The following is a 118,440-nucleotide window of genomic DNA, read 5'->3' as shown; positions in this document are numbered from 1 at the left end:
GTATGAGGTGACAGTAATTTCAAAAACCTAATCTGGGATTCTATGTGAAAAGTTGTTGGTGAGAAAAAATGCATTATCTTATCTCTTCACAAAACAATCAAAGGGATGTTTTGATAAGGCCGTGATTGTGACTGTAACTGTTACCAAGAAGTGGTATTGCGCTCACCTGACGTGCGTTCAGTCTAGGATTGATCCCCGCCTCAGGGCCTATTAGGCTATTTCTCGTTACACCACTGGTGTAACAAAGCCTGTGTTATTTACTATTGTGTCTGTGGGATGACGCATATAAAAGATCCCTAGCTGTTAATGAATAAAAAAGAGAGTAGCATATAGAAATGCACCATCGGGTTTCCTCTCTAATTATTTCTGTGGTCCTTACCTATATGCCAGACGCCATATTATCGTAAGTAAAATATGTTGAGTGAGTCGGTAAATAAAACACTTCTTTCTTTCGCTTTGTTCAAACATACACGTGGATTTCCACTCCCCAGAACCATATGTCCCAAATGCCCAAGATGTCCCAAATGGGACATTTTTGCCCAAGAGATGCCATATACTTTGTTACATTTGCTTAAAGCGTTCACATTGGGTTGTTTTTGTTTGTTTAACGACACCTCTAGACCACATTAATTAATTAATCATCTGCTATTGGATGTCAAACAACTGGTCATTCTGACATGAAGTTTTGAGAGGAAACTTGTCAAACATTTCCATTAGCAGCTACATCCTGCTTCGGATGGATGAATGGATAGATGGATAGATGCTGGATGCATGCATGCTTGTTTGTGTTTGTTCATGGGTGCCTGTATGTGTATCTAGTTATGTAAATGTGTTTGTGTGTGCTTATTTGGACATTTCCCAGTTTTGGTGCTAAATTAATGTTGACTTTCACTTATATTTAATCGTCGTACTTACCTTAGTCAGCGTATGTCCCACTACTCAGCCCACATGATGATGTCCCGGTTCTTTGAAAACCATATTTTTTGTCAATGCATAATTGTGTGATTTCTCCCTTCCTCATTTTGCTCTCTCTCTCTCTCTCTCTCTCTCTCTCTCTCTCTCTCTCTCTCTCTCTCTCTCTCTCTCTCTCTCTCTCTCTCTCTTTCTCTCTCTCTCTCTCTCTCTCTCTCTTTCTTTGTAAACTGCATACGCAACTTTAATTCCAGTCGGACATTACTCGATATTCAAATGGTGTATCAATATGGTGTCTTGTGTTGTCAAAACGAATAACCTTACATTGAAACAAACTAGTACCCGATATTTTTTTCAGAACGCTGGACAGCTTTTAATATAAAGTTGCTCTGTTAAGCGTTTTTTTATGATTATGAATGCATACGTCAATTCTGTAGTGTCGCCGTAGCGCGTTTATTTGCATTTGTGGTGTTGTGATCTGATTAATTTACATCTAATTTGCAATATATATATATATATATATATATATATATATATATACATGTATTGTATTGTATTGAATTGTATTGTGTTGTGTTGTATTGTGTGTTGTACTGTGTGGTGTGGTGGTTGTACGTGCATTATAATTAACAGGAATTTTGTAGTCATAGAAGAAATATTTCGAAGAAATAAAATGTTGTGTATTCCTAAAAACACTGTTTCTAATATCTGAAGTTAGTTTTGTAAAAAAACCAAATGAACTGAAAACTATCGGATTACCCTTCCAAAACTCCAATAATAAAACTAAAAAGCAAACCATAACAAATTAGAAAAAAAGAACAAGAAATGCATATTGAAAAACCATGCGGATTCTATTTTTAAAAGGTGATGGGGTCAGACAGAATAAATTGCATTTACGTTTCGTTTATAGGGTGATCGCCCTCTAACTTCTGAATTCAAGTTAACCAATTCAGTACACACATACGCACGCGCATACGCGCGCGCACACACATCACGACTGGTATGTGCTATCCTGTCTGTGGGATGGTGCATATAAAAGATCCCTTTCTAGTAAAAATAGCTCTAGTGGTGTCGTTAAACAAAATAAACTTCAACACACTAGTTATCAGTTGGGACATTTTGGGCCGCTTTGTTACATAATTTTTAGAATTGGGACATCTTGAGCCGGCGCTCGGTCCAAGATGTCACATTTGGGACGTCTTGGGTAATTGGGACATTTTGGGCTTCAAAATCCTCCCCGATCCGCTAGCAGGAAGACTGCCATTACCAAACATGACTGGTTCAGTACATATAAACCTGCTCAAGACAGGATATCGTGGTTAAATAAATAAATATATATATATATATATATTGACAATTGTGACGAAATGCATTAACGAATCACTTCAAAGCTGTGATAATATAAGGTTTGCATTCAGCCAGACCGAGCAGAAAAACGTCCGCTAGACTGGTTTATGCACTTCACGTTAAACCAAATGGCCACGTCGGGAACTAATCAAATAGTTCGCGAACGTTAGCGAAACTTTCGCTGGCTGAACTTAGGGATGGTCTTCATGAAATATATAGACAGTTGTGACGGCATGCGTTAACGAATCACTGTCAACGCAGTGATGATATCAGGTGTTTTTAAAAGTTGAGCGTATCCTGTCCCACTTGCGTCACCCGCCATGAGCCCAGCTTATTGTTATCAAGTTCAAATTGATTTCAACTTAACGATGTTCAGCTGTTGACTATACTTTGGCTTACAGCATGCTTAAAGGCTGATATATACGTACTCCTATAAGTCACAGTATAAATCAATGTGCTCTAGTGGTGTCGTTAAACAAACAAAAAAACCGTTAACCAATAGTTCATTAATAAAGGTACGTGCGTGTTTGGAATTACGAAACATTAATTTCGTGGTATTACAAAAAATAGCATGTCCAGAAACGGATGTTCGGAAATGAATAATCTAATTTCTAATTTGAACGATCAAAAACAGCTCAAATAGTGAAATATACTCGGTAATCTTCAAAAACTAGGGTCTTTGACTTTAAAGTTAAATTAAAGTTACTGTTGTCTGGTTAAAAGGTAACAGTTATTGGGCTTAGAATAGTCAGTTTTATATTGGGAGGAGCACCTAAACAAACTCCCATCCCCAGTACGTCCTGTAAGAATTGTAAGACATGTCAATGTATAACGTGAGTATGTGTGTGTGGGGGGGGGGGGGGGGGGGGGGGGGAGAGGATGTGACTATGCCGATACTGTACGTCCTGTTTGTTCCCGGTTGTTCTGGGCTGCGTTCAGCCCTACTAAACTTAATACAGTTTTTTACTATCGCAACTAGATGCAAAAATATCAAAAATAAGGCTGTCATATTGATGACGTCATTTGTCCATATTCCTCCGCAGGTATTCTAGGTAATTGTTACCCAGGAGATAGTCAGGATCAATGATTCAAAAACAATAGCTGGTAGTACGATAGTTGCCACTTCAGTCATCCTATAGCACTTTTGCACCATTTCAATTGGGGAATCATGGACGTCGATCGGTGGGGTACAGGGGGGACACGTCCCCCTCACTTTTCAACGCCGTGAGACAATCTATATAAATGTCCCCCACCCCCACTTTTTCGTTTAGCAAAACCAACAACAACACCACCACCACCAACAATAACAGCAAAGTTTATGTACACACACACACACACACACACACACAAAACACACACACACACACACACACACACACACACACTAACACCCCCCCCCCCCCCCCACCGGAATGACGCCCATGTGGGGAATATTGGTCGAAATCAGTAATATTTCAACAAATGTGAACATTTCAAAAGAACTGTCATGAGTGTGCAGTCATTGTAAGATGTTCCCCAATAACATAACTTTTTTAACGGCTAAACGTACATATTAAATACATTTTCTTGTTTACCGTGTTTGTAGGCTGTATACTATCAAATCAAATCCTATAGACGACAATACTAACATATATGGCTAAAACCCCTACCTGCAGCGTATCAATTGACGTAAACACCACGGATATAAATACTGCCACCTCATGGTGATGAAGAAAGAGAAGAAGAAGATGATGATGATGTTGATGGATGTGACGATGATGATCATGGTGATAGTGGTGATGGTGGTGATGATGATAATCATGATGAATGTGATGATGATGATGATGATGAATGTGATGATGATGATGATGATGATGATGATGATGATGGTGGTGGTGGTGGTGGTGGTGGTGGTTTTGTGGTGGTAGTGATGGCGGAGGCGGCGGCGACGAAGATGACGACGATGGTAATTAAAAAACATGTTGTGCTCCAAATACGTTACTGACCAGAATATCCAGTACGTATATATAAATTCTACGACACCTTTCCTAAGAAAGAAAAGGTCACATCATTAGTTACTGGACGTTAGACAGTATTACGGAAGTCACTTGCGCAGCTGCTCTCTCCCTGTACAAGATAATTGAGACGACATCCTCGTGTGTCTCACCTTTACAAAGGGCATCCAGTCTTTCTCTTGACAGCTGGCATTACAAAATGTCGCCATTTAGCTTCGACTCTCCAATGTTTCATACCATTGGTGATGCTGAATTCTGCACTTGTACGGGTTACGGCCTGTGGACACTGATTGCTGTAGACAGAGCCAGTGTTCTAACAGGCGTTAAGACCAAACATTGCGGCATGTGCCATATAGCTTATGGTAACCGTGTACATTATTGCAAAGTGTGTCCGTGACGATTAACTCGAAACGTCGGACCTTTACACTACAATAGTTATTAAGCTGTCTATGATCGATCCCCGTCGGTGGTCCCATTGAGCTATTTCTCGTTTCAGCCAGTGCACCACAACTGGTATATCAAAGGCGGTGGTATGTGCTATCATGCCTGCGAGATGGTGCATATAAAAGATCCCTTGCTACTAATGGGAAAATGTAGCGGGTTTCCTCTCTATGACTGTGTCAAAATGACCATATGTTTGACATCCAATAGCCGATGAATAATAAATCAATGTGTTCTAGTGGTGTCGTTAAACAAAACAAACTATTACATTATTACTACCTCCACCAATTACTTACTATTGCATTATGCAACCTCTAAATTGAATTAGATTCGTGATGGCACCAAGGATCATTAATGGCCATAGAAACAGTTTCTTTATTTAACCTTTTCACTTTTACAGTGACGGAAACTGAACACATTTTAAAATGTGTGACGTTTTCGGCTGAATTTCTTTCGTGATTTAATTTCCGTCGAGACACCTTGGTTATTACAAAATCGATAGTACTGACGACAAGCCAGCTGGTGTAATTGGAGCACTTCTTGGAAATAATGCCAAAATGACACACCATTGGGAAAGGCATGCATACAAGATATGCTCGTTAGGAAAACTGGCCACCCGTGGGTGCGTGGCGTAGAATTGTCCATCGCAGATTCACATGCGATTTATTGACGTATCGACTGGGCAATTCCATGGTGACCGACGTTAAATGTCAAAGTAATGTCTGACTTTCAAAATAATTCTACTGTGCTCACTTTTGTGTCCAAGCATTTCTTTGTTTTAGAGGGCGGGGCGTAGCCCACTAGTAAAGCGCTCGCTTGATGCGCGGTGGGTTTCATCATAGTTACTAGGGGCCGGACGTAGCTCAGTGGTAAAGTACACGCCTGGTCTGCGGTCGGTCTGGGATCGATCGCTTTCGGTGGGTCCATTGGGGTATTTCTTGTTCCATCCAGTGCACCACGACTGGTATATCAAAGGCCGTGGTATGTGTTATCCTGTCTGTGAGATGGTGCATATAAAAGATCCCTTGCTACTAATGAAAAAATGTAGAGGGTTTCCTGTCTAAGACTATATGTCAAAATTACCAAATATTTGACATCCAGAAGCCGATGATTAATAAATCAATGTGTTCTGGTGGTGTCGTTAAGCAAAACAAACTTTTTCTTTATGTTAGGTAAATATTAGAAGATCAAATGCTGCTTAATGCTGTAACAAAAATGCAACGTCAGTTAAATGGCTTCCAAATCTTACTTTGTCTGTCTGTGTGTCTGTCTATCTGTCTGTGTGTATGTTTGTCTGTCTATCTATCTATCCAATATCAAACCGATAATTATAATTATTTATTTATCAATATATCAAACCGAGGATTATTTCGATTGCATAACAGATAATCGATTTTGCTTTCCTGTAATTCAGTTTTTTGCCAATAATGTGGGGTGTTGGGTTTCAGTACTCGATCAAGACCGTACCTCAGCACAGTGCAGAGTGGAATGGGCATTTGGCAAACTAGTGATTTATTCCATGATTCACTATCAGGTGCTCGTCCATAGGAAGACTGCCACTCTATGAGATCCGCAACAGGGTGTTTCATCCATCCTGCTCCGCCAGTAGGAGGAATGCCACTCCCAACACTACATTAGAAAACCCAAACTTGCACAGGATAGAGTTCAATGGAATATATACAGCTGTGATGACATGCACTCATCAGGGGATTCAAATCACCGACTCTCTGACAACTGAGCTAATATGGAAATTCCCTCTAGCTACTGATACATCTGTAAATATATCTATCTATCTATCTCTCTATGTGTCTATCTATCTATCTATCTATCTATCTATCTATCTATAGATATATATGTCTGTCTATATGTTTGTCTGTCTCTAATCTGCCTGTGTGTCTGTCTATATATATATTTATTTATTTATTTATTTATTTATTTATTTATTTATTTATTTAATGTTATATATAGTGAAAGTTTTCTTGTTTGTGTTATTATTGTGTTTTTGTTTCGAAGGCAGAATTCTGAGGTTTGTTTATATTCACCGATTCATAAATTCCCGTAGGAAAACGCATTAGTTCTGGAGACTGGTACAAATGGAATTAGTATGACAGAAACGAGCATCTGAATGGTAGCAGACAAGACTCGGCTGATTGAAGGTCAAATCTTCCACCTGTTATTGATACACTTTTCTAAATGGAAGCAAGTGGAAGAATCGACGCCCGAATACTTCCTTTCTGCTACGTGTTCTGAATGCTGAGTGTTTGGTATGCATCTTACAAAAAGCTGCGTGATGCTTCCGATAAGCCAACTGGTGTTAATGTTAAAGATGGGGAATGCTTGAGACTCGCTAGGCTATTATATAAAATGGAATAATAATTGTAAGGTCGTTTAACGGTCACCTTACATTTGGTTTCTAGAGCTAAAATCCATGTGGTCTGTTCTGGAGGGCAAGCAATCACTGACGCTCGCTGTACCGGTGTTTGTGTCCAACATTAGATGAACATGGTATGATATAATACGAGGGTACCAATCAACTAATTCACGAGCGATCAGTCTCCTGAAATCGCAACTAGTGACATCGCGCATGCTTTGGATTAAAAGTATGATACATTATATTATATATGCGCCTCGTGTGTACCCTGGTCTTTACAAAATAAAAGTTTCCAGTTCCAATCAATGCCAGACTACCGGTATATCAAAGGCCGTGAAATGTGTACCCTTTCCATGGGAAAGTGTATATAAAATATCCATTGCTGCCAGCGACAAATCCAGTTGGTTTCCTCTGAAGAGTTGGTTATCAAATGTTTCACATGTAATATACGACCATTAATCAGTGTGTTCTAGTGATGCCGTTAACAATACATTTTTGTTTAATACATGAAGCACCATCTAGAATGGAAAATAATCCATTGACTTCAGTGGTAGTACAGCGCGACATCTGACATGTTTGTAAGGCGATGTATGGTGGGTCAAAAATGTATTTCAAAGAAACATGTTTATTATTTGTTTAATACAACCATGTCATAAGCTTTATGACTTTGAATGTGCACAGTTCTGTTGTTTTAATTTGGCGTTTAGTACCAACATCTAAAATCATCAAATATAGTTACGTTAGATATGTCAACAGCTTCCCACGAAAACAAATAAATCACTATGTGTATGGCGAGTTTTATTGTATGACTCAGGCTTCAGTAAACACATCTGAAATCATCCAAGGTGTTTATGTTACCGTAAAGCGTTTGCTTGATGCGCGGTTGGTCTAGGATCCCGTCGGTGGACCCATTGGGCTATTTCTCGTTCCAGTCAGTGCTCCACAACTGGCGTAACAAAGGCCGTGGTAGGTACTCTCCTGTCTGTGGGATGGTACATACAAAATGATCCCTTGCTGCTAATCGAAATAGTAGCTCATGAAGTAGCGACAGCGGGTTTCCTCTCTCAATATCTGTGTGATACTTAACCATATGTCCGACGCCATATTATAGCTGTAAATAAAATGTGTTGAATGCGTCGTTAAATAAAACATTTCCTTCATTACTTTCCCTTTGAAAGATTATTATATGTGATATTATCTTTTATAACCATTGTTTCGCCATTTCCTTCATATCTGACTTGTCTCTATTTTAAATCCAAAATGGTTTCTATAAGACCCGATGTTCTCGAATGAGCAGAACAAACTCAACGTGAATATCAATAACAGGGCAATTAGCCCGACAGGAATCAATAGACTGGCCACACGAGCGTTGAAGACTCTCGGTGATGGATTGTCCCTCACGCAAAGTAAACTCTGTAACCCTGCCTTAGGTTCTCAGACAGTTGCACACCTTCTGGTCTTGTCTTGTCTCCGCAAGCTGTTAAGTAGATCTGGATTATTTAAGTGGACCCGATATGTGTGTGATGGTGCCTATTCGAATGTCCATGTACAGATGGATGGATGGGTGAGTGGATGGATAGATAGATGTATGGGTGGACGCATGGATGGATGGTTTAAACATTGTGTTTTGTTTAACGACACCACTAGGGCACATTGATTTATTAATCATTCGCTATTGGATGTCATACACTTGTCTTAGAGAGGAAAGCCGCTACATGTTTTCCATTAGTGGCATGGAATATTTTTATGCACCATCCCACAGACAGGGTAGCACATACCACGGCTTTTGAAATACCAGTTGTGGTGTACTGGCTGGAACGAGAAATAGCTGAATGGGCCCACTGACGGAGATCGATCCTAGACTGACAGCGCATCAGGCGAAATACACCTGGGCTTCGTCCCTCACCTGTATGGATGGATAGGGCAGTGGATGGATGATTTGTGTGTGGTTGGGTAGATGGATGGATGGATGGATGGATAGATGGATGGATAGATGGATGGATAGGTGACTGGATGGATCGATCGTGGAGTTGGTGGATGGATGGAAATGGAAAGGAAATGTTTTATTTAACCACGCACTCAACACATTCTGTTTACGACTATATGGCATCGGACATATGGTCAAGGACCACACAGACATTGAGGGAGGAAACCCGCTGTCGCCACTTCATGGGCTACTCTTTTCGATTAGCAGCTAATGATCTTTTATATGCACCATCCCATAGACAGGATAGCACATACAACGGCCTTTGATGCACCAGTCGACGGGGATCGATCCCAATCCGACCGCGCATCAAGCGAGCACTTTACCACGGGGCTACGTCTCGCCCCTTGAATGGATGGAACAATAGATGGAATTTTGAGTGCGTAGGTAGATGGGTGAACGGATAGAGCTTGTTAGGTGATGGATGAATATATGTGTTGATAGATGGGCTTATAGATGGATGAGTGGGTGATGTATTTGATTGGTTGAGTGTAACAAAATATATGCAAAATAAAGGCAACATATTGAGTTTTGCATTCATTTTATAATCATGTCACGTTTGTAACATCGTCTGGATTCTGTCTTGTGCGTAAATTAATATGATTTAGGATACGATAATGGTTGCATTAAAAACTGGAACACCTACAAAACAAGTGATCGCAGTAGAGGCGGATCGTGGGGGGGGGGGTGGTGAGGGCAGGAGCCCACCCCGCCTCTAAATTTTGCGACAGTTATAATTTTATTATATTATAATTTTCATTTTTTTTACGATCCCTCCAAACCTCCCCCAAAGTTCCACTGGCATTCCGCCTCATGTCGTTGGGGCCCCCATAAATGGATTTTCTGGATCCGCCACCGTGCAATATAGGGCTATGTATAGGGCTATAATTGGTTTTTATGATTATTACAAAAGCGCAGTCATAAATTATATATAATTATAATTATTTATCAAACAGCGGACAAATAACGTAATAGAAGATACCTCATGGTAGACATTAAAATCAGTTAAAGCCATGTTCGCCTCCAGCTTATTTTGTTCCCAGCATGGAATATCACTCTCTGAGATGGCAAAACACGAAGGATACCTCCGATAGAGTGATTTTTATTGTATTAACGGTTCCAGCGTCACAGAAACGTGCCTGGACTCTTCATCCTACACTTAATTCTGGCCATTGAATAAAGTGAAAGAAAAAATGGGTCTACACTGTCAAATCGATTTGTTTCAAACAACCCAAGACGGAGAATTATTGGCAGTCTGCCATTTGAAAAAAAAAGGTTTCTGACATAGTTTGCAACGAAAGGCAGATAATTTAGATTCAAAAGCTTCAAAATGCATTATGAAGCTGTGAAACATGTGGTTTACAGAAAATGTTTCCGCATGAGACAATATCTTCTCATTAAAGAAACTTCCGAGTTTTTTGCCATTGGACCATGTTGCCGACTGAAGGAGCTTTTTTTTTAAAGTACATGAATCACACCGCTATTGAAGCCAGTCAGCGGTATGTAGGTCACGAGTTTAGTTCCATTAAAAAGAGTGCCTATTTTTTAAATTTTATTTTTTTGAAACAGAACGGATGTGACTGTTAGGTTGTGTAATGTTGAAAGGGAGATGGGGACAACACCTGTAATTATAATGTAAAAAAAAACGGAGTTGATTTTTTCAACTGAATGCAATATCATCTAGTGTGCTACCGAGATTTAATGAGAGTTGCTTCCCTTTTCGGACCTCTCGAAGTAAAGAGTGGAAATATTTCAAACTATAGGTCGGCAACGTCACGGAGACCATTCTCTTTTTCTAAGGCAGAACAATTAAACATTAAGGAATGTATTATTATTTTCCTTGTCATTGTTTTGTTTCTAGTTTAAATGCTATATAGGCTATAAATATTTATTCCATTCCCCTATTTACATAACACACAGTGTTACATAGGCTCATCAGTGTGTGTGTGGGGGGGGGGGGGGTTTCGGGGTTTTTTTTGTTTGTTTTTTTGTTTTTGTTTTTTTGGGGTTTTTTTGGTTGGGTTTTTTGTTGAGTTTTTTTGTGGGTTTTTTAATATTTATTCCAGTCCCACATTTACATAACACACAATGCTACATAGGCTCATGTGGGGGTTTTTGTGGGTTTTTTGTTTTGTTGTTGTTTGTTTTGTTGTTGGGGTTTTGGGGGGAAGGGGTTTGTTGTTGTTGTTTTGTTGGGTTTTTTTGTGTGTGGGTTTTTTGTGTTTTTTTGTGTGCTTTTTTTTGTGTGTTTTTTTTTTTTTTTTTTTTGGGGGGGGGGGGGGTAAATATTTATTCCAGTCCCTCATTTACATAACACACAACTAATGCTGAGGACAAAACATGAGTCGTGGACAAAACCAGTACATGTTTATAGGTTCGTGTTTGTATGCTCGGCTATGTAAAAAGAATAGTGGTGAGATGTAAATACATGCCCTTGTTTAGAATATCATCGTCTTTATATCAACTGTGTTTCTGGCCGCCCTAATGTATGCATTAGCCGTAGCCCGTGTACTCTGTCATTCAAAGGCCAGAAGGGAAAACACGGGACTTCTGCATGCCATCAGGTAGACTTACTAGACACTGATTTTCGCTATAATACAGAAATTATCCTATGTTTGAAGTTAAACACTATTATATTGATCATTTTCACGTTCGCCGATAACACATATTTCACATGTTAACCACTAATACGCACATTACAGGAAAACAACCGACAGCGCCCCATTTCAACAATGTTTTGGTTAAATATGCAGGTGCTGACGGGTTTCTTCCTATAGTGTGTATATTAGTGATTAATATGTGAAATATATGTTATCGGCGAACTGGAAAATGACCGTTATAAAGGTATTTAACGTCAAACATAGGATTATTGTTTTATTTGAGCGGATGGTAGGCAGATATTCCGTGTTTTCGTAATAGACTAAGAACAGAATAGAATATACATTGTGTTTAACAAGACACCAGTACGAGAAATATATCGGCTATTGGGTGTCAAACTATGGTAAATGCAAACAATAGAAGTTAAGGATTGAGAGCGCGTTTATAACCGTCCAAACACCCGTCTAGCTCTCGAATGGCAGAGTATTCGGGCTGACACCAAGTGAATTTTACTTCCCAACAGTATCGTACGTACGAAACATGTTAAAAGGACTGTCCCGAGTTTCCTGCATTGTAAGATGTTTCCGACTGATAAAATCGTTTAACGTCTAAAAATACGCATTAAATCTATGTTCTTGTTTAGAATATCAATGTCGTATATTCAATGTGTTTCTGGTCGCCTTAATATTTGTAAGAATACCAAACTGGATGTTGTTTTCAAATAATTTCGTACGTACGAACAAAAATAAAAATGAAGGAATTAAAATGAAATTTAATCTAGTACAAATACTAGAACGATCAGAAACACGTTTAATATACAGCTACTAATATTTTATGCAGAAAAAATATATTTGATATGTAATTACAGTCGTTAAAAAGTCTCTGTCAGCCGATAACATCTTAAAATTGCAGCAAACTTAGGACTGTCCTTTTAGTACATAATCGTATATTAGAACGCAGTGACTACAAATATTACGACAACCATCAATACAGCTGATATACATACACAAGTAGGCTAAACAAGAACATGCATTTTATATATAAAACATTTTCATTTTCTTTTTTATTTTAGTGTTTGTTTGTTTTTGTGGGGGTTTTGGGTGTGTCTGTGGGGTATTTTTGTTTTTGTTTTTTTAATCGTAATAATTATCAACACTATAATCATCAATAGTTTCACCATTGACATCGAATTCAGGAGTGTGTGCAGGAACTTGTGCAGTGGGATCTAGACTGTGGTAACGAAGTTTTTAGGGAATTTGTGTCATGCTCCCCCGGAAAAATACATTAAAACAGAACAGTCCCCCCCCCCCCCCCCCTCCGCTCTCCCTCCCCCCTCCCCCGCACACGCTCCTTAAATTTTAGAAATATCTAACACATAACAGAATAACAATAACAACGCAGATTTTCTTGCATAATAAATCGAATGATTTAAGGGTAGTATCCATGGACCAGTTATTCACAACGCGATTGCGCACGTGTGATATACGTTGTTTTCCCCCAAAGGATTTGTATGATTGCCCTTACATCAAAGTAAATGTAACAACGGAATGAATCGATGGATAAATCGCTCGATAATGAAGCAGCAAGACCGACTTCATTGACGTTGACGTAGGTTCGCATAACAGACTTGACAAAACATGTTGCAGAGCAGTTGGATAGTGTTTGGCTTCATTTAAAGACGCAGACCCCAGACTCGTAAAAATCGACACTAAGTTTAGTTAATCTACAAACCTGTAACACAGTTGGGTAGAAAGAAAGAAAGAAAGAAAGAAAGAAAGAAACGTTTTATTTAACGACGCACTCAACACATTTTATTTTCGGTTATATGGCGTCAGACATATGGTTAAGGACCACACAGATATTGAGAGAGGAAACCCGCTGTCGCCACTTCATGGACTACTCTTTTCGATTAGCAGCAAGGGATCTTTTATATCCACCATCCCACAGACAGAGTAGTACATACCACGGCCTTTGATATACCAGTCGTGGTGCACTGGCTGGAACGAAAAATAGCACAATGGGCCACCGACGGGGATCGATCCCAGTCCGACAGCGCATCGAGCGAACTAGCTTTACCACTGGGCTACGCAGTTGGATAGAGTTACAACCGAGGGTAAGAATCAGTGACATTAAAACCGGAAAATATCCTTACAAATAGACTAAAACTCGAATCAATAACCGCAACTTCTCAGACGCACCTGCGTTTTTAAAAATATAATAAATGGATTTTGTGATATTAGAAACAACAGGATGACCAGAAACACTTCGATTTTACAAAAATGGGTAATCTAAACAATAAGTAATGTTTGATTTCAGTGATCATAAACGGCTCTAATAGTGAAAAATATGCCTTAGTGTTTAAAAACTAGGGTATGTCCCTTTAAACGACATTACCGATTTTCCTTATTCAATATGTGATGACTGAGTACAATAGAAACATTTCGCTGTGTGAACACGCACAGAGGTTTACGACCGTCAGTCACAGTAATTATGAAAATCGTCTGCTTCGGCATGCGTCACAATGCATACATACATACATGCCTGACTTGGCGAACGTGGGTGTGCTGAAATCACCTGTATGCTTAATAAACGTCATTACCAGTTGTTATTACGCTCATATGTCATCTGTGTAACGGTACACCCTGATAATTATTAAATGCTGATGTGAATACGTGTTGAAAAAATTGAGTGTAAATCTTGACGACAAAACCATTACCGTGTAATCATAATTCGTATCTCTGCACAATCCAGAGTTAAAGGTATGTTTTGAGTGTAAATATTGATGAGAAAACCATTACCTTGTAATCACAATTCGTAGCTCTGCACAATCCAGAGTTAAAGGTATGTTTTGAGTGTAAATATTGATGAGAAAACCATTACCTTGTAATCACAATTCGTAGCTCTGCACAATCCAGAGTTAAAGGTATGTTTTGAGTGTAAATATTGATGAGAAAACCATTACCTTGTAATCACAATTCGTATCTCTGCACAATCCAGAGTTAAAGGTACGTTTTGATTGTAAATATTGATGAGAAAACCATTACCTTGTAATCACAATTCGTATCTCTGCACAATCCAGAGTTAAAGGTACGTTTTGAGAACGTCAACTGATTCGTCAATAGGAAGACTTTCGTTGATGATACATTTTTCCTGACCTATTCTACAGGAAGACAAGACTGGCTCTACAAATGTAAATTTGAAGAATAAAACTGTAATATACATGATCAGGGCCGTATCTCTACACAATGCAGAGTCGAATGGTCATTTGGCAAAGTAGCCATCGATTCTATCAGTCTCTATCTAGTGCCTCGTCTGTAGGAGAACAGCCACTCCCGAGAAAATCTACTGGAGATTTGTCCCCACTTACACCGCCCAACAGATGACTGCCACTTCCAGACTAGTTTTACTAAATCAAAACCAGCACTGGAAAGAGATCATTGGAATAAATATAGCTGTGATGACAGGACAGAAGTCAGTGGATATATTGGTATACAGCTGCGATGGCATGATATCATGAAATAGTGTTAAAATTGTGATGATATCAGGTGCTCAGCATTCTGTTTAAGACATACAATGATGGTCATAAGAACATGCTGTGGGGTTCACTAAGGATCTAGCTCTCTCTCTCTCTCTCTCTCTCTCTCTCTCTCTCTCTCTCTCTCTCTCTCTCTCTCTCTCTCTCTCTCTCTCTCTCTCTCTCTCTCTCTCTCTCTCTGTGTATATATATATATATATATATATATATATATATATATATATATATATATATGCCAATACAAATGGTTAAAAAGGTAAATACACTTACAGATTAGTTACTGCAGGGAAATGGTTAGTGGTAAAATTATAACAAATATGGATTTTTTTTATCTGTACAAGATTATGTTTGTTAAACAACACTCACCATTTTGATTTGAATATAACAATAGTGATATTTGTAAAAAATAATAATAATAATACAAAATATATATATATTACACAATGTTTTGCCTGAACCATTCACGGGTATCATGGAATACAGTACTTTATGAAACCTCAAATGTAAAATAACTGCCTCCGCAAAACCCCTGATGATATTTTTTTTTTCAGAATAAAATAGCATTCCAAAAAGTACAAATGTATAATTAGTTGTTTTCTGCTGAAACACTTGCAGCTTATATTACATATTTTTGTATACATTTCAACTTTAATTCATTCCATGGGTTCCTTGAAAAAAGCGTCTGCTTCAAGTGTCACACTTGATTCTCCATTCGTGATATTTTTCATCATCCTCTTTTATATATATATATATATATATAAAAAACAAGCCATATATATATATATATATATATATATATATATATATATATATATATATATGTATGTATGTATGTATGTATGTATGTTATAATCTGTAAATACAACCTTATCGATTTATCAAGTTCACAGACAAACACAGACGCCACATAGATTCCATGTTAAATTGAAAGTAAGAGCTATACAAGATATAATGTCGTGACGAACTGATGAATCGATGGGGCAATGTGAAGCGGAATTGGTATTTAATGCTCAATAGATTCTGTTAGCTCAATGTAAATAAAGACAAAGTATTTAGTCTTATTCCTTGGATAACTTCTGACCAGCCCTAGACAGACTTGCTATAGGGTGATTACAATGATACAGTGATTACATAGTGCAAATTAAAATATATCTTGTGTTAAATGAGAAGAAACAATCTATTAGCGTCTCTGAGACAGAATGGATGGATAGATGGATGGATGGATGGATGGATGGATGGATGGATAGATGGATGGATGGACGGACGGATGGATCGATCGATCGATCGATCGATGAGTCGATGATGTGTCGAGGATGATGGATCGACAGATGATCGATGGATGGATGAGGGATCGATGCATTGATGATGGATCATTGGATGTATAATGGATCGATGGATTGATCGATGGATGGATGATGGATCGATGGATGGAAGATGGATAGATGATGGATCGATGGATGAATAATGAAAGGATGGATCGTTGATGGATGACGGATCGACGGATTTAAGGATGATGGATGGATGATTTCTTGTTTCGTTTCTTGCTCGTCTGTCTTCTTGCCTGCCTGCCTGCCTGCCTGCCTGCCTGCCTGGCTGCCTGGCTGCCTTGTAGCATATATTCCTGTATTCCTGTTTGCCTTACTGATTGTCTGTCGGTCTGACCTATGGACCGATCGACTGATTGCCTGACTGACTGACCAGACTCTTGAAGGTATTCTCTGTTGAGTCACTGCATATGGTTCGGCAAGTTTTTTGAAGATTTCTGTCATCATCAAAACCATAAATTCCTCTTTCATACTTCTTCTTGCAATTGGTGTGAAACACTTGCTGTGCTATTGCATCGCCGCAACGAGTGGTCATTAATAGGAAACGAACGTCATCCACGATTCACTGTGCTTCAACGTTGCCGACTACACGCTAAACAAGCCATACATGAACCGGGATGGTGAATTTGATCACATCTTCGATTTTTCCAACCAGTTCTAGCACTAAAACACTGTCTGCATGACATCTATTTAATACACTCATTAATAAGTAAAGCAAACGGCTCTTTCTTCTTATATTAATAACGATCTATATTAAGACCATCAAATTATCCAAGCTTAATGGACAGATGCACAGAAAACATGAAAAGCAATTGGTGCGTGGGAAGCATTGTGTCTGTGGAGATACATTAGCAAATTCATGTAAAACAAATAACATACATTGTGTATGCGTAGCATATGGAAGGAAATGTAAATGTTTAACGACACACCAGCACGTCTTACACTCATTTTGTTGTTTTACTTTTCTGCGTATAAGATATTTAAAAATGCAAAGTGCCATTTGGCCTGGATTTAAATCGACTGCACCAATTCACATGGTCTTAAAGGGACACACCCTAGTTACGCTTATTTGTTAATCATTACGGCGTTGTTTTTCGCTATTAAACCCCATTTTTCACAAATAAAATTGCACTTCTTACATTTTATTATTTAGAATACACATTTCCATTCACCTGAAGTGCTTTTTGGTAATCCTGATGTTTGTAAAACCACGAAATGCATTTTTTGCATGTTTTCACAAGACGTGTTGTCGAGAAAAAACCGTTAAGCAAGCGAGGTCCAATCTATTTTTAGAGGGGATATTTCCATTTCAATGTCACAGACGTTGGTATATCACGTGACCGTTATCATTTTGGTTCGGTTTGTTTTCTCGTGCACGGTTCGCGAAATCAACATCCGATTTGGTGTTGTTCATTTGTGAGATTTTTCTTCACAGTTCGTGAACATTTTCAGTAACAATAAAGTTCAGACAAGTAAGTATCTCAATACAAAACGTTACAAACCCTTAAAACCAATCATTTTGTTAATTCTTACGATATCTGGAGAGGGGATACAACCAGGACAGAACAGTTGGAACATGTCCAGGAGAGGTGAAACGAACGCACCCCAAGTCTGTGAAATATGTCGTGACGTAGGCATTGTTGTGCTTCGAGCGACATCTACCGGTGACATCAGAATACTAACATTCAAAATTATTTCAAGCAATTGGGACATGGGGATTTCCATGGTATTTATCGACATAAAACCTGCTTTTTCACTCCATTTGATAAAAACGTGATCTAAGTGTGTTACAGGTTTGTAGATTAACCAAATTATAATTTATTTTAGCTGGATGGAACTAGGGTGTGCGGCTTTAACCGCTAGGTAAAAGTGTCTACAACAAAAATTGAGTCCAGTTAACGGTAGTTAAGAAAGTGTTGTGTCAAATACTAGGCTCGAAACTAACAGTTTGGTATTAATATACAGCGGTTTTTAAATTGCAACGGGGCTAATGTTAACACGTTTAATACGAGGAACATACTGAAAGTAAGCTAAACTTGTTTGTTTTATAAAAAATGTTAGACATTTCATGTAATCAACTAACAGTACGAAAGACATATTTTATTTAACAACGCACTCAACACATTTTATTTACGGTTATATGGCGCAAGACATATGATTAAGGACCACACAGATTTTGCGAGAGGAAACCGGCTGTTGCCATTTCATGGGCTACTCTTTCCGATTAGCAGCAAGGGATCTTTTATATGCACCATCTCACAGACAAGGTAGTACATACCACGGCCTTTGATATACCAGTCGTGGTGCACTGGCTGGAACGAGAAATAGCCCAATGGGCCCACCGACGGGGATCGATCCCATACCGACCGCGCATCGAGCGAACGCCATACCACTGGGCTACGTCCCGCCCTTCTAGCAGTACGATTATACAATGTACTTTTGACAGCTTGTTTGCATTTCCATTTTTATAAATTATTTAAAAAGAATGGGTACTATTTTTGTTTTTGGTTATTTGGTTGAGAGCAGTGATCAAATAAATGCATAAAGATATGGTCAATACTCTTAAAAGTGTAAGACCTGGGTTTTCTATAGTGGAAAGACTGTGCTGCGTAGCCAAAAATGGTTAAGGGCCACACATATTTTGAGAGGAAACCCGCTGTCGCCACTTCATGGGCTACTCTTTCCGATTAGCAGCAAGGGATCTATTATTTGCGCTTCCCACAGGCAGGGATAGCACAAACCATGTCCTTTTTTGAACCAGTTATGGATCACTGGTCGGTGCAAGTGGTTTACACCTACCCACTGAGCCTTGCGGAGCACTCACTCAGGGTTTGGAGTCGGTATCTGGATTAAAAATCCCATGCCTCGACTGGGATCCGAACCCAGTACCTACCAGCCTGTTAACCGATGACATAACCACTACGCCACCGAAGCCGGTCTAAAGTATATATGAAATGTATGGTAATTAAAGAAACATTTCTTTGCTTTCTTATCACCGTCTTATATCCCGTATCTCCGACGTCGAAGTACATGTACTTGTAAGTCAGACTGACAACCATGTTATATATGATATACATTTTACAGCGCGTCGTTTAGTCTTTCGGAAATCTTGACACTAAGTGCTTATTAGCACCACTGACATCAAAACACAAAATCCTCTATAATTGTTCAAAGTGTCATGTGTGGGGAAACTTCAAAATCTGAAGTGTCAGAACTGTGTAAGCCTGTTTTAACATTTGTGTTTGAGCTTGTCAGATCCGGTTTGATTTGGATCAGCTGGTTAGTTTCATTTCTAATAATAAGTAATAATTGTTTCCGCATTTGATTCAGCATTATACTAGCATCCAGATCTGATTGGGTCGTATATTTAGACGAGTTCTCTGTGAACCTGTCCTTAACTGTTAGACTGTCAATCCAGTTAGCGAATTTTATTATTTACTCTTCAAAAGATATTTGGGAGCGGGACGTAGCCGAGTGGTAAAGCGCTCATTTGATGCACGGTCGGGTTTGGGATCGATCCCCGTCGGTAGGCCCATTGGGCTAATTCTCGTTCCAGCCAGTGCACCACGACTGGTATATCAAAGGCCGTGGAATGTGCTATCCTGTCTGTGGGAAAGTTCATATAAAATATCCCTTGCTTCATTAGGAAAAATGTAGCAGGTTTCCTCTAATGACTAGGAGTCAGAATCATCAAATGTTTGACATCCAATAGCCGATGATCAATGTGCTCTAGTGGTGTCGTTAAAAAAAGCAAATGTCTTCTTTTTTCATGAAGCAGCAGGGACGCGATCGAGCTCAGTCGGTATAGCGTTCGCCAGTGGTGCTTGGGTCACAGTGTTGAACCCACTCGGTGGTCCCATTTCCAATTGGTCTATTAAAGGCCGAGGTATGTGCTGTCGTGGGAAAGTGCACATAAAAACCTCTTGCCATTAAAGGGACATACCCTAGTTTCAACCCGTAAAACTTAACACTTAAGTTTAGTTAATCTACAAACCTGAAACACATTTGGATAAAGTTACAATTGAGTGAAACATGAGTTTGTGACTTTGAAATGGTGAAATACCCTCTAAAAATAGACTAAAACTCGACTCCTTAACTGTTACTTCTCAGACACACGTGCGTTTTAAAAAATATGAGAAATGCATTTTGTGATATTAAAAACACAAGGATGACCAAAAACACTTCGAATATACTGAAATGGATAATCTAATCAATAAGATCTAAATAATGTCTGAGTTACAACAGAGGGAAAGAAGAGTCTGTGACGTTAAAACCAGAAAATATCCCTAACAATAGACTAAAACTCGAATCAATAACCGCTAATTCTTAGACGCACGTGCGTTTTTAAAAATATGATAAATGGATTTTGTGATATCAGAACCAACAGGATGACCAGAAACACTTCGATTCTACGGAAATGGATACTCTAAATAATAAAATATAAGTAATGTTTGATTTCAGTGATCAAAAACGGCTCTAATAGTAAAAAGGACGCTTTGCTTTTTTCCTTAAGACTATATATTAGAATTGAATATTTGACAAATATTCAAAGTTTGTTTAGTAGTGTCTTTAAACAAAACGAACTACTTCTTCTTCTTCTTCTTCCTGTTCTTCTTCTTCTTCTTCATTAAGCACTAACCTTTTTTTTTCTTTTTTTTTAACAGAATTATGTCTTTTTCTTTTTACGATGCTTAACACAGATTTGACTTAGCAGCTTTTAGGTTTATTAAAATGTATTTTTAAACAATCAGTAATAATTAATTTTAGATATTATAGTACTGAAAACATAACACTCGGAATATATGACATGTAAATGGTGTTTTAGGGTTTTTGTTTTGTGTTTTGTCCTTTAAGACTCATAACATTGTTTACTGAAATTATTACTTAGTTCTGTGTTGCAGCAAATCGTGTCACTCCTGTTAATGAAAAGCAATCCATTCTGATATATCCCCTCTGAGTGCATTTGAGCTCAAAAGACTAAATGATATCAGTGTGTATTAAAAGTGATGCCAGCTTGTTCAGAATGGACCATTGTGACTGGATGGATTTGGAATTTGGGTCGATAAGGCACTCTACGCCTCACAGCAGAAATGGTGGGTCAAGTAAGAAATTAAGTGAGCCGATAACGCAGGGCGACAAGAGCAGCTTAACTGCATGCGAAATCCTTGTTATTTGATCATTATGGATCTTGACAGCAATGTGCGCCTTCCGCGATAAAGAGATTGTCAACCAAGTGGTCACCTTACCTTGTCTGATGCCAAGACGACTTGTTTTAGGTCATTCCCGTCACGCGTTAGTTCAGAAGCACCTTATTTTAGGTCATTCCCGTTACGTGTTAGTTCACAAGCACCTTGTTTTAAGTCATTCCCGTTACGCGTTGGTTAACAAGCACCTTGCTTTAGGTCATTCCCATCTCCCTTTGGTTCACAAGTACCATATGTTACGTCATTACCGTCTCGCTATGGTTCACAATCACCTTGTTTTAGGTCATTCCTGTTTCGCTTTGGTTCACACGTACTTTGTTTGAGGTCATTCCCGTCGTTTTGGTTCACGCGTTGTTTTAAGTCCACACGCTTTGGTTCACACGTACCTTTTGTTTGAGGTCATTCCCGTTAGGTCCACACGCACCTTGTTTTAGGTCCCCCGTCTCGTTTTGGTTCACGCATTCCCGCACCTTGTTTTAAGTCAAGTCCCGTCTCGCTTTGGTTCATACCTTGCACCCGTTGTTTTAAGGTCATTCACGTCTCGCTTTGGTTCACAGGCCTACCCCGTTCGTTTTGGTTACGTTATTCCCGTCTCGCTTTGATTCACACCTTGTTTTAAGCACCCTGTTTGGTTCATAAGCACCTTGTCATTCCCGTCTCGCTTTGGTTCACATAAGCGCCTTGTTTTAGGTCATTCACGTCTTGTTTTAGGTCATTCACGTCTTCCTTTGGTTCACAAACACCTTGTTTTAGGTCACCATAGCTTACTGCCGACGTAATATTAGCCAAAGGTCACATAACCATCTTGACTTAGACCTATACCATTTTAAATTGATTCAACAGCACTACCACATTTTTAGAATTATTTGTTGGTTGTTGATTTTTGTTTTTTCGGGGGGTGGGGTGGGGTGGGTGTGGGTGGGGGTTTCGGTTTTGTATTTGTTTATTTTTTAATTTTGTTTTGTTTTGCTTTTGTTTGGTTGGTTTCATTTCGTTTCATTTTGCTTGTTTCTTTCTTTCTTTGGTGCGTGTGTGTATGTTAGTGTGTGTGTGTGTGTGTGTGTGTGTGTGTGTGTGTGTGTGTGTGTGTGTGTGTGCGCGCGCGCGCCTGTGTGTGCGTGTTATTTTTGTTTTGTTTTGTCTCTATTTTGGGGTTGATCTTTTGTTGTTGTTGTTGATTTTGTTTGTGTTTTTTGTTGTTGTTGTTTTTTGTTGTTTTTGTGGGGGAGGCTTACTCTAAAATGAATCACAGGTCGTTACCAACTTGTCTTAAAAGTCATTGCTAGCTTTTATTTTGCAACTGCTACATTCGAAAAGTTTATTGTCACCCTGCCCAGGTAACGGCCATCAGGTCTTACGTCACTACCACTGTATCTTGGGTAAAAGTAACTTTGCCTTTTGTCATAACCAAGGGTACCACGTGTTCTGCGCACAGTGTATGTTGGTACACCACAATCACTAAAATTACAATATGGATGGGGTTTTTTTTAACGCTGCCTAGAAAATGATGCAAAATGAGTCACTTGATCAAAATGTCTTATCTGCCACATATGTACATTTCATTTCAATTTCAACTTATTTTCGTGCTTATATCCAATTAAGGTTCACACACGATCCCCTGGACAAACACCTAAGCTATCTGGGCTGTCTGTCCAGGACAGCGGGTTAGTTGTTAATAGTCGTTAGTGGTTCGTGAGAGAGAAGAGGGTGTAGTGGCCTTACACCTACCCATTGTGTCGTTAAAACTCGCTCTGTGTGGGAGTCGGTACGGTGCTGCCAATCCTGTACCTACCAGCCTTATGTCTGATGGCGCAATCACGACGCCACCGAGGCCGGTTCATATATATGTACATAATTGTCTTATCGAGAATCTGATGAAATACACACGACCTTATTCTTCGCAAGAAACAGTTTTATTGAAGACTGTGACACGATAAAAGTGAGTTAAAATGATAATAGATTCGAATAGCACATGATGGTGATGCTCCAGGTCTCCTGGGATTGCAGGAATAGTCTGGCACACACCTCGTGATTCATTGCGACTGCCAGACACTTTCCTGCGTGGCCATTCACCTGTGTCACGTCGGGTTTTGTGTTCGTCTTATTCACAAATTAATTTATACTTATTTAAAGTACCAAATGCCCTTAGCCTTATCTATTGTGAAAAAAGCAACAAAAATAAAACCCACCCCTACTATATCGTTATTGTTGGTGATTCTTCTTCTTCTTCTTCTTCTTCTCTTCTTCTTCTTCTTCTACTTCTTCTTCGTCTTTGTTTTGGTGTCACTTTTCTCATGAGTGAGACCTAGCTCAATTGTGAGAGTGCTCGCCAGAGGTTCTCGTGTCATTGGACCGGAACCACGTCAATGGACCCGTTCTTTGAAGGGTGTTTTTCCCCCTTTACAACCAGTACCTTACAAGTATTATACTGAATGTATGTGCTGTCCTTTCTGTAGGAAAGTACATATAAAATATCAATTACTACTAATGGGAAAATGTGGCTGGTTTCCTCCGAATATATACATAGTTATACGTTTATTTAGTTATTAACATAAATACTCACTGGTGGTCAGGATAGTAACCTCAAGCATGTACTACATGTATGTATACTTAGACGGTTATTAATGGTTCATCTAACTCAGTGTAATGTAGAAAAAATGTATTGTGCTGTCGGCTATATTATTAATACTAATTAGTTTCCTTTTACACGAGTATTATATTCCTTTTACACGAGTATTATATTCCTTTTACACGAGTATTATGTTGTTTGAAATGTGTTCATGTAAACTGTGATAAGCCGCAGCATTCGAGTGATAGTGCCCCTGCGCGTGCTGTAACCTCACCGTGGTGCAGGGGTGTAACATTCTATTTGAGAATGGCCAATACAGCACAAATTGAAATTTTGAGTAAAAGTCAGTATCTATCTGTGATATTTGTATTTTTGCACAGTTATTTACACTGTTTTTGTTTAAACCTTGAATTTTTATATTGATGTTGATCATCACTTTATTTGTTTGCATTACCATAGTTTGACACCCAATAGCCGATGTATTTTTCGTGCTGGGGTGTCGTTAAACATTCATTCATTCATTCATCGAGTGATAGTGCATAGTTGTACCTACCTGCATGTATTCGTGTAGTTATTACAATATTGTTTTTCAACATCAATACTTTAATCAATTGGTAGTTTTATAACTTTAACATACCCATGTATACATACATGTACACATACATGAACTCATACACACACTTATGTGTTGTTGTTTTTAGTGTGGACTCCATATCTAATCAGAATATTAAACCTCGTGCATTATATTTTAAGCATTTTGTTGTGTATTATAACAAAATTATTGTCATATACTGTATGTGGTACAAACCTAGCTCTTTCAAGTATACATAAGATATATTACACCTTGTCAAGTATACATAACATATATTACACCTTGTCAAGTATACATAACATATATTTCACCTTGTCAAGTATACATAACATATATCACACCGTGTCAAGTATACATAACATATATTACACCTTGTCAAGTATACATAACATATAGTACACCTTGTCAAGTATACATAATATATAGTACACTTTGTCAAGTATACATAATGTGTAACAATGTAATACAGCTACGTGTATATTCCAATAAATGACTGTTCAGAAAGACAGGATTTCTTTTCTATTTTCAAAAGATTTTCTTATGTAATAGGCCAAATATGTTATTACTTCCTTATCTGTACTACATAAAAGATGGCTGATATTGGTAACATTTGGTCTAGTATGGCAATATTTGGGAAGGAAATTCCGTCTAAGATCTGCTACTACTGGACACTCAAAACGGAAATGTATTTCGTCTTCTATATTACCTAGATTACATATATTGCAGACTCTCTGGGATATGTACACCTCGGTGTTTACCTTGTTCTATACTCAACTGGTGTACTGAACAACGGAATGAGGCAAGTGTTTTAGATAATTCTCACATTTCAGGATTGATTTTATTGCGTTTGATGCTTATTTCAATATGAGCATGCTAATGGTTGCGGTTTATATGAATTCAGGTAGGAAAGACGTTTTTCAACGCGCTTTAGATTGCATTAACGTTTTAACGGGGTTTTCTTAATACATATGTATATGATTAACACAAGAAAAAACAACATGACTGCATTTGCGTTTTGACTTTTAATTTAAATTGTCTCTTATATCCAGATAATTGCAACTTAATGCATGGGGAAATTGTGTTCATGTTTAATACATTACCTTTAGGTGATTTAGTCCAAGCATGCATCAATAATACGGTCCGGATTTGCATCCTGGTCAGTACATGGAAATAATATATCTATCTCTTTCCGCTTTTTTTTCCTTGTGGGTTTTAGTTTTGAACCTGGGAGACTGATAGAGACGCAGGGTCCTCCAAGCCCACGTAGCATTAGGTCCTACCTATTTTCCAATAGGAAGGCAGGGCCAATTATTTGCATTGGGAATCACTTCTGCTGTACCGGAAGGATTCACTCTACATTGGTTCCCAATTGGGAGTTGGTTCCTCACCTCGTGGTTACCCGAGTGGCGGCACCTTATAGAGGGCATATGGAGGACCTTGCTTCTAGTTCATCTAAGGGCATCGGCCATCCCTGTTGTCAGGGAGGTACTAACAAGCCAGAAATGGTTTACACAGGCAGTCGGTTCGGTCTCTCGGGTTTCCTGCTAAAGAGGCACAGGATTGGCCTGTATATACATAGATATGTAATGTAGAATCATTTCTAATACATTGTCCGTATTTTATAGTCCGTCCCAGCATTTTTTTGGTAAATAATTACAGTTTAGATTGACGTAAGAAGAAAATTAAAAGTATTTTGGAAATAACACAAAGCTACTATTTTTGTTTGCAATTTACAAATCAATCGGCTCAGAAATAAATAACTTGTATGAAAAGGGCGTTCCGTACGGGACGGACTATAAATATTCGTGTTTTTGTTCACATCCTGCATTAATAATAAATCTTTAAAACGAGGAATTTCTGAGTGATTGATTGCGAGCATTAGTTGTCTATCTATTCAAAATATAGCAAGTCGTTTACATTGTTGCAACATTCAACATTGTTAGTTGAGGGTCATTTAAGGGCAAACTGGATTATCGTTTTATCTCTGATAATCATTTTTAAATGTTATTTTTGTGCATGATATGTTTTATTCTCTTTTAATTTTTATTATTATATACATCTCAAAATTAATTAAGCACCAACTAGTTTCGACCGTGTGGCTTACACTTCGCATGTAAGTGTGTACACTTCGTGGATACAAAAACACTGGAAACAATCTTCCGTATATACAGATGATACTGAAAAAGACTGACAGCAGGTGACACTGTCATTACCTCAACATTTAATGTATTTTACATAAATATATATAAGGAAGGAAATAAATGGTTTATTTAACGACGCACTCAACATATTTTATTTTAGGGTTCGCAGCCAGGTACCGGCTCCCACCCAGAGCAAGTTTTTAACGACTCATTCTATGGGTAGGTGTAAGACCACTACACCCTCTTCTCTCTCACTAACCACTAACAACTAACAACTAGCTCTCTGTCCTGGACAGACAGCCCACATAGCTGAGGTATGTGCCAAGGACAGCGTGTTTGAACCGTAATTAGATACAAGCACACAAAAAACGTTTAAATGCAATGAAATAATAAAAAAAGAGTTTCTTTTGTTTAACGACACCACTAGAGCACATTGATTTATTAATCATCGGCTATTGTATGTCAAACATATGGTAATTTTCTACATATAGTCTTAGAGAGGAAACCCGCTACATTTTTTCATCGGTAGCAAGGGATCTTTTATATGCACCATCCCATAAACAGGATAACACATACCACGGCCTTTGATATACCAGTCGTGGTGCAATGGCTGGAGCGAGAAATAGCCCAATGGGCCAACCGACGTGGATCGATCCCAGTCCAATCGCGCATCAAGTGAGCGCTATGATATAATACATTACCTTCAATCAAGTATACCTTCAATCAAACCAATGTTATGGGTTTTTTACAGTTCTTACGAGACGCTATAATAATACACTAAAGCGGACAAACTATTATTAATTCAAGGTAAGTGAACCGGAACTAAATATTAATGAATTCCACTCGGGATCCCAGTGGCACTAGTTTTGCATGCTGCAAGTTCACTTATCTCGCATCCTCACGGGTTAATGTCTCCGGAGCCTGGGCATCGCCTGCTTTTGTTGTACTCGGTTCTGTGGTCTCTGGAATTACGCTGGTAATCAATATCGATCCGCGCGGCCATCTAAGGATGTGACGTCAACGAATCACGTGACGCAAAATTGATATCGATTCAGCGCCATAGCAGCATCCCCCTTAACGGAAGACAGTAACAATTCCATAAGCAAGTGTTGTCAGTCCGGGTTGTTGTTGTCTCTCTCTCTCTCTCTTCTTGGAAACGGGGATATCGGGAAGACTTTTTTTTTTAATTCTAAAAACACGTAGGGACAATACGAAAGCTGGACACAAAGATAACAATCTCCACTTTCATCTCTTGACGGCTTGAAATGTTTAGTATTGTAAAATGGGAACGTAGATATTTCCTAGGAATCGTCGTTCTGCTGGGGCTGGTGTGCCCGCCACTCGTTATATGCCGAGATGTGGAGGTTATGACCAACCACTGGCTGGTGGAACTGGACCATCCGGGTGGAGAGCGGGTGGCTAGAGATGTGGCTCACAGGACAGGATTTACGTTTGTTCGATCGGTAAGTCCCGTTTCTCTTCGCGTATGTGTTCCTCGGATGTTTGTTTTCATTAGCTTCCGCCCAGTATGTTGAATCTCGGTCAATTCAGCTAAATACGGAATAAGGTTGTTTTTTTGTTGTTGTTTTTTTTGGAGTTTGTATGTCAGAGTTAAGGACTCCTTTTATTTAACATTATTTTTGGAGTCTTATTTTGCCAAATATTAGGAACATTTTGTTGTATCTTATCTTGGAATATGTATTTCTTTTTTTGTTTAACGTTGTTTTTGTACCTTATGTTGATGTTTCTACACCACAATTAAGGAGTTTATTCAAAATATTTATGTGTTTATTCAAAATATTTATGTTTTTATTTAAAATATGTATGTCTATATTCGAAATATTTATGTCAAAGTGTTAATGTTTTAGTTTTAAATAAATTTGGAGTATTTAGACCATTATGCCAAAACTAAGCAATGTTTGTATATAATGTTTTCGGTTTTTATGCCAGGCGTGAGGTGTATGATCAGTGCACCGTAGTTTTGTGTTGGTGTTAGTTTAACTCACGTAAACATTATTGTAGTTGTACATTAATTTGGCCATTTGAATTCTAAATCTACACATCAGAGGACCTTATTTGACCATGAAAACGTTTAACCTCGCGTACGAAAAAGAGAAAAGATTATCGAATATTTCATTTACAAGCAAGGTACGTATATCATATGGAACTGTGCTAATTCTGCTAACATTCAATACATTGTGCTAATATTTAATAAACAAGTATTACATAAATGCATCTTGTTTATTTCGATATATTAACATTGCGCTGTCACAACATGTCAGAATTGTTTCAGTTTATCACAATCGGAATATTTATCCAGAAAGCACAACTTTATTTTCGAGAAGTATACGTTAATATATATATAAATTAGATAACTTCGATTACTGAAAACCCAGAAGGACCATCAATGCTCGCGAATGAGAACTAGAACAATATGTTTGATACACATTCGTACACAAAATGTTTGTGTTAAATAGATACAATTAACATTTTGATCTACATGTTAAATGGTAATCTGATTTAATTTGATAATACATTTTAAACAATTATAATAATAATAATCATCATCAGCATTATTATTATTATTATTATTATTATTATTATCATCATCATCATTATAATCATTACCATCAGACAGGTACTTTTTGGATTAATACAGCCTTAATAATTTTAAATATTACATTTTGTATCTATTTTACGAGCCGTATACCAGATGTAGTAGTTTGTTTTTTTTTCTCAGAAATAGGTTTGACTTAAAAGATGCACATTAGTTGATATTGAAGCTAAAATGTAAATAGACTATGGACACTATAAATTTCTCGGAACGTTATTATATTCTTAGTGTTCATTATGTTCTATTGGTTTCGTATTCCTTTGCTTGGAATGAACAAAAATGAAGCACAGTGTAAGGTTATTTCTAAAAGAAAAACAATACTTCATTTCTCATATTATTTTCTTAATTTTAGCATTAATTTCTAAGCATCTGTTTCAGTTTATGCTTACATGTTATATGCAACTACAATGATGTTGGTTTATACATTTCAAATATAATATTGGCCTCTTAAAATGAATATATATTTGTATGCTAATTAGTTGAGTGGATAATGAACACTTGCAGGGAGGTGTATGTAGTAAGTGAAATAATAATGACGAAACCTTAATGAACTGTTATCTACTTTCAAAGTGTTCTGAACAGCTTTTTAATATGGAATGTAAATAATACTTTAAGGAATTAGAAATAGCCTCATAACTCTTTGATTTCACAAACTATTGTCTCATATTTGGCAGCTCACAATTAATCACTTCCCGTGTTATTTCATTGGTGTGCAAATGTGCCATATTGCATATTTGTACATCTAGACATCTGCTAATAAAACGCTTAAAGTCTAGACTTTTATTTTTTTAAATTAATCATAATAATAATAATGATAATAATAATAATAATAATAATGATAATAATAATAATAATAATAATAATAATAATAATAATAATAATAATAACCTGCATGCAGGTTGTATGACTTTACCAAACAAATGTCATTACCACGAGCCTTGGCCACAATTTAAGACCACCCCTAACTACAAATATCCTCAAAAGTAATATCAAAACGCAAGAATTATCCACCAGTGCCTCATTCCACGAAGCAATCTTGGCGCTAAGATCACCATAAGATGGCATCGTGGAACGGGGCCCCGATCATTAACCAGTCCTGCGTTTTCGTCATAATAACTGCTCTGAAATTGTCGGCAGTACAATACAGAATATGGTCAAACCAGGAGAGTGTGTTGGACAAATGCATTCGCTGTTTGCATTCTCGACACGATGCTCACCGTCCTTATACCGTTTCTGTATAAGACTGGTACAGGAACAGTACTCCAGCACTCATTGTGTCATGAATTGTACTGATTGTCTATAAAATCACTTTAGACCCATTTCTACCAGCCAGTATGCCCCGAGACGTGAAACACATTTTTACAAGTAGAATGAAATTGGTTTGGTTTGCTTTAAAGAAGGTTGGTTGACTGTTAAAACTAATGGTATTTATCAAAATATGAATAATGGTATCTTTACGCAAAAAATATATAATAATTTTTGTTTTAAAGCGTAAAAACTATGGGCCGAATGTATGAAGACGCATGTGTTTAAGCATTGTAAATGTATGTAGTTACTCGCATGTATGACATAAACAGGCTTTGTAAATTTAGCCCCATACTTGCAACCATATGCTCATAAAAATCAGAACCACACAATTTCATTTACTAAAATAAAAGTATTATAGAGTGGTAAGTCTAAACATCATGAACGTGAAAACAAAAGTTGTATCGGCTAGCTAGCTAGTACAAAGTCTTAAAAAATGTATCGGCAAAGTACCCATCATTGTTTTGGCTAGCAGCATTACCAATATTTATTTACATGCTCATATACCACTAGAGTTTCGAGCATTTGGCTAACAGCAATTAAGTCTTTGTAAAGTCATGCATGGACTTTGTTGCTGCTGCTGCTACTGCTGCTGCGGCTACCGTTGTCAACAACAATGCATTCTCAAATGATTGGATACAATACAGAGTCTGGAATCACAAATCGTTGGCTAAATCTTGAATTGTAGGATATGATAATGATATGATATGGTGAAGAGACGTGTCCAAAACATGTACGCCTAAAACTGTGATATCGCACATTTATGACACCGTTCATGATTTATAGACTTTCCACCCTACTATAATTTGTTTTTCGTATTTTAAATTATGTGGTTCTGATGTTTATGACTATATAGTTGAAAGTGTAGTGTATAAATATTAAAATAAAAAAGTATTAAATAGTTTTGGCGGAAAGCCATCATTCAAGTTTGATAAAGACCATTAATTTTAACACGCAATCTATTTTACACCAAAAAATAAATAAAAACAATTCCATTCTACTTGTGTACATCTGAAAGTATGCGTGTGTGTTCGTACGTACGTACGTATGTGCGAATATTGAGCAATGAAATACAATTTTGTTAGCTGTATATTTCCTATATTACAAAATTATGAAAAACAAATGAATAGAAATATATTATAAGTCATGAACTTTTGACTGCGATAACCAGAATGATTTTATATGTATTAATTCTAAACGTGTTTCTTTTCCTCGCATTAGTAATAATCAAACAGCGCGTGTCTTCTTTTTTATGTCCCCCCCCCCCCCCCCCCCCTTTTGTTTGCATTTTAATAATTTTTAAAGACTGCCCCACCTTTCACAAAATAGCAAACGTAAATTAAATGTGACGGTAAACATGTACATTAGTGTCCCAAGGACCACATGATTAGAAGTAACTCCGTATTTTACTCCATCAACAAACTTGTATTCCATTTATTCGGAAAGGTCTAGAGAGCAATGCTCAATCAGATCGGTTATCTGAAAACAGGCTACACTTATTAACCAGATTTTCTGTGCATTGTCTACACTTGTATACAGGCTACACTTGGGGAAACAGTTCTAATCATACAGTCAACTATGTGTTAAACAGCCACCAAAGGGAGTATCAAAAGGTGGCTTTTTAGGACACGTGTTTGCTTAACACAAGTCAGTTCATACCATACTAGATGATTTGGGAGGATAAAAATATGACCTGTTAACACAGGTGGCAGATTAATACAGGTGGCTGATTAATACAGGTGGCTGATTTATACAGGTGGCTGCTAGAGCAGGATTTACTGTATACATCGAGTTCGCCTTCAGGTATATAATCATCCGGCTTTTCCTGTTTGGTACAATGGTCTGCGCCATCAACAATCAATAAGTGTTTATCTGTGAGCGGGTTCGATTCTGTCAGTGGCAAGTATATTAAATCCTGAATAACACGACCGTGCAGGAGAGCTATTAGCAGGTTGTTTTTATATTCAAATCCCACGCCTTTGTATACGGATGTGTTCGTTATAGACATACGTGGCTGTAGAAAATCACCTTGTGAGACCACAAGCTTCTGTTCATCCTAGTGTTTGTAATAGCTACTACTGGATTTTTAATAAAAACCAAGGAAACGACCTTGTTGTAAGGTAAAATCTATTCTTGGCTGGTATAAAATAATGAAACGATGAGAAACACATTCGATGTGAAGTCACTGAACATTTAATATATAAATTTAACCGTTAGAATCTCCCGTTATCTGGAATCTGTGCTACAACAGTTGTACAGACAGGATTGTCCTTTTAATATGTTGTCCTTTTCGGTTGTTAAGACATTTTAACATATTGTCCTTTTCGGTTGTTAGACATTTTAATATACTGTCCTTTTTGGTTGTTAGACATTTTGATATAGTGTCCTTTTCGGTTATAAGACATTTTAATATAGTGTCCTGTTCGGTTATTAGACATTTTAATATAGTGTCCTTTTCGGTTGTTACACATTTTTATATATTGTCCTTTTCGGTTGTTAGACATTTTAATATATTGTCCTTTTCGGTTGTTAAGACATTTTAATATATTGTCCTTTTCGGTTGTTAAGACATCTTAACATATTGTCCTTTTCGGTTGTTAGACATTTTAATATACTGTCTTTTTCGGTTGTTAGACATGTTAATATATTGTCCTTCTCGGTTATAAATCATTTTAATATAGTGTCCTGTTCGGTTATTAGACATTTTAATATAGTGTCCTTTTCGGTTGTTAGACATTTTAATATATTGTCCTTTTCGGTTGTTAGACATGTTAATATAGTGTCCTTTTCGGTTGTTAAGACATTTTAATATACTGTCCTTTTCGGTTGTTAGACATGTTAATATAGTGTCCTGTTCGGTTATTAGACAAAAGGTTTCTGTTACTGTACACCACATTTTTATATCTTACATTTATTTAGTTAGTTAGTTTGGCTCTGTAACCTTTTTGTTTTACTTTTAATGTGCATTAATGTTTACTTATGACATTTTTTTTTAAATATATTTGTTTTTAATCAAAATAAATCCAATCCTAATATGAAATGTGACGTACAGCAATATAAATATTTGCTAATTTGCATTCATGTGCACAGCCAAACTGTCATGACGTACAACAATAGAAATAATTGGTTTATTTATAAGCACAGCCAAAATATTTTTGTGTTATGATGTACAATAGAAATATTTGGTCTATTCATTTGCACAGCCAAAACTATCTTTCCATTATCGAATCGCTCTGGCAAATTTTACTACCACATCAACTCGCTCAAAATCCAGAAATATAAATTCTGCTGTCCAGAGTGTCGACAGTGACAACAAAACCGCTCAGCAAATTAAACCATCGAGTTGTGTCGATTGGGTCGATATCTTTAGAAATTGCTAAGGTCATGGAGAGATATAGCGAACTAGTCGATAACGATTAAGCGTGTCATCTAATTTGGACGATAACTGATTGAAAGGATTTTCTTGACATAACGGATTTTCGGCCTGTCTGTTACACAAGTAGTGTTGTAATGAACAAGGTGCAAAAAGGCAACTTTGACATTAATTACATCTGAAGGCTTCAAAAGGAGGGAAATGTCAGCTTATGTTCGTATCAGTGGTTGGATGCAGTACTGATGGTCCAATCATCCAGAGAACGTTGAGTGTGGTGAAACCTTTCTAATGCTATAGTCAGTTTTTTAACTGCGATATGCAATGCCTTTTTTCTATCAGGATGGGGTGATGGTTGCAACCCTGGTAATTAAAGGGACATTCCAGAGTTTACTGCATTGTAAGTCGAAAACGACTAATAAAATACTTCTACGATTAAACTTACATATTAAATATATTTTCTTGTTTAGAATATCAGTGTCTGTATATTCATTGTGTTTCTGGTCGTCTTAATATTTGTAAGAAGCCCAAATTAGATTTGGTCTTCGAATAATTTCCTAATCCTAATTGAAACATTTTGAGCAATACTAGTACTCGGCACAAGATGTCCTTGTGACATTTTGGGCCAACACATATGCTTATTGAAATAACAGTTTTGAATGAATGAATGAATGAATGAATGAATGTTTAACGACACCCCAGCACGAAAAATACATCGGCTATTGGGTGTCAAACTATGGTAATGCAAATAAATAAAGTGATGATCAACATCAATATAAAAATTCAAGACTTAAACAAAAACAGTGTAAAGAACTGTACAAAAACACAAATATCACAGAATTTTACGGATACTGAATTTTACTCAAAACTTCAATTTTGTGCTGTATGTTACACCCCTGCACCACGGTGAGGTTACAGCACACGCAGGGGTAAAAGTTTTGAATTACATATACAATATGTCGGGCTGCTATAATGTACTTGTCTTAGTCTTTTACCTATGATAGTAATTTCCATCATCTCAACTCTTAGACACACTGTCCATAATCAGTACATATTACACAACGTACCAATTTATGGGGATGGGGCTGCATTCGAATGTTTTAAAATACGTGTATGCGAGTGTTCTAGATTCTTTTTTTCCTGTCTACAGCACACCAATCCGTCGTTTAATGACCTATACTGCACCAATTTACAACAATAGTTGCATAATTTTTTTTTAAACTGTCCCAACTGTCCCAACACCATAAAATGAGAACTCTTGTGCCTTCTATCATAATGTTCATTTCTGGGGTCACTCTTCCCATCTTCCCTTGAGTTACCCGCGTGTTTGCCGCGTTTCTGATTTCTGATTGAAAGCAATGCATGACTAAACCCTAATTGGTGAGAAAACCTGTGTCAACGGTCTGTTTCTGACAGGTCTTAACAATTGGCGCATACTGTTACATTTACTAGTGATTCCAATATGATGACTCATCTTGAGGGTCAATGATGCAAGATGAAACATAAATGTTCTGGAAAATTTTACAGACAAGAACCTAATGCATTAAGTTTTGAAAGATAAATCGGTGTTAAGACTACCCAGTCGTATATTAATGCCGAGTTCTACAGTTTATATGTAGAATTTAAATACAAGTTATATGTGTTCGCAAAACAAGGTGATCAGCTATATCAAGCAGAGATTTGTAGACATAGACAAGACAGGGAGGGACACATTCTTTATTTACGTCTCACCTTTTTGTACAGATTTTAAAAAAGCAAAACAAAAAAGGAAATAAGAATTCAACAATAATAATACAATGATAATACAGCAATAAAAGTACACAAGCCACTGCTGTAGTGTTATGAGAGACTTGAAAACTACTAAAAGACTATCAGGAATATTAAAATGGTATTGTAGTTACGAGAAATAAAATTAAAGACCATAAATTATGTATGTGTCTATATGTATAAAAATTGTTGGCGATGTAATAAAATAAGATGGCAATTTTGTATTCTCAAAATTATTTTTTAATGCTACAAACTCAAACTTGCGCGACGAGTGTAATATGATTGCAAAATTCACGAGATGAGACATAAATCATATTTGACAAAACAACATGAAATGTTTTATTCATTATATAACTTTTGGCAATTTACCTTTATTTTTAAAATGCCAGCAGCAAAATAGTTCCGGCTTTCTTACAGTGACGATAACACATTTTAGAGTGAAATAGTGATATTTTTACTCTAAAATGTGTCATCGTCACTGAGTGACTGATAACACTTTTATTTCACTGATATTTTAAGATATTGCACTAAATGTTATATAATAAAATTAATTACTAATACCTATACGCAAATGCAAGTTAAACGTGCACAAATGCGCACACATGGCTGTGGTGGTTCATTCAAAGACACCTATTACTGAATTCCTCCGTCGTTTTCCTCTAAGACTGTCTGTTGTACGGATTATTCATTACATCCTGCTTGAGAATCCTCAATCGATGGACTGCGCACACGGGAAATCTAATTTGGAGGTTCTTTTGCCACGTTTCTTACCGTGGATTATTGGTTTTTCAAAATGCGAGATAATGGGAAGAAACGGCGCATTAGACACATACGTGTCTGTCTCTCTCTCTCTCTCTCTCTCTCTCTCTCTCTCTCTCTCTCTCTCTCTCTCTCTCTCTCTCTCTCTCTCTCTCTCTCTCTCTCTCTCTCTCTCTCTCTCTCTCTCTCTCTCTCTCTCTCTCTCTCACTAGTTGGTTGAATGTCTGTGACATTCGAGAGGTAATTTTGACAGCAAATTGTTCTCGTTAGCTCCAAGTACTGGCGTCCTTGGTATCCGTGTGGTAAAGATAACAGCATTGGTAATTTGGGGGACGTTCGGAAAATCGATGTAATGTGACTGCCAATAATAAGACCCCAATAATAACCGCTATGTTCAGACGAACGAATTAATTTGGAAAGACATTTGTGATTCGTTAGGGTTTGATAATTATTAAACTTCAATATGAAAAACACTAAACTTTAATTGATAACTAACATATAAAAACGGTTTACCACTTCTTCCAAAAAAAAAAAGGGGGGGGGGGGGTATAGCTCCACCCAGTAGTCTTTTATTTGTTTACAAAGTAATGAATTAATTGTAAATGTCGTACATCAACTGATGTTAACATCTATTGGTATATATTGTGTTGATAAGTGGTGTGTGGGGGGGTGGGGGGAGGCTTTAAAAAGCCAAAAGCCGAAACCAGTGTTCAAAGACAAGGCCGTTGTGTGCATTTTTCTGAATGTTAAAATATGCAAAACGAAAATCCCTTGTTACTATTCTGTTTGCATAGCGGGTTTACTTTCTTCTTCTTTTTGTTTAGGTAATATTCATTTAATGGCACTGTGTTTAGTATTGTTTAGCAATGATTATTAATTAGAAGATGACCATATGGAGTTTTCAGATTTGCGGATGTTATTGCCTATTTGATCCCGCAAATGTCATTTTTGACACAAACATTTGCGGGCACAAGGCAGAGTCGAAAACGCTGTATATCATCAGTTTAGCAAAGTCAGTTCTGAGAAGTAATCTTTCATGTAACCATCATGTTCATGAAGAAGGCGTGAAGTCTGTTAGTCCAGATCTGTATCACAGCCTCTTCCAATTGAGGCAAACGTCAACGGATGATTTTGAACACGAAGTTGTCGTCGTTTCAGTATAGTATAGAAAGCTCACAGCTGCTGTTGTAACGTGTTGGTGTGTAGTTAGTCGCTAGGTAGTGGCTGACTATATGTGCGACTCGAGAGTCTATGAGCCTGTAAAACAGAGATAACATGAAGGCAAATGTCTCTATGTAGAGAGTGCTGGTTAAACTGCTACCGATGGTGACCATATAGTTCTATGATGAGAGGTGATGCCTCCATTTACCACCATAATTGCATCACTAAAACTGCGTACCATTTCCATTGCCATCGATACACATACATCATCATCACTACTGTCAATGTGGAACCTCGATTCACAACTATAATGACGAAGTTTGTTTTGTTTAACGACACTACTAGAGCACATTGATTTATTAATCATCGGCTATTGGATGTCAAACATTTGGTCATTTTGACATATGGTCTTAGAGAGGAAACCCGCTACATGTTACATTTAGTAGCAAGGGATCTTTTACATGCATCACCCCACAATCGTGGTGCACTGGCTGGAACGAGAACCGATAAGGACAGCATTTTATGTTTGATTTTGTGAACCTAGAATGTCGTTTATACATTATGCTACACTTACATTACAGTGATTATGATTTTTTACTTGTGAACATCCAGTGTAACTGCGACGATGCTAGATGTTCATTATACCTTGTGGTAACAAAATAAGACTTGCTATAGCTGATTGTCCGTGGTTGAATACCATGTTCTTGTAATCAAGCCCTGACAGGCTATGAAATTTACTACAAGTTATTTATTTCTGAGCCGATTGATTTGTAAAATTGCACAAATTATTTTGTTGTGGGTTTTTTTTTTTTTTTGTATTTTGTGGTTATTTCCAAAACACTTTTACTCTTCTTCTTACGTCAAACCAAACTGAAATTATTTACAAAAAACATTTTAATAGAAAGATGGGACGGACTATAGATCTTGATCGAGGATGTTGCGGGCAAGAGACATTTGGCAGTTTGGAACCGATTCCCGAGGTGCAACAACTGGGTATGATTGACTAGCTGAGGTGACGTCACACTAGGCCCTGCGGAACGGGGGCAGAGTTCAGCCAGACTGAGCAGAAAAACGTCCGCAAGACTGGTTTATGCGCTTCACGGTATAAACCAAATGGCCACGTCGGAAACCAATCAAATAGTTCGCAAGCGTTAGCGAAACGTTAGCTGGCTGAACTTGAGGGTCGGTCTATGTTGTTGCCAGTTTGTTAATAATGTTTCCAGTGTGAATATGCAGACCAAAAAAAAAAGGAAATAGTGTTTTTTTTCGGATTGATGACTGCTGACGGCAGGAAAACCAATATGTGGCATCAAGATTACAATGTTCAGACGTCGATAACATGTTGTTTTTTTTCTCACCAGAAATAGGAAGACGTACAGAGTAATGACGCATTGAGAAATATCAACATTGAACGTGTGAGTCCCGGGTGATTCGTTAGACGTTTTGAATTCTGTGGAAACAGTGCATGTGAACATTGCGTGTCATAACGGGGAAGATTTTAAATACGTCGCCCAGTGGTAAAGCGCTCGCTTGAAGCGCGGTCAGTTTGGGATCGATCCCCATCAGTGGGCCCATTGGGCTATTTCTCGCTCCAGCCAATGCACCACGACTGGTACATCAAAGACTGTGGTATGTGCTATCCTGCCTATAGGGTTGGTGCATATAAAAGATCAATTGCTGCTAATCGAAAAGAGTAGCCCATGAAGTGGTGACAGCGGGTTTCCTCCCTCAATATCTGTGTGGTCCTTAACCATATGTCCGACGCCATATAACTGTAAATAAAATGTGTTGAGTGCGTCGTTAAATAAAACATTTCCTTCATTCATTACAACAGTAGGCAGACATATATATTGTTCTGGGTTGGCTTCATCCCGTGCACTGCCGCTATCTTCTGTGTGTATAGACGATTGTCGGCGGATCTGAACAGAGATCTGAAGAAACTTAACTGAAAGACAATACAGACATATACTAGTATAAACGAGGCACGATAAAAATTAATGTGATTGAACTTGGTGTAAATTGTATACATGTAACAAAGGAAACAATCTGCTTTCACAATGTTATAACTTATTTGGAGTCACTCTGCCATCTGCGGGGAATCACGAAACCTGGTTTGAACAATAGGCATTTGCCTATATTAAGGCACGAAATTTCACTGGCCGTCATCATTAGTGATGTCGCAGGGATCGATTATAATCAAAAATTGATCGGTTTGGCCCATTTGTGTGGGACAGTGATGATGGAATTGATGTAAACATAATTAAGTTAGGGCTTGTTTTCATGTGTACTAAAAGAAAAAAATATTAAAAAATTAAAAAGTTAAAATTAGACTTCTGTATTCACTAAATCCCGGTAAACATGACACGAGTTGCACGGACCTTATATTTCAAACCGGCCTCGGTGGCGTCGAGGTTAGGCCATCGGTCTACAGGCTGGTAGGTACTGGGTTCGAATCCCAGTTGAGGCATGGGATTTTTAATTCAGATACCGACTCCAAACCCTGAGTGAGTGTTCCGCAAGGCTCAATGGGTAGGTGTAAACCACTTGCACCGACCAGTGATCCATAACTGGTTCAACAAAGGCCATGGTTTGTGCTATCCTGCCTGTGGGAAGCGCAAATAAAAGATCCCTTGCTGCTAATCGAAAAGAGTAGCTCATGTAGTGGCGACAACGGGTTTCCTCTCAAAATCTGTGTGGTCCTTAACCATATGTCTGACGCCATATAACCGTAAATAAAATGTGTTGAGTGCATCGTTAAATAAAACATTTTTTTTTTTTTTTTTTTTTTTTGAATATTTCAAATCATCCTTATGTTAATATAGTTATTAGCGATTGTGTAATCGAACGTTGATCGGTTGGTGCCAATCTGTTATTACCGATAATCGATGATGAAATTCCAACCGATTTCCAATAGTAATCATCATGGTCGTAAACAGACAAGAAATATGCATTGGCATTCGTGATTATTGAATGAGATAATTAGCCTTATCGTCATTTTAGTTTTCTTTCATATGAAGCCATTGCTCTGGGATTTTTCCCTTTTTGTGAAAAAAATTACGTCACTCAGAGAATTCGCCTAAAGCTAGTTCGTAATCATTTTCGTCGTGTATAGATTTCAGTTTACGTCTTCTCCAGACCATTAAATAACTGAATAGAGCTGACACGGCCTGACATTTCTTAATGAACATCATATGGAAATCAATGAAAAAATATATAATGGAGTTAGACTAGTTTTTATTTCTGGCATTTTCTTCTTGTATTGGAACTTAAGGTTGAAGTGGTGGAACCGTGTTGTTAGTGTCGTAATTTAGCAGGAAGCAGTTTTCTTTGTGTTCCATACGCTGTTATCATGTTACAATAATCGCCCAATTATACATAAAATGTCAAAGTATTAAATTATATATCCTATGAGGTTTAGCTGAATATGTTATAACGAAAGCAGCGTGTTGTCAATATCCAATTTAAATAAACTTTTATTATCGTCATTATTATTATTTTTACAATTGCATAATAAAAGAAACGAATGTTTGTAGTAATGTTTGCACATTTGTAATGAACGGATATTAGATTTCAAACATACAACCCTGGCAATTAACCACGGCAGTTAAATTTTTCGCGGCATTTAATTGATTAATTAATTTATTTTGTACTATTGAACTTCTCTCTTACACATTAACTGCAAAACTGCCATGGGAAATGCCACGGAGACATTTTTGCCGTGGCCATTTTCTTATTTTCTTATTTATTAGTTGAGCTGTGAATGCATGGGTTGGAACGCGGGGTTCGCTAACGATTTGGTTTGTTCTTAACCTATCCTAGCAACATATATCATTTATCATTAAGCGAAAAGACCAAACAAGAATGCAGACGCAGGGGAGAGAGAGAGAGAGAGAGAGAGAGAGAGAGAGAGAGAGAGAGAGAGAGAGAGAGAGAGAGAGAGAGAGAGAGAAAGAGAGAGAGAGAGAGATGGAGGAATTAGCACCAAGGAATCTTTTATATGAACTTAATAAAGTTAAAAGATAACAATAACCGAATTTTGTGTAATATATGCCTCAATAAATTTGAATATTTCCTTTTTCAACAGTTGCCTGTTCACAACTGGTGTAACAAAGGCCGTGGTATGTACTATCCTGCCTGTCGGATGGTGCATATAAAAGATCACTTGCTGCTAATCGAGAAGGGTAGCCCATGAAGTGGCGACAGCGGGTTTTCTCTCTCAATATCTGTGTGGTCCTTAACCATATGTCTGACGCCATATAACCGTAAATAAAATGTGTTGAGTGCGTCGTTAAATAAAATATTTCCTTCCTTCCTTTGATGCAGAATATATCGCACCGCCTTTCAAAAACCATTAGCACAATTCTGTCTTTGTATTTGACAGATATATTCCATAACTAGGGTATGTTTCATGTTAGTTTTGCAAAGTAAGCTTTAGAAACGGCAGGGGGTATGTTGTTCCATATGATTTAGTACGACCGAGCAATCAATAATGTAGACAGCTAAATTACAAAAGACACTTGTCGCCCGTCATAATCTGCGAGTAGAAACTTTACCTTAAAAAAACCCCAGCCGTAACAGATCTAATCAAAGTCTTGATTCTTATTTGATTTACAGCATTCCATTGTTTCCTCTCACGGACGTTATGTTATCATCTGGACACGATTTATTAATTATACGCTGGGTTTTGCGTCATACCGTAAATCGGTGATGTTTGATAAAGGAGATGACGTTTTGTACGCTCTATAAAAGAATTATTGCCCCATTTGGCACGAGCCTTCTGCAAACATGTCCGCCTTACACTGACGTCAAATGCCATGGTCAGTGTATATGGTGCGAATCGATGATTTGTTTAACCCAGATCCTATACGCAAGGTACCGAACAATATATTTTAATTCTGTTGGCGGAATCACGATTTTGAGAAATTTATCTTGGACATGGTAACCCAATGATTCGTGTTGACTTGCATGCACTTAAGACACAATGATATATATCTCTACTTATAGCAGTTTAGAATTTCTGCTAGCAGGTGTGCATTTCTGAAATAATGGTTTGTTGTAGTGTTTCAGTTAGCATTAAACACGTTTTATGGATTGTCTGAACTGAAAAAAAAAGGTTTAGTAATTACTGTACTACATTCTTCTTTTAGAAAATGACACAAGTTAAATTGGGAACTCAATCTGATATCGTCAAGGAAAACGGGATTATTTCGGGATCACATTAATGTCATATTAAGACATGATCTGCAAAGCCTAAGTGTGGAGACATTTCTTTTAAGGAAATAAGTACCATCACCGGAAACTATCAAGCCTATCAGACGCCTCTTTCAACAGCAATTTCTAGAGGAAACTGCTATTAAGTATAGGAAATCGTTCTCCCTCTTGAGACTATCTCTATTAAACAGAAAACGATTACACACATTAGAGAGTACACTTTAATTTTCACGGGATCATGCAAAAACTAATTTTGGCTTGTTCTAAGCAGTCATACTTTCATGACTTTGGAAAATGCTCGATTTTAAATAGCCAACTACCTTAAATTAGAAGTGTTCACACTGGCGAAGCCAGGGAGGGGGATTATGGGGACAATGTCCATTCCCCATTCACACTTCCTCTCCCCCCCCCCCCCCCCCACCCACCCACCACGTTATATATGTTTCTGTCACCCCATAACATGACTCATCGACAATGTGGTTGCCACCCCCACCACATGTGCGGGGCCCCAAATATAAAATCCTGGTTACTCCAGTGGATGTTCCATCATGGGTGCTTACATCCAATGAAGATTAAAGCACATCTGTCTTGCGCACATCCTCAGAATGTTCCGGCGGATGGGTCCCAAAACAGGTGTGGATGTGTTAAATTTACGATAACTATCTATGATTTAATTAGGCCGCTTACTTGCGTCGGAATGTGAATAGCTGTTTGGAAACTAATTTGCTGTCAAAAAACTCTACGTTTGATATCGGTACGCTAAACGACATATTTGTCATTACCCTCGAATGGTTGGAAGAAGAAATGCAATTGGTTATAGACGAACATAATGAAAGTTGGTACACAGGTTGCAGTTCTAAAAAGAGAAATATACTTGAGTGGCCGTTAGGTACCGTTTATCTTACAATGAGTTGTTTTATAACGTATCTAACGATTCGAATGTAGTATTCTATTTCTTACATAACCTGAAAACACAGTTTTAAAATGAATTTAAACGCCTTTTCAAACTGAAACTTATGTACGGCCCTAGAGCTTATAGTTAACTTGTGCGTCACAGACAAGTCAATTTCAGGATAACTTTCAGTCATGTATTTAACCGTGTGTTTTTGTGTGTGTGTTTTTTATTGTTGTTGTTTTGTTTGTTTGTTTGTTTGCTTTTGTTTTGTTTTGTTTGGGGGGGGGTTTTGTTTTGTTTTGTTGGGGTTTTTTTGCTTTTGGGGGGGGGTGGGGGGGGGTTCGTTGGATGTATAGCATTGGAGGACTGGGGCCATTTGCATGAAGCGATCTTAGACCCAAGATCACCTTAAGTGCATAACTTCCGTATGCACTTCAGGTGATCTTAGCGCTAAGATCACTCCTTGGAACGGTGTCCTGATCATCACCTAGGAGTAGCCAGTCGTATGACTTTAAATTGTTATCGCACGTATATGTGTTAACAGTATGTGTTATCAACAATAATAAATGATGTGCTCACCAATGGGTGCGTAAGAAAGTACAGTAGCCTAATTAGTAGCAGTCTATCCATATTTTAACCTACAAAGTAAACGAAATGACAGAATAATTTCTACTTACTAAACTTCTGAAAATGTTGTCTTACAAAATGAACGAAATGAAGGAATATTCTCTAAGTTTTTGCTTATTTATTGCCTTTATCCACCCCAGCAAAGTAGGGGTGCCCCGTATGTTCATTTCTGTTCGTTCCGCGTATGGAAATGGTTCCAATTTTTAACACATTTTAGTCATGGTAGCTAAAGCGTTCAAGGAAGAAGGAAGGAAGGAAATGTTTTATTTAATGACGCGCTTAATACATTTTATTTATGGTTATATGGCGTCAGACATATGGTTATGGACCACACAGCTATAGAGAGAGGAAACCTGCTGTCGCCACTAAATGGGCTACTCTTTTCGGTTAGCAGCAAGGGATCTTTTACATGCACCATCCCACAGACAGGACAGCACATACCGTGGCCTTTGATGTACCAGTTGTGGTGCACTGGCTGGAGCGAGAAATAGCCCAATGAGCCCACAGACGGGGATCGATCCTAAACCGACCGCGCATCAAGCGAGTGCTTTACCACTGGGCTACATCCTGCCCCCTAAAGCGTCCAGTATCAAATGTCATTTAGCGATCTTTAATCCACGATCACCTACCACAAAAATTAAATCAATGTATGTCTCCTTCCTAATTTATTGAATTAAAAAACCACTTATTTTGGGGGGAAAAAAACAATTCTGTAGTATGGTTACTGGATACGTATACGCCGTACTGTTATCTAATTAGATGAAGAAGTCAATACTGACGATTCTCGCTGAACCATTATTGACGAAGATAGCATAGGTTAATTGTTATCAAATCTCAAACATTCCCACGAGAACAGCACTGTAATTTAATACCAATCGAAATGGCACAACAATTATAGATTTTTATTTATTAAATCTCATTAAAATTAATTCTATTAGACAAGGGTAACATCATGTTAAGCATCTGTCATCCAATGACGAGTGTTTTAAAGAGACAAACCCTAGTTTTAAAACACTAAGGCATATTTGTTTTCACTATTAGAGCTGTTTATGATCACTGAAATCAAACATTACTTATTACCCGCAGTGTTTTGGTAATTGTCACTTTACGCAAGCAACAACTATTACAATGTTAAAATATTAATAATTAATAAAGATATACCTTTTAATCCGTATGTCCGATACAAAAAAATTTAAAAGGCAAACGGTTTTGTAATTTTTAAACATTATTATTATATTTTATTCTAGCGCCAGTGTTTTGGTAATTGTTAATATACTTTTAACTCCGTGTGTCCGAATACAAAAATCTTTAAAAGGAAAATCCTTGTTTTGTAATTTTGACACATTGTTATTAGATTCTAGTCCCACAGTGATTGTCACTTTACGCCAACAGCAACTATTATAAAGTTAAAATATTAATAATTACTATACCTTTTAATCCGTGTGTCCGATACCAAATTTTTTAAAAGGCAAACGGTTTTGAAATTTTGACACATTATTATTATATTCAATTCTAGCGCCAGTGTTTTGGTAATTGTTAATATACTTCTAACTCCGATACAAAAATGTTTAAAAGGCAATTGTTTTGTTTTTTTGTGGGTTTTTTGTAATTTTGTCACATTATTATTCGATTCTAGCCCCACAGTGTTTTTGATCTGCCAAGCCCCAATGTCACGTACTATAGATTTACATTCGCGCGCTAATAGCCAGAGATTGATTTATAGAGTTCGCTTTCTGACTGACATTGTTAGCTGTTTGACAGAAAATATCAGTTACTTGTTTCACATCGATCCCCGCTTTCCCTGTGTGTTTACTACTACCGCCCACGTAAACCCTACATGGATTTCTACGGTACTGTGGACGGACGTTAAAACACGCTTTAAGACAAGAGCTCGACGTTTTGCAATTACCACATGCCGTGACATGGATACCACAGAGGATTGGTTTCATCTCCGCCAGTGACATCCTCTAGCTGGCTGGCTGGTGATCCCCCAGATGAATTTCAAATTGGATTTAAAATACCGATGGTGTATAGGAAAAAGGGAGAAAATTGTCTACACTCTTAACTAATAAAACTGCTCACGTCAGGCTTTGTATGGCGCTTTGGTTCAAGCCATCGACTTAAAAGTTAAAGTTTTGTTGTTGTTGTTTAACGACATAACTGGAGCATATCTCTCTCCCTCTCTCTCTCACACACGCACACTTACACATACACAGAAATACAGACAGAGAGACAGACACACATACATACAAACTAAGCTTGACTAGACAGACGACTAGTTCACATAGCCGAGTTGTGTGTCAAGGACAGCGTGCTTGAACCCTAATTGAATATTACAACAATAATGAACGAAAATGAAAACTGTACACAAACATCTGCTCAGCGGGATTACTTTAGCAGCACATTAACATGTTTGCTTTATTGATTTCCTTCGTAACGATACCCGTATGTGCCAAACTGTTATAATGCTGATATGGAAGAGATATTAGGGCCGTTTCCTGTTCGGACCATATGGTGGGCTATTTTAGCCTTGCAGGATGTAGCTCCGTTCTCTTAGACCTTTTCACAGAAACCATCACGTGGGCGGTACTTACTAACTGGTACCATCCTGAGAATAATATGAATAATTTACAACCACCCACAATACGATTCTGAATGTAGTCAGCAAGGGAAATTGAATAACTCAAGCATTTTCCTGTAGTATATGAATCGACATTCATTTTCCAAACATTTGTTTTGTTTTTTTCTTTTTGAATCGCTTGTAAGCACCGTATATATACAAATCCAACCACGCAAAACAAAAACATCAGCGTGCTTGTCATGCATAAATAATATCGAATTGACCTCTCAACGACATCTCAGATGATTATCTAGAAGACTCCGTGGTATTGAATAACTTTATTTTTTTAATGATGTCTTTCTATTTGCGACATTTATGAACATACGAGACAATGGAATTAGTGAGTGAAGAACTTCGTTGCTGTTACAACGGTAAAAAAAATGTTCAAGTACATAATGCATATTGATCTTAAACGTCAATTAATTTTTATACGAGTTCTTCGTGTACTTTCCTTTGTTTGACATCCAGTGACAAATCTATTTTCCGCATCGGGGTGTCGCAAAAGCATTCATTCGTTCATTCGTGTTTGGAGTTTTTATAATTCCCTTCCACGCATACACAACAGTGCAAATAACAGTCTTTTAAATACGAAAAACACAGATTTGATCCAACAGTCCGTGACAGTTTAAGCGGATACTTCAGCATCAAGCAGAGCCTCGGCGCCCTCCCTCTCACCAACCCACACCACCACCACCACCACCAGCGCCCTCTCACCAGAGCCCCCACCACGATCAGTACGTGGATATAAAGAAAGGCATTAGTTTTTATGTTTTCCCCAATCATCATGGACTATTATGTTTCAGTGTTTTTACATAAGATTGTATTTAATTTTATTTTTAGAAACTATCGTTGGTCTCTTTCCTAGATGCATTATCTTGTGTGGGGTTGTGTTTTTGTGGTCATATTGAAAAGGGAAACTACTTAAATGTATCATTTCGATGATGGCAATTTAATACTGCGTTATTGTAAATATGCATTAAAACATTGGATGTGTTTTAACATTAATGCAATTTTAAATTACCTTTGCATTTTATTGTATCATATGTCAGGTTTCTGATGTCTGCATATATGCAGTAAATTAAAAAACAAAACAAAAACATGTCTAATCCGTTTCCGATTTGCTAAAAGCACATTTTTCTAAGAAAGCTTTTAAACGCATGTAGCTGACTATTCACTCAATGTGACTAAATACCATAAATACTACCCTCAATTTGATGATTCACTGCAGAAATGGAGGTGTCACACATGCCGAACTAAGCACCATGGTCTATAGCCTATAAACCAACAAAATTGTGATAAGCACTGCAGCCAATGCTGATACCTGGAAACGGTTTCGTATTCACGCTGTAGCACGTATCCGACAAGAACGTTATAATCCATAAGCTAATCCACTGTAGAAATGGACATGGCACTAATGGAGAACTAACCACGAAGTTTTGGGAGGTTTTTTTAGTAATAGCTTAAAATAGTTCCAAATCTGAACAAAATTGGAAACCAGCTGAAAATCACAAAGTCGTAAAACGTGTGGTTTGTATTGAACATATTCACCAGTTACTATTTTAATTTTTCAGATTTTTTATTTTTTAACTCATATAATTAACAATTTTATTACATTGCTTGTGTCTGAAAACCTGTGTCTAGACACTTTCTTTGCATTTATACTATATCTGGTTCCACATATAATAGATAATAGCGGCCATTTTGGACGCCATCTTGAATTCCCGAGTTAGCCCTTCGAGAATTTGCGGTGACTGTGTTTTGTCATATTCTAGGGCAAATTTTCTGAAAATTTCAGCTTGTTATCAATTTGTTCCAGGTTTAATATAATGTTCTTGGCATATCAGTCTTGTACAGAGATACGGTACAGAATAATATAATGGTAGATTCGTAATGTTTATGAATATTACTCGCATATAAAATGTTGTATTATTTTTGGCATCTAAATGGTGAGTAGATTAACGCACATTAGTGTCAATGTTCTCGAATAAAATAAAAGTCCTTTCTTTTGAGGGCGAACTACATATAACGGACTTTGAAATGTAATTCCATTAAATCCATTAAAACAAGAATTCGTTCGTTCCAAATTAAATACTGTCACGTTAATGACCTTTGTCAACGTTATACGATTTCATCCGTTATGGTGCATGCTATGTCCTATTATTTTCTGCGTGGTAAATCCTCTGAAAATGAGCAGTCATCCTCGAGGATTGCTCTGAAACTATTAACGTCATTTTAAAGCATTCCTCCACGCGGAAAGACATGAAATGGAAAGGCGTTCGTCTTAATGAAGTTGTTTTATCAGCTCAATTTGCGTAGCTCGGCATTCAGATGTTTAATTTATAATAATTAAATTTCTGTTCAATGTCCGCTAATTCGCCAAGCCATAGCAACCAGTTTTTGTTTTCTTTTATTTCCTGATAAAAGTCATGGTAACCACTGCCACCAACGTAGAAAAGGAAATGACGGTCAGAATCTGTTGTTGAGAGGATCGTGTTAATTGAACTTAACAGCGAACAATGACAATGACAATGTCTTTGCAGTACTAAACTCAATTAAACTACAAACACAAAGATAACATCGCTAAGTAATAACATTAATAAATCGGTAAGACTTTGTAGATCGTTGTGTAGCGAAATACAACTGTTATTTCTGCCTCTTAAATGTAATCATTAATCAAATAAAAGAAATGTAGGGGTTTGAGGTGCTGGTTGGGATCGGAGGCTTGTGTGTGTGTTGGGGTGGGGGGTGGGTAGCTTTACACGGTTTTGACTCAACCCAATCCTCGGACAATCTTTTAGTTAAAACCTATCAATTATTATTGCTAAGCATTATTGTGAAAGTCATTTCATGTTCTTTTCAGATTTGGTAAATCTACAGAAAATGACAGTAATTGGTCCAAATTATAACAGAAATAGAAGCTAATATACGTCACAATCATTACTTAATGAGCGTTGATAACAAGCATAGCCCAGATATCGCAGGTGCGTGCTCGGAACAACGTGTTTGAACCGTGAACGGATATAAGCACGAAAATAAATTAAATAGATAGATAGATAGACAGACCGATAGATAGACAGACAGACAGATAGATAGATAGATAGATAGATAGATAGATAGATAGATAGATAGATAGATAGATAGATAGATAGATAGAATAGATAGAATAGATGTTTAACGACACCCCAGCACGTAAAATACATCGGCTATTGGGTGTCAAACTATAGCAATTGCAAAAATAATATGATGTTCAACATCAAGATAACAATTCAAAAGTTAATAAATAAAAAGAAGTTAAAGAACTGTGCGAAAAATACAAATATAAATTAAAAAGAAATAAAATGATCACATAATCTCTCACACTAATAATGATACTTAACACTCAAGACTAGTTTTGGATAAACATATTATTGCACTGTATCAAATACAATCCCACAGGCGGCAGTGTCAACAAAACGGCCAATATTATATCAACCAAACCATGAACAATACTACAGTACCTCACCCAAAGTATTAACTAAAGAACTAAACGTTGAACCGCTCATGGATAATTTTGGTAATATAACATTGTTGTTACAAAAGTCCTAGGCTAGCTCCACCCAGAATTGTGGTGCTTAAATTCCATTAACTAGACATTCCATACATATTTGAAGAATAATGGTCTGTGAGACAATAATATTTTATGACAACAACTTTACATGTGATCTAGTTCATCAACGGTGGAAAGACTGGTAGTGTTATCTACACTATTATACAATATACCTTTTCCTCCCATCACTAGCCATGCAAGACATGCGTATTCCGTGACGTCAGCCCATGCGGAATTAAAAGATTCCTTCATGTGTCCATGTGGGACAGGGCTATTCCACCCAAGGGTACATAATTTGTTGTCAGGGACGCTGCTTGCCGAGTCCCTGACATCATATTATGTACCCGAGGGTGGAATAGCCTTGTTCCACATGGATACATAATGGAGGATTATTTTTCTCCCACCCAGTAGATGAAAAACAAGTATTTTGGGAAAACGTGAAAAACATACATTTTTCAATTTTATACTTCGAACTTTGATCAAGCCAGATTGTTGTAAAAAATAAAGTTTGTTCTGTTTAACGACACCACTAGAACATTTGGTAATTTTGACATATACTCTTAGAGATGAAACCCGCTATATTTTTTCCATTAATAGCAAGGAATCTTTTATATGCACCATACCACAGGCAGGATAGCACATGCCACGGCCTTTGATATACCAGTCGTGGTGCACTGGCTGGAATGAGAAATAGCCTAATAGGCCCACCGATGGGGATCGATCCCAAACAAACCGCACATCAAGCGAGCACTTTACCACTGGGCTACGTCCCGCCCCCCCCCCCCCCCCCCCCCCGATTGTTGTAGCCAGGCTTTTATTTGTGGGTGTTACTTACACTGGGGGGTCCCAGACTGTCTATGAGTTATGGGGCAATCTGTAATTGTGGACCGGCCTCGGTGGTGTCGTGGCAGGCCATCGGTCTACAGGCTGGTAGGTACTGGGTTCGGATCCCAGTCGAGGCATAGGATTTTTAATCCAGATACCGACTCCAAACCGTGAGTGCTCCGCAAGGCTCAATGGGTAGGTGTAAACCACTTGCACCGACCAGTGATCCATAACTGGTTCAACAAAGGCCATGGTTTGTGCTATCCTGCCTGTGGGAAGCGCAAATAAAAGATCCCTTGCTGCCTGTCGTAAAAGAGTAGCCTATGTGGCGACAGCGGGTTTCCTCTAAAAACAGTGTCAGAATGACCATATGTTTGACGTCCAATAGCCGATGATAAGATAAAAAATCAATGTGGTCTAGCGGCGTCGTTAAATAAAACAAACTTTACTTTACTTTCTGTAATTGTGGGGTCATGGCCCCCGAGCCCCGCTCTCACGTCTATCCCAGTGTCCGGTGGAGATGCTATATAAAATATGGTTACCATGACAGAAGCACCATTGTGGTTTAAAGCGATAATGGATTAACACTACAATAATCAGGTTTATGTTTCAATATGTCCATCATGTGTGGCGAGTCGTTTGCGTGGCAATAGGTAGTAAACCAGTTTTAATGTTGGTAGTTAATTGGATACGCATACCATTGTCTGTTTGTGGCAATAATAATATCTATACTGGAAGTATTCTATTGTTCCCGTAACGGCAATTAAAGAACAAACTGCACCGGTATTAGTTAATTGAGCATGCATACCAGTATGAGTATTTGTGTGTTTATCTTAAATATATTGTTTACGCTTGGTTGGGATGGGATATTTTTGGTTTTGGAACAGTTAGTAAAACAACAGAAACAAAAACAAAGCAGTCACAACACTCTCCGAAGTGGTCAGACTAAGCCCACAGCTAAAAGCTAATGGGGAACGGCAGGTGTGTGGCACAGATAGCCACAACAGACAAGCACCTGTCGCGGTTGGAGAGACAAGGACTGGGATATGGAGATGGACAGCGAAAGAAGTTGAAAGACAGGAGGAGTTGCCAGATCAGGAAGAATTGAGGTGGAATTCAAAGGAGAGAAAGAGAAGGGGGAGTGAGATAAAAAAAATAATAATAATAAAAATTTAAAAAAAGGGCAACTTTAAATGGGTATGGATTAATTATCCCATGTGTATCGAAAAGGGATCTTTAATTTTGAACAGAACGCTTTGTTTTGATAACTTGTTTTTCCACATGCTATGCAGATTCAAATTTAGTGTTAAGCAGTGCTCGTTAGATAAGTATTTTCTGTGATTTATAGGATGTACTTTTTAAAATGGTCATGTAGACAAACGAAAATACTTCGTGTAATTTATCTTTTAAATTAATTATTGTTTCTTATATTATAAACTTTATAAGGTATACACTACCAAATCAAATCCCATAGACGACAATAGTAATATATGTGGCTAAAACTCCTACCTGCAGCGTATCAATCGACATAAACGTCACGGATATAAATACTACCACCCCAAACCCTTTAAGTGAATCAGATACAATTGGGCGTCAAGCTGCTTATTTCTGAGATAACGGGTAGCGTCTATGACTACTCTAGTTCCGCACAAAATTCGAGTATTTGTTTTTACAGGTACCCCATACATGTTTCAAGCAAAAGGCTACTTGAACCAGTGGTACTAGATGAAATAAAATTGCATACATTTTGTTGCCCAGATGAAAGTATTTTTTTACAACCGACACACTCACATTTATCACCAATCACAGGAATTTTGGTGTTCACTTCTTTATCAAAAGTTGGGTGCACCTCGAACTTTAACCCAGTCGGAAGTTATTTGATTTAGTACTACCTATACACCTTGTTTCATTTATGTTTCAAAGTATACTTTTTTATGAAAGCATTTACAATTTATTATTGCGATGGACAGTCGTCTAGATTAATAAGACACCACTGGAAAATACCGTCCAGTGCCACTTCCGTGAGAAAAACAACAACAACAAAAACCCAAAACATTCCACTGCCACTACCGTGTAAACATAAAACCTTTATGATAGTCATTGTTTTATATATCTATATAGATATAGATATATATATATATATATATATATATATATATATATATATATAGAGAGAGAGAGAGAGAGAGAGAGAGAGAGAGAGAGAGAGAGAGAGAGGGGGAGGGATGGAGAGAGAGAGAGAGAGAGAGGTGGGAAGAGAGAGAGAGAGAGAGAGAGAGAGAGAGGGAGGGAGGGAGGGGGAGAGAGAGAGAGAGAGAGAGAGAGGGAGGGAGGGAGGGAGGGAGGGAGGGAGAGAGAGAGAGACAGAGAGAGAGAGAGAGAGAGAGAGAGAGAGAGAGAGAGAGAGAGAGAGAGAGAGAGAGAGAGAGAGATTCCCTGAGCAAAACCTGTTGCACAAAGTCAGTGCCCCACGACTGGTATATCAAATGATGAAAAGGAGGAATCACCAAAATACTTGATATTCAATAGCTGATTTTTAATTAATCAATGTACTCTAATGGTGTCGTTAAACGAAGCAATCTTTCAAACAGTGATATATCTTCCCATACAATAGGTTTATTTTTTGTCTACACGCAAACCACTCCACGACCGGGAAATACTAAAAGATAAAATGTTAAGTACTATAGTACGAATCCATTATCTTGTTAACTACAATCATTGTGTTTAACCAGTCATGCCAATGCAATAAAGTCTGGTTCCTATTTATTTAAAAACCCAAATCGCAATTCGAGGCAGACTGGCACTGTCGACCGAAACAGACCAAAGATATATTTTATGGGAACACGGTCGCAAATGGACTGTTTCGGATTTGCACAGTATATATCTGAGGCAGATCTAATGTCCGAGTCTTATGTTTTGGTCTATATCGGTCGTCATCAGTCTACATCGGTCGGCGACCTGCTGCCAGTTTTAATGGAGACTAGGATTTGATATGAATGTCTGCGATAATTAAACTAGCGTGTTTAATTATATCACAAAATTGAACAGTGACTTCTAGTGAGGGGGCGTGGGTGTTCGCCAAACGTTCATCGGCTCAGTCAGTTATACTTCATAATTGTTTACAGCATTTCAGGGCCCGTTTCGAGTCCAGGCACAATCTCTAATGACGTCACACGCATACACAATTTGTATGGTGTTGTCATGACATTAGTGTCTCAGACTCTATTATCGACTCGAGTCTAGACTCTAAAAGTTTTATAAGCACCAGACCTGATACCGATTAGCCTATCTTGTTTTGAGAAGAGTCCGCAGAATAGTTTTTATTTCTGTGATGTTAATTCCAGTGGTCAGTTTGGCTTTGACGTCTGTGTCATCACCACGGAGCAACCAATTGGATGTGTTTAAATTGATGCCTAGTATGTTCGCTGTCGCCGTTTGATATTATAAATCCTGCACTGCATCTAACTATCCATAACACCTGAATTGACTTCTTTCGTGTGAATGTTATTTTATATTCAGTATAATTTGCTTTGTCATTTTATCATCATCTTGTACTGTTAATTGGGTATCTAATAAATCTAGGCGTATGCCTTTGTACTACTTTATGTATAGAACAGACGATCTGAAATGAATGATATGTCAGCTTAGTATTGCCCAAAATAATGCATAATGAATGAAGGTTTATCGATACCCCAGCACAACCATACATATCGGCTACTGGGTGTCATAAAAAGAAAGTATATAGAAAAGGTATGCCCATAATAACCAAAAATTCATTAAGAACAGTTTTGAAACACAATTACATTTAAGCATAGGTCAGGGTTTTTTTTTATATTGCAGCCTGTTGACCGTGTGTTGGTGTTTAAGCATTGTCATTGTATCTGAGCAAACTAACGGTGAAATGAACTCCATGTTAATGTTTCTGTTATCTATATTTCAGGTACTGGGGTCTCCGTCAGAATTCCATTTCACACATAAAGGTGTACCACATGCTCGAACAAAACGAAGTATTCACCATTCACGACTTTTAAAAGCACATCCTATGGTAAGTCATACATATTAATTAATATATACATGGATTTGGGTTTTTTATAATTAGGCAAGCAGTATTGTTTTACTGTGTAAATGTGTGTGTGTGTGTGTGTGTGTGTGTGTATGTGTGTGTGTGCGTGCGTATATATATATATGTGTGTATGTATGTGTGTGTGTGTGTGTATGTGTGTGTATGTATGTGTGTGTGTGTGTGTGTGTGTGTGTGTGTGTGTGTGTGTGTGTGGAATTTTGATTGTTGTGGTCGGTTGAAGTGCCATTGGTAAATTCATGCATTTTATGTTCACATTTATATGCGATTAATCGATTGACATATGATTAAGGACCACACAGATATTGAAAGAGGAAACCTGCTGTCGCCACTTCATGGGCTACTCTTTTCGATTAGCAGCAAGGGATCTTTTATATGCACCATCCCACAGACAGGATAATACATACCACGGCCTTTAATACACCAGTTGTGGAGCGCTGGCTGGAACGAGAAATCTGATTAATGTTCAAACACAATATGTTAGGCAATAAACACACACCTTTGATATTCGGAACGTCTGTCCAGGAGAGAGAGAGAGAGAGAGAGAGAGAGAGAGAGAGAGAGAGAGAGAGAGAGAGAGAGAGAGAGAGAGAGAGAGAGAGAGAGAGAGAGAGAGAGAGAGAGAGAGAGAGAGAGAGAGAGAGAGAGAGAGAGAGAGATGGTAAATTTAGCAGTATGAAATGTACTGAGGTGTCGAAAAATAAACACGTCGTTTCCTTTCCGTTTGACTCTGGGTTGGAACTGGTAATTGGAATACGAACCAGCTTTATATACTGCATAGCTGTCTAACTATTGCAGCACCATTATGACTAACGATTAGACTGCCCAATCATGTTATGTCATTTGTTAAAACCACAAGATCTGATATGCCAGTGCACTGTTTAGAACAGAAAATAACTACGGAGAGTAGGTGGGAGGCGATCCCACGACCTCTCACACATCAGGTGTCAGCTGAACCACTGAGCCACGTCCTGTTCCACTGTCAACTGACAAGATGGATGTGTTAATGGACTGTGTTGGTTTGTGGCTATCGTTTCACCTCGGTACACCACGTCGCAAATCTCATATCACATTGACATTTTCATCTCTCCCCAAAGTCTCGCGACAATTACTAAGCACTCGCAGATGCTTCGCCCCACAACAAACACAAAAAAAACTAAACTCATGAATACTTAATGTTCTGTTATAATATTCTGTTACTCCGTTATCTGTAACAGTATGCGCCTTGGGGAAATGCTGTAGTATTTTCTTGATCTCTTGACGTGGTGCACACTGAAAAGTTAAGTGATGACAGATTCTGCTTGACGTTTGGATTAGCCGTAATAAGATATAAGTCTGGCAGTCTCAAAAGCGCATTCTCAGAGTTGTATTTGTCACTTTTCTCTATTTGCACGTCCATTTATAATAAATAACTGCAAACAAATCGATCCCATGTATATCTGTACGATTAACTCACGAATATCAAAAGCGTAATGTGCTGCTCTATTATAGGGTGTATACTACCAAATCAAATCCCATAGACGACAGTAGTAACATATGTGGCTAAAACTCCTTCCCGCAGCGTATCAATCGACATAAACGCCACGAATATAAATACTACCACCCCTCACACTTAAAATGAATCAGAAAACAATTGGGGGTCAAGCTGCTCATTTCTGAGATAATGGGTAGCGTCTATGACTACTCTAGTTCCGCACAAAGTTCGAGTACTTTTTTACAGGTACCCCATACATGTTTCAAACACAAGGGTACTTGACACAGTGGTACTAAATGAAATAAAATTGCATATTTTTTACCCAGATGAAACTATTTTGTTGTACAATCAACACACTCACATTTATCACCAATCATAGGACTTGTGGTGTTCACTTCTCTATCAAAAGATGGGTGTGACGGAACATGCTCTTATCTTTTCGCCTGTGGCGATGTTAATTGTTTTAGAGGGCCGTGTGCGGCTGGGTTACGTAATACCCCCGCGTGACGGTGGTCGAGCTGTTCCCAATACACACCCAGACCAGATGTGGAGGCCATGTGGCCAGTGGTTACGTAATACCTCCGCGAGTTCTGTTTTACGACCTTGTATTCCTAGCGGAATGACGACAGTAAGTCTGGTCATCTAAGAAAATATTCCGTCTTGGTCGCTGTGGAAATATCCCATGATAGGGGGAGTACCGCGATGTGCCCCCAGGCGATATTCGGATGTGTAATAAATAGCTAGGATTTTAGATTTATCGGGGAGAATCATTGGAAAGCTCTCGGGGAACGTTAGTCCGACTGGACTTGGTAAATATATATTTCTTCTCTCATGTATAACCTTGATGTGATTGATGTGACTTTAAATATTTTAATACTGTATTATACCAATATTATTTAGACAGTGTTTCCGGTAATCTGACGAAGTAAATTGTAGGCTTCACTGTTCTAAAAATATAAAGCTTAGCCGGTCATCCTAGAGGACCTAGGTAAACTGTATGTTATTGTCTTTATTGTGATAGGTACCAGTATTAATTCTGTATTACAAGGTTACTGAATGAGTAGTTAAGGGTTAATTAAAAATTAACCAAGTAGGAATAGAGTTTCTCAATTATCACACGTGTGTGTGTTGTATCACGGTGAAGTGATTAGAATATTGTGTAAACTAGACACCTAGTGATTAACTAATTAAGTGATTAGTTCTGAGTTGTTATTATTATTGTTGTTGTTAATTAATTAACTGCGGCAAATATATTTGTCAGCTTAAGGTTAATACAGATTCCAAAGTGGATTGTGTTTTGTTGTGTTTTGTTGTGTTTTCAAGTGAACTAACGTGCTATATATATAAATATTTATGTAAGATCGTATCTCTGATATACCTAGAGACGAGCCACTCGGGTATTGGACTGCCAGATACAGAGAGATCTAATAGATAGACAGTTAGAGAGATATTTGGATAATCGTGTTTTATTCAGTTACGGGTATTATAGGATCCCCGTGACATTGGGTGTACCTCGAACTTTGACCCAACCGGAAGTTATTTGGTTCAGTACTACCTATAGATAACATTAAAGAATTTAATAACCTTCTCAATTATCACACGTGTGTGTGTTGTATCACGGTGAAGTGATTAGAATATTGTGTAAACTAGACACCTAGTGATTAACTAATTAAGTGATTAGTTCTGAGTTGTTATTATTATTGTTGTTGTTAATTAATTAACTGCGGCAAATATATTTGTCAGCTTAAGGTTAATACAGATTCCAAAGTGGATTGTGTTTTGTTGTGTTTTGTTGTGTTTTCAAGTGAACTAACGTGCTATATATATAAATATTTATGTAAGATCGTATCTCTGATATACCTAGAGACGAGCCACTCGGGTATTGGACTGCCAGATACAGAGAAATCTAATAGATAGACAGTTAGAGAGATATTTGGATAATCGTGTTTTATTCAGTTACGGGTATTATAGGATCCCCGTGACATTGGGTGTACCTCGAACTTTGACCCAACCGGAAGTTATTTGGTTCAGTACTACCTATAGATAACATTAAAGAATTTAATAACCTTTGGACACTTTTTGGTACGAGCAAATAATGTAAGAAATAAATTATTGGAATACGTTATGCTGTACTATAGGGATCCTTTACCAAAGTAGCACTATAATAAATTTTAAATTTGGTTATGCTCAGTAACAACATTTATCACCCATATGGTTAAAAATATCTTGGAACATATCAAAGTGATACGTCCCACTACAACGCCAAGTGGGACGAAACACTTCGACGTGACACGATGACGTCATCGATTGGCGCACTATAACCTTAGAGGAACATTAACCAAATGAGTTGAGTGATATAAATTAAAATCGATTATGGGTAATAAATAGGATATTAAACTCGCTACCATTTTGTATCATGTTTATGTCCCTCATTAAATCATTTTCATTTTCACTCGCTAAAGCTCGTGACAAATGAAAATTATTTCATTCGGGACATAAACATGATATGAAATGGAAGCTCGTTTAATATCCTATAAATATCTAATTAAATATCAGTCCTTAAAACTGTGATATGATGAATTAGTTTTATTATATGTATATATATATATATATATATATATATATATTATGTATTCAATAAGATAAATCACTCTACGCCATTTATATTTTTTGATGTTTGTTTAATGTCGATACGTTGTAAAAACTTAAAGCAATAACGAATCTGAATTTGAATGTGAAATTTGCTCTCCATACACTTTAGCGAAAAATATACATCACATAAATCATATACGTTCAAGGGACAGTCCTGATTTTTCGGCACTGTAAGATGTTTCCGACTAATAAAATACGCATTAAATATATTTTCTTGTTTCGAAAAACATCAATGTGTTTCTGGCCGTCTTAATATTTGTAAGAAGCCCAAACTGGATTTTGTCTTAATAACTTCGTACGTACGAAAAAATCAGTGTCTGTATATTCAATGTGTTTCTGGTTGTCTTAATATTTGTAAGAAGCCCAAACTGGATTTTGTCTTCAAATAATTTCGTACGTACGAAAAAAACAATTTTAGGAAATAAAATGAAATTTAACCTAATACAAATACTTAAACGATCAACAAGACGCTTAAAGAGACATACTCTAGATTTTAAACACTAAAGCACTAAGCCGTTTTTTTGATAACTGAAATCATACTTTACTTTTGTTCTTTTGATTATCTATTTCCGTACATTCGAAGTGAGTTTGGTCATCTTGGTGTTTTTAATATCACAAAATGCATTTCTCATATTTTTAAAAACGCACGTGCGTCTGAGAAGTAACAGACGTTTTGTTCTATTTTTAGAGGGTATTTCACCATTTCAAAGTCACAAACTAATGTTTCACTCAATTGTAACTTTGTCTAAATGTGTTACACGTTTGTAGATTAACCAAACTTAGTGTACATGTTCATGGGCTGGAACTAGGGTCTGTCCTTTCAGTATACAGTCACTACTATTTTATGCACAAAAATATATTTGATGTAATTACATCTTAAAAATTGAAGCAAACTTAGGACTGCCCCTTTAACATACAAGTCAGGAGCCAATTTCACAAAACGTCGCAAATGTACGACGTTTTGTGCAATTGGGTCTAGAAATCAAACTGTCGACTATTAACATGTTGGACACCCTTATTGGATTTTATCAGTCAAATAAATGTGCAATATATTAGTAAGTACAATTATCTGGACGTAATATTTTGTGTGCGTGTAACTCAAGGTCTATTTTTTACACTACATAAGAAAATGAATAAATATATCTGGCTAACTTTCTGTCTACACCTTTAACATGGCGCAAAAACGAAATTATAGGTGATGACGGATTAATTAATAGGATTTTAGCGTGAACAGATTAGCCGTAATAAGATATGAATTTGGCAGCGGTAATGGTGTATGATCCTCCGTTGTCGTACATGATACTGATGTTTCACAAAGAGTACACTGGTAACAGGAATGAATCTTCTCGCATGTAACGTATCATAATGAACTGAACGCAAAAGGTGTACAGCAGAAATCATAAATCAAGTTTGTTTTGTTTAACGACTCCACTGAAGCTCATTAATTAATTAATCATCGGCTATTATCCGTCAAACATTTGGTCATTCTGACACGTAGTCATCACAGGAAACCCGCTACTTTTTTTTCTTCTAATGCAGCGATGTATCTTTTATATGCACTATCCCACACAGACAGGATAACTAACACCACGGCCTTTGATATACCAGTCTTGGTGCACTGGCTGGAACGAGAAATAGCCCAATGGGCCCACCAACGGGGATCGATCCCAGACCGACCGCGCATCAAGCGAGTGCTTTACCACTCGGCTACGTCCCGCCCCAGCAGAAATCATATTCATACGCATGATTAAACGTGTATCCCCCAATAGTTTGAAACAAATGGCATGCGCTTTTTACATTATGTTGTTGTTGGGTTTTTTATTATTATTATTATTATTATTATTATTATTATTATTATTATTATTTATTAATTTATGTATTTATTTAAATATTTGTGTTTTAAAATGTATTTATTTATTTATTGACACAATGACAGCTTTTATAAATAAAAACCAAATGACCAACAAAAAAAAACCCCACTAAAATATGTACGTCAAATGTGCGAACTTATTCAAAGCAAGGAATGGTAATTTGCAGCTCTTTCGGCTCTTTCCAAGATCTACAACAAATCACTATCAAGCCGAAAATCATGATTTGTGTTTTTAACTCAAAGATTATAAAACTTTGTGTGGACGCCCGATTCATTTTGATTCTGTCTGTTCAAAGCTCGTCGTGTATATTGTAACTGATATACTTCAGTTGTTAGGTTTTACTTCTAATGTTGGAAAGAAAGTTAATGAAATATGCTGGATGTCTTATACTGCTATTATTAAACATGAATCATAAATAAGACACGGAGATATATATTATTTAGCTTCTTCTAAAATCTAGCTTGATTAATTAAAAATTTCCATCTATGTGTCGAATATATATCAGTCAGAAATATCTGTCGTGTCTTTGTATACTAGTATGTAATTATAAATCACGCCCAGTACTGTAACACAGACCTTTCAAAAGGCGCGTAGATATCACACTGACAGTGTGCTATGAATCATTTTCTTCACTAATAAGTATTTCGTTAGGACTGAACTTCTTACCTTGCTATTTTAAAACGGGATGCAATCATTTTAATCAAAGTTTCGTATCCAATTAAGTATGTGATGGGAAATAAGACTATTTTTTTTATTTTTTAAACATACAGCGCCACTTAAATCTGAAGCTTCTGTCTTTAAATGGCGCGACGTAGGACCATGATGTGTATGGTGTCATCCGTTTGTTTGTTTTGTTTAACAACACCACTAGAGCACATTGTTTTATTAATCATCCGCTATTGGATGTCAAACATATGGCAATTTTGACACAGTCATAGAGAGCAAACTCGCTACATTTTTCCATTAGTAGCAAGGGATATTTTAAATGCACCACCCCACAGACAGGATAGCACATATCACAGACTTTGATACACCAGTTGTCGTGCACTGGCTGGAACGAGAAATAGCCCAGTGAGCCCACCGACGGAGATCGTCGTGGCATCAGAGACTGAAATCTAATTCACAAAACTATTTAAAGCTGCGATTGTTTGGAGAATTAGTTCCTGGCCTTATATATATAACATGTATGTTTGTATGTATTATTACTCATGTTCTTTTTTCTCCTGCTTTAAGTATATTCTCATTATTCCTAAACCTATATGTATATGTAAGACACAAATTCGGATCCTCTACACAATCATCCAATTTATTATTCCACAACTGATGCAGGTCGTTGGAGGCATCGCAATCTCCGTCAGTCGGCTCCTTGTGCCATTTTTCGTTCCAATCAGTGCACCACAACTCGTATATTAAAGGCCCTGATATGTGCTCCACTGTCTGTGGGAAGGTGCATATAAACGATATCTTGCTACTAAAACCCCGTTCTCACTTGAACGATTTTCTACGCGAATTCCGTGCGACCACCAAATCGTACAGGGCGTGCTGGAGTCGCACGGCAGTATGTTGATGATTCGCACACGATGTAGGGGTGTCGTGTGTATTTCGGACATGTCGCATGCCGGTGCGACAATTTTCAAATGTTTAAAATTATCGTACGGCTGTCTCTAGGTTCGCACAGTTCGCATTGGTCGCATAGAGGTTGCAAAGCAGTCGCACGGCAGTATGATAGGTCGCACGGGAGTCGTAAGTGAGTCTTAAGGGAGCCGAGATGTGCGACTCCCAGTGGACCCCCTGCGACTCCCGTGCGACATCCACCAGACTTCCGTGCAACTGTCGTGCAACCTGTGCAAATCTTATGCGAGCAAATGCGAGCCCGTTGCAGAAAGGCAGTTGCATGGCAGTTGCACAAGTGAGACTGCGGGGGGGGGGCCTAGGTAATTCGTACGGGAATCGCACGGCTGTACAATCTTTTAGTCGCACCGCAGTTGTACGAAAAATCGTTCAAGTGAGAAAATGTAGCCGGTTTTCTCTCTAAGATTATATGCCAAAATTGCCAAATGTTTCATATCCAATAGCCGATGATTCATTAATCAATTTGCTTCAGTGGTGTCGTTAAACAAAATAAACCTTTAACGTTAGCATCGCAATCTTATCAAACTGGGGCCTAATTCACAAATATATCTTAGGCTCTGCTAGACAACAAAGCATTCTCTTTGCAAGTCTTTTAACATTACACTGCGAGATCGCAAAGTTGACAAAGTTTAGTGAATTAGGCTTTACAAACTAATTGTTTTGCAAGGAGTCTAACCTGTCTGACTGTTATTTGTTTTGGGGAATTTTGGGTGTTAAAGTTGTTTCCCTAAATTTAAGAAACATCTATTTACCAAATATCTTCGTTTTGTCAATTAATATTTTCAGTTACTGTTTATACTTCATAATGTTTTTCCTACGGTTTTGTAATCCGGAAATATTCTAGAAGATTACATGATAATTCTTTTTCGTAATAATACTTTTATCCATACATTTTTTTTTTTTAATTTTCAGGTAAAAAGTGCAGTACAACTTGCGGGATTTCTACGACAGAAACGAGGATATAAAAATATTGAGAATATTTTAGCGGAGGCGTCGCGGATAAACCCAAAGCCATCCAAATTAGCAGAAATCGAAAAACAGCATTCACGTATACCAACAGATCCAGAATTCCACAAAGAATGGTACATCGTAAGTATCTCATGACTGGTATTTGATTTAGTGTAATAACAGTGTGTATCCCTGCTTTTGTTAAACGGTAGAAACGTGATATCAAGCAAGGCACGCCCCCCACCCCCACATCCCCACCCGAAAAATATATTGAAAACATTTTTCTGTTGGATCAGAGGATGGGGGTTCGCACGTGCTAATCATAAAATCAATGTACATGTATATGTATATCCTTAAGGCCAAACAAAATAAATGTTTGGTGTCTTGTCAGCGCACGCGTCGATTTTGACCCTCGCACGTCAACATGTTCTGCGTTTATCCTGAGGTATGATGTCGATTTTTGCCGGTCTTTTCTTGCTATGACGTAGAACGGCATTTGGAGCCAAAATGTCATCGCGCGTGAATTAGGACGAGCATTATGATTTCAATTTAAATATGCCCCTTATTTCGGTATCAATTGTTCATGGCGTAAAAAGAAATAATAATAATAATAATAATAAAGCCGTTTCTCCGCATCAGTTCTGGGACTTTGGTCTGACCAGAGACCGACTTTTTTTCTTTTATTTTCTTTTATTTTCTTTTATTTAGTTTTTTTGTTTTTGGGGTGTTTTTTGTTTGTTTTTTTGTTGTTGTTTTTTTTTTTTTTTGGGGGGGGGGCTTAACATAACTACCGACATATGCACTAACCAATCAATCAGTTTGAAAAACAGGCCGTTTTCAGATGTCGGGTAATCCGTCAATATTTTCATGACAATGTAGTGCTAGTAGCTCATCACCAATTAAATTTTTATCACACAAAAATATTGGAACATTCATCATAACGAATATCTTTGAGCTTTCGTCAGAGCATTTTATATTAGTCATTACAAAAGAAAATTAAATGGATCTCTTTTTTTCCTGAAAACATATAATTCTGGTTATTGAATGTATATTGCATCTCTGTAAAAAAAATAATCACCTCTCAATGCGACATCAGAGATCTGTTTAATACTTTGATTAATGTTTAGTATTAAATTAAAGTGAAAACCTTTTTGATATATGTCCTCCTTCCGCCGGCTTGCTCTTAATGATGTAGGCGTCATCGATTTTCGCTTTATGTTTTTCTTTGACAGTTCAGATCTAACGAGTCTGAGATGTTTTGTATCGTGTAATACGGGTGATAATTTGAGCTCTTGAGCGATGCTTTTCTTTTCTTTTTTCTTTTTTTTCTATTGAAATTACTACCGCTGTGTAATTTTGTAGAACCACTCAAGGATGTTGACTTTACACAGTGCTAGTGCATCTATCTGAGGTTCTAGCCAGTGCACCACAACTGGATAAAGGCCGTGGTATGTGCTTTCCTGTCTGTGGGAAAGTGCATATATAAGATCCCTTTCTGCATTAGGAAAAATTGTTACGGCTTTCCTCTGATGACTACGTGTCAGAATTACCAAATGTTTGGCATTCAATAGCCGATGATTAATTAATCAATGTGCTCTAGTGGTGTCGTTAAACAAAACAAACTATCTGAGGTAAGGGAGGGATGTTGTTTAGGGTTAAGAGTGCGCTTTTAAGTTCGATGTGTTGTAGGATCGACTATGGACTAGGTTTTTCAAACATCTTAACCAGTACCACGACAAGTACGCCACAGGTCCGTAGGAACGACATCTGGAGTGTGGGGACGCAATCTCCAATGTGGGGTCACAGTCTCTAGTGAGGGGACACGTGCAGAAGCCATATGTTTTACCTTTATTTATATTACAGTAGGACAAGAAACGTACAGTTTAGTCATCGTATGGGGGCACATGCCCCCTCGACCCACCCCACTCTACCCACACCCTCAATTCCTACGGGTCTGCACCAAGGTACAGAACAGAACTTTATTCGCTCAGAGCACCTAAGTACCATCATGCCTATGGAAGCAGTGTTCGACAAATATTTGAGAAAGTCACTAGCCCTCACAGAAGCTTTGGCTAGTGCCCTGTGTATGACAGTAATATACCTGATAATGTCGACTAGTCCAGACCAAAGATTCATTAGCCGGCATCGAGGGCTAGTGGATTTGTCGAACTCCGGGGAATGTGACTATAAAATACTTGTATTTCTTCCTGCTTTATTGTTAACGTTAGCCTGCGATGGTTTCCTATCTTTCTCTCCCCATCAAGCGTTAAAATAATCATTTGTCGGACAACAAATAGCAGTATGTTGGAATGTGCTTAGCTGTTGTTAAATAGACATTCCTTTCCATCTCTCTCTCTCTCTCTCTCTCTCTCTCTCTCTCTCTCTCTCTCTCTCTCTCTCTCTCTCTCTCTCTCTCTCTCTCTCTCTCGAAGAAGAAGAAGAAGAAGAAGAAGAAGAATCAAACGTGATACGTTGTAGCTTGATCATCTTTAACATCTGTGATGGGGGCGGACTGCGGAGTGTCTCGTTCCATGGATGTAAGTGTTTTATATCCTGACAACGACATCTTGCGGCTAATTGAAATGAGAGTGGAATATATAATTTCGATCTTAATTTAAAGCAATCAATTCTGGACAGAGGACACCTGACCCATCGGCATCCAACATACAGCAGCTGCAGGCAATTTCGTCCGAAAATCATTTTCAATGAAACATTGTTTTTGACAGAATTAATTAGTCTAAAGCCCCTGCAGAAATCTTTTTTGTTCTTCATTTCGTTTATTGTTTTGTATTTGATGGGTGCAAAATGCACGCACACATGCATGCACACACACACTGGTTCCTCAATCAGTATCGTAATATCAAATATCGATTCTTTGTACCAAAATTGAATATACTAACCCGGGTTCTTAGCTATAATTGCTTTCTTTACCGACCTGGGCCTAGCGGCAAAGCATTCATTTTACGGTCTTCTTAACTGACATCAAAGCAAATCTGATACGTCTGCTTCGAGGTGCGAAGGTCAGTAAACTAAGCAACAACAAGTCAGAAAGGACCTGGAGGTGTCCCTGACGCCGCCGTGAGCTGTTGTGGCTCTTTTATTCTCCACATTAGCCATGTAGTAATAGTCAGTGGTAGAGTGGTCGCCTCAGGGGAAAGAGGTATAATGATCGATCCTCGTCAGCAGACAGTCTGTTTCATTGTTGTTTGCCGTTGTTGTTGCATCTGTGGTTGAGATGTTTAGTTGTAGACCGTTTTGCTATTGCTGATGGTGATAGTAAAAAAACCCAGATATCAACGGGTTCATCGCATAAAGATCAAATACAAACCTATTGTATATCCATCTGCATATAAAATTATATTGATGCCATTTTACGTTTCAATTCCAGCTATGACCCTAAATATCTCAAATTTGGATGGTCAATTGTTTTTAATTTAAAAAGACGCATCTTAACTGTTTGAAAAAAATCTGTCAAGTTTTAGAAAGAACAATGTTTAGTGATTTGATAAAACCCTAATTCGGATCCCTACTCTTTTTCTTCTGCGTTCAAGCTATAGCTGATCATGTTTTAGATTTGGAGTCCGGTTGTGGTGATAAAAAACGCTGTCTCTGTCAAGTTTTCTTTGGAACCCCAAAGCTTGACAGCCAGTGTTGCTCCGTTCGGTCAGTGCTTTATCCTGGCTTCATTGTAGAGGGGTCAGAATTGCAGGATGTGCTCTGGGGACTGTGGTCCTGCTTGACATGAACATTAATCAGTTTCTGCCAGTTTCAGGCGGTACATATGGGATCTGAGATGGCAGTGACCGGTTCTTAGCCTGAAAATGGTTATCTCTTGGTATCCCTCCAGATGATGGATCGGGACCCCTCCTCTATTTTGTCCTTGTTACACCACTATCATACCAAAATAACAAATTATAGCAAACAACCAGCTCAGTTATTTGTAGCCTTTCGTAATTGTTTGTTTTCTAGAGAAACACAGGACAGAGTGGAGGTGTAGCCGGGTTAGATCTCAACGTCCAGGACGCATGGGATGCTGGGTACACGGGGAAAGAGGTTACTACGGCCATTATGGATGATGGTAAGTTCTATAGTACCACATTTGGGGTGTGAGGGAGTCTATAAGGAGAAAACGTAGCTGTAGCTCTACTAGTAATATGCCACAGTGTCTATCTCAATAAATGTCATTATCTATGATAATAAAATGCATATTTTTTATTTAGTGTACAGTGACTATTTAAGGTTCACTAGAAACTGTATAAGATTCAATTAAAATGCCATCTGGGTTTTTTCTCTCTAAAAACATTTTGTTTACTGAAAAAAAAACGAAAGAAAAAAGGTGCTTTTATTAAAATGCTTTATAAATACATTATGTTAATGTAACGTGCAACAATTGATCCTAGTTTTACTGTGATGTCATTAAATATTATTTTTGTTGTTGATACAGGGTGGATGCTGACAGCATCAGTTCCTTAGAACATAAAACCAGATTTTAAAAAACAAACTCTCAGGCTTATAGACTTATAAACGTGTTTCCATAATCCATATCTAAAAATAAAAATTAATAATATAATCTATATTTAAAAATTAAAAATAATAACCATAATCTATATCTAAAAATAAAAATAATAAATAACAAGTATCTCTTTTTTTTCAGGAATTGATTACCTTCATCCGGATCTGCGAAACAACTACGTAAGTTTTATTATTGTGTCACAAACGGAGACTATATTATTAAATAGGCTTTGACGTCACACCATCGTATGCAAAATGTATGTTTGTGTGCGTGTTTCTTTTGCGTGTTATATTCAATGTCCTGTTCTCTTTCTCGCCTTTAGAATCCATTTTTGTTTCATTGTTTAGCCGTTCAGTTCCAAATGCCAATTCCGTTTTCTAAAACCGTCACTTGGTGTCAATGATAGCAGATCAGGTTGTTGTTGTTGTTTTTGTTTTTTAAGGGGTGGGTTCTGGCCATGAACCAGACCAGACTGATTAATCTTGTAACAAAATACATGTCTATGTATTGCTTTGATATTGATTGTTTTGTGTTGTATACTATGGTGGTGTTACTCGTGTTGTTTTGCACGCACTTAAAACGCAAAACAGGGAGACGCATTACAAGACATGGTATCCAGTTAGCCGCAGACTATTTTATCTGTGTATATTCAAAACCAGCAGTGTATTGATTTGTAGTGTGTGTATATAAATATTTTATATAGATTTGCAGCTAATTATTACAGGGCGCGGGATGTAGCCCAGTGGTAAAGCGCACGCCTGATGCGCGGTCGGTCTGGTATCGATCCCCGTCGGTGGGCCTATTGGGCTATTTCTCGCTCCAGCCAGTGCACCACGACTGGTATATTAAAGGCCGTGGTATGTGTTATCCTGTCTGTGGGACAGTGCATATGAAAGATCCATTGCGGCTAATCGAAAAATATTAGCCCATAAAGTGGAGGCAGCGGGTTTCCTCTCTCAATATCGGTGTGCTCCTTAACCATATGTACGACGTCATATAACCGTAAATAAAATGTGTTTATTGCGTCGTTAAATAAATAATTTCCTAATTATTACATACCTAATATTCAGATATGTGGTATCTTTTTTATGTCTGGAAGTCACGACTGAGACAAATTGTTCTGAATTACAAAGCGTTTATTTAAGCTTCTCCTATGTGACCAACGCAATGCTGCGGTTCATAATAAATGAAATGTCACACTAAATCCTACAATCAATATATGTATTGTCAAAATACGATGACTAGATAGATCTTTGGCCAAAAATACCGCTGTTTGGGACAGAACTACTTTTACATTAATTTTGATCCGCAGTGGAATGTTATAATATATTGTTCAAAGTTACTTATTATTTTACTTCCATTTCATTATTTTTATTTTTATAAACTGTTTTAAGACAATTTTTATTTTAAAAAATGAGAATTAATCTGTTGTTATTTAAGAACTGTTTTGATTTGGTGTACAGATACTGTAGACAATAAGGCATTCAGCTCGTGTTGACATACTACTCAGGAAAACGGTAAAGTGAAAAACGGTTCATTTCTGAATTCATTAATTTTTCGTTTTATGTAGGATTGCACGACAAAATTTAATAACATAACTCGTTAGTCTTAAGATATCGGCTTTATTCGGCTCAGATCGACTGGCAGCAGTCTCGAGACAATCGCCATTCTAACCTTCGCAAGATAAAGCCGATATCCTCTATGTATGTTTTATAATGTGCTATACAATATTTTCTCCTTTTTCAGAACGCCGAAGCCAGTTATGATTTCAGTAGCAACGACCCTTACCCTTATCCCCGCTATACAGACACATGGTTCAACAGGTAACTTACGAAACATTTAAAGAAAGGAGCATCTGTTTTAAAATCACATCAAATACATTAGTCTATTAGTGGATGTTAGATATCAGTTTGTAAAGAGATCATCTTTGCTCGACTCGTGTGTCCTGGGTTGTAAGATCGATAACCCTTGGTGGATTGGTGTACTATTTTGTCTGAGAGAAAATGCATATATTAAATATAAGATATTTTGGGGTTGGTTTTTTTAAGATACACAAGAGGGTCGCGCTTCTGTACGGCTCTATATTTAATCCAGGAGGTTCGAAATATCGCACGCCTCAACAGCACTTTTCTCCAACATCGATTATTTTGCCGTGTCTAGATAAATAGATAAAAATAATATGGCTTGTTCCCCGCATCCTCCCCTCTACACACATACACACACACACACACACACACACACACACATACGCGCACACGCGCACGCACACACACACACACACACACACGTTCCGATGGACATGTAATAGAAATAGTTTAAAATGTTCAAAGGTTCAAATGAGCAAACATCCATTTCCTTTTCCTGGACTAGTGAAAGTGTTCGAGAAATTCAGCAATATTTATGTGGCATTCATCTTCAAAACAGTGAGACCAATCTAACATATTTTTTAGCAACACAAAAAATAGCCGACCTACCTACCCTAATTTTGTTTACATGTAACCAGAACCACACTTTTTTTTCTGTTTTTTTGTTGTTGGCCTGAATACATGTAATCATACGACAGTTAACCGTAAACGTAAAGTCACGATATTTGGTGAATGTGGCTCCGACTATTAACAATGTGTAGACGGAATACACAGAGAATAATACATGAGTGGCCGTTAGATACCGTTTATCTCACAACGAGTTGTTTTAAACTGTATCTAACGAGCGAAAGCCAGTTTAATATGTTGTTAAACAACGAGTTGTGAGATAAATGGTATCTAACGGATACGAATGTATTATTCTAATTGTTACATATCCTCAAAAACCAGGTTTTAAGCAAATGTTAACATCTTTTTCGGCTAAAAGTTCTTTACAGCCGTTGCACTTGTAGCTAAGTTATGTGTCACAGACCCATGATTGTCAGGTTAACTATACGTCACAATGTAATCTATATTCATCGTGTAGTTTTTCATTGGATGTATGGCAGTGGTATATCTTGTAATTGTTAACACACGTACATGTGTAAACAACCATGTGTTATCAAAAACAACACATGGTGTTCTTACCAACGAGTGTGTAAGAAAAAATATTAAAGCCACACTAACCACATAAAGCCATATTAAAAAAACAAATACATTTAGCATGTTGTGCAACCCAGAACTAACAAGACAGTACTTCTTACTTTCAGTCACGGAACCCGCTGTGCCGGCGAAGTGTCGGCAGCCAGAGACAACGGCGTGTGTGGGGTCGGCGTCGCCTACGGATCCAAGGTTGCAGGTACTAACTTCCCTACTAGTTCAAGCAGAGTTAGTTTTACTCCCCTTAGCATGTAAATTGTATATTGTATCAATATGTTAATATCTTACATGGCTCCCCATAATATAAGTTAGGGGAGCAATGCAATTAATCACTCCCCTAATTTGTTTTCAAAGAAAGAAATGTTTTATTTAACGGCGCACTCAACACATTTTATTTACGGTTATATGGTGTCAGACATATGGTTAAGGACCACACAGCTATTGAAACAGGAAACCCGCTGTCGCCGCTTCATGGGCTATTCTTTTCTATTAGCAGCAAAGGATCTTTTGTATGCACCATCCCATAGACAGGATAGTACATACCACGGCCTTTGTTACACCAGTTGTGGAGCACTGGCTGGAACGAGAAATAGCCCAATGGGTCAATTTGTTTTCACGTCTAGGTCTGAGTTTAGTCGAGTTACACCCTTTTTCGTTTATTTTTCTTTAAGCCAATAACTAATACAATGTCTCTTTGGATTCAGGGTTTGTTAAACATTATGAAGTTATTTATAGGTAGTTTATTTTAATCAGGGTAAAATGTATGGTATAAAAAAAGCTAAATTGTCCACGTCCGGACAGAATTCAAGCGTGCTATCCTATGGAAACGACAAAGTAAGAATAACAGAGTGCCAAACGCACGATTTACACAATGAAATCAATCTTCATACCTTTTTTATCTATTAAAACCTGGGGGGGGGGGGGGGGGCGAAGCCCAGTGGTAAAGCGCTCGTTCGATGCGCGGTCGGTCTTGGATCGATCCCCGTCGGTGGGTCCATTGGGCTAGTTCTCGCTCTAACCAGTGCACCACGACTGGTATATCAAAGGCTGTGGTATGTGTTATCCTGTCTATGGGATGGTGCATATAAAAAATCCCTTGCTGTTAATCGAAAAGAGGAGCCCATGAAGTGGCGACAGCGGGTTTCCTCCTTCAATATCTGTGTGGTCCTTAACCATAATATCTCCGACGCCATATAACCGTAAATAACAAAATGTGTTGAGTGCGTCGTTAAATAAAACATTTCCTTCCTTCCTTCCAATTAAAATCTAACTTTAAACCAAAGGTCATTAGCCAAATTTATTAACGCAACAGCCTTTTTTATATTATGACTTCAAACCTTTGTAATATGAACGTATGGTTTTGAGCACAAATACATGTTCACTGATAACAAACGAACATGATATAATACCTGTATAAAAATTATTGTCTCGTTTTATATGATTTTTTTTTTTTTTTTTTTTTTTTTTTCCAGGTCTTCGTATGCTGGATCAGCCGTTCATGACCGACCTCATTGAAGCTAACGCGATGGGACACATGCCCAACGCCATCGACATCTACAGCGCCAGCTGGGGACCCACCGACGACGGCAAGACAGTCGACGGACCACGCAACCTTACAATGAGGGCCATCGTCAACGGCGTAAACAACGTAAGCATAGTCTCTTCACAAATAGAAGTAGCAATGCCACTCGCTGCTCGCTGCTATAGACTGATTTTTGCCCCTCATAGTAGGGTCAGACTACCAACTGTCACGACGAAGTTGGTCAAATCGCCGATCTCACGACTTCTATGACTGTCCTGTTGCTAGTCTGAGCGCTCTAACAACTCAATTCCCTTCGTGTACAACTCCTACGACCGATTAGTTGTTAATCCGAGCAAACCCGTTATAAGTCTGGAGTTTGAAAAATTACAACGTAACCATCGACTTGGCCAACTTCGTCGTGACAGGTGATAGCTAGCATAACTTTAGTTAGATACGATATGGTAGAAGACGATGGTACCAGTCAAATTGTTTGCGAGCGTTTGGCCTGCGAAACACGCAATGGATCGCAAACAGAACGCATCCGTCTGCTTCCAGCGTTAAGCCCCCGAGGCTAGATTTAAATGTTTTACAAGCACGCGAAACCTGGGTTGACTAAAGGTACAATTGAATAGATGTCAATTAGTTCCGTAGATCTTTTCACAAAAGTAATTTTAACGCTTTCTTTGTTTTGGAACCTTTTACAATGTACCGTTAAAGTCTAACACACAGGAATAAATTATTAAACGAATAGATATACTGCAAGAAATTTCCCATTAAGTTGATTGAACTTTCCATCATACGTTCGAGATCAATCTTTGTAACAAAAACTACAAATTTTATAAGCTGTGTTTAATGCCATGATTCGTTGGGTTTCCTTGGAGTGTATCGATTATGTGCTGACATAAAGCTTATAAAACATTTATTGATCTCTTCCTACTTCAATCAATTTTACTAAACGTCAGCATTCTTCTACAGCGGTAGGTTTCTGTCCACATGAAACAAGATAAGAAAGTCAACAATTTCAAAATAGAAAACAAGATAATTGTTTCAGTTAGAAATTGCTGTGGCTAAGATCAATTAATGGACCACGTGCTCAGCAGTGATTTCTTTCCCATGCTACCCCTTACTACTAAAATAAATAAATCACAATTTGCATTCATTAGACCACGGGACGTGACGTAACCCAGTGGAAAAGCGCTCGTTCGATGCGCGGTCGGTCTGGGATCGATCCCCGTCGATGGGCTCATTGGGCTATTTCTCGCTCCAGCCAGTGCACCACGACTGGTATATCAAAGTCCGTGGTATGTGTTATCCTTTATGTGGGATGGTGCATATAAAAGATCATTTGATGCTAATCAAAAAAGAGTAGCCCATGAAGTGACCACAACGGTTTTCCTCTCTCAATATCTGTGTGGTCCTTAAAGGGACATTCCCGAGTTTGGTGCAATGTTTTAAGATGTTATCGACTAATAAAATATTTCTACGATTAAACTTACATATTAAATATATTTTCTTGTTTAGAATATTAGTGGCTATATATTAAACGTGTTTCTGATCGTTCTAATATTTGTACTAATTTTCATTATATTTCCTAAAAGATATTTTTTCGTACGTACGAAATTATTTGAAGACAAAATCCAGTTTGGGCTTCTTACAAATATTAAGATGACCAGAAACACATTGAATATACAGACGCTGATATTTTAAACAAGAAAATATATTTAATATGTAAGTTTAATCGTAGAAATATTTTATTAGTCGGAAACATCTTACAATGCAGAAAACTCGGGAATGTCCCTTTAACCATATGTCCGGCGCGATATAACCGTAAATAAAATGTGTTATCAAACATTTTCTTCCTTCATTAGACCACGGGATGGGACGATTCAGGTTGGTGGCTCATTGGGTTATTTCTCGTTCCAACCAGTGAACCATAACTGATATATCAAAGACAGTGGTATGTGCTGTCCTGTTTGTGGGATGGTGTATATAAAAGATAATTGCTACTAATGGAAAAATGTAGCGGGTTTCCTGTCTAAGACTATATATGCAGAATTACCAAATGTTTGACATCCATTAGTCGATGATAAATAAATCAATGTACTCTAGTGCTGTCGTTAAATTAAAACAAAAATCAGTAGACAACTAAAAGAAATAATCAAAACACTTCAAGACCATTAAGGGCCCAATTTACGAAATGTATTTGTCTTTTAGTCACGTGTTACTTTCCTAAACTTTCCTTATACTTAGTAATTTTACCATAAACGCAGGTGGTGGTTAGCCACATGCACACAAGTCGTATTTACACACTGGGGTTTTCTCGTCCTAACAAGTGTCCCATGACTGACATATCAAAAGCCGACATATGTGCCTCCCAGTCTGTAGGAAACTGCGTTCATATAAAAATTCATTAGTTGCTAGTAGCAAAAAAACAACCACCGTGTTGTGAGTTTTTACCACAAGACTGTGTCAGAATTTAAAATGTTTGATATTCAATAGCCGATGATTAATAATGATTAATTATTAATTAATGGGCGCTAGGGTGCTAGTGGGGTTAATAAACAAAAACAAGTCTTAATACTATATAGCTTTTAACTTTAAGATTTAATCTCGTCTAAAATAAACACGCGATCATCTTCTATTATTTCTTACTTTCTACTCTAAAGCTATATAAAATATATGCCATTAATGCAACTATTACATGTGTTTATTTGTTTTCATTTACCATAGTTTGACACCCAATAGCCGATGTATCTTTCGTGCTGAGGTGTCGTTAAACATTCATTCATTCATTCATTTATGATATTATATGTGTTTTTGTTTCTTTCACAGGGACGCAAAGGCAAGGGGAACATCTACGTGTGGGCGTCTGGTGACGGCGGTCCCAATGACGACTGCAACTGTGACGGCTACGCCGCCAGTATGTGGACGGTGTCCATCAACTCGGCCACCAACGACGGCCAGACGGCCGGCTACGACGAGTCGTGTTCGTCAACTCTGGCGTCGACGTTCAGCAACGGCAAGTCAACGTCAAGAGATGCTGGAGTGGTGAGTGTGTGATCATAACTCGATTACGAGACGCACACGCGTTATATGTACACACATACACATACGTTGAAACACGCACATACATATTATACGCAGACGTTTTATTAATGACACCTCATATTTTAAAACTACGGTTATCTAGTGTCGAGAGAAACAGAAATTGGAAACCCGTTACCGTAACAAACACACCCAATACGGCAACAATGTAGTTCCTCATATAAAAGGCAGTGCATATTACTGATTTTGTCTTGAGGTCACTGCTTGTGACGGACCATAGAGGGTGCTCGATCCTGCGGCCTGTCGCACCTCAGATGAGCACGTTACAATTGAAATACATTCCACCCACACACGGACAACCTCTCTCTCCCTCTCTCTCTCTCTCTCTCTCTCTCTCTCTCTCTCTCTCTCTCTCTCTCTCTCTCTCTCTCTTTGCGTACCTGTATCCATGTGTGTCTTTATTTAAATATATAAACAGAATCAGAGAGAGAGAGAGAGAGAGAGAGAGAGAGAGAGAGAGAGAGAGAGAGAGAGAGAGAGAGAGATTGGGGGAGACTGATTGTTGCCTATGTTGAATGTACTGAAGTTACCTTTAATATACAAAGTGTTGTTATCAGATTTCAAATAATAGCTTTCCAAAAGGTCACGTTTGCTAACTGAAAAAGATACCAATAAAGTTGTCGTATCAATTCCCTTTGAAACACACATTGTCTTCACGTATAAGTCATAAACTATCATATTCTCAACAGGCGCTTCATCGATGATTCATAATGTTATTTCTGTCCGGATTTTTTTAATATCATAAAACTTTAAGACCGTACCCTGATTAAATACGTTCAGACACAAAACAATACAGCATTGAATTGCTCAGTAAAAAATGGGGGGGGGGGGGGGGGGGGGGTTGTTGTGGGTTTTTGGTTTTGTTGTTATTTTTTGTGGGGTGTTTTTTTGTAATTTGATACAGCAGACGAGTCTTTCTTAAACGTACAATAATTCAGGGCCGTACCCAGCGGGGAGCAAAGCGGACAGTTGCCCGCCCCCTTTTAAAAAAATAAATATATCGCGTTAGTTCAAAAATGTCATTGTAAAATCTACATTACTCTGCCATGATTCTTTTTCCTGCCCACTCACAAATTAGTTTGACTGGTTACAGCTTAATAATGCCAGATTAAGCATTGTGTAAAGATAAAACCCTTTTTTTGTTTTGATTTGGATGTTTCTATTCCACACCATTATTCATTTCCGTCAGAAATGGTGATTTGTTTTCCAAGTGTTTGGTTGTGAAAACATATACCGGTATCTTGGTTTTCGGGTCTCCATAGACTGGCATCAACAATATTTAAAACGTTCTCTCTAAGGGGCTTTTGATAGCATTAGTTATTATATGTGGGCGCCCTGTTCCAGGAAGCAGTCTTAAAACTAAGATGACATTAAACGCACGACTACCTTATGCACTTAGGTGATCTTAGCGCTAAGATCGTTTTGTAGAATGGGGACCAGGCGTGGTGCTTATAAAACTTTTAGAGTCTAGACTCGAGACTCTAATAGAGTCTGAGACACTAATCTCATGACAACGCCATACAAATTGTATGCGTGTGACGTCATTAGAGATTGAGTCTGGACTCTAAACGTTTTATAAGCACGGGCCCAGGTCATCAAAGACTCCCATTAAAAAATGTATCTATGTTTGTCTTATTGGACTGTAAATATATCTTCAATATGTCTTCAGTTCGCTATAAACTGTCATCTGCAATATTTAAAACGTTTTATCTCATTGAATTTGGATCGGATTATTATATCATGTGACCAAAGACTCCCATTGTATTAGAGGTTTATACTATAGTCCGTTCCATCCTCCTACAAAAATGTTTGTTGTTTTTTTTGTTAATAATTTTCGTTTGGTTTCACGTAAGAAGAAAAGTAAAAGTGTTTTGGAAAAACAAACAAATTTACTATTTTTGTGTGCAAGTGACAAAACAATCGGCTCAGAAATAAATAACTTGTAGTAAATTCCATAGTACGAAAAAAAGGCGTTCCCTGTGGGACGGACTATAAAATATATTTCTGTAACATATTGGGTTGTGAAAGCAATATATCTTCCATCTCTTTCTGGTCACTATCTGCAATATGTAAAACGTTTATGTCATGTCATCAGACTCCCTTTAGAAATACATATATTTTGTCTTAGTGGGTTTTGAAAGTAAATGTTGTTCTCTACATTACAGGCTACAACCGACTTGTATGGCAACTGCACGTCCAGTCATTCTGGAACCTCGGCAGCTGCTCCTGAAGCTGCAGGAGTCTTTGCTCTGGCCCTCGAGGCAAAGTGAGTTATCAAAATAGTCTTAACATTGGAACCATTGTCGTATTGTGTGAATCTTTTATTAAAAAAAACTTTTATTGTAAAATGCTTTGAGACAAGATCGACTTGGCGCTAAGTATGCGAAGGTGTGTGTATATGCCCAATCAGCAAGATAGATTAGTTCCTTCTGCAACGTATGTTATTTAATCCAGACATGAATACAAACTGATTTTGGCTAAATAGAAACAGCAGTTCTGTTTTGGAAATACATTTCGCATCACCACTAAAGAGCTAATGTGACAGTTATCGTGTTGAATGAGTATTTATGTTTTGTTGTATTTTATTAGGCATTAAAAAAATTGAACTTAGTTGTACATTTTAAGATTTTCTAATACAATTCGCGACATTACTGACGATGTTTTGAAGCCACAGCATACAATGACTCAACAAATATATTAAAATGTGTTAACTTGGCATATTGTCCGTAGTAGTGTTATTCCACGAAAGTTCTGTTGTTATTTTGAATAATTGGAAACGTTCACAAGCTAGACCACTGACGTTGAATCATTTATTATTTCGTCACTAACACTACACTATCCACGCTAGAAGGCAGAGCAATACAAGAGGCACTACCCCAATCTGACGTTTATGCATTGGCCTAACGGCCTCGGTGTTGTCACGGTTACGCCATCAGATATACGGCTGGTAGGTACAGGGTTCGCAGCCCCGTACCGGCTCCCACTCAGAGCCTGTTTTAACGACTCAATTGGGTAGGTGTAAGACCATAACACCCTCTTCTCTCCCATTAACCACTAACCACTAACAACTGAACAACTGTCCTGGACAGACAGCCCAAATAGCTTAGGTGTGTGTCCAGGACAGCGTGCTTGAACCTTAATGGGATATAAGCAAGAAAATAAGTTGAAGTGAAATGCATTGGCCGTTATCAGTTGAATATTTGTCGTGCTGGGGTGTCGTTAAACATTCATTCATCCATGCATTCATCAGATAAACGTCGAAGAAATATAACTGACTCCTCCAGTTGATGGCATCTTCGAACGCCTATTTTTATGCTATAAAAGAATCAAATGTATAACTAAGATACAATACGTTGAAGATTATATAAAATATTATAGTTCCTTGGTGTAACTTGTTTTCAAGTCAGAACCATTCTTAAAGGGACGATCACCACAGGACTGTCCTCGGGTCTAAACCGAACTTCCTCTACGTTAATTATTTCTCATTGTAATTGTATTATAACTGTTTTTCCAGTCAGAACCTCGCGTGACGTCTGAACAGAAATCTCTTTACGACTTAATTGTTTTTAAATACATGTATAATTGTCTTTCCAGTAAAATCCTAACTTGGCGTGACATACAACACCTGACTCTCCTCACGTTCAAAAGAAAATAAATATAATAAATATAAATATAATTGTACCGTAATTAAGTTTATTTAGTTAAAACCGAAGTCGACGTCTAAAATAGGAATTCCCTTTACAACTTTAACTGTTTCTAATTATAATTGTCCTAGAACTATTTTGTTCCAGACAGAACCTCACTTGAGGTCTAAAAAGAATTCCCTTTACGATTTTAACCGTTTCTAAATATAATTATACTGTAACTATATTTCCAGTCAGGACCTCACTTGGCTTGGCATACAACACCTGACTGTCCTCACGTCAAAGAGGAACTCTCTTTCTCCTTCTCCCAACCTCTCTCTCGCTCTCGCTCTCGCCCTCACTCTGTCTGTGTGTGTGTGTGTGTGTGTGTGTGTGTGTGTGTGTGTGTGTGTGTGTGTGTGTGTGTGTTTCTAAATATAATTGTCCTATAACTGTGTTTCCAGTCAGAACCTCACCTGGCGAGATATCCAGCACCTGACTGTCCTCACTTCCAAGAGGAACTCGCTGTACGACTCTAACGGCGTGCATGAGTGGAAGTACAACGGCGCCAGGCTGCAGTTCAACCACCTGTTTGGCTACGGCGTGCTGGACGCAACGTCAATGGTCGACTTGGCCCGAACCTGGAAGGGCCTGCCAGAGCGGTTCCACTGCACAGCTGGGACCATCACTGAAGACAGGTGAGTTAGGCGCGGGTCCACTGGGTGAGTGTTGTGATTGTGTTCAATCCGAAATGATCCGAAATACTCCGAATATGTTGTGTTTTAAACACTAATTATTATCTTATCTTATAATTTAATTAGTTTGAGGCGCGTGAGCAGGGGTGAGTTTTGGGGATCCAACTTCTCCTACTTCAACACATTTTCTTCTCTTTGTTGTTCAATATATTTTTCGGGTGTCTTGAACCCTCTATAAACTTCGCTTGCCACAGTCTATAGTCCGCCCCATCATTCTATAAACATGTTTTTTGTAAATAATTTCAGTTTGGTTTGAAATAACGAAAGAACACTATTTTTGTATGCAATTTACAAATCAATTGCCTCAGAGATAAATAACTTGTAGTAAATTTCATATGAAAAAAAGGCGTTCGCTGTGGGACGGATTATAGACACCCTCCCCTGCTTAAAGTCGAAGATAGGGGTGAATTTGCAACATTTGTCTGTTAGAAGTATTGTCTTGACTTAAACTCTAATTACGTTCCTATACCCTTTCAAGGTTCAGGCACGTCCATCCCAAGCCAAATCTTTGGCAAGACCTGTGGCTGGATACTTGTGGGTATTAAACTAAATGTGAATATGATGGCTTCTGAATTTCTTGAGGTGACTTGACGCGTAATTCGGAGCGGGTCGTTATAAATGATTTATTTGAAAACCGTCAAATGCCCCTTTATAAGCTGTACTACCTCCCTAGAAACATTTTTCATCCGTACCATGTCCCTGTGAGTTTCTTTTGCTGTCAGAAAATGTGATTACTAGTTTCTCAGATGTTCAGCGATATCGTAAAATTGGAGGAAAAGGATGATAATTTGTACGTAATTATTGACGTCTGCTTCTCAATCAATAGAGCTCAGCTAGCTAGTCATATTATTTCTTGTCGTCTGGTGCTAACTCGTCATTATAATGACCCATTTTTCTCTTTTGTAATATAATTATGGGCTTTGTTGTTGTGCCAGACAATCGTCTTGTTTTATAGTATGCAACAAAGACACATAATCGCCAAGGTATAGAAATTAATAACCCGATAGCACATGATATAAAGACTGTGCACATGATATTATTGTACTTAAAAACATTCATTACATTATATAACTGTCATGGTAACAAATCTAGTAGCTAGGATGTGTTAATAAACAACAGTAAACAAATGTTAATAACATTTACTGAAAGGCTTCTAATCTTGGTTGTCAGACATTGTCAAATATATATATATGTTCGGTTATTGTAGCCTTTTTACTGTTATATTACCCGTTGTAATTTCTAACATGAATATTAAAAGATAAAGTTTACTTTGTTTAACGACACCACCAGAGCACATTGATTTATAAAAAATTGGCTATTTTATTTTTCCATTAGTGGCAAGGGATATTTTATATGTATTGTCCCACAGACAGGACAACACATACCACGGGACAACACATCCTTCTTTCACCCTAAAACGAATACTGCCACTTCCAAACAGTAAACTTGTTCTCTCTTTCACAAGCTACACCAGTAGTCCAATCTGTAAAATAAAATGAGATTTAAAAAAAAAAAAAAAATAAAAAAAAAAATGTGATGATATCACGTGTTCGCGAAGTTGGGTATGTTCTGCACCACCAGTGACACCTGTTATGGGACTGCTACCACACCAGTCGACTCCCGTGTCAGTTGCCCCTGCGTGTGCTGTAACCTCACCGTGGTGCAGGGGTGTAACATTCTCTTTGAGAATGGCCAATACAGCACAAAATTGAAGTTTTGAGTAAAATTCAGTATCCGTAAAATTCTGTGATAGTTGTGTTTTTGTACAGTTCTTTACACTGTTTTTGTTTAAGTCTTGAATTTTTATATTGATGTTGATCATCACTTTATTTATTTGCATTGCCATAGTTTGACACCCAATAGCCGATGTATTTTTCGTGCTGGGGTGTCGTTAAACATTCATTCATTCATTCCGTGTCAGTTGTTAAGCTCAGTGTGTATTAACATATATAATAATTAACATATAATAACTCGCATAAATAATGGTAAACACATGGATGTTTACATTTCTTTATAATTACCTCTATTTCTAGAGAGTTCGATGTCAATAATCCTATTCGGATTATCATCGACACGTCTGCGTGCGAAGGCAGCGAGAACGAGGTTAACTTCCTGGAGCACGTGCAATCGTTCTTGACGCTGCGATCGTCGTACCGCGGTACGATCACCGTCTACCTGACGTCACCCATGAATACAACGTGAGTACCAATGGCAATAACACATTACATTTTAATTTCACGTTTTCTAATAATAATTTTTTAAAATTGTCATTGTTTTGCTGTTGTTGTTGGTGGGTTTTTTGTATATGTTTGTTACTTGCGTTGTTTGTTTGTTTTGTTGTTTTTTTTGTTTTTTGTGGGTGGGTTGTTTGTTTGTTTGGGGTTTTTTGTTTGGGGTGTGTGCAGCGAGTCCGGGGGGGGGGGGGGGGGGGGGGGGGGGGGGGTTGTTTTTTTTGCCTGGTTGTTTTTGGGGGGTTGGGTTTTTTTTTTTTTCTCTCTTTTTTTTATAATTTTTTTCTGTTTTGCGGGGGTAATGTTTTTTTCTTTTTTTAATTTCCCTAGATTTCAGACCTATACGGGTATTTTTAATGCTGTAATATTATTGTCGTTGGTTTATAGTTCTGTTATCTTTTTAACACTATAAACACAAAAATGTTAATATAAATAGCAGACTATGTCATGCATACTATCAGGGCAGTCGACAGCACATTAAATTGGTGGTTTTGCTAAACTGGTTATAGGTCCCCGATTAGTTGCATTAGTCCTATGATGACTGTATTCGCCCTTGACTTTGCTTAAGGCCAATACAGCGGTCCTCCAACCAATACAAAGGCCAATACGAAAGCACTTCTTTAATAACACAGGGTCTAATTTACAAAGTTTGTTTACATTATATTGATCTTTATTATATTGATAATTATTATTACATTTTATATGGAATATTTTCATCACTTTCCATACAATGTAAATTTGTTTTCCCCTTTTAATGATATATGCATTATATTTAAATGTTTGTAATGCCTGTAAACTGTATGTTTACGGCTAATAAAGTATACTATTAAGTACATTGCTTAAACACCTGCGTTTAAAAATAAATAAATAAATAAATAATAAAAAATCAGGCTTCGTAAATTCAGCTGATAATGTTCTATAACTGTTAAATATGTTATATATATTATTCTAGCTAAGATGTGTGCCCAGGACAGCATGCTTGAACCCTAATTGGATATAAGCACGAAAATAAATTGAAATGAATTGAAACGAGAAAGTTCTATAACTATTAACAGGCGCGTGCGCGGGGTGGGGGGGGGGGTTGGGGGTCGAAACCCCCCTGCTCAAGGCGAATTTTTTTTTCCTATCCCGATTTTTTACATTCCTGTGAATTGATATGGAAGTACTGAGATGTTATCGGGCTTCGCCAGACACCTCGACCCCCCCACCCCCCCCCCACCCCCTGCAAAATTTCCTGCGCACGCCCCTGATTAAATATGTTATATATTATTCCCACAGATCGATGATCTTGAGCCAGCGCCCCAACGACGACGACGACAAGAACGGCTTCACCCGCTGGCCCTTCATGACGACGCACACGTGGGCGGAGATGCCCCGCGGCCGCTGGACTCTCAACATCGTCCTCGAACCCATCCTGGGCCTCAAGTCGAACGGCGAGACCGGGCTGTTCAAGGAGTGGACCCTCGTGCTGCACGGCACGAAGCTGGCCCCGTACGCGGGACAGCCCGTCAACAGGGACACCCAGAAGACCCTGTACATGGTGAAGAGACAGCACGAGACCGTCAGCAGCGAGAAGGGAATCCTGCTGTAAATCGGTGCAACGTCACACGTCACGTGACTAGTGACTAGTCTTTAAGTCACCACGTGATGACATAATAGCTAGCATGTCACTGACGTTACTCTTCTAACCATAACAAGCTGTTTTGAAAGCCAAAATTGAAAAATAAAAAAACCGACTATTTTGAACTTGAACTTGGAATTAGGTGATGGTCCGTGTCAAAATTTTAACAAGAACAAAATACATATTTTTGAACTTGAAATAAGATTATTCATCGCCCCGTGTGAAAATGTAAAGAAATGAATAATAAATGATGTTATCACATGAAACAAATGTGGAAATCAAAGGACTATGATCAATTCAGGAAAATAAAATTTGCAGATACATTGCAAAATAAAGGTCAACAATATATTTATCACAATGTGAAAGTATTACAATATTTTCATACGGCATAATACAGATTTTATTCAACTAGAAAGTGTTTTAAGTTTTGAATGTGTTGTTCCTTATACTAGAGAGATCATCTTATTAAGATAAATTATTGAATGCATTTTTAATTTAGATTGTTACATTGATCTTTGTTGACTATGGTGTTTTATATATATATATATATATATATATATATATATATATATATATATATTCCTGATTTTGATGAATGGAGCATTTCTCATCACGATCTGTTCATAATTCTTCATACCGTAGTCAACAAATACAGAGAATGTAGTCGCAGGGTCTGCGAGGGTGAGGTAGGGAGGGACGCATGCTGTTGAAAGCCCCATCTCCCACGCCACCCTCACATCACTCATATCCCAGTACAAATAGTAACTGTGGACTCTTGGTTTGTTACTTGTTACAACTAATCCTTCTTTCTGTAAGTTAATAACAAACCTGATTTCGAACAATAAATGTTTAAAACATAATTACAACCATTAAATGGGTGGGTTTTTTTAATAATTACATCCATTTGTAGCTAATGAGACTTTAATCGAAGGTTGTTTCTTCCACTAAGAAGAGTTGAAAGTAAAATAAAACTCGATTTATATGCAGTGTTATCCCTAGAGGAATTTATTACAAAGTTGCTAGCGTTGAACCTATCAAATATTAATGTGATATAAGATCCTTTTGACACATGCAAGTCTTCAAAGAGTGCTCAGCACCAGTATGGTGTAACGCTCATCGAAATGGTAAAAAATGTCCTTCAGCAGATCTGGACTAAAATTACAATTTCACCAAAGTCATGTATTATAATTATTGGATGCTATATAAAACAAATTTATACTGATTTGTTCAGCCACCAGATGTATTCCAGGCACTAGTTTTATCATTTATTTATATTAGTCTAAAAGCGTACTTGCTCCACCAGATACGTTTTCATGGATGCATGCATTATTTAAATCACTAAATTGCTATCTTTCCTTCATTAAAATGACATGATAAAATCGTTTTTGTACGCATCTGCCTGAACCTTTTGAGGATAGTGGCACGGTGACAGCGTTTCACTCAGCTGTGCTGTACATAATAAAACAGTTGGCGAATTACTAGAGGCATTTAAAATGTGTCTTTAAAACATTATCAATTGCATTTTATGCACCCAAACACAATTTGTTTTACTATACGCAGAAACTAAATAAAACGCATTAACCTCCTTCAGCTTGAATATAGTTACTGTGGTTCTATATATGAAATAATACAGACATATACATTCAGAATGCAATCGCATGTATAATAAAGACTTAAATATTAAAACCTCACATCCAATGATAATTAGTACATGTGTTTTGTGACTGTGCAAACTGCAGATAAGCAGACGCCCTCGACGTTAGGCCTGGCAATAAGTCGTGTTTGCTGTGTTGTTATTGTTTACGATGTTTATTGTCATGTACAGATTTCACGTGTCTGTGTTACACCTTGTTACGTTGCACCGCACAACTGTGAACAGGCTCACCATACCGGCTGTGTTTTTAGAAGATCACAATATTTAATCCACCTAGACGTATACAGTCTATATATGTCCTCCCTCCCCCGTGTTTTTATGATGGATAGTTAAACCGTTGTAAGCTATGCATGCCCAGTTCTAGGTTTCGTAATGGGTGAGAGGGGAGAGTACTATTAAAGTTACAAACCCTAGTTTTAACCCGTGAAAATGGACACTATAATATTATTTGGTTAATCTACAGACATGTAGACACATGTGACACATCTGTATCAAGTTACGGTAAAGTGAAAGAGTATATGACGTTGAAACTCTAAAACTTGTCTCCATAACCGTTACTTCTTAGGTATAAGTGCGGGGTTTTTTTTTAGAATTATGGAATATGCATTTCGAGTTATTGCCATCACCGGAACGCACGTAAATTGATAAATCTACACAACGTAAGTAATGTCTGAGTCCATGTATTAAAAACGGATCTAATAGTGAAAAATACGTCTTAGTGTTTAAGAACTAGTGTCTGTCACTTTAATGTAACGACTAAAAATAGGGGGCTTAGGCACCTTGGGCTCCTGTTATATCCGCGCCTGCTTAATAAAACAAAAGATGTGTCCATTATATTATCTTCTGGGATCATGGTTGATGATTGAAACAGCAATTAATTGGTATCGCATCTCGGCATCTACGTCTTTAAGTTTCAACTGAATGCAAATCACAAACTTTATGTGCGCGTCACTGGTCTTGACAATTTTACAATCTTGAAGTTTAAACAGTTTGTTTTAAATGAAGCCAGTAACGCAGTCAAATTTTATTGCGGTTTCATCTACTTCAATACCATGCAGTAATCACTGACAGTTGGGTCAATGTGACATCCATGATACTATGGCATGAAAGACTCTTGGAACAAAATTAAAATCAACTCGAGAGTACATTGACTCTGTACGTAAGGGAGCTCCTACCGATGGCTATCATCTTTTATTTGAAGAAAGCTTAAGGGTCTTCAGAATACATTACTTTTTGTAACGGACGGGAACTCTCGGTCATAATGGGTTCTAAGAGTGCTAATACAAGAAGTCGTTTATTGAGTATTTCTATGGTAGGCTTGGAACGGTTTGGCTATCCATTGTATATCGTGATATATTTATTGATTTTATTCCTTATATATTTATTAAACTATATGCAATAAAACTTGTATTTATGGACGCCCCTCTGTGAGGTTTTGAGTCAAATTATCTTGTATTTAAGGACGCGCGCATTTTGGAGAAACCAAAAAATGCTTCTTCCTAAAGAACATAATATATATTATGGGCTTGAGGTAGTCTTAGCGAGTCATTTATTTACAAGGTTTATTGTATATATAAATATTGTATTTTTGTCTCTGCTCACATAGTATATTTTGTGTTGATTTTAAGAATCCCACCTAAAGTAAATACTGTATTTTTCAGCCTAGTTTGAAAATAATACGTGTTAAGAAGAGGTAGCTTTTGACAATACCTAACAATAAAAAAACCTTTGTTTTATAACTTTGCTTCATTATCTCGGTACATTTGTTTTGGCAAACTTGGTTTAATTCATATGCATTTAAGTTCATGTTTGTTCTTTATATCGGAGGTTCAACCACACAGTCTAAGCTTTCTGGACTTCGTGGGCAGGAAATACATTACACATCGACCTAACAGAGGAAACATGCAACCGCGTGACGTCACATGGGCGCCATGCCTACCAATTAGAAGCAAGGACAGCATATATCACGGCTTTTTTTTTTTTTTTTTTCTTTTTTTTTTTTTTTTTTTTTGTATATCCCTTGCAAAGTTCTGGCAATGTTTAGAGCAATGTGCAAGTAGTACCAATGAGAACAATGCATTGATGCACGGTCAAATAGCACCCGGGAACTGGATTTACATATCTCAGTTGGCAAAGCATTTCCTGGGGTGCTTTTACCGTATGATGGAATCCCTTCGATGACTTCATTCTCTGACTGGCTTTTGGTTTTGTCTCCCATCCCAACCAATGCCTTGCAACTGGTATATCAAAAGTTGTGGTGTGTGCTGTCCTGCATATGGGAATATAAAAGATCTCCTGCTGCTAATGAAAAACAAAATGTAGCGGGTTTCCTCTAAGACTATATGTTAGAATTATTAAATGTTTGACATCCAGTAGTCGATGGTGTATAAAACAATGTGCTCTAGTGGTGTCGTTAAACTAAATAAACTTGCACTTTAATAGCACCCAGTAATAGCGGCAGCGTACTTAATATTTCTAGAACAAATGTAACAAGTATTGTATATATTAGACACCCAATTGCCGTAACTTAAAATATGTTGTAATGTGGTGTCGATAAGCAAATATCTCTTTCTTTGCATTCCCACCGATTTGCAATACTTAATCATTTGTTCTGTTCAGTAATGTGAATTGCAGTATGTTATACGTAATGCTGTTTATATTCCAATTAATGGTGTTAGTGTTTATTTGTTATATTAAGCAAGTGAAAACAGCTGCCATTTACATTTTAATTCTACTAATATCAGTGAATCCCACCTGATGGATCGAGAGAATCCATGACATTTGTTTTGTTAGAAGCCTCAGTGTGATTTTTGTTGAGTATTTTTCTCAGTCTGTGTCCTCTGTTATAACCGTCAAGTTAAGATCTGTTAATAAAAGGCTGTTGTAGGGCATTTGTGTTTGTTTTCTTTTATACCATGATCTTCTTCTTCTTCTTCTTCTTCTTCTTCTTCTTCTTCTTCTGCGTTCAGTCTTTTTACGGCCATCATATCAGTAATCCGGATGTGGCGATGACGTTTGTCGTCTTCCGGAGAGTCGTCGACAGGTCCACAGAGTTTGCTTTTGAGGGACGGGTCTTTCGTCCACACTTTCTGTCGAATTTCTTCTAGGTGCGGGCAGGTTTGTAGAACGTGTTCCGGTGTTTGCTCTTCGGCACCACGTTCACAGTGGGTCACCTCTGCAAGTCCTATCCTTTTTAAGTGCTTCTTTAGGCCACAATATCCAGTACGAAGACGGAAGGTTAAAGATTGTTCTTTTCTGTCTGGCGGAAAGTAGCCCAAGTGGTAAAGCGCTCGCTCGATGCCCGGTCGATCTGAGATCGATCCCTGTCGGCAGCCCCATTGGGCTATTTCTCGTTCCAGCACATGCACCACGACTGGTATATCAAATGCCGTGGTATGTACTACCCTGTATGTGGGATGGTGTATAGAAAGGATCCCTTGCTGCTGATCGAAATGAGTAGCCCATGAAGTGGTGACAGCAGGGTTCCTCTCTCAATATCTATGTGGTCCGTAACCATATGTCCGACGCCATATAACCGTAAATAACGTGTTGAGTGCGTCGTTAAATAAAATATGTCTTTCTTTCTTTTCTGTCTAGTTGGTTAATGCTGTCATACCATGATCATTTAGCTTTACATTTCTGACGTGGATACCCAAATTAGATATATATATTAGATTACCATATATTCATAATTATATCACTGCATTTTCAACTAATGAATGTCTTATCAGACCATACGCTATTTCCTTTATGCTACTGTGTTGCATTTTCTTCTAGCCGCGGTCGGTTTGGGATCGATCTCCGTCGGTGGGTTTATTGAGTTTTTTTCTCGTCACAGCCCATGCACCTAAACTGGTATATAAAATACCGTGGTATGTGTTATCCTGTCTGTGGAATGGTGTATATAAAAGACCCCTTGCTACTAACAGAAACAAAATGTAGCGAGTTTCTTCTCTAAGACTATATGTCAAACATCGCCAAATGTTTGACATTCAGTAGCCAATGATTCAATGGTGTCGTTAAACAAAACTAACTGGGGTTTTTCTTCCAGACATGCGTAATTCAATTTGGTTGTTTTAAATAAATTACTTCCATGCATGTAAATGTATTATTCAGACAGGCCTGTTTTAATAATAAGTTACAAATCCGTGATGTGTTCAGAAGGCCGAGCGCTCGCGAACAATTTGACTGATGCCATCGTCTTCTATCACATTACATTCATCAAACCACTCTAGCGAGCGCCTGTGATCACTCAGCCATCTAGCATTTCTGGGAAATATACAACTCTACAGCGTTCTGTCCCCCGAGGGGTACTGGTGTTTAGAGCATTGACATAAAATAAATTTGGAACTGAGAAATTAACACGTGACAAATAGAAGTCTTCCACCTCAGTGTTAGCACTGTTAATAGACTCTGACGGCTCGCCACATTTCGGTGGAGTACAACATGTTAAGTGTGTGTGTGTGGGGGGGGGGGGGGTGTGTGTGTGTGGGGGGGGGGGTATGTGTGTGTGGGGGGTATGTGTGTGTGGGGGGGTATGTGTGTGTGGGGGGGTGTATGTGTGTGTGTGGGGGGTATGTGTGTGGGGGGGGTATGTGTGTGTGGGGGGTATGTGTGTGTGTGGGGGGTATGTGTGTGTGTGTGTGTGTGTGTGTGTGTGTGTAGGTAGGTATGTCGAGGTTGACTATTACATACATAGATATTAAAGGGACATTCCTGAGTTTGCTAAAATGTCGTAGATGCTATCGACTAACAAAGACTTTTTAACGATTGTAATTACATATTAAATATAATTTTCCGCATAAAATATTAGTGGGTGTATATTAAACGTATTTCTGATCGTTCTAATATTTGTACTAGGTTAAATCTCATTTTATTTTCCAAAATATATTATTTCGTACGTACGAAATTATTTGAAGACAGAATCCAGTTTGATCTTCTTACAACTATTAAGACGACTAGAAACACATTGAATATACACACACTGATATTCTAAACAGGAAAATATATTTAATATGTAAGTTTAATCGTAGAAATATTTTATTAGTCGGAAACATCTTACAATGCAACACACTCAGGAATGTCCCTTTAACACACTGGCGCAGGGGATAATTAAATCCTTTCTTGCCTCACAAATTGTCCAGAAGAAAGGAAGAAGAAGGAAATGTTTTATTTAACGACGCATTCAACACATTTTATTTACGGTTATATGGCGTCAGACATATGGTTAAGGACCACACAGATATTGAAAGAAGAAAACCGCTGTCACCACTTCATGGGCTACTCTTTTCGATGAGCAGCAAGGGATCTTTTATATGCACCATCCCACAGACAGGATAGTACATACCACGGCCTTTGTTACACTAGTTGTGGAGCACTGGATGGAACGAGAAATAGCCCAGTGGGCCCACCGACGGGGATCGATCCTAGACCGACCGCGCATCAAGCGAACGCTTTACCACTGAGCTATGTCCCGCCCCACACAAAATTGTCCAATGCCGTGTTTGGGATTCGAACCTGTAGCACCGAATCACCCGCACTTCGCAGACTTGCCACGATACGTTCTGAGCTATCGAGGAATTCATGTATGTATGTATGTATGTATGTATGTATGTATGTACGTATGTACGTATGTACGTATGTATGTATGTATGTACGTATGTATGTACGTATGCATGTACGTATGTATGTATGTATGTATGCATGTATGTAATATGTATGTTCATACGTATGTATTTTACTGTGTGGGGGCGGGACGTAGACCAGTAGCACAGCGCTTGCTCAATGCGCGGTCGGTATGGGATCGATCCCCGTCGGTGGGCCCATTGAGTTATTTTTCGTTCCAGCCAGTGCTCCACGACTGGTATTTCAAAGGCCGTGGTATGTACTACTCTGTCTGTGGAATGGTATATGCAAAAGATCCCTTGCTGCTAATCGAAAAAGAGTAGCCAATGAAGTGGCGACAGCGGGTTTCCTCTCTCAATGTCTGTGTAGTCCTTAACCATATGTCTGACACCATATAACCACAAATAAAATGTGTTGAGTGCGTCGTTTTATTTAACTTTTTTTCTGTGTGTATACATGTTTTAGTGTACATCTGCTGACTACTGTCAAATATTATTTTCTACAGAGTTGTAGATCTTTGATCTATAATTATTTATCTGGAGTCGCTCTGCAGACACTCTTGTCACGAGCGAGTCTAGGTGTTTCTCCGACACTAATTGGGTGCAACTAATAGATGCCTGCGATACTGTCTCGTTAATTCGTGCTTTATCTTAGACTGAGAACGAAATAAAATAGTTTCGCTCAAGTCACGTCGGAAGCAAATCAACTGTGGCGGGGGAGATCCTCCTCTGCCGGGGGCGGTCCTCTGCCGGTTAGCATTAAGGGGCGCGGGGGTTGAAAGTTTCGTAGGCACAAATGTGCATCATCACTGCAGAAAGTAAATAAGGCAAGACAACGGCTATTGGCTTTTGAAAACGATAAAATAGAAAATATCCTCACAAGCAACATGGCTTCACTACTACAAGATACCAAACGTTTCAAGCAGGACAAAGATTGCTTGTAAATTCCGAAGTGTCGTTATCTTCATATGGGGTCTGGGTGAGACAGGACAGCTGGCTCCTGGTACCAATATGCTGGCATATGTTTCCAAGATGTACCATGATCTAACGAAATGGACCTGCAAAAATAACTGCACTGACAGATGCAACTGCTGTACATTTATCTTATTATGCACACAGTTGTAATCACGTAGAGGGCACTGCTCGCCAGTCATGACTTGAAACAATAATTCATACTTTGAGTTAGCATAATGGCATAAAATATCTACATGCAATTTCTTAAATATAAGAGGATGTCATTATACACGCAGTTTATAGTTTTCAATAAATACTGGTAACCTTTTATTACTAAATTGTACCATTCGCATGAACCACATAACTTCATTGGAAGTATAATATGCACTATTAAGACATTTATTATATTTGTTCATCAATTTAGTATCTCTTAAAACACACACGCACACACACACACACATACATACATACATACATACATACACACACACACACTCACACACACGCATACATACACACACACATACATACACACATACATACACACACATACACACACACACACAGACACTCACACACACACACACACACACACGCATACATACATACATACATACACTCACACATTCAAAAGTGTCTATTAAAAATAATATTTTAAGAGAGAATACCAAAGCAGTTTTAAAATTGAAAGAATTTGCATACTGTGTCCACTCTTCTGCAAAAGATTGTAGTTTGAACTAGTAGCGTTGCCCGTATTACTTGATTCCAATTTGATTTGGATTCAGCATACCTTTAATACCCCTACATTCCAAGTTTCATACTTTCTTCCAGGTGTGCACATATTTGTCACCTATCCGCCCGACTATTTACACCATAATTGCTGGAAACGATTTAAAAGCTAAATATAATCTTTAGTAAATTTATCGGCGGTGTTGAAAACGACATTGTATCATAACGGGGCGGGACGTATCCCAGTGGTAAAGCGTTCGCTCGATGCGCGGTCGGTGTGGGATCGATCTCCGTCGGTGGGCCTATTGGGCTATTTTTTTGTTTCAGCCAGTGCACCACGACTGATATATCAAAGGCCGTGGTAACATATATGTGACTTTGTCGGACGCCATATAACCGTAAATAAAATATGTTGAGTGCGTCGTTAAATAAAACATTTCTTTTCTTTTTTTGTACCATAACCGCCTCTATCACTCACACACAAACACACACACACACACACACACACACACACACACACACACACACACACACACACACATGCATATTCACAGCAATAATCTAACAGCTGTCAATGAAAACATCGAAAGTGTGCAAATAACCACGCATACCACTCGTCTGTTTATTGCGGTAACTTTAACATATAAATATGGTATAGGATACAAACAACAACAAAATATTAGAATAATAAGAAAATATATTTTATTTTAAAATACATTATGTAAAAATAATCTAAGTGTTAATGTACGCGGAATACATTTTTGTTTGAAATATCACAGTATCATATGTACTTTGTTAACAAAGAGACCATTTCTAATAGAAAATATCATATCAACAACCGGTTTTCTTCTTACTATGAATTGTCGCTTAATGACGACAGTTTATATATAAGCTTTCTGTTAGTTGTATATAACGTGTGAGTCATCGATGTTATTTTATCCTGCAATCATTATATATATATATATATATATATATATATATATATATATATAAAGAGAATAACTAACGAGCTACGAGGAATTATGAATTATCTGTCCCGAGTGAATGAATGTTGTAAACCCGAGCCTTTGGCGAGGATTTTACAACATTTATTCACGAGAAACAGATAATTCGTAACTCCTCGTAGCGAGTTGGTTATTTTCTTTATTACCCATTGTCGATTTTAACTGTTTTTTAATGTAAAAATTCCTCTGCAGTCTACAACAAAGCCATCAACCATCACGTCATATAATCTTTCGCGCATTACATGACGTAATGTTAGTGGCGTCATAGCATAACGGCGTTCGTTTTACAGCCAGATGTTTACAGTACATAGACAAAACTACATATATGTGGTTTTCTGATTTCTGTATTCCACGAGTGTATTTCCTGCAGGAAACCCCGATTCAGAAATTGTAACACTGCTAGCTAATGACGGGGATTTCTAAATTTACACAACTAGGTCAGCTATGTTACTATGCGGACCGAAAAACCACCAATTATTACACATAGGATTATAGTTCTATTTAAACAACAAACAGAAATAAGAAAGAACGAGTGAAAAGTTACCTATAATTTTAATGATATTGTTTGATTGCCTTTTAAAGACAATGACTAGCTAAAATTCACGAACAATATATATTTAATTTGCTCGTAATACGTCAGAAAACCTTCAGCGTGCCAGTTTTATCAACGAAGAAAAATGTCAAGAATTGTTCACTCAGTGTCTGAGTCGTCATCGGTGTGTTTTCTTTTATTGATGTTCATGGAATTATTCGTTGCTGAAAAGTTTAAGTTTATATTAAATGTGCCTCCATAAATCATCGCTCCACTGAATAATCCGGTTGACAGTTCATTCAAGTTTTCTACGTGGGGAGACGGCATTGTTGCTAAAGTCGACGACAGTCACTTTTCGCACCCTTGTTTTGGCTTCGTACACAATAAATATAGCATATCTTACCGTAATTTCACTAGAAATCCATATTTCGTAAAAGGTGCACACCCGTCGCACACACACACACACCCTCCTCCCCCCCCCCCCCCCCCCCCCCCCCGTACGGGCCTGGAAAATTATTATTTTTTATATACTACTGAAGCCGCTGCTTATGAAAATACATCATTTCATGTTTACGAAACAAATGAGTCAAATTTTTGTTCTGTAAATCTTTGTAGATCGTATAACGTATGTGTAATCTGACTCATGAATGGAAACATTATATGAATGAAAGTGAAGTTCCGGCCATGGCAAACAACCAACCAAACGTCGTGATATTTAAGCCAGCCAATCAGTGGCTGTAGAAGCAACCTGCACACTGTGCAGAGATCGAACAAATATTACACCGTATATTTGAGCCCATATGGGTTATAAATATATATATAAATATGTTGTTAGGAGATGATCATTAGATACATTTCTACATTTTCGGTCACTGACCTAAAACATAGTTATAGGGACGGAACTACATTTACTCTACATAATCATTAAAGGAAATGTTATATTGTTCAAAGTTACTTATTGGTTTATTTACAGCTGATTAATTTTAATTTAAAACAGTTTTGCGAACAATTTGTAATTTAAAAATTAGAAATAAATTGTTGTTATTTAAGAACTATTTTGCTTAGGTGTATAGATAGTATTGGCGACACAGCATTCAACACGTACGGATATACTACTCTCGAAACTGTCTTGGACTCATCCACCGGGAAATCTCGGAGAATGTGCCCAAGACAGTCGTGCTTCAGCGCGAGTCAAATGGTTGGTTGATTGATTACTCTTGAAAACGGTAAAAAGTATGAGATAAAACAGTTCATTTCATTAATTTTTCGTTTGATGGCGATTGCAAGATGTATTATAAAATAACTTACTGCTGGCTTAAGATATTGGCTTTATCCTGCTCAGGTCACCATTATTCTCAGGATAAAGCCGATATTTTAAGATAGTAACCAGTTATTTTCTATATATTACGATCATAGTGTCCGCCCCATACCCTAACCTTCGTAGCAAATATTTAGTCACGGTCGTGCTAATACACACAGGGCCCCACGGTAGAGTTTTGTTGCATATCATGGTAGTATATCATCAATGGCGAAAGGGTGGGGCTGCTTGTGGTCAGGGTTTTGTTTGTGTGTTTTTTAGGGGGGTGTTTTTCAATTTTAATTTTTCTTTGGGGTTTTTTTTTAATTAGAAGATTTCTTAAGTTTTTCTTTCCCTGTTCCTTTATCTTTTTTCTTTCTTTTGTCTAGTATTTGTTGTTTTGTGCATTCTACACTGGTGTTGTATTTCACAAAAATAAAAGGTGACCAGGGGACGTTTTTGAAATCAGGTTTTACATTAAAGACAAATCGTATATATCGTTTCCAGGGTGCAATTGTTTAGCCTTTCGCCTGCAACACAGTGAATGGCCAAATTCAAAAAAGAAAGTTTTACCTCAGTCTAAACATTAAATTGTGGTGAATATATTTTATTTTTATCTGGTGCATCAGAAACTTAATATCATTAATAACAATGATACCAAAAGGCGATGGAGTTGTTTCATAGAATGATCTTAATATTTGTATCTCTGTACTCTAAAATAATGAGAAAGTCAAACTCACACAATAATTGAGTGTTTACATATAGGCTAATGGGCCAATTTCACCATTTCAACGCTTAGTAACATTTTACATACATCTAATTTAACAACAGTTTGATGCAAAGATTTCTTGAACAATAAAACAAATGAGCCAATATTCAACAAAACTCATTACGGTGACTTTATTCTGCGAAATGGGTCAGGCAAAAATTCCATTTGTCCAAAGTCCGTATGCGTACACAAATATGTAATAATTCATAATGAATAGAGCGATCGGAAGCAAACGCATACGCATACGCATACGTAAACGCAAACGCATAACGCATACGCATACGCATACGCACACACGTATGGAGTTAAAAGTTAAAGTTTATTTTGTTTAACGACAATATTGGAGCACATTGAGTAATTAATCATCGGCTATTGAATGTCAAATATTTGATAATTCCGACTCGTAGTCATCAAAGGAAACCCGCTGCATTTTTTTCTAATGCAGCAAGGGATCTTTTATATGCACTTTCCCACAGACAGGAAAACACATACCACGGACTTTGTCCAGTTGTGGTGTCCAGTTGTGGTGCACTGGTTGGAACGAGGAAAAACACAATCAGTTGAATGGATCCACCGATGTGGTTCGATCCTGCGACGCAAACATCTCAAGCGAGCACTCAACCGACTGAGCTAAATCCGGCCCCACACGTATGGAGATACATAAATGGAATCTACTCAACATATTTGCATACAACGTGAGTGTTATGGATTACGCATTACGGATTATACATATACGCATTCGCATATGGATTATGGGGAAAATGGTATTTGCGCCTTATTCGCTTTGCGTTCCAGTCAGTGCTCAACAACTAGTTTAACAAAGGCTGTGGTATGTACTATCCTGTCTGTGGGACGGTGCATATAAAAGATCCCTTGCTGCTAATCGAATTGAATAGCCCATGAAGTGGCGACAGCGGGTTTCCTCTCTCATATAATAATGAGTGAGCCTTAACCATATGTCTGACGACATATAACCGTAAATAAAATATGTTGATTGCGTAGTTACATAAAACATTTCTTCTTTTTTATTCGTTTCGATGCATATGTAGGTTGAATGACTAGATTTGTCAAATCGGGCTAAGTTTCCACACACTGGAAATTCACCGAAATAATCAAGCTCAACATAACAATTCACTTGTGCGTTTTACAAATTACTGGAACATCAGCATATGTCAGATTTTTACGATTGACATCGTAGCAAGCAATTGCAATATGGAGAACGGTAAACTTCCTGTTTTATATTAAATGTGTCCCCCTGGTAGATAGTCCTCGCATGCTGTATATATAAAATATTATATTATAAAATATTAAGTCGCATATTACAATAGTTATGTCATTCTAGGTAATTATATTCATGTTAGCACAAAAATGGGACACAGACATAACTTTATCATGTTTTAGTCTTTTGGATTAAGAAGAGCCAATAGAACCTTCTTGTAGCGCCCCCTGCATTCGATCTCGACTGCTTCGGCAAGAGACCGCTTGTACTTCTTTTGGAATTTCCTCATTATGTCCTGCAGATCAATCTGGAAACACAAATAAATGAAATGTTAGTTCAACGTCTCCGTGATACACGCTACAGGTTCTGTTGGGCCAAATCAATTCCCTTTGTCGACAAAGTTAACATTTTCTAATAAAATTGATATACATGTAAGCAGCGTATTAACACACCCAGACAGAAAACCAATAAAACGTGTGGTACTTCACATTTTATCTACCGTACAGGCCGTGGTATATACTATCCTGTCTGTAGGATGGTATATATAAAAGATCCCTTGCTGCTAATCGACAAGAGTAGCTCATGAAGTGGCGACAGCGGGTTTCGTCTCTCAATATCTGCATGGTCCTTAACCATATGTCCGACGTGTTGAGTGCGTCGTCCTTCCTTCCTTCCAATTCATAAAAGATTACAAAAGCCACAATATCAACTAAGCTGGTTTAGACTATGTATGTGCAACAGTATACACGGTTGCTCGCTGGTATAGACTGATTTTTGCGTCTCATAGTAGATTCAGACTACCAATTGTCACGACGAAGTTGGTCAAATCGCCGATTTCACGACTTCTACGACTGACCTGTTGCTAGTCTGAGCGCTCTAACAACTCGATTCCCGTAGTGTACAACTCCTACGACCGATTAGTTGTTAATCCGAGCAAACCCATTATAAATCTGCAGTTTGAAAAATTACAACGTAACCATCGACTTGGCCAACTTCGTCGTGACAGTTGATAGTCTGACACTAGCATAACGTTAGTTAGATACACTATGGTAGAAGACGATGGTACCAGTCAAATTGTTTGCTAGCTTTTGCCTGATTTTGGACCAAGCGACCTATATAATACTCTGACCTTAGTTTTTAGGTTGTGTAATATAGTGTCGGCTATCACAATGTTTCTCCATTAAATTAAACAATACGTAGATTATCAATGCTGATAAAAACTAAAGTGTTCATAGTCATTCTGGCCAAGCATTTTAAAGATCAGACCTTCGCTATACTCGTGTATGCGTTTCACACTACAACAAATGACAACATCGAGAACCAATCAAATAGTTTGCGAACGTTCGCGTTTTTGCTCGTTGTCGCTCGTTGTCGTTGAACGCAGATCCGGCATAGAGTCTATTGTGTGAGACAATTAAGACGTTTGGCTTCTTGATTACTAACAATGGATCTTTTATGTTAATTTTCCCACAGATGGGGAAACCCATACCACGATTTTTGATACACCACTTGCTAATTGATTACAACTAGCGAAAAAAAACCTGAAGACCTAGTACACCGCAGGCAAATCTTGACACTTTGCTCGACCGACCGAGTTCCACTAGTATATATATATATATATATATATATATATATATATATATATATATATATATATATATATATATATATACACGAAACTTTGAGCTTCTCAGTCCTGAGAAATCGTTCTGAAACCTATATTAATGTTGTAACATGTAGCACACCGAAGCCATTCAATCGTGTTTTGTTTAAGGTTTCTGCCATTTGAAGTTGCCATCGGGTGGCCTGTGGGGAGCTCTATTTTTACGTTCTAATCAATTACTGTCACAAAAAGAATTACTCGCCTTTAGGAGAAGCAATGGCGCCCGCATGAAACGTCAAAGACGTTCCGTTGGTGCATCCATCACTGAGAGTAATTTCCAAACTGGTTGGATTCATATTCAAGCGCAACATTTGCATTGGGAATACAGTGTCAATCTGGAATAGGTGCGCTATTAGTGTTGTAGAAGTGATTACATTGGGCGTAGGTTGCGTGGTTCGGAGTCAGTTGATTTATCTCCCTTTCCGCCAATGTGACCATTTTAAAACAATTGGTTGAATAAAATATACTGAGTCAAATTAAAACCTTCACAACCGTTTCATCTTGGCTAATTAGTAAATATGACAGAATAACGTGTTAAATAAGGTATTTTTTTATTGTATGACGTCCAAAGAAAGAATAGGAATAAATGTTGAGTCAAAAATCTGTTTGATGCGCACACAGCATTCGTCAAAACCACAGTCAAAATGGTAATTCACAAGCAGGGTCGTCTGATGAAATCACAGGTTCAGTAGCACGTATGCTCTCCATGTGTACCCACAACTGCAAGGCAACGTCTCCTCACTGACTGCCTGATGCGTGTAAAGGCTGCATTAGGGATACGGCGCCATTTTTCCACTAATGAGGCACCAAGTTCCTGCAAAGTTTGTGGAGGGTTCGTGCTATGGGTCGGGTTACATGGGTTGCTATGGGCTTCAAATGGAGTGTCGACATTGCCATTACAATATTTATTCCTGAAAAATACCTGCTTTCAACACTCATTGACTTTATTCAAATTTTAGATTGAGAAGTTTTTAATTTGACTCAGTATACGAGCTATTTAAAACCACTGATCTTTAACCTTTAAATGGAGTACAAACATCGAAGTAATTAAATTCATATTCAGTATCATCCAATAGTTTAACATATATATATATATATATATATATGTGTGTGTGTGTGTGTGTGTGTGTGTGTGTGTATGTGTGTGTGTATGTGTGTGTGTGTGTATGTGTGTGCGTGTGTGTATGTGTGTGTATGTATGTGTGTGTATGTGTGTGTGTATGTGTGCATGTGTGTATGTGTGTCTGTGTGTGTCTGTGTGTGTGTGTGTGTGTGTGTGTGTGTGTGTATGTGTGTGCGTGTGTGTGTGTGTGTGTGTGTGTGTATGTGTGTGTGTATGTGTGTGTGTGTGTGTATGTGTGCATGTGTGTATGTGTGTCTGTGTGTGTGTGTGTGTGTGTGTGTGTGTGTCTGTGTGTGTGCCTGTGCGTGTGTCTGTGCGCTGTATTTTGCTTTTTGTGTGAGTCTCTGGGGGTTTTGGGGTGTGGGTTGTTTTTTTTTTTGGGGGGGGGGTTGTGTTGTTGGGGTTTTGTTGTTGGGGAGTTTGGGGGATTTGTTGTTTTGTTTTGTTTCTGCGGGGGGGGGGGCAGTTGGGGAGGTTCATGTGTTTTTTTTGTTTTTTTTGGGGGGGGGGGGGTTTTTTGCTGTTGGGTGGCATGGAGGGGGGTTGTGGTATCTCATTCCACGGTCCTTCATAGCTGTCGGCAACACGGTTTCTTCCAATTTCAACATACAACACACATGTTTGTAGTTACAAGATAACTCACGAAAGCAATATGGATTTTTTGAAAAACATTATGTTCAAATCTACAAAGTTCGAAGTCTTACAATCGTCTGTGGAAACGGCTACAGCTGCACTAATCAATGAATTATGAAATGTTTGAGAGGGTGATGGAGTCATGGCATCGCTGACTCAGACATAAACTGGAGCATTGCATGACTCCTCTCAGAGTGACTTTTAATACAGGCGATAGAAACTGAAGAATTGATATTAAGAATGTTTTTCATTCATAGATTCTCTAAGGTGTACTCTGGAATGTTTTTGGGTTTTTTAATTTTGGTGCGATGTAAAACTGAAGCTATTCTTCCATCTCACACCTCGGGGGGGGGGGGGGGGGGGGGTGTAGCCCAGTGGTAAAGCGCTCGCTTGATGCGCGGTCGGTTTGGGCTATTTCTCGTTCCAGCCAGTGCACCACGACTGATATATCAAGTGCATATAAACAATCCCTTTCTGCATTAGAAAAGTATGTAGCGGGTTTTCTCTAATTACTACGTGTCAGAATTAACACATGTTTGACATCCAGTAGCCGATGATTAAATAATCACTGTGCCCCAGTGGTGTCGTTAAACAAAACCATTTTTTTAATAATTCACCCCTCGGCCACGATTGCGATGATACTTTACAAGTGCAACGGTTGTAAATATCTTTTAGTCGATAAAGATGTTAAAATTTACTTAAAACCTGGTTTTTGAGGATATGTAAGAAATATAATAATACATTCGTGTCCGTTAGATACCATTTATCTAACAACTGGTTAGATACATTTTAAAACAACTCGTGAGATAAATGGTATCTAGCGGCCACTAATTTAGTATTCTCTATACAACACACATACGTGTGATACCAATTTAAAGACATACGACTGGCTGTACCTATATGATGATCCGGTTGCTAGAGCCTTACTATCCAATCAAATAGGCACTACAGAAATTGTCAGCTTTGTGACGTATAAGTGAACCTGAAACTAATTACTTTGAATTGTGACGCATAAAAGAAAGTGCCGTAAATGCGTTTTAGTTAGAAAAGATGTTTAAATTTGTTTTAAACCAGCTTTTGTGGAATATGTAAGAAATAGAATATTACATTCGCTCGTTAGATATGTTTCAAAACAACAAAGATAACTTGTATCTAACGGCCATTCGTATAGTTTTCTCCATTTAGTACTGCTTCCGTGTTAGATAACCGTTAGCATTTCAGTGAAACTTAGTTTAACGACTATAGTGACACTTTATCTCATGAGACATCACCAATTAGTACTATTTTTGTGTTAGATAATCGTTACCATTTCATAGAAACTTAGTTTAATAACCACAGAATCGATGTTTATGCGTCAGTTTCCCGCGTTCCGCACTGTTATAACGCCCACGCCGCGACAAACACCGCGTACATCAAAAACAGAGCTAAAATTAATGTACAAATAAGAAGGAATGTACAAGAAAAATGGAAAAGAAAGCTCAATCTACGGTGCAACAGACCGTGAGATCAATCGCGCTCAGGGGATCAATTGCTTTGTTTTTCTTTTTGCTAGAAAAAAAAAAATGTTTTTTATAACGGCACCACAAGACAACATTGATTTATTAATCATCGACTACTGGCTGTCAAACATTTGGTAATTCTGACATCTAGTTTTAAAGAGGAAACCCGCTACATGTTTCCATTAGTAGCAAGGGATCTTCTATATTCACAATCCCACAAACAGGATAGCGCATATTAGGGCCTTTGACATGTCAGTTGTGTTGCACTGGCTGGAAGGGGAAATAAACCAATGGGCCCACCGATGGGTATCCTTCCTAGATCGACCGTGCATCCAGCGAGCGCTTTACTTTACCACTGGGCTTCCTCCCGCCCACCCACCCACTCCCGCCCACCCACCCACTCCCCCCACCCACCCACACCCCCACCCCCAAGTCTCAGACGAATGATGAAGAATGACGACATGATAGCACAGACCACGGCCTTTGATTGACGCTACTAAAGAATATTGATAACTTAACCATCGACTACTGGATGTCAAACATTTGGTAATTCTGACACGTCTTCTGAGTAAACCCGCGCCATTTTTACATTAATTAGTAGCAACCGATCTTTCCTTTTGCAAGAAAAACACCTTCATAACAATATAGATTCTTATATCAGTTACATTCGCGACACTGGCGATGATCAGTCAACCAGAAGACGACATCGCGATGAATCTCCCCGACTCGTCCGGCATAATATGCCTGGTAAATCTTCATTATTAGCGCGATCCGTAATTCCTGGCTGGTTCTTAACGACATGGTACGAGATTCGAGGCAAGGACGAGTCGGCATTAAAGCTTATTCAGATCCAATTACCAGACAAGTCACGGGAAATAAACGACAATCGCGTGTCTTATATAATATCGGATTACATCAACCGGGGGAGAAACTAAGTGCAGACCTGGCATGCGAACAACATATCTGAACGAGGTCATCATATCTCAACGCGGTTAGAGGATGTTTATCAGTGATTTTAGATGGTTTATCTACGTGCAAGTGAGCTACAATATATAAGGAGCGAAAGGTATGGATGACAAAATTGGGTGTCTAATCTGCTTTTGTAAAGTTTGTTTGTTTTAATGCTGTCTTGTTTCTGGATTTTTGTGTTCGATTTTTGTTTTTTTTTAATTTGGGAGGCAGGGGGATGACCTTGGGGGAAGTGTTTCTAGTTCATCATCTTGTGCTGCTGCTGCTAAAAATGATGAAGATGGTTGTGACAAAGACAAAGACGACTATGATGATGATGATGAAGATGATGATGATGATGATGAAGATGATGATGATGATCATGAAGATGATGATGATGACGACGATAATGATGATGATGATCATCATCATGATCATGATCATGAAGATGATGATGTTGATGATGACGACAATGATGATGATGATGATGACGACGATAATGATGATGATGATGACCACGGCGACGACGATAATGAAGATGATGATGATGACGACGATAATAATGATGATGATGATGACCACGACGACGACGATAATGAAGATGACGACGACGACAATGATGACAATGATGATATCTCATGCCAACAGGGAGCTAGTTTTTTAATGAAGAATATTCGCAGCATGGTACCATGAAGGAAGATTCCATCAACATGTATAATATGTCGGTTTCATAGCAACGCTGTCGTAATAGTTTCTTGTTAACGGCGATGAGCATGCAACTAAGCCATATTTCATCTCAGCCTTCTGGACTGTGTTAATATGTAAACCGTCGTCTTCGATTTATTGGCGTGCCGACACGCAACATCTTGACTAACATTTGGTTGGTTTCGTTGTAGTTTCCTTTGTTGTCCGTTTTGTTTTTGTGCCATGTTTGTGGGGGGGGGGGAGGTTGTGGGGGGTCGAGGGGGTGTTTTTTATTTGTTGTTGTTTTTGTGTTGTTGTTGTTTGTTTGTTTGTTTGTTTGTTTCTTTTTGTTGTTGTTGTTTTTTGTTGTTGTTGAGGGGGTGGAGGGTACTAGGTTTTTTGTGCATTTCGTCCTGCCTGTGTAAAGGTCCCTTGCTGCTTAAATGGAAAAATGTAGCTGATTTCCTCTGAAGACTAGTACCCTGTCAGAACCGTCACATGTTTGACATGCAATAGCCAATGATTAATTAAGCATTGTTCTGTCGTGTGGCATGGGCTCTGTCGGTTGCTGCTAATTAGAAATTGAAATTTCTTTCATTACTTATCAAACTATGTATCACAATTACAATTTAAATTTACCTTAGATTGACGCCCAGTTACCGATGTATTTTTCATGCTGGGGTGTCGTCAAACATTCATTTGTTCACAATTACAAAGGGTTGGGGGTTTTGGGGGGGGGGGGGTAAACGACACCACTAGAGCACATTGATTTATTAATCACCGGCTATTGGCTGTTTTTATTAGTAGCAAGGGATCTTTTATATGCACAATCCCACAGACAGGATAGCACACACCACGGCTTTTGATATACCAGTCGTGGTGTCACAATTACACATGACCAATATATGACAGCTACTGATTAAACAACATTCCTTTCTTTTATTGTTTCTCGTCTTCGGAATCATCTGGGCCCCGTTCCACGAAGCGATCTTAGCCCTAAGATCAACTTAAGTGCATAGGGTATATATGCGCTTAGGGTAATCTTAGGGATAAGATCGCTTCGTGGAACGGGGCCCTGGTCGCTATTGTCTCATAATATTAATCAATAATGATTACACCCCTCCCCCTCACTGTCCTTCATTGAATGATTTGTTTGATCTAGGCAAGTGTCTCACCTCGGATCGACTGATGATGATGTAGGAAAGCAGCGTACGGTTGGTGCCAGCCGTGTCGAATTTGTCATACAAGGTATTGAAGATGTACTTTATGGGGTCTTTGAACTTGCGCACTGCAACAGAATACAGAAATGAAATACAGTGTCGAGATAGCAGATGTCTTTCTTATGTAACAGCAGTAGCATTGTTACGAGTGCATGTGTTGCAGTAACTCGGCGAGTAGACAAATCGTGAGTTAGGAACGGGCTATAATACATTTTTAAAAATAAAATAAAATATTAGTTTATTGGATTAAAACAGTCTCTGTTACCCTTCCACCTCCTTGGTGTGTCCCTCGTGAGACTATTTGTGGGACAGGGCCCAATTTCAAAAGACATCATAAGCCTAGTTTTGCACGTAAACGTAAATCTACGTCTAAACCACAAGTCTTATTATTATTATAATTATAAAGTTCGAAGAACACTTGTGTTATTTTCGTTTGTCTTTACATTGCTCCATTTTCCGTAATGATGTAATTTTCCCAGTGAAATAGATACCAAACACTTGTAAATCTATGCCAGGAATCACTGCTTATCGCAGACGTAAAGTTATCGTAGACATTGTTTTGTGAAATTGGCCCCAGAGCTAATTGTACCTAGATTTGCAGCTCCAGTTGAAAATATAGTAATCCAATTGTGTTGGTATTAAAACAATATATCAGCTGTGTCTTCAAAGTAGATCTCACCTCAGATATTAAGTCCAATGGGGTGCTCAGGCACAATCGAGCTCGTGCCCCGTATAAACGAGTTTGATACATACCTAAGAAATGAGTCAGTGTCATGAGGGCGACCTCTGAATCTCCTTTAGTCTGTTTTACTATGGACTTCATATCATTTGTACTAGCCATCTGCAAAAAGAAGCCCTCATTTTAAATACGGATATGTATGTTATTGAAATATAATTTTCTGTGTAGTTAATAGTATTTATAAGACACACATAACGATTCATATCGTGAAAATACAGAAAAGTGTCACATGTAGTATAAAAGGCACCTTCGTAGTTCAAGAAGAATCTATATTGGTGTACCCTAACTCCTTTTCATTGCCCTCTAGTTATTTTAAGTTAGGTACTGCTCTACGTGACTTCATCACCACGATAAGTACAACCTCCACAATCAGCACAGCCACCAGACAGACATCAGCACCACCAACACAATCACCACCACGACAACCATCTAATCATTTCTGGATGAGGGGTGTGGTTGTCAGAATCAAATACTGTTTTGATATCATCATTACTAATACATCATCATCATCATCGTCATCATCATCATTACCACCACCACCACCACCACCACCACCACTATGTAATCATTTATGGAAGAGGTATGTAGTCGACAGAATCGAGTACTGTTTGTATCGTGTCATCACCAAGGCCATCATTATCATCACCATAACCTACACAATATCATGCTTTTGGTTGAGTTGTGTAGTTGAAAGAATAAAACACTGTTTTGATACCATCACCACTAACATCATCACCACCAAACGACCATCATGTAATAATCTCCCGATGAGGAATGTAGTTTACAGAATCATCATCACCACCACCATCGACGTCGTCATCAGTATCACCATCACTGTGTATTCAATTCTGCCTGAGGTGTGTATTTAACAGAATCAGATACTGTCTTGATCACATCACCATCATCATCACCATGTAATTGGGTGTTTTGTTTTGTGTGTTGTTTGATTTTTGATTTTTGATTTTTTGATGAGGTGTGTAGTTGATAGAATAAAACACTCTGTATATTTTACATCTCTTTTACTAAAACTAAATAAGCCTTGTTTGTACCTTTGCTGCGTATTTCTGTGCTATCATTTTTTCTCTCTCGTCATTGAATGCTGCTGAACCTTCGGTAGGCTGGCCCTTGTCAGACTTCAACGCCGCTTTTTCTTTCTAGAAAAAAAAAGAGAAAGGAATAAATTAACGGGTAAATCAGTCAAAAGACACAACAAGAACTTTCTAAATGCATAGCATATATTGATATACTGTTACATGTATGTATAAACCTAACTTTACACAAATGGTACTAAATAATAACATAATAAAATATATTTTTAAAGGTACAGCTGTACAATAGATCAGTCTAAAATAATGTGGGGAGAGGCAGTAGAAAAAGACTCTGGGTATAGTAATATAGAGTCTTCTCTAGCCAGAGAAACATGTAAATTAAAATGTACTCTTTTTTTGTAAACGCATGGGGTGGTAACTGTCCCAATCCTTTATCCTACAACGCTAGGTTCGGCTTTGAAAAAAACAAACAATATTGGCGTTTGATATAAAATATATTTTGATGCATTTACAAGTATATACACAAATGGACTTGGCACGTATTATCGAACAGACTAAGCCCGCCTTGTGTGGTGTCAGAGCTAGGACAGCGAATGAATATGTCCTAGTCCAGTTGCTGCAGTATGCGTCGGAATGGACTCCATTTTATTCATTTATTTCAAAGTATTTTCATGTTTATAGCCACTTACGCTTCGTGAATGTCGTCTTGGGTACAAGACTCACTCAGCAGGACTGCCCAATGTTGTGTGTGGTTAGTAGCAGACAAACCAGTGTAACTGTCCCCTTATGCCTCCCCATTGAATCGTGCAAACACAGTACTTACTAGCCTATAGGATGGGATGGGAACTCTATTAACGTGTCCATATCCTTAAAGGTTCAGGCACGCGAACCCCGGATCTAGTCTCTGACTTCGCCAGTGGCCAGTTCCGGGACAGGAGGGTACCAGCCTATGGATTCCAGTCTCCAGCCATGGTTTTAAAGACATAAGGCTAGGGGCCTGATTTACATCAAGCTCTCTCAAACTGAACTGTGCAACGTGTCGTATCACCCTTACATGTCTGTTTTCACTGCACTGCGAAACTCGCAAAGTTGAGTTAATTAGGCTCCTGGCCTGGCGCTTATAAAACGTTTAGAGTCTAGACTCAAGACTTTTAACTTAATCTGATATTTTAACGCCATTGACACTCTAAAGCCATTGACACCCTAACGCCATTGACACTCTAACACCATTGACACTCTAACGCCATTGACACCCTAAACACTCTAAAGCCATTCAAATTGCACGCATATGATGGCGACGACATGATAGATTTGACTTTTTTAATATATGCACGGGCCCTGGTGAAGTATAAGACATCGTAGCTACTTACACTGGACAGTTTCACACCCTTCTGTTTAACATGGCCCTCGCTGGCGGAGGGTCTGGCAGTAGATGACTTGTTGGCTGCATTCTTGTTGGCGGTAGTATCGTTGGCTGCAGGTTTCTGGCTGCCAGCCTTCTCACCTTCGGCGATTACTTTGAGGAGGATCATCTGAAGAACGCCATTCGTCTCCACCTCTACATCGCTTGACATGTCCTTCTTGTATGCTGGAACGCGAGACACAGATGTATCGTACTTGGTGCATTACTAAAGCACGGACTTAATACAATATTAGTAATTTACAAATGCATCCAGGGCCGTTGCCCCCCTGAGAATCTCACTTTTTGTTTTGTTTTTTTAATAGCATACACATTTCAGGATATAATTTGCTTAGTGTTTCATTTGTTTATAAAAAGTAGTGCCCCCTCCCCCTCTAGGATTTTGATCAGGGTACGGCCCTGGTATCTGTGTTGAGAACTGCCGGAAATGGAACGACGTGGAGAAAGTAAAGTCTTTGCATGTGATGCGTCTCCGTTTCCAGGATATGTAGCGTATGACATTGTGATTCCATACAGGAACCTTGACCGTGATTATCCTCAGGGTAGCTGAGTAGCCTTAGAAGAAGTATATGGCGATATTACTAATTAAAATATATATACATCACACCTGTCCTAGCGGCCACCTGTAATCAGCGGTCACCTGCCTTAAGAGGCCACTTTTTCCCTCCCAAACGATTTGTAATGTAAATGTACCTATAATAAGTGGTCACCTGTCTAACGCGGCCAGCGGCCACCTAAATCGGATCCCAATCGCTAAAATGCCTGTATTAAACGACCACAGTAAATATTTACTATTATATAGAAGGGATATTTTAACAACAGCGACATGGTGCAGCAAATAACTGATCTTCACACCTTCAGGAATACTAGTGCCCATTCAGTCCTGACATCTCTACTGTGTATCAATTAAGAACGTATATGTATGACTGGGATGCATCTAAATGTCTCTGGCTGAGCTAAGCTTGACATCTGTAGATTTACTTACTATGACAATATACTGCATGAAATAGGAATTAAATAATTAAATTAATACATTTGTGACTGTACATGCTCTTAAATTTGTTTCGCCTGTGGCGATTTCAATTGTGTTAGAGGGCCGTGTGCAGTTTCATTGCACTTAAGCCCAGATGGGCAACTTGTTACGTAAGACTTCTGCGCGACAGTCCTCGATCGGTACGCCTAATACACACCCTTAGCCAGGTGCGGAGGCCATGTGGCGAGAAGTTACGTAATACCTCTGCGAGTGCGGTTTTTACAACCATGATTTGGCGACGATGGCGTCAGTAAGTCTGACGATCAGAGAGAAATATACCGACTCTAGTAGAGCTGGAATATGAGATGATACGTGAGGTACCGCCTTGTACCCCCAGGCAAAATCCTGATTTATAATAAATAGCTAGTGTTTTAGAGATATCGAAGAGAACGAAAAGGACGGCTCCCAGGGAACGTTAGTCCGTTTGGACTTTGGTAAATATATTATTTCTTCTCTGTGTATAACCTTGATGTGATTGATGTGACTTTTAAATATTTTAATACTGTATTATACCAATATTCTTTAGACAGTGTCTTCGGTCATCTGACGAAGTAAATCGTAGACTTCTTGTTCTAACATTATATGAGTATTTGGTAATATAAAGCTTAGCCAGTCATCCTAGCGGACCTAGGTACACTGTAGGTTATTGTCTTTATTGTGATCGGTACCAGTATTAATTCTGTGTTACAAGGTTACTGAATGAGTAGTTAGGGGTAATTAAAAATTAACCCGTTAGGAATAGAGCTGTAATTCCTTTATTAATTAAGTTCCTCTGGAAGTGTTCCTAAATTATCACACGTTACTGAACGAGTAGTAGGGTTAATTAAAAATTAACCAGTTAGGAATGGTGTTGTAATTCCTTTATTAATTAACTTCTCCTGGAAGAGTTTCTCAATTATCACACGCGTGGGTGTTGTGTAACGGTGAAGTGATTCGCATATTGTGTAACTAGACACGTAGAGATTAACTAATTAAGTGATCAGTTCTGGGTTGTTATTATTGCTGTTATTAATTTACTACTACGGCTGTACATTTGTCAGCGTAGATGAATACAGAGTCCAAAGTGTATTGTGTTTTGTTGTGTTTCTAGTGAGCTAAACGTGCTATAATAATATATACTTATATAAGATCGTATCTCTGATCATACCTAGAGACGAGCCATACTAGGGTTTAACAGCCTGTTACAGAGAGATCTAATAGATATACAGTTAGGAGAGATATTTTGATAATCGTGTTTTATTCAGTTACGGGTATTATAGAATCCCCGTGACAACATTCCATTCACCTTATAGGAGGCGAAATGTCGAAACTTCAAAGTTAATTCATAGTCAACTGTGGAGCACGCAAACATTAATTAGTAGTACAGACGGCAAAAGAAGGAAACAACAACAAACGTTTTAACGACGTATATATAACAACCTGCGCTTTTCTCTACTCCCTTGTGTGACTGCTTAAGACAGGTCTGACTGTATATAGTTCCGTCCTTGTAGCTAGTTAAGGTCCAAACACGCTGTCCTGAACACAGACCTCAGCTATCTGAGCTGTTTGTCCAGAAGACGTTTTTTATTATTATTATTATTAGTAGTATTAACATTATTATTATTATTATTAATTGTTAGTAAGTTATTAAGACTCACTCTGGGTGGAATCCGATACCTGGGTGCGTACCCGGTATCTACCAATCTTGAGACCGATGGTGTAACGACTGTCCCGTTGAGACAGGTTATAGAACCTTACTGAATGTTAATTTTGTATGGATGGCATTGTCTAGTGATATGTGGGTAGCTGAGAGTGTTGTTGATGTTGTTGTTGTTGTTGTTGTTGTTATTGTTGTCGTCATCGTTGCTGCTGTGGGTGGTTTTTTCTTTCTTTTTGATTTGTTTGTTTGAGATGTTGGGAGCGGGGGGGGGGGGGGTGTGGGGTTTTTTTTAGCGGGGGTTCGTTGTTGTTGGGGTTTGTTTCAGTTACCTTTGTTGTATTTCTTCTTCAAAATCTTCATTTCCTACAAAATAAAAAATAAAATTTTTCTTTATATTGTGTCCACACATCTCAACTGTAACCTTCAGAATTTATTTTTCTTTCTAAAACCCAATAAGAGATTAGGCTTTTCCTGTTTTGTTTTTGTTTTTTGTAACAGATAATGAAGAATTATTCACTGCAGAGATACAACCGCCATCTGATGAAAATAAACGGGAAATTAGTATTAAGGTGTAAAGAGCTTAATAGATATTTTTTTAAAACCTTCTGAAGCCATTCCTCAGAAGCTCTTAATAGGAAATGTGTGATTGTGGGCATGAATATCACTGAGTGTCTTCCTTTAGCTGATTATTTAAATATTAATCAACATCGATTATTTGGTAGCATACATTCCCCTTCTACATATTCTGCTAGAGATTCCATAGACAGGTTTTGGATATTATATTGAATATGTTTTAAAGTAAAGAATACCTCGCAGTTTAAGGGAAGCTTTAACTTTAGCTCTTCGTCATTCCTCTGAGACTAGGGGCGGGATGTAACCTGATGCGCGGTCGACCTAGGATCGATCCCCGTCGGTGGGCCCATTTGGGTTATTTCTCGTTCCAGCCAGTGCACCACAACTGGCATATTAAAGGCCGTGGTATGTGCTATTCAGTCCGTGTGATTGTGAATATAGAAGATCCCTTGCTACTAATGAAATAATGTAATGGGTTTCCTCTCTAAGAATATATGTCAAAATTACCAAATTGTTTGGCGTCCAATAACCATGATTAATAAATTAATGTGCTCTAGTGGTGTAGTTAAACAAAACAAACTTTCACTATTTCCTCTGATACTAGTTCAGGGTGATTCATTTCTAGCTTCCTTATGGCAAATGAATTTTAAAAAGCAGAACTAAAAATTAAAAATGTTCAATGCTCATTGTATGTTAAATGGCTTCATATAATCTAAGATTGCAATTAATATAATTATTTCCTCAGTTTATTTTTTCACGGAGAGGTCTGTAAAGTATATGAAAAAGCAAAATTTACAAAAACGTTTACGTTCTATACAGTCGTGTCTTTATTATTTAATTATAGTGTATATCATAATTGCATGTGGAATAGCTTATATGATTTTATGTTTGTTTCCATTTATATATATATATATATATATATATATATATATATATATATATATATATATATATATATATATATGTATATATATATGTATATATATATGTATATGTATATGTATATGTATCTGTGTGTGTGTGTGTGTGTGTGTGTGTGTGTGTGTGTGTGTGTGTGTGTGTGTGTGCGTGTGTGTGTGTGATGCACATAAGGCGAGGAGTTAATAAATGATCTCTCTCTATGTATATCTGTCTGTATGTCTGTCATTCGGTACATTCTCTGTCTTTCATTCTGTGTCCGTCTTCCATTGAATAGACTGTTTTGTTCCTGGTGTATAGGGTTCCAGGAAGCTATTCTTGAAAAAGATATGTATGACATATAGAAATATAGAGAATAGGACTGGTGTATAGATAAACACATTGTAAATATTCTAGTATTCTGATATTTTTTAGGTGATTATCTTGGGAAATCCAAAACCTCCAGCACATTGTCTAACTCTACAGAAAAGTTATCTTGTTTCATTGTCATTATTTACTATAATCATAATGACATCCTTAAATTCTGAAGTTTCACTCTTACTATTGTCATTAAAAATGCATCGCATTAATGGAACGTTTCTAATAAAGTATAAAACCGACTAATTAGCTATATTTTGGTTTGAGTCTGTGCTATCTGACAATGTTTGATATTTAGACGAAATGCCAGTTGTTGCCATTGGCTTGGAATTGGAGATCAATTAACATGTTGACACCTTCCGGCATTGCTGTTGTATATTTAGAATATCAAACTCCGATTCTCACAAAATATGGTAAATTCAGACACCCACATTGGATCTTGTGGTAATCAGACTCATGGCGGTCATTTTGAAAAATGGCCTCCATGTCTCCCAGAGGACAAATTTGCAATGTCCGTATGTTTAATTTTTGTCTCTAGGGTATGTCCTAGCACTATGCAAAATTGCATGTTTTTATCATCAAAGGCACAATGTTGTCACATTTCCGTTGGACTATCGAGGATTTTTAGGATATTGTTTAGGACAGATTCAAGGAACTGCCATACAAAGGTTACGGAGTGAGCAGCAGATTGTCTTAGATGGGTCACTTTCTCGTAACCGAAATTATCTCACTTGTTTTGACAGTGAAATATTTCGCTCAAATGTTATAGCCCCAATTTGGAATGCATACATACATACGTACACGTACCTACATACGGAGAGAGAGAGAGAGAGAGAGAGAGAGAGAGAGAGAGAGAGAGAGAGAGAGAGAGAGAGAGAGAGAGAGAGAGAGAGAGAGAGAGACAGACAGACAGACAGACAGACAGACAGAGGGAGAGTTAAGGTAACCGAATAGCACGAGATAACGGTGGGTCAAGATAAACTTATTAGTTTTTAGAGGTCTTTTAGGTGAAAACTATGCCATGAGACCATTTGTCGATTTCAAGATATCCTGAGCTAACGAGTTAACTGAGGTCGAGATAACAATGTTTGGTAGTATGTATACCTAAGCAGTGTCGTATTTCATATAGTACTTATTAATATTTTGCCCTAAGAAAAATCTTAAAGGTCGAATATTTAGAAGAGAAAGAACCCAGCTATCGTCACTGACACACATATAAGTGTTACACTGAACTTAAACTCTCTTAAGGAACATAGCCAGAGGCGTCGTGCCAGTGGTTTTATGGAATGTAATTGGCCTGGGAATCATTAATAAGGGGTATTAAACGCCTTCAGGCAAACTAAAACAGCCACAGGGAGTTTTATTTAAGTATAAAATTTGTTTTGGTTAGTTTTGTTTTCGTTTTAATTTATTTTCTTTATTTTCATGTGGGGTTGTTTTAAATACCAAACCATGTTTGAGGATACCATGTATTTTTAATGACCAGTGAGAGAAGTCGCTGCGGTGGTCTTACGCCTATTCATTTAAAGGTTCTTCTTTGTGGGAGCCAGTTCTATAACGGTAGCCCAGTACCTACCACTGTTCCACCGAGGTAATTTGGCAATGCCACTAGCTTCCAAAATTAAAGTTCTTCAGGGACGGATCCAGGATTTCGTAAAAAGGGTCACAGTATTCTAAAAAAGGGCAATTTGAGTTTGTCGAAGGTAAATAAACCGAGCTCCCAAAGGCAGTGATATCTGTTGGGGTTCGGGGGCATGCTCCAAGGATAATCGTGAAACAAAGTTGCTCAGAGACGCGTTTTCAGGACAATTTAATGTTGTATATTGTGGATGATTAATTGTATCCTGTCTATGGGAATTTGCATATAAAACATTTCTTCCTGCTTGTTTGATAGAAGTACTTGGTCCCCCCCCCCCCCTGCTTGTTTGATAGAAGTACTTGGTCCCCCCCCTGCTTGTTTGATAGAAGTACTTGGTTCCCCCCGCCTCTCTCTCTCTCTCTCTCTCTCTCTCTCTCTCTCTCTCTCTCTCTCTCTCTCTCTCTCTCTCTCTCTCTCTCTCTCTGTCTCTGTTTTCTCGGCAAATATGTTTTTCATTTCCTTTTACTTAAACAATATCGGTTTAAGAAACAGTATCTGAAGTAATATATTGATCGTTATCACATATAATCATGTTTCTCGTGATTGCACAATACACATAACGGGATCATGTGTAGGTTTATGTCAGTAATTACGCCATCCACTAACGTGATGAAATGTCCTTCAGGCACGAATATAACATTGCAGTCTACTTAATGCATTCCTTTATGACATATTTCATAGCTGTGTTATTTAAACTCCGGAAACAAAGTCATATGAATATTGCGTTCGTTATTTGACATGATGTTTGCAGTAGACGCCAAACAGTCTATTTGGATATCATGGAAGGTTTTTTTTTACTGTTGAGAGAGACACACACACACACACGCACACACAGAGAGAGAGAGAGAGAGAGAGAGAGAGAGAGAGAGAGAGAGAGAGAGAGAGAGAGAGAGAGAGAGAGAGAGAGAGAGAGAGAGAGAGAGAGAGAGAGGAGAGAGAGAGAGAGATGGGGAGGGAGAGAGAGACTTACATAGAGATAGACAGACAAACACACAGAGGGGAAGTAAGGAGAGAGAGAGAGAAGGGGGGAAAGAGAGAGTGGAGGACCAGCAGCAGGCACAAAGGATATTCTTAACGAAAAAGCAGCAGTCAGTTTTCCCTAGACAGGATAGTACATACACCGGTCTTTGATCTAAAGTCGCGGAGCGCTGGATGAGATGGTTGGGGAATACCGACTCCAATGGGGGCGATCGAACTTGCGGCTTACCGCCCCCTAGAGGTGACCTCTGTAACTTAGTTGCATCCCACACAAATATAAGACAAGAGCTCTTAGAAATTTATCGACCATGTATGTATATCAATGTGTCAGCAGACGACACAGCTGTGAGCTCTTCATACGCAAATAGGTGTTCTGTAAGAATCTCTGCGTAGCACCAGAATGGTGTCATGAAGTCGGAAGCAAGACAGGGAGGGACGGCAATTTTTAATCATGCAGTGCTAGGGCTGTACATATGATTTTTTTTTTTGGGGGGGGGGGGGGGCGGCGACGGAGGCGCAAACCACAGATAATATGGTGATTATAATGAACCTTTATACTGTTCTTCTATTGTTTAATCGTCATGATATATGACTTCATTTACAGGACAAATCTATTTTCTGTATCAGTTAGTCATTCTTGAATCACAGATTATGTTTTGTACGTTTCGAACTTCACGTGACATTTTTTAATTGTTTTTTTTATTATTCTGTATTTGAATTACTTTAATTAATTAATTAAATAATTAATTAATTAATTACACTAAATTAATAAATGTCCTATATTGCTGTTTATCATTAGAGAGCAAGACGTCCCGAGGAAGATGACGATAGAGGAATTTTCAGATGACGTTAGTGATCTTTTTTTCTATTCAGAAATTATGAACTTCATGATAACAGCGATAATTTATATAATTATAATCGACTTTTACACAATATCCACAGAAATAACAAAATTAGTTTGAAATGGTACGTTAGCTTAAATGTCACGGACGAATTGGCAGGGTTGTACCAAATATAACATAAGTGGGGTCATCATCAAAATGGAATCAGTGTCATGCACGGCTAGACAAAAGCGATAATTCTAAACGGGGAACTTGGGGTGGGGTTTTTTTTCGGGGCGTGTGGGCGGGGAGAGTCAACTGCCATTTTCCAACCCCTCTAGTTAGGATCCTGTATTAATTTTATTTCCTCTCTAGTGCCAGTAAAATAGAATTATAAACAGCAGAAGAAAACAAAACCCATCTTTAATATGTGTATCTGGTAATTTCTTATGTGTGTTATTAAAGGTGACGTGACAATCTCTAGTCTAAGCTGATAATGTTGAGATTCAGACACGACAACCTTGGCCAAGAAAAACAATTATCCAGCATTGACATTGTCGCGTTTCCCAGATTAACCAATATCCCATCCACCGGACTTGGTTTTATTTGTCATCCGTTTCAGTTTAGCTAGTAAATTACACCACCAGTTCATTTACCGTATTTCTTCCGTTAGTGGGCCTGTTCAAATGTGCAGTTACTGTACTGTTTAACTTATTCTACAATTTCAGTGTTTCTATTTGATCGTTTAAAGCACTTTACAAGGCTGTGTTTGTTTTGTTTTGTTTGTTTGTTTTGTTTGTTTGTTGTTTTGTTTCGTTCTTTGATTTTTATTTATTTTGTGTTGGGTGTGTGTGTGTGTGTGTGTGTGTGTGTGTGTGT

The 118,440-nt window shown here is 37.9% G+C and overlaps 2 protein-coding genes across 2 annotated transcripts in view; one reads left to right on the top strand and one right to left on the bottom strand.

Moving 5' to 3' along the window:
- Positions 1–28,093: 28,093 nt before the first annotated feature.
- LOC121370855 (neuroendocrine convertase 2-like) lies at positions 28,094–89,388 on the top strand. Its single transcript, XM_041496362.1, has 13 exons — positions 28,094–28,476; positions 55,694–55,798; positions 64,376–64,552; positions 68,381–68,489; positions 69,066–69,103; positions 70,671–70,747; positions 72,097–72,185; positions 73,459–73,634; positions 76,341–76,556; positions 78,779–78,879; positions 80,701–80,934; positions 83,025–83,189; positions 84,501–89,388. Exons 1-13 carry the CDS (start codon positions 28,279–28,281, stop codon positions 84,811–84,813), a joined length of 1,998 nt encoding a protein of 665 aa, XP_041352296.1. The 5' UTR covers positions 28,094–28,278; the 3' UTR covers positions 84,814–89,388.
- An 8,925-nt stretch (positions 89,389–98,313) lies between these two features.
- Positions 98,314–118,440, bottom strand: part of LOC121369922 (annexin A13-like) — a 36,490-nt gene continuing 16,363 nt past the window's right edge. The window contains exons 6-11 of the mRNA XM_041495003.1: positions 112,605–112,638; positions 109,554–109,771; positions 108,184–108,288; positions 107,149–107,236; positions 106,351–106,463; positions 98,314–98,932 (exon numbers count right to left, since the gene is read on the bottom strand). Of these exons, the coding sequence (XP_041350937.1) occupies positions 98,804–98,932; positions 106,351–106,463; positions 107,149–107,236; positions 108,184–108,288; positions 109,554–109,771; positions 112,605–112,638 (687 nt within the window). The 3' untranslated portion in view covers positions 98,314–98,803. The remainder of the gene's footprint in view (positions 98,933–106,350; positions 106,464–107,148; positions 107,237–108,183; positions 108,289–109,553; positions 109,772–112,604; positions 112,639–118,440) is intronic.

Source organism: Gigantopelta aegis, chromosome 4 (genome assembly GCF_016097555.1).
Source record: "Gigantopelta aegis isolate Gae_Host chromosome 4, Gae_host_genome, whole genome shotgun sequence".
NCBI lineage: Eukaryota > Metazoa > Mollusca > Gastropoda > Neomphalida > Peltospiridae > Gigantopelta > Gigantopelta aegis.
Note: the sequence above shows the minus strand (reverse complement) of the source record. Positions and strands in the feature narration are given on the sequence as shown.

What these genes read in the sequence shown, in the direction of transcription:
- LOC121370855 (XM_041496362.1), top strand. Translation starts at nt 28,279, where the DNA reads ATGTTTAGTATTGTAAAATGGGAACGTAGATATTTCCTAGGAATCGTC. An exon ending in ACAGACACATGGTTCAACAG is followed by an intron (nt 70,748 to 72,096) that starts GTAACTTACGAA and finishes TCTTACTTTCAG; the next exon opens with TCACGGAACCCGCTGTGCCG. An exon ending in ACGTCACCCATGAATACAAC is followed by an intron (nt 83,190 to 84,500) that starts GTGAGTACCAAT and finishes TTATTCCCACAG; the next exon opens with ATCGATGATCTTGAGCCAGC.